At 39.9% G+C, this 144,179-nt stretch overlaps 5 protein-coding genes and 2 pseudogenes across 5 annotated transcripts; 1 reads left to right on the top strand and 6 right to left on the bottom strand.

Annotated features, from left to right (window-relative positions):
- Nucleotides 1-28,765: 28,765 nt before the first annotated feature.
- On the bottom strand, nucleotides 28,766-30,144 carry LOC120293923 (phospholipase A1-IIgamma-like). Its single transcript, XM_039313735.1, has 2 exons — nucleotides 29,590-30,144; nucleotides 28,766-29,410 (listed from the first exon to the last, which is right to left on the bottom strand). Exons 1-2 carry the CDS (start codon nucleotides 30,142-30,144, stop codon nucleotides 28,766-28,768), a joined length of 1,200 nt encoding a protein of 399 aa, XP_039169669.1.
- Nucleotides 30,145-61,104: 30,960 nt separating this feature from the next.
- On the bottom strand, nucleotides 61,105-65,973 carry LOC120293922 (annotated as a pseudogene).
- A 3,108-nt stretch (nucleotides 65,974-69,081) lies between these two features.
- Nucleotides 69,082-70,649, bottom strand: LOC120293158 (phospholipase A1-IIgamma-like). Its single transcript, XM_039311982.1, has 2 exons — nucleotides 70,060-70,649; nucleotides 69,082-69,871 (listed from the first exon to the last, which is right to left on the bottom strand). Exons 1-2 carry the CDS (start codon nucleotides 70,612-70,614, stop codon nucleotides 69,227-69,229), a joined length of 1,200 nt encoding a protein of 399 aa, XP_039167916.1. The 5' UTR covers nucleotides 70,615-70,649; the 3' UTR covers nucleotides 69,082-69,226.
- An 8,736-nt stretch (nucleotides 70,650-79,385) lies between these two features.
- LOC120293921 (ervatamin-B-like) lies at nucleotides 79,386-80,833 on the top strand. Its single transcript, XM_039313734.1, has 2 exons — nucleotides 79,386-79,815; nucleotides 80,250-80,833. Exons 1-2 carry the CDS (start codon nucleotides 79,386-79,388, stop codon nucleotides 80,831-80,833), a joined length of 1,014 nt encoding a protein of 337 aa, XP_039169668.1.
- A 15,956-nt stretch (nucleotides 80,834-96,789) lies between these two features.
- On the bottom strand, nucleotides 96,790-97,445 carry LOC120293920 (phospholipase A1-IIgamma-like). The gene is made up of 2 exons (XM_039313733.1): nucleotides 97,263-97,445; nucleotides 96,790-97,206 (listed from the first exon to the last, which is right to left on the bottom strand). Exons 1-2 carry the CDS (start codon nucleotides 97,443-97,445, stop codon nucleotides 96,790-96,792), a joined length of 600 nt encoding a protein of 199 aa, XP_039169667.1.
- A 14,155-nt stretch (nucleotides 97,446-111,600) lies between these two features.
- Nucleotides 111,601-116,601, bottom strand: LOC120293919 (annotated as a pseudogene).
- Nucleotides 116,602-123,768: 7,167 nt separating this feature from the next.
- LOC120293918 (phospholipase A1-IIgamma-like) lies at nucleotides 123,769-124,431 on the bottom strand. Its single transcript, XM_039313732.1, has one exon. The coding sequence runs from the start codon at nucleotides 124,429-124,431 to the stop codon at nucleotides 123,769-123,771; it is 663 nt and encodes a 220-aa protein (XP_039169666.1).
- Nucleotides 124,432-144,179: the final 19,748 nt, after the last annotated feature.

The raw sequence follows: 144,179 nt of genomic DNA, 5'->3' as shown, positions 1-144,179 counted from the left end.
GATTACACTAATTGATCAATTAGTGCCATTTCGGTACCTAATCTTGTTCATTTTAACAAAATGATTTTTGGGCAGACAATTTGGATTGATTTTATACCTATCCACTAACATGTGAGGTGATCATGCGGGTGAATCATTAAAATAATAACCATAGCTACCAAGCTCCTAATTGCAGTAAAATTGAACAAGTGCAATAAACATAATTAAATAAGCGGATTAAACACGCGATATAATCAATATGCAAGCGAATAAAGGCCTAATTATACTAAAAAGGCAAAACATGACAATTTCCAACCAAACTGTATATTTTTTAAAATTTTCGAAATTTAGTAATTTAATTTTTTAAAATTCTTTTTAAAAAATATATTTTATATTATATATATAAAGGTCGGGTTCGGTCCGACTGGGGCGGGCCGGTTGTCCCACTCTGAAAATAGACTAGGCCCGGCCGGAGGTGGCCGGGCCATCTCTCAAATGGGGTGGGGCCCGTCGACGGGCCCGATTCCCCTTCGCAGAAGAGACTCCCCCTCGTAGGCCCATGGCCCAGATTGACCCCGGGCTGTTGGCCTGCGGGGTGGAGGAGGCCGAGTGGGCCAGATTCGCCATCTGGCCCGGCTCGGCCTACGGTCCCTGGCAACGACCGCCGAGTCGTGACTAGGGAGGTCGCGACGGCGTGTTGCCAACGGAGGTCCTCCAAGGAAGGCGGCGGCACCGGTCGAGGATCCGCTAGAAGCGGTGAGGCGTTGGTCGAAGGCTCCGCCGGCCCGCGACCCCGTTCAACGGCTATTCGGCCGCAACGGAGGAGAAGGCAGCTGCGAAGGGCACAGGCGACCTCCGGATGGAGCCATGACGGCGTCGTCTCGGTCCGGTGGGACGCAGTCCGACTTCCGGGCAAATGACGGCGGCCTTCCGTGGCCGAAAAACCTAGCTAGGCTCTACACGGAGGAGTCAGGGAGGCGGAGCTCACTCGGGCAATTCGTCGAGCAGGTGGCATGCGCGAGCGAATCGGGAGTTTCGGCTCGGCCAACGCCCGAGCACCGGTCACAAACCTCGAGGAAATACGCCAGAACATCAAAAACAATCGTGGAGGAATAGTGGTGGCCGGAGCTCGCCCGAGATGGACGGAACGAGCTTCGGCCAGCTCGACTTCAAAAGCTGCACACCAAGTGTTCGATAAAAGGTTTACCTGGGTTCCAACGGGAATGGAGGCTCGAAGATGCATTGGCGGCGGCGGGGACAACCAAGAGGCGTGTCGGCGGCGGTGGCAGTGGCCAGTTCTCACCTCTACTCCCTGCTCCTCCTTTCTGCCCCTCTTCTTGCTTCTTCGATTCTTCTCCCCACCCCCCCCCCCGGTTCTCCCTTTTCTTTTCTTTATTCTACTTTTTCTTCTGTTTCCTCTTTTCCCATGCAGGTTCCCACGCATGCCCTGCTCTCCGCTAGTTCCCACGCCTGCCCTACTGCTACTTTTTCTTTCTGCTCCTCCTTTTCCTTTTCTCCTCTGCAGGTGCGCGTGCAAATTTGAGGAGGGAGAAGGCTGGCATGGGCCAAGCCAAAGGGGAAACGGGCCTAGGCCGCGTAAAGGAAAAAGAGGCGTTTTTTTTTTTTTTGTTGTTTTGTTATTATATATATTTTTCTTTTTTTCTCTTTTTTTTTTTTTTATATATTTGAAAATGCAAATTAGGTGTCAACACCTTGTGAGAAATAGGAGAAACTTCTAGGGCAACAAACAATCAAAAGAATTAGATGAAAGGAAGTTCTCTAAGAGGAAAAAAGATAACAAAGGTAGGGATGTGATATACTTGTAGGCCGTTGGAACGGCTTCTCAAGATCGACACAGCTAGAAACTCGAACATCCTAAAGGAGAAGACAGAGATTTGCGTACCTGATTTTGAATTCATGGTTCTTGGAGCAAAACGACAACAATCCGACCCTTTGACGCTGAAAATCTTCTCCTTTATGACCATTGATACCCTGGCTCGATGAGACCGCCTCTCACGAGTGTTTCTTATGTGAGAAAGTGGGTGTGTGCGTTTAGAATTGCAAAAGTGAAGGCTAGAGGAGGGACCTTAGCCTATTTATAGAGTTTTAAATGGGCCCTCTCATCACGGGTTGGGCCCAATTCGGCCCACACAACCCAAGCCCATATTTTACTAGTAAGAAACTTTATATCCCACTTTATTAGATTAACTCTGTAAAAACGGATAATTACAATCTCAATTAATGTAACCCACATCAAGAAAATTCTTACATTCTCCCACTTGGGCTATATTAATTGAGATCGCACTGTATGTGCACACCTTTATGTTGATCTAGAGATAATTCTCAGCGGTCAATCTTATCACATAAAGTCTCCAACAACGGATCATGGCGGTAACTGTGTATATATATACAGAGCCTTTCATGGTCACAAGTGCTATCGACTTTACTGATATGGATTTAATATGGTTGTGTGGCAAATTGATAACACCTCATAAAGAGTTTTACCTTATCTGTTATCCCCTTTGTCGGTCACTATTCTCTTACCTAAGTGTCACAGAAAATCGGATGTGGCACTAGAGAATATCTTTATGGTTTTAATGAACCCACATATGTCTTATCTTTATGGTTAACATTTCTTTATGTGTAATTGAGACATATGTACAAGGCTAACAACTGGATGCGCCAAGCCTTTACTCAAGATTTACATAGTATCTTGAGATTTTCCTTAGATATATGTACACAACTCAATAACAATTTATACAAAAGGAGTTGACATATATCGAAATGTTACAAAAAGTAACAAAATATAGACGTAAACTTTATTAGAGCAAATCTGAAATAGCTCACACTAAACAATGGTATCTAGCGATTCTCCCGAGCCCATGTTCATGACATGTTACTCAAATACAGAAGGGCGTAGGCCTTTAGTCAGTGGATCTGCCAACATATCGTCTGTGGGAATATTCTTTACTATAATGTCACCATTCTGTACCATTTCCTTTATAGTAAAAAACTTGACCTCCATGTGCTTAGACCCTTTGAGACTTCTGTTGTTATTGACAAATAACACAGCAGAATTGTTATCACAATATAACTGTATGGGTCTATCCACAAAATCAAATATGGGGAATTCCTTAATAAGGTTCCGAAGCCAAATTGCTTGAGTAGCAACTGAAAAACATGCTATAAACTCCGCTTGCATGGTAGAGGAAGATATAGATTTCTGTTTCTCACTTTTCCACGATACTGCACCTCCTGCTAACATGAATATATATCCTGTTGTCGACTTCCTATCATCCTCACAACTACTAAAGTCTACATTTGAATATGCCAACAGTCGCAAATCATGGACATATCTATAAATTAACATATAATCTCTTGTTCTTTTTAAGTATCTCAAGACCTTTTTGGCAGCAACCAAGTGATCGTGTCCTGGATTTGACCGATATTTGCCTAAAAACCCTGTTACAAAGGCGATGTCTAGTCTGGTGCAAACTTGAGCATACATGATACTTCCAAGTGCATTAACATAAGGTGTGTCCTTCATTTGGTCTTTTTCAAAATCTGATTGAGGACATTGTGAGAGACTCAACTTGTCACCCTTAACGACAGGAACAGTTCCTGGTTTGCAATCCTGCATGTTGAATCTCTCCAAAATACGATCAACATATGCATTTTGAGATAAACCTAACATACAACGAGAACGATCCTTATAGATTTCAATGCCAAGAACGAAAGATGCCTCACCCAGGTCTTTCATGTCAAAATTCTTTGACAACATTTGTTTTGTTTCACGTAGCAATCCAATATCGCTACTTGCAAGCAAAATGTCATCCACATAAAGTATAAGAAAAATAAATTTCCTCCCACTGACCTTGTAGTATATGCACTGATCTACTTTGTTCTCAACAAAACAAAAAGAAGTAACAACATTGTGAAACTTCAAGTACCATTGTCTAGAAGCTTGTTTGAGACCATAAATAGCCTTCTTTAGTTTACATACAAACTTACCTGAATCATTTGCTGCAAAACCTTCGGGTTGCACCATATAAACCTCCTTATCAAGGTCTCCATTTACAAAGGCAGTTTTAACGTCCATCTAGCGTAATTCCATGTCAAAACGAGCTACTAACGCCATGATCACTCTAAATGAGTCTTTAGAAGAAATTGGAGAAAAAAGGTTGCTTCATAGTCTATCCCTTCTCTTTGAGTGAAGCCCTTGGCCACAAGTCTGGCTTTAAATTTCTCAATCTTTCCTTTTGAATCTCTTTTAGTCTTATAAACCCACTTGCAACCTATGGGTTTACAACCTTCCGGTAATTCAACAAGCTCCCAAACGCTATTATATTTCATAGATTGCATCTCATCTCTCATTGCATCCAACCACAAATTTGATTGAGGATAGGAAACAGCGTCCATATAAGTCATTGGATCTATAATACAGCATATATTGTAATCATGTTCTCCCAAATAGACTATATAGTCCGGTGGTATAGATGAACGCCTTTCCCTAGTAGACCTCCTAAGTGGAGCCATTGTGAGCTCATTTTGAGTCTAAGGAACTTGAAGGACTTCATCTGTGGCCATTTCATCAATAGGATTCTCAGTGTTAATAGGTTCAGTTTGTGGCATAGCAGGTTCCATAATCGCCACATAGGTAAGGAGAAAGACATAGCGGGTCTCATCATGTTGTCATGTTCACTAATTTGTGAGCAATCATGCTCTTCGGCTACATCGAATTCTAGAAACTTGGCCGTTTGTGATTCCACAATCCTTGTTCTTCCACTTGGATTATAAAACCGATATCCCTTCGAATATTCTGAGAAAGATACAAAGTAGCATTGAGTGGTTTTAGCCTCCAACTTACCTAATGTTGGATTATACAATCTTACTTCCGCAGGACATCCCCAGACCTTGAAATGATTCAAACTTGGTTTGCATCTAGTCTATAACTCAAAAGGAGTCGATGTAACAGCTTTGGTAGGAACACGATTCAATATATAAAGGGTTGTTTTTAAAGCCTCGCCCCATAAAAAGTCAGGCAAATTAGTCCTACTCATCATACACCATACCATATCCATGAGAGTACGATTGCACCTTTCAGCCACACCATTTTATTCCGAACTTCCAGGCATAATGAACTGAGCCATTATCTCAGAATCCTCTAAGTATTTAGCAAATGGCCCTTTAATATGCCCAACATTGCCATGCCTACCATAATATTCTCCATCTCGAGCAGATCTAACCACCTTTATTACCTTTCCTAACTGTTTTTCAACTTCAGTCCAATAAATTTTGAATTTGTCAAGAGATTCAAACTTTTCCTTAATTAGGAATAGGTAACCATACCGAGAATAATCATCGATAAACATGATGAAATAAAAATTTCTACACAAAGTTGCAGTATAGGGTCCACTGATATCGATGTGAATGACTTCTAGTAAGTCAGAACTTCGGACTGCGGTTTTCTTCTTTATCTTAGTCATCTTTCCTCTACAACAGTCTATGCAAGTCTCTAGGTCACCTTTAAGAGTAGGCATGATGTGTGTCTTTATCAGCCTTTCTACTATTTCTTTGGATATATGACCTAGTCGTTTATGCCATAATGCATAAGACTGTTCCTTAGGTAGAGGTCTTTTGAGAATAACATTTTCAACTGTATTAGCGACGTATATATCATTGGGAGATAAACACAATCTGTACAATCCATTGAACATACTGCAGCACCCAACCTTATTTGAACTAAAGAACATAGATACAATATTGTTCTTTATTTCAAAAAAGTAACCACACATATCCAAACATGATACGGAGACTAAGTTCCGTCTAAATGAAGGTGCATAAAAAGTGTTTCTTAATATCATATTAAAACCAAAATCTAAAGACAAAATGACATCTCCCAGGAACTCAACGTGAATCTTGTCGTTGTTTCCCACAGTGAGCTTTGATTCATCCTGATTTGGCATCCTTCTGTTTTTGAATCCCTGTATGGTAAATGTAACATGATTAGCTGCACCACTATCTAGCCACCAAGAACTGGATGGGGCTTCAAATAGGTTGGTAACAGATAAGTGCCAAAGAACCATTACCTTTATGCTCATTTTTAGACAACCAAGCTTTATATTTATCGCAATGTTTCTTTATGTGTCCCCTCTTCCTAGAAAAGTAGCAAAGGACACCCTCCCTTTTAAAATGTGCCTTTCTAGGAGCCATAGTGGTGGAGGGGGCAGCAGCTTTAGGATTTTTTCTCTTAGGAGCTATATTGTTAGAATCGCCTATAGCTTTAGGATTTCCTCTATGATGTGCAATCCATTTACCCTTTAAGCTGGCAGAACTAGAGGCATACAAGGCAAGATGCCCTCTTTCTTTCTTCAGTTTCTCTTCCTCTACCACCACTCTAACTACAAAGACCTCCAAAGGCATTTTACAAAAATCATTTTCAAAAGGTGATTGTAAAATCCGTTGGTCGAAATGCCCTCAAGTGTTCAAATTGTGGAGATTCAGAACACTTTGTGTGGCGCCCCTCGACGGCCCCCGATCCGATTAGGGTCGCCACAGTTCGTTTATCTTTCACATTCCTTATTAACATGTCACTCTAATACCATTTCAATTGCAGCGGGTCCATACAACATAGGGGGTTTACACTTTTTTTTTTGATAGGTCCCTTGTGCAATTCATATATGGAAGCACATCCAACAAACTCCCTTCCCTATATTCAGAAAACGATGCACACCGACTAAACATCTTATATAAGTTAAAGCCGAACACATTTATTTACATAAAGCAGATGGACATCTTTAGTCGGTACATCGAAATGCCAATGTTTCTATACTCGGCTATACTTCAAAAGATGACCAACATCTCTTCTAACCGTCGAATAGTTAAAGTCCATCGATTTGTGTCAGCGTCCAAAAGTTCCTCCCTTTGATATCCTCCTCCTCGCAATCATATCCAACCACTTGATTCATCTACTGGTAGCAGTGGCAGCAGAGGGATCTTATCTAGTCTGAAATGTTATTCCCCAAAAGGGGTGAGTACAACCACTCAGCAGGTAAAGGACCAATAAACCACTCAATACATCATGCCATGCAATCATCACAATCATAGCATCACATGTCATACAAGCATCCATGCATAACATACCATGGCATCATGCACATGTCATCATATCTCATGTACCATCATCATCATATAGACATCATCATCATATCATACACTTACCATCAACATGTCACATATGGCATCATCCTTACCATGCATCCATGCGTATAACATCATCATCATATCACCATATCACATGTACCATCATCATTACCATGTATCCATGCACATCTCATCATATCATGCATATATCATCATGCATAATTCAATTTCAATTTCATTTTGGACCGCAACATTTCTCTTTCCCGGGACCAATGTTTGCATCCCACATTCATCACTCGCGCCCAATCCTGGCATTGCGAGAAACCTCCAGCATTCAGCCATTTAAGGCCACCGGGCATCCGGCCCCCCACATTCCGGGCATCTCGTATCCCAACTAGCATCACGAGGCATCCCCTTGGGCAAAAACCTCCGAGGCTTCCGGCATTTACACTCCCTGGCCGGGCATCTCGCATCCCAACTAGCATCGCGAGGCATCCCCCTAGGCACAAACCTCCAGGGCTTCCGGAATTATGTACCGACATACCACCAGGCCTCCCCTGGAATTACGCACCGTATACCACCGGGCATCCCGACACTCCTAGGGAATCTCCGGGGCTCGCCATGAAAATGGTTTCCCCTACCCTCCGGAATTACGCCACTAGGCCACCGGGCATCCCGACACTCCCGGGGCATTATCATCCGCCACAACAATTTCCTCATTGGTCATTATTCATGTTCACCAATTTCGGTCTCAATTTAGCATGGCACATGATGTAATGGCAAACAAAATCATATTCAGCATTAAATTCATACATGCATCTCAATTCATTGTCATGCATGCATCAAGACCTCATCATACATGCAACAAGGTACAATTATTCATAAAATGGAATTCGTACCAATTAAAATAATCCATTTATCATGCCCTTTTTACATATATTTAAATTCCAGCTTGTACTACTTTCGAAAATATTAAATTTAAATATCCATATGATTTTCAAAAATCATAAAATTAAGGCAAGTGATAGACAAGACAATAGGATAATGATTTCATGCAAAATACATGGCCAAATAGAATTCCACACAAATTCATAATTCACACAAATACAGCATGTAATTTCGGATGGAATCAGAATGCACAGTTTCCGGAATAATTTAATTAAAATACACGAACGACCTCCAAAAATTACGAAATTTTACCAAATTATAGCCAAGACACTAAAGTATATTTTTCATGAATACTTCCAAGCCAAATTATTTTTATATTATTTTCTACAGTCATACGAACCTTCTGGATCTAACACCGAAACATCCAGTGCATGCTTCTCCGAAATACTGAGTCTTCACCTACCTATTCTTCTTCGTTTCCTCTGAAATTTGGATATGTTTTACTTCAAGATGTTCTCTACAAGTTTCATGAAGAGATATAAGTCAAATATCCAGATTATAGTCATCATATGGGTCCATGAAGTCTCGGGTGTCCTGTACCATGTCTCCAGATTCACCGTCTTCAAGAGTAAGTCGATTCACTCGGTTATACTTGTTCATTTTACTTCAAATTTGAGTATGTTGTAGCTTAGGATGTTATATACAACTTTCATCAAGAGATCAAAGTCAAAATAGAACTCAAAACATGCATGCAAGCTCTCACAAGATTCTGACTCAAACAGTTCATGCGAAAACATTCCAGATCTAGCATCTCCGTAGGATGAGTGTTTAACCCCTTAAATCTCCATCATTTTACACCAAATTTTATTATGTTGTATTTTAAGATGTTGGATACAACTTTCATGAAGGAATCAAAGTCAAAATCGAACCCAAAACATGCATGCAAGCTCTCACAAGATTCTGACTCAGGCGGTTCAGCGAAGACAGCATGCAAACTCAAGAACAAGTCACATTCTAGCTCCGGTTTTGCATATCCTATGATCCAAAACCTACCACCAACAAATCATACATGCAAGGCACACATGCAAGGGTGAAAATCAATCCCAACTTGCCTCTAAGACCAAGCAAATACGAGCACACGGACGGCACACCGGCGACGGACGGACGGCGTGCGGGCGGCGACGGGCGAGCTCCTTCCTTTCTCTCTTCCTCTCTTCCTCGCTTTCTCTCTTTCTCTCCTCTCTCTTGGCACCTCTCTTGGACGACAACCCTCAACCATCAGCCACTCCCTCTCTCTCTTCATTTTTGGTTGTATTTATATTGCATGCACCCCCTCTTTGCATGGGGGACACTTGTCCCTAAGAAGGAGACAAGTGTCTCCTTTGCCGAGGACACTTGGGGGCCATGCGGTTCCTCACTCCTCCCCTCCATGCGTTGGCAATGGGCCAGGCTTATGGCCCACTTTAGGCCCATCTCACTTGGGCCTAAGGTCCAAAAAATGGCCCAAGTTTATTTTATTTTATTTTTATAATATATCTTAATCATCATTTAAATAAATATCTAATTGCATAAATAATAAGGCCATTAAACTTATAGTCACAAATCCATAAATTCCAATTTATGATGCACATGGCCAATGATAGAATTTTTTCCTATCACATAATTATTTAAAAGCTTGGCATATATCTTATTGCAAATTATGGATTAAACGGCCATAAAATAACTTGATGGTACTTCCATCACCTATTCATAGACTTTAATGTAACTAGAGGTCATCATGAATTTTGGGATGCCACACTTTGAGAAATAATGTCCTAAAGTCTGGAGACCTATCAAGAAAGATTGGATAAAAACAGCATACTCTACTAATTCATGGACCCAAGAAAAATGGGTACCAAAGAAAATGTGAGTTGCAGGATATAAAGAAGAAAGAAGAAAGAGAATTTGGTAAGGGAGGTAAATTTTTTAATTTGATTTGGGAACATAATTCTCATATTCAACATATCCTTGATTGATTTAGATTTTATAATGATCATATTCTTTGATTTGTTTTATTGAAGAGAGAATCGTGTGATTTATGTTTGTGATTCGTGCGTTGAGATTTGATATAATACGTGTGATTAGTTTGCTTAGAGAGAAATGAATTTATTTGGTTTGATTTTATACTCTCAGATTTTATCATATTTTTCCAAGTAAAAATCTGTTTTACGTAATATGAATTTATTATGCAAGATATTCTTAGATACTCAAGGATTTTATTCTCTCTGTTTTTTATCGTACTATGACTAAGTGAGAATTTATTTTTCAAAATATCATTGTGCATAATATTCTTTCTTTGAATACTTTGTTATGATGAATTAAGAAAGAATATTTGTTTATCTATGGAGATTTTCTATTTTACTCTAACGAAATGGAAGGATCCAAATTGATGTATGTCGCGACCTCTTTTTTCTGGCGCCCACAGTCGGGTACGAGAGCCTAAGGAGGCTAATGGCTCGGCTGAAATTAATTATGCCCGGACTCTCCCAAGTCCACCAATTCACGACTTTAATAGTCTGAGTTTTTTAACCTGTAAATCAATTTTTAAAATGGAGTCGCCATTAATCAATTTGGGGGTGGGTTGATTAGAAACCCAAGTGAAGTATCGGGAGAAATACTCACTCCTGCGCAACCAGAGAAATTAGGATCGGGGACTTGATTACGCTAGTTAATCACTAATGCCCTTTCGGTACCTAATCTTGTTTAAATCCTGAGGTGTTTTGGATGTTTGAGGGATTTTCCATGCACTTGTGGGGAGGAAAAACATTTTTTGGGTCTTTTTCTAAATTTTTTTTTGACATAAAATGAATTTTTTTGGATTTTTTGGTATTTTTGGAAAAATACAAGTCTTTTTGGCTTTTTCTGAATTTTTTTGGATTTTTCATGAATTTTTGGCTTTTTTGGATTTTTGGCATTTTTTGGAAAATATGGAATATTTTTGATATTTTTGATTTTTTGGAAAATAAAATATTTTTTAATATTTTTCAATATTTTTGGAAAATAAATTATTTTTGATTTTTCTCGATTTTTTGGAAAATAAAACCTTTTTTAAAATATTTTTGAAAATAAAATATTTATTTTTATTTATTAGAATATTATTTTATATTAAAATAATAAAACAAAATAAAATCGACCGGGTCGAATCCGCGGGTTGGGTCCGGATCGGGCCCGATTTTTTTTTATTTTTATTAAGCAAAACGACGCCGTGGCCGGGCGTTTGGGGATGCCCGGCCCGACCCGATGACCCGGCCCGACAACCCACTCCCCTTGGCGAAAACCCGACCCGCTCAGGCACTCCGACTCCCGCCGCCTGCAGACCGCGAACCCTACCCGATTTTCCGGGTCCAGATCCGCTTCGCGACCTAGAAAATCGCAAACCCTAGGATTTGCGAATCCGCGGCGCCGGGGATGGAAGCCTAGGCATTACGGAGGGGACGACGGCTACGGCGGCGGCAGCAAGGACGATGGCGACGGCGACAGAACGGGGTTGCGATGAACGGCAGGGACGACGGCGACGGGCTTTTGTTACCTTTATTTGAACGCGGGCGATGACGGCGACAGAAAGGGTCGATTTACGACGGCGGTGGGCCACGGCGAGCAACGACGAAGCTGGAGGGCTCGATCTGCGACGGCGAAGACCACGGCGAACAACGACGGCGACGGCGAGACCTGGGCCCGGTCAAATCTGGCCGGAACACTCTCTCTCTCCCTCGGGTTCGCCCATCGAGCTCCACGAAGTCTCTCGGGGACCCCTATGAGCTCACCACACCACGGCTCGCCCTGCACTCGAACTCCCCGAAGTCTCTCAGGGGACCTCGAGCTTTGGCCGGCCTCTCTCCCTCTGCGATCTCTCGGTTCTCTGCCTCTCTTTCTCTCTCTCTGCCTCTACTTCCTCCTTTTCTGTGGCCCGGATCGAAGCCGCGAGCCCTCGGCCCCCGAAGTCTCTCGGTGGGGTGTCCAAGGGTCGCAATTTCGATCCCCTCGCCTCTCTCTCCCCTCGTGCCTCTGTCTCGCTCGCTCTTCAACCTCCTCCGAAGTCTCTCAGGAGGAGATTTCCAAGCTTGCGATCCTCTGGCGTGCGCTGCAGCTGCGCGAGGAAGAAGAAGACCCGGCTGGGCTGGGCTGAGGCGGAAATGGGCCTCACGGGCCCATGCGAGGGCTTTTCTGCTTTTTTCTGTTTTTCTTGTTTTTTTTCATTTTTTCATTCATTATATATATTTTTTTATCCGAAAAAGATAAAATAAAATAAAGTAAAACCTAATTAATTAAAAGGAAATTTTAGGTGTCAACAGCTGCCCCTCTTTGAAGGTGAGCTCGCAGAGGTTGCATTCAAAGATAAACTGATGCCTAAATTTTATCCATGCATGCGTAGCAGATTATATTTTATTTGGGACTTATTATTCTATGCGGAAAAAGAGCAATATAACTTTACACATACTAAGACAGATAAGAAGATACCTATAGTTACTTACCGGGAGTGAGTGAGATAGGGTGTGAACCCCGAGTTTGGCAAGTATCAAGGCGTCATCTTACTTGGTGATATGAGGAGGTTGCTTTTCCAGGACCCGAACCATTCTTCGGTCATCTATTAGAGCAATAAGTGATTTGTCTAGGACCCGAACCTTTCTTCGGTCGCCTTGACGGGGAACCTTTCTTTGCCTTCCCAGGACCCGAACCTTTCTTCGGTCGCCTGTTAGAGCAATAAGTTGGTTTGTCTAGGACCCGAACCTTTCTTCGGTCGCCTTGACGGGAGATGCGCCGACCTTTCTCAGGGCATCTGTTTGTTGGGGGTGCTTGACCTCAATCAAGGACACCGGTTGGTACCCGACCTTTCTCGGGAGATGCGCCGATCTTTATCAGGGCATCATATTTGTTGGGGTGTCTGACTTCTGTCAAAGACACTGGTTGGAACCCGACCTTTCTCGGGAGGATGCACCGACCTTTCTCAGGGCATCGATTTGTGGGGCATCTGACTTTTGTTGAAGACACCAGTTGGAACTCGACCTTTCTCGGGAGGATGCGCTGACCTTTCTCAGGGCATCGATTTGTGGGGTGCCTGACTTCTGTCGAAGACACCAGCTGGAACCCGACCTTTCTCGGGAGGATGCGCTGACCTTTCTCAGGGCATCGATTCTGGAAGATACCTGGACATTCACAGGCATATCAATGAGTACCTGGATATTCATAAGTGCTAACCTGGAGGATATTTGGGCTTTGCAGGCGTCAAAAGGGGCATTTGGCTGATCATAGGCATTGGAGGGGTACTTGGATGATTACAAGTACGAATTCTTGAAGGATACCTGGATGTTCACAAGCATCGAAGAGGTACCTGATAATTGGAAATATCGAGGACATACCTTGGGTATTTGTGAAGGTCTCTCACCTCTTGGTAATGGGAATGTCGAGGACGTACCTCGCCTATTCGTGAAGGTCTCTCACCTCCTTGGATATTCATGAAGGTCTCTCACCTCCTGGTATGGGGAATATCGAGGACGTGCCCCGAATATTCATGAAGGTCTCTCACCTCCTGGTATGGGGAATATCGAGGACGTACCTCGTATGTTCGTGAAGGTTTCTCACCTCCTGGTATGGGGAATATCGAGGACGTACCTGAGATATTCATGAAAGTCTCCCACCTCTTGGTAATTGGGAATATCGAGGGCGTGCCTCGCATATTCGTGAAGGTCTCCCACCTCCTGGTAGTTGGAATATCGAGGACGTACCTTGGATATTCATGAAGGTCTCTCACCTCCTGGTAGTGGGAATATCGAGGATGGGTCTCGCATATTCATGAAGGTCTCTCACCTCCTGGTAAAGGGGAATATCGAGGACGTACCTGGGATATTCATGAAGGTCTCTCACCTCCTGGTAATTGGGAATATGGAGGGCGTGCCTTGCATATTCGTGAAGGTCTCCCACCTCCTGGTAGTTGGAATATCGAGGACGTACCTTGGATATTCATGAAGGTCTCTCACCTCCTGGTAATTGGGAATATCGAGGACGTGCCCCGCATATTCGTGAAGGTCTCCCACCTCCTGGTAGTTGGAATATCGAGGACGTACCTTGGATATTCATGAAGGTCTCTCACCTCCTGGTAGTTGGAATATCGAGGACGTACCTTGGATATTCATGAAGGTCTCTCACCTCCTGGTAGTGGGAATATCGAGGATGGGTCTCGCATATTCATGAAGGTCTCTCACCCCGGTAGTTGGAATATCGATTGGGATATTCATGAAGGTCTCTCACCTCTGGTAGTTGGAATATCGAGGACGTGCCTTGGATATTCATGAAGGTCTCTCACCTCCCGGTATTGGGAATATCGAGGACGTGCCTGGATATTCATGAAGGTCTCTCACCTCTGGTAGTTGGAATATCGAGGACGTACCTTGGATATTCATGAAGGTCTCTCACCTCTGGTAATTGGAATATCGAGGGGAATATTCATGAAGGTCTCTCACCTCGTGCCCCTTGCATATTCATGAAGGTCTCCTCACTCCCACCCGGTAGTTGGAATATCGAGGACGTACCTTGGATATTCATGAAGGTCTCTCACCTCCTGGTAAAGGGAATATCGAGGACGTGCCCCGCATATTCGTGAAGGTCTCCCACCTCCTGGTAGTTGGAATATCGAGGACGTACCTTGGATATTCATGAAGGTCTCTCACCTCCTAGTAATATAAACTTGAATGTAGCACAAGGCTTACCTAGATGGCCGCAGGCACTCAAAAGGACTGAAACACCTGGGTAACCGCAGGTGTACAAGGTACTGGAATACTTGGATGAACACAAGTATTTAATGACATGATCTGGGACCACTTAGCTAGTCCAAGTTTAAGAAAGCATACCTGGGTAGGCGCGGGCACAAAAAGTGGAATGCTTGAACAGCTGCTATTATTTGGGGACAACTCGGGCAAGTTGAGTGTCATGAAAAGGGAGTACTTGGACGGCGGTGGGTACTTGATGATATGAGGATACCTAGACAGCAGTAGGTATTCCAAGAGATACTTGGTCAGCCACAAGTATCAATACTCTGGGGACAACTCGAACAGGTCGAGTGTCAGGAAAAGGGGTTATCCGAACGGTGGTCAATACTCAAAGACAATGGGGATACCTAGACATCGGTAGGTATTCAATGATAAAGAGATACTTGGTCAATCACAAGTATCAATACTCTGGGGACAACTCGAATAGGTCGAGTGTCGATAAGAGGGAGTACCCGGCAAGTGGTGGGTACTCAAAGACAATGGGATACTGAGACAATTGCAAGCACCCAAACTCAAGGGACGACTCGAATAGGTCGAGTGTCAAGAAGAGAGTACCTGGACAGTGGTAGGTACTTTAAGACAAATGGGGACAGGGATATGCTTACCTGGCAATATCTCTTATCTCTGAGAGTACGTCTGCTATTTGCACAATATGCACACATGATTGTATATGCTGTAAATTCATGAGTTCAAATGAGATTCATGCATGATAATTTTGTCAGTTTTGTATCATCTGATTTCCACTATGGAAGATTTTGAAAGACAACCTTCATTTAGAATGTAGATGTCTTGAGCATGCCAAATGAGGGACTTTTAGTCTTAAAGGACTTTCCGCTCACTCTCATGGAAAAGGCTATCCTGACCATTGATGCGGGATTTATAAGGACCACACTATCTCACCTTTGTCATCATGTCGCGAGGGTCCGAGTATTCTCGCAAACAGTACGACTTTACCAATGTGAGAGGTCTTTGTCGAAACTGTGATGAAGTCTTGGTCAGCGGCTCATCAGAGGGGACCATCAAGGTCGAAGCCGATGGACGAAAATGTTGCACGATCATCTCCGGGTTTACAAGTCAAGAACCCTGCGAAAAGAGATAGAGTAATCTTGCTCGTACTTCTTCGAGCGATGCTTATGCACATATGAAATCCTACGTTAATTGAAGTGTCCCTAGTCTGAAGAGACTTTTACAATGGGAATGTGATGTAGACTTGGCTCACATGTAAGAGGGTGAGAGTTGGTGACTGTCTCGGCATTTGTCACTAGTCTTTCTTGTCATATGGGGGTTATGTGGACCACAACAACAACTTTTTCTTGGCTGTATTTTTTACTGGGGGGCATTGGCCTTGCTTTTACCAGGCACACTGCTTTTTCATGCCCTTATTTTTTATTCCAGTTCTTCAAATATGGGCATTGACCTTGCTTTTACCAGGTACTTTTGCTTTTTTATGCCCCCGTTTTTTCATTCTTGTTGCTTGAGAGCTGATCTTGACAAGTTCAAGCAAACGCCTTTGTTAGACTATTGAGTCTTCATCTTTTGCCGGCGCTTCTAATTATGCTGCTCAAACAGTAGTGGCTTCTGCTTTGCCTCCATGTGAGGGTGAATTTACAGACTCAATTGAGTTGTACAATGGATACAAGTGTATAAAGAAAGAGCTGCTCTCCATGACTCTAGGGCACTTAAATTAACGCGAGTGTTCATATGCAATAAAGACACTCAAAGATTGATGCAAGTGCAAGCAAGAAAATTTCTATCTCTCTTCTCACCTTGTGATGCTTTGCTTTGCCTCTCGATCCGCCCCAAGTGTGGGGTGGTTCTTGACGAGGATATGAGAGAAGCTTCACCAGTGTAAGGAGCTCAAAGGGGTGAGCAATGAAATGCCTCTCACTATTTTGGTTATCGTACCATTCGCGAGAGAACTCTTTACCCTGCAGTCATGGAATCTTCTGCACTCATCTCACAAGTGTATAGATGGGGGATTGTGTGTAGGATATGGCTTGCCTTGTCATCATTCTGACGCGCCTCATCCAGCATGCTCAATTAATCTTGTATTCTTCACTTAGCTGTCTATTCTAATAATCCTCAGTGGAATCAGTGACTTAGACAGACAAAATTATCATGCAGAATTCATCTGGAAATGACATGCAACATTTTGAATATGATGGAGTTTGAACTCTTCAAAACAAGTGAATGGTTTTGACTCGAAAAAGACCCTATTGACAACTTTAGGAGTTAACATAATGGTGTTTCCAAATATGTTAAATTTTGAACATCAAAAGGGTTATTCACAAATGGGTGTCGATAGTTGTCCCTATTGATTAGGGATATGACACATGAATGATCAGCCAAGGATTGGGAATCTGATCGGGCATCTCTGCTTTTGCCCCTGCAGAAGAGAAGATGTACAAGTAGATCAATTAGTCTGGTGAGTTGAGGCCTGAAGATTTTCTGTCATTTGCTTTGGTGATTACTCAGGATGCCATTTCGCTTAGGAGAGCTTATCAGAGTTTGACATGTCTTTCCTTGATTTGTTATCCGCATTTTTTACGATCAAGTGATCCTGCAACAGATAAAAGGGATCATGTTAGTCAAAAACTCTTTCAAGAGTCGAATAACTTGGAAGCGATACAACTTTACCCTTCACTGGTTTGCAGATGATTGGGTGAACCTGAAGTGAGAGGGGGACACGAAGTCCTATGTCCCTTGCTTTGTTAGGTCAATTATTCTCTAAATTAGCTCCTGGATGACATGTCTTTTTACACGAAGCCAGGTGAATTTGATGCGGGTCATTTCCACGTACTAGCTTGGCCATTATTGATTTGCCAAACCTAACCATTGAGTTTGGTTCTTGAGTTGTGATGCTCCCTGTTAAATAGGGAAAATACGTCAAAAGTGGGTTCAGATAGTGGGAGTATTGGAAACAATACCAAATTACCCTTCCCAGAGTTTGTATTTGCTGACTCCTAAGGATTTCTGTATACTGATGACAGCCTCTTTGTCTTGGCATAGTTCAATATTTCCTTCAATTGGCCTTCCTTCTTTGTGACCATGTATGCATGATTGTTAGTCGTTGATTCATCTTCAACGCCTTCCTTCTGTGGAATTTCTCCTTCTATCTTTAACTATAGCATCATTGGGCAAAAGTCATGTACCTCAAGCTTCTATGGAATCTGAGATAAAAAATCTCAAGCTTTCTGATGGCAATTACTCCTTGGAAGAATATGCGTCCGGAGTGAAGTTTCTAGATTCCAAAGTCATTGTCCAGGATGTGGGGCTATAGATCGCTTTGACTGTCTAGATTTTCTCCCCGTTGACAGTAATCACTTTAAAGGAAGAGAAGAAATTTCTTCTTTGTGCTTCTTGGCTCGTTGAAGCTGGAAGTCCCGTCAATGAACTCGCGACATCCTGCCTTGAGCTATCATGCTATGCATGCTTCAAGTTTGATAATATGCATGTGCCTATTACGTCCCATCTTTCGTCTCCTGTAGATGGAAGAGAGAGGATGTCATTTTCGACATTATGTTCAGGGAATAGGACTTACCATTTTGAAACGTGATGATCCTTTCTGTTTGCCCCCGCTTTCTTGGAAGGGTGCCTTTGGATTTGGCGAGTTCACCTGATGTGCTTGCTTCAAATGCCCCCTGTCACACTAAGTTAAAGGGGACGGGAATGATCTTCTGAGACATGAAGTGAGTGAGTCAGAAAGGCAAACGTGCTTAAATTTATCATCTTATTTTGACAAAAGCTTTTGGGTGATGAAATATTTTTTTATTTTCAAAATACGTCTTTGGGGGAGAAAAAGCATGAGGAAGCCCAGCCCTCAGTATTCTTCTTGGATGATATTTTTTCATGGTTGGATAGCATCACTGGGCTGGTTTGGAGTACGGCCTCATGCTCTTAAAACAAAATATTAGAACTGTACAATAGAGTACTTGGAATGGAAAATACAACAGTAGCACACTAGACAAGATAAGAAACATGAAATTATAAAAACAAGTAAAGCTCATGAAAACTCCCACGTAAAGGAGTGCTTTGATACTGTTGGTTTGGAAATTAAGCGCCTTTGAGTTCCTCGCTTCCAATAGACTCGAAGTATTCGCATGAGAGAACCACTTCATTGAAGCTATGGAAGTGCAACCCATGCAACCAACAACGATGCTTGCGAGGTAAAGCCCCTATGAACAGTTTTATCATTTCTTCTTTGGCCAGTTGAGGGTAAGTTTGCATCATAAAAGCCTCTCATCTCCTTGCATACGTTCGAAAATCCTGCATTGGTCTTCTTCTGAAGTGAACCAAGTTCTGACAAGGCACTTCAGTCCCAATCTGGCTTTGATACTGAAGCAGGAATGCAGAAGATAGCTCATTCCAATCTCTCATGAGGTAGATGTCTGCTGTGATGAACCATTGTAATGCAGACCCCATAAGACTTTCTTGAAAGGCCTGAGTCGTGAATGACATCGAGCCATAGTACCGACTCATTTCAGCATGGAGGTACTGCAAGTGGGCCACGGGGCAAGTCGTGCCGTTATACTTGCAGAGATTGGATATCCACAATTCTATGGGGGTCATGATTCTACGAGGGCAAGACGAGCCTGGTATGTCTTGGTTAGGCCACTGGTTTTCCCACTGCATATTCGTTGTAGTGGTGAATTTTTCTGTTTCAGGGAAGTTGGACTCTACCGAGATTACCTCATTGCTTTCTTCTTGGTCAAAATTTCCGAATGAGGATGAAGTATTGAAGCTATCCTCATGGTCAGAGGACGAGCTTAGTACTTCGTTAGGATCGTAGCGGATAAAGACGTATGCTTCCTCTTCTGACGGGCCTTCATCCCCGGGTGAGAGTAGGAAACAGTTATACGATGAATCGTCAGTTTCATTGTCGAAATAACGCTGGAAGTCCTTGGGATTGTATTCTAAGGCCGGGAAGTCTTCAGGGTTGTACTCTAGGGGATGGTAGCCTTCAAAGCTGTATTCTTGGGAATGCTCGAAGCTTTGGTGCGGTGGCTCGTCGGCGAGATCTTTGCATTGATCTGCTTAGGCTTTCTTTTCTTGGCTTCTGGTCTAGATCTTTTGAGTAGGGCCCTTCGTTTTGCCAGCTCGATTCTGTCAAGGGAAGTGAGAGACATTAGAGTTTCACTGTCTGATTCACTTTCCAGGTTGATAGGGGTTGGTATTCTTTGGACCCTAGCTCTTGGAGTAAGCTTGGGGAGTTGTCTAGTCGTGCCCCGGTCTTGAACAGGCTCTGCGTCTTTGATCTCGTACAAAGGCTCCTTGCCTTTCCTAGTGGGAAACTTTTCAGTAGTAGGATGCTGCTCAACTGCCCACTCATTATGCAAGGCTTCATTGACACATTTCTTTCCTATCTCAGTAACTAACGGTTCCTCGTGCTCCGCGATCATCAGTTCTTCGTAGGGCAAGGCTATGTCAGGGCTGATGTCAATATCATATTCTTGGTGAAAAACATGAATTAGTTCCCTCCAGGTTTTAAGGGGACTAATCTTCCTGACAATGTACCATCGCAAGGCAGGGCCGGTCAAGCTCGATTGGTACGATTGAATCATCCTTCGGACCAAGTAGGCCTGCAAGTAGGTCTCTGGGCGGGAGGTATCAGCATACCTTTCGCATTCAGGTGCTTTGAGCTCTTCAGGAATCTCAATGCCGGCGTAATTGGACAAGTCCATGGGATTCTGCTCTTGCAGCTGGCTTAACTTTTTCATGATCCTTTCAAACTGTCTATGGTACTGGCTATTTTCTGGCAAATTTGCAGGTGTCATGACGGTGTTTGAGGTAACTATAGAGTTGGGCTCAGCTTGAGTGGATTTCATTTGTCTTGAGAGTTGTTGAAGGACAATGGACATATGTCCTACGCCATCTTCAATGTTAATGAGGCGATTTTGTACATCATTCTGATCGGGCCCTAGTGCATGAGGCCATTCGCGAGCTATTGGTGGCCGGCGATTCATAATTACTTGCTCGTTGCGAAAACAATGAATGAGTATGAAAGTAAACAAAGATTGACCCATGGCAATGGTCTAACCGCTTTTTTTTTTTATTTATCAAAAGAGGATTTGTAGACCGCCAACTCCTAACATCTAAAACTTGAAATTGAAATGACAAAATGAAATACTAGATATTAAACAAAAGTCCCTAAACAATGGGACAAAACTTTCACACTATTAACACTAAGGGGCACATGATTGTCAATTTATATGCGACGGGGAGTCTTGCGCTTGCGCAGATGCTTGCTTTCTTGGACCGGCTCTGAGGTGTGTATCCAGTCCATTCCCAAATCCCTCTCCATGAGCTCTGCTTGCTCGTGCTGGTTGCTCTCGCTGATTGAGTGAGGGACTGATGGCTTCCATTTTGTCGGGATACGATGGTTGTGGATGTAGGACATGGAGGCGTGGTGGGCTTTTTCTTCTCCCTCAAGCCCTTCAGGTACCACGATCCTTTTGCGATGGCACTTGTCCCATGTTTCCTCAGCGGTAGAAATTTCAAATGCGTAGTCACGGCTTGTGTTGAAAAGAACTGGAGGGAGCATCCTCTTGAAAGGCGGTGGGATCTCCTAAAGGGCTCCATATTGTCGTGCCACCCGATATGGGTAATAGAGAACGGCGCCGGTGAGGTTGAGCAACGGAATTGGGAGACAGTGCTTGTAAGCGAAGCGAGCTCTCTTTTCATGGAACCAACCAGCATACCATTGGAATGCCTCAGGAGCTGGGTCTCTTAGGAAGTTTACCCAATTTAAACAGCTTTGATTGGGAATGTATGGTCCTAAAACCATAAATTTTTGTAATGGGTTTTCGAAAGCATTCGTTTCAGACGATCGCATGAAGTCTCGAAATTCGCTTAGGTGAGAAAAGAACCAGACTTGTAAAATTTCAGGAGATGCTCGCATGATTTTCTCCGTGTTGTCTTTAAAACGATTAAAGGACAAGAATGTTTCAGTTAAAATCATGTTGACATAATTCCCCCCTCTCAAGATTTGATCAACTATCCATGCCATCTTAGGACTTATGGCATTTCTTTGATGGGGGAAGATGATGAGCCCGAAAAATGCCAGGAGGAAAATCTCACTTTTTTGGGTCATAGATTGATTTTGGAAACATGCATTCATAAATTCTAGTGGGCAGGTATTATGGTTATCTTCAAGAATTTGTATCATAGTATGGACTTCAGTTCTTAAAAGCCGCGCTAACCCACGCAGCGGGATGATGCCTGTTGATGGTTTGACGAGCTTTTTCTCAAGAGGTATTCCAGTGATGATGTTGTATTCTTCTAGGCTTGGGGTTAGCTCAAACCTACCAAACATAAAAGTAACCGTCTTCGGGCACCAGAAATGTGCCATGGCTTGTATGACTTCGGGCGAACAAAAGTGATTTGGATCAACGATAGGAGATGACCGACTTTGGCCTTCACACGCTCTTGGGCAACTGATCTAATTGACCCCACCATCTGAAGAGCTCCGCCTTGGGAGTAGGAATGAACTGGATATCGTCTTTCCCCTTCGCATATAGACTGGGACTTGAAAAGTTTATCCTAAATTGCCATGGGCCAAATAAAAAGACTGATTAAAAGTAAAGAAATTACTTTTGCTTTTTAAAGAAAAATGGCAAGCACAAAGACATGCGCATGGGACGTGCGGCTCGATTTCTAACTGAGAAGGTTTGGTGAGATTAAAAGGATATCCGCCCGTCGCAGTCTCGCGTTAGCAGCATACCCTCCTAATCTCGGCTAAGAAATTCAGGGAAAAGAAAGGCAACCTCTACATCACAGTCTCGCATTCGAGGTCGTATCCTTCTTAACACCATCCTAGAAATCCTATGGCGGCCCAGGTCCGGCGGCGGGGTTGTGTGTGCCATGTGTAGTGTTTAAAATAGTAAAGCATGCACAACAGTTTATAATCACAAGATAATCTATTTTAAGCAAAATTAAAATAAATTTCTAAGCTTTTGACCTGCATAAAGAAAAAAACCTAAGTCAGTAAAGAATTTAAACAAGACAAAAATGGCCTAAGTCTTCAAAATCCCCAGCGGAGTCGCCAAGCTATCGCGACTTCTTTTTTCTGGAGCCCACAGTCGGGTACGAGCGCCTAAGGAGGCTAATGGCTCGGCTGAAATTAATTATGCCCGGACTCTCCTAAGTCCACCAATTCACGACTTTAATAGTCTGAGTTTTTTAACCTGTAAATCAATTTTTAAAATGGAGTCGCCACTAATCGATTTGGGGGTGGGTTGATTAGAAACCCAAGTGAAGTATCGGGAGAAATACTCACTCCTGCGCAACTAGAGAAATTAGGATCGGGGACTTGATTACGCTAGTTAATCACTAATGCCCTTTCGGTACCTAATCTTGTTTAAATCCCGAGGTGTTTTGGATGTTTGAGGGATTTTCCATGCACTTGTGGGGAGGAAAACATTTTTGGGTCTTTTTCTAAATTTTTTTGACATAAAATGAATTTTTTTGGATTTTTTGGTATTTTTGGAAAAATACAAGTCTTTTTGGCTTTTTCTGAATTTTTTTGGCTTTTTCATGAACTTTTGGCTTTTTTTGGATTTTTGGCATTTTTTGGAAAATATGGAATATTTTTGATATTTTTGATTTTTTGAAAATAAAATATTTTTTAATATATTTCAATATTTTTGGAAAATAAATTATTTTTGATTTTTCTCGATTTTTTGGAAAATAAAATTTTTTTAAAATATTTTTTGAAAATAAAATATTTATTTTTTATTTATTAGAATATTATTTTATATTAAAATAATAAAAAAAATAAAACCGACCGGGTCGGATCCGCGGGTTGGGTCCCACGCTGACCCGGGCGACTTTTTATTTTTCTTTTTATTAAGCAAAAACGTGACGGGCATTTGAGGATGCCCAGCCCGACCCGATGACCCGGCCCGACAACCCGCTCCCCCTGGCGAAACCCTACCCGACCCGGCTCCGGAACCCTACCCGATTTTCCGGGTCCGGATCCGCTTCACGATCGGAAAATCGCAAACCCTAGGGTTTGCGAATCCGCGGCGCCGGGGATGGAAGCCTAGGCATTACGAGGCGACGGCGGCGGCGGCGGGCAGGACAAAGGACGACGGCGACGGCGACGGAACGGGGTTGCGATGAATGGCAGGGACGACGGTGACGGGCTTTTGTTACCTTTATTTGAACGCGGGCGATGACGGCGACGACAAGGGTCGATTTACGACGGCGGCGGGCCACGGCAAGCAACGACGAAGCTGGAGGGCTCGATCTGCGATGGCGAAGACCACGGCGAACAACGACGGCGACGGCGAGACCTGGGCCCAGTCAAATCTGGCCGGAACACTCTCTCTCTCCCTCGGGTTCGCCCATCGAGCTCCCCGAAGTCTCTCGGGGACCCCTCCGAGCTCACCACACCACGGCTTGCCCTGCACTCGAACTCCTCGAAGTCTCTCAGGGGACCTCGAGCTTTGGCCGGCCTCTCTCTCCCTCTGCGATCTCTCGGTTCTCTGCCTCTCTTTCTCTCTCTCTGCCTCTGCTTCCTCCTTCTCTGTGGCCCGGATCCAAAGCCGCGAGCCCTCGGCCCCCCTGAAGTCTCTCAGTGGGGTGTCCAAGGGTCGCAATTTCGATCCCCTCTGCCTCTCTCTCCCCTCGTGCCTCTGTCTCGCTCGCTCTTCAACCTCCTCCGAAGTCTCTCAGGAGGAGATTTCCAAGCTTGCGATCCTCTGGCGTGCGCTGCAACTGCGCGAGGAAGAAGAAGACCCGGCTGGGCTGGGCTAAGGCGGAAATGGGCCTCACGGGCCCATGCAAGGGCTTTTCTGCTTTTTTATGTTTTTCTTGTTTTTTTTTTGTTTTTTCGTTCATTATATATATTTTTTATCCAAAAAAGATAAAATAAAATAAAGTAAAACCTAATTAATTAAAAGGAAATTTTAGGCGTCAACAATGTATACCAAAAAGGAATTTAGTTCATTGCAGGAAATTCTTTAAGGGAAGAAAGATTGCAAATCTACGCAAATCATGGTGCAATCAAAAAGGTATCTCATGTGAAGATGGCAAGCTTGATTCGCAAAATCAGAGGAAGGAAGCTCAAAGATTCTCTTCCTTGTGCAAAGTTTTGCAAATTATTGAGGAAATCCCTTATGTGACGGAGAGAAAGTAAATTCAAAAGAAATGGAAAGATTCGTGATCAAATTCAAAAAGGCAACAAATTGAGGGGGAGCTTTGATCAATTATGGAAAAATCTTTTTGAATCGATCGTGATCTTGATTATTATGGAAAGAATGAATGGTAATAGTGACAGAACTTGTTAAGTTCTACCAAATCCAGTTAGTGCATCTTTTATTACCTTTTGTCAATAAATGTTTTATTGATATTATCATTTTATTATGACAAAAAGGGCACGTGAATTTTGTGATGCATCCGTGATTTTTATTGAATATTTGCTGATATATATGATCGAAGTGAGCTATATTACATATCTTTCAATATTCGATTTACTTTATAAAAACTGATTTTTTTTTGGAAATTGTGTTTCATGCAAGATATTTGTTATCATTTTATATTCTCTACTTGATACCTTTTCCATTATTATCGCTTTTTGATTATGACAAAAAGGGGGAGAAGATATGAATATGCATATGTGTTGATTGGTTGATATTATTTATTGCATAATATTGAGCTGCAATTATTTTTCTATATATTGTTATGCTCAATCTATTTGCTATCTTATGATATCCTTTGATTTAAATTAAAAATTTTAAAAGTATGTTTACAAATCTGCATATTCAAAGATTGTTTTGTCATAATCAAAAATGGGGAGATTGTTAGGGAAATCCCTTATGATATTTTGAAGATGACAAAATAAATCAAAGGCTACTAACATGTTTGATGGTTGAGTAATAGACTATGCAGATGATAGAACATGTAAAGGATATTGTCAAAGTCTATGCTTGGAAGAACCAGAAGACGGACTCTATGCTGAAGCTAAACTTAAAGCTAAATCTGTTCAAAAGCAGAATATGTTCAGACTCAGATTGTAAAGTTTATCGCATTCAGACTCAGATTGTAAAGTCTATTGCTCTTAGACTTTACATCCAGAACGAGACAGATCATAACACAAGCCCTAAATGTATAATGGCTAGTGATCTGGTTTGGATTCTACATCAAGATTGATTTGATTGACTCAATCTAATTGATTGACAATTGGATCTTGAAGACAAGAACTTTCTATACGAAGAAGCTCTACTTATGGAAACCAAGATTCTATTTCTATGGGCGATCGGAATCAATTTGAGATTCTACTTCTATCAGTCAACGGCTACCAAATCTTCTAGATATAGATCTGTCCAATGGGTAGATTAGAAGACGATCCTCAAGATACTGTCCAACGGCTAGTTTGGAAGTAGAGGAGTATTTAAGGAGATAAAAGACCGATGAGCAAGTAAGAGATGGAGCGTAGAATTTATAATTCCAAAGTCTGAGTGACCTTTGTTCATACACTTGTCTCTTGTGAGCTTAAACGTTTGTGATCGTGAGAGAAATACCAAAAGAGTGACTTAGTGAGATAGTGTGATCTACTACTAAGTGTTTGCACTCAAAGTTGTAATCTCTTGTTGATTGCATAGTGGAATCCAGCTAGAAAGCTATTAGCGTGGGAGAGTGGACATAGGCTTGATCTAAGCCGAACCACTATAAACCTTGTGTTATTATTCTCTTCCCTGAACTCCTTTATTTTGTTCGTAGTTCTATTTAACTGTTAAATTCTGATCTCGCTCAAAGTCTGCTACTCTTCGATCCACACATCTATCAATTCATATCATCTATTAAACCATACCATCTATTCATCCACTCGTTTCAAAAGTCGTTGTTATTCAATATATTATACTATAGCTCACTCGAAATTCTAATGGCCAAGCCATCCCGGCATAATTTTCGAAATTATTAAATAATTAAATTTAATTCCGAAAATTAAATAATTAAATATTATTTATAATAATATAATTTAATAAAATAATATTTATAAATTCGAAATAATTATTTAATTAAAAATAATTAATTAGGGCTTAAACTATATTACACTAATTTAAACATACAATTAGCCCTAATTAAACATCCATTAAACTAATCACACAACTAATCTAATTTACATTAAAATAATCTAATTTAATCACATAAACCTAATTAGACTAATCTAAACTTCCTAAGCGTCATTAACTCACTAAGCAAGAATTAGAGGATAAACTCACTCGATTAACGAGCCGAACGGGTCAAAACGACGAGGACGACGCGAGGGTCGATAGTCTCCAAGGCAGGCCTAGCTTCCGGGGTCGGGAAGCCGACCAAAACGGGCCAAATAGCCGCTGCCATACCCATTTTCCAACTCTCTGTCCGCTGCTGGTTGAGGCCAAAAATGAGCAGATCCGGGGCTGGTTGGGGTCGAGAATGGGCGGTGGAGCTGCAGCGGACCTAGGCGGGGCTTCATGGTGGCCAGAGGTGGGCTGGACGGCTCTGGCGGAGCTCCACCAGATCCGAAATGGCCGCTGGAACAGAAGAAGAACTAGTGACTCGGCTTCCGGAACGGGCAAAGCGGGGCATCGGCGGTCCGGGCGGTGGTTTCGCCGCTATTGTCACGAGGCGGCGAGACGGCCTTCGGCGAGCTCCACGACGGCCTAAGGAGGCTAGACGACGACCCTGGACGAGTGGACAAGAGGCGGACTAGCGCGCGAGCAGGACAGCAGCAGCTCGCCTCGGTTGGCTTCCACGGGCGAGCGACGGCGAGGACGGCGTGCAAGCGGTGCGCGACAGCGGTCCGACTAGACGGCTTGCTACTCCGATGTCCTCAGATCTGCTGGGTCTTCGAGCAGAAACCGAAGATGGAGGAGAAAGGCAGCGACGAGAGAGGGAGAAGGGGTTAAAAGTAAAGGTTTTCACTGTATTTTGCAGAATCTGTTTTTACACCTATTCCCACCCCCCCCTCTAGGTGTTTATACTAGCACTTTCAATAGGTTGGATGTTTCATGTCATTTTAGTTAGGCATTTTTATACACCATTGCATTGCACGTAAAATTGAGTGTTAATTAAATATCATATATAGGTTATAGATGTGATTTTCTATTATAGATGTGATTTTCTAACTAACACTTGCCTTTGAGGCACAATTTATTTATTGCTTTGTAGTGCACCTATATGATCACCTTACATGTTAGGAGTAATTTAAAATCAATGCAAATTGCATGCAAAACATTTTTTTGAAGTAAAAGGGAAAAGGTACCGAAAGGACATTAGAAAAATGTAGTGTAATCAAGTCCTTAAAGTTCGTAGAAGAATTAATTCTTCCATAAATCGATCCACCTAAATAGATAGGTAGCGACTCCTAATTGAAAAATCATTTTATGTTAATAACTTAAATTCTAAGTTGCGTATTGGCATGGGCTTAGGAGAGCCCGAATTGAGTCTAGGTTTAGTATTCCATTCGTCCTTAGGTGGTGCAAACTGAGGTTAGGTCACGACACATTGTTATATAATTTTGGGCATTCAATTAGACTCTTGAACAATAGCACCCGGGTTAAATTGAAATGATTTAAAGATTGTCAACTTAATTGATCTCGATTTGGTTTGGTTGTGAACTCAAATGAGATTTTTCAACATAGAAGGCTAGCAATAAAGAAAGGAGGCAAATTACGAAATCAAGATTTACACAATGAAACTACTGCAAGAAAACAAATGATAATGAAGAGATCTTTATTATTCATTTAGGACCATATTTATTTCATGACATGAAGGTAAACTAAAGATAACTTAGGACCACTAGTACAACACACATAACTTAGTACCCCCAATACAACTCAATCAAACCACTCCACTTTTGCATTACGAACCTTTATTATGGTACTGCTAAGTCATAAAGCAGCAACAATTGGTAATAGCTGATCACACAGTAATAATATATATATTGAGACTTGGGATTATTCGTTCTAATTATCTTCTGGTGGAGGTGGGATGTACGGAGGGGCCAAACTCCAGTCTCCAGTGACCTCATCCTGGACCATGTTCTTGTTCTTCGCCACCAACCAATAAGCCGGAATTTTTCTTTCATCCTTCAGAGCATCCATTCCCTTGTTCACCAGCGCAATCCCGCGACGCTCGCCAACATTGAATTCGTCGCTATCGATGCCTTGTGTGCCCGCGATTAGATGCAGGCACGTCTCCAACATATGCCCGATTGCCATGGCGCCAGTCAGACCGCTGTAGAGAGGCTTCAGGTCCGGGGACTTGCGCGAGTCGACCAGCAGCTGTTCTCCGACGTGGTAATATCTGATTGGAGGGGTGAAGGGAACGATATCAAGGGCGTTGGTCACTCGAAGGGCGCGGAGCTTCTCGGACGACAAGAACTTCGCCTGGAAGTTCTCGTCCCCGACCTTGGGGCTGGCGAAGGGGAACGCGGTCACGAGACAGGCATTCTCGGGGTGGTCGGTGGGCGCGTTGTAGCCATTGGTCACGATGTCCAGCGCATTGATCGTTGCCAAAGCCGCGCCCAGGCTGTGGCCGGCCACTGTTATGCTGATTGTCTCACCTTTGCCGGCATAGAGATCGACTTGCTTCCGGACCTCCCTTAGAACCTGACCAAAGTTGTCCATCAATGCCAGTTTTAATTTGACAAAGTAATCCAAACATCACTTGCTATATCTTATCATATTTTTAGATTTATATATAATTAAAAAAAGGTGAAGGCAATTTGGAGCTTATTCGGGAGGTAAATTAGCAAGAACAATCTATAAATGGAGTGAAAGTTTCATACTTGGTCTCTGGCACTACGCCTTGTGTACTCATTTAGAAGATCCGACTTCGTATACAAATCTAAAAAACCAGCGTGAATCTTAGTATCGGTGTCGTCCTTGAAAATGTTGGTCGCCGGGGCCAAATCATCTCGAATATCTTCTATGGACTCCAGGAGATTCGCCGTTCCTCTCCAAGTGACCAAAATGTCCCTTCTCCCTAATGCCTGGGTCCCCTCGTCGGTGCTCACTGCTACATACCCGGCCCAAGACCTGTCCGGCTGCACCAGAAAGGTAGCGTGCGACGGCACGTAGAAGTACCGGGTCACCTCATACCTGAACTTGTTGTTGTCCGTCTCGAGACCCACTTCAGAGAAGAGCTTGTCCATCGGGTACAGGGGCATGCCGTAGCCGTCTCCAGACTCCTCCTGGCCGTTGTACGCGTCGTAGATGGCTTGGACTCGTTCTCCGTAGTGTATGAGGTACATCCGGAGATCCTCGTCGAGAGGATCCAACATGTCCTTCCAGTTGGTCTCGCCGCTGAGCTCGGTCCATGGCCTTGAGCTGCCGCCTCCCATGGTATGTATCTCTCTCTCTCTCTCTCTCCCTCTCCCTCTCCCTGAACTCTCACTGATAATTCTTTTTTCTCTAGATGGAAAGGCTTGTGGAGATGCAATCCTGCTTCCATGCAATTTATAGACTCTACCTCTTCACTGTGCCATGCACGGTCACATTACGTTTCGAGGGTTTGTTTTTTCTTTAAATTGCTACGATAAGTTACGTGATGGAGTTGCTTTGTGCATAATCTGGCACGTGAAAAACTCCCCTGATTATCTATCAGAGAGTACTCGATTTCTAGGTGAGTACTCGATTTCTACGAACGGAATGGATCAGAGGGACCGTGCATATCTTCAGTTTAGTAGATAAGAATGTGAATTTCCAGTCTCAGTAGCTCGAAACTAAACATTAAAGATTACATGCCTGTCTTTCGTAAGGAGTGATACTTGTGCTATAAAAATGTGCCAATATTTTGTTTCCACATGATGGGTAATGCAGCTACTGGTGAAGGGAATGAACCATCCACTTTGTATTGGGTCTCACTCTTTATATAACTAATTAAATTCAATCTTGCCATATTAGGCTGGAAATCATTGACATGGACTCCGACTATTGTATATGGTATGACCGACACCGACGTGAATTAATTTTAGAAATTTTTAACTTTTTTTTTCTGAATTTTTTATTCTATTTCTTTATTAATTGTGACCAACAAGAGTCATGGCCCCGCCTACACCATAGCCAACCACGGGCGAGGGTGCCCCTTGCATAAGAAATATTTCAAACCTAAGTCAATAAACTGCTTCTGTATCAATAGGAAAAATTAGTAACTAAGAAGTCTTCAATACCTCTACATTGTTCAAATTAAATATGTAGATGCGTAAATTTGTACTTTCCTATTTTTAGCAGTTAAATGTATTATTCCTATATACATTTTGATGAATTTAACAAAAAATGCCATTATTAGGGATTTGTCGCGGTTTTCTTTTTTTCTTCATGCAAGCGTTGCTCAATGAATGAATGACTTAGGATAGGTGGCAGGACCCTAGGTTTTTCTTGACTATTTGAGATGTTTTAGAGAGTTTTTTTTGCTCGATTGGCTGGGGACAAGGCTTATTAAAAATGGCCCTACCTAATTGCTTATTCAGAATGGCCCTACCTATTTTCTAACCCTTTTAATTAGATTTCTTGTCATTAATTTTGAGAGATTAAGGCTTATCTAACTGATGGTCGGTGGCCTTGCATCCTGAAAATATGATTGTTTACTCCCAAAGCCTGAGTTTTTGCCATCATGAGCCAAAACTCAACTTGAATTTGGGGAGGTAGTGAATCGAACTTCTGTCATATGTCTCGCCCGGTTATATATTCAGTTTTTCGATCGCTGAAACTTGTCAAACGTGCAAAGCGTGCGAGCTCCGGGGACCATCCACCCGTTAGATGGACAGCTCGCTCTTGGACCACATCCATTCCTCTTGCATTAGAAAAATGAAGGGAACTGTCATGCAATGCAGTGAACAGTGGAATTATGAGGACAGCTGACCTCGACCAAGAGCATCTCGCTGGTACAAATCCTTTCAGCTTCCTGTTCTGCTCATGCCTGATTTCTTACTCCTGTTTTAACTCCGAATATAATATATCTCGTTATATAACTAAATACATCATTTCTATCTCGTGACACTCTTATTCTAAGACTAACATTTCCGATGGTAAGTTCGTAGATGTTCTTTAATTCAATCATTGCTAGTGATTATTGTTAAGAGCATACAGTAGAAATCCGATATTTCTACTTGGGGAGATTGTCAAGAGGGGGTCTAAGTCTGAATCCATCAACATAATTAGTTGGATCCATCTTTACTCTAAATCTTAAACTGATGAATTATAGGCCAACTAAAATTGTATTAACTGCTCCACATATGGGATTTTTCTAATGTGACTCACATGTGTATCTAAAAAATCTCCCTCTCACGTGTAAACTCATGCCAATATTCCGATGTGAGATTTTTCTAATATAAGTCACATGTGTGTTTTGACAATCTCCCTCTCACGTGTGAGCTTCGTGTTATGTATATTCTCACTTAAGTTATGTATTATTCTACATCAACTTATCTTAAGTTGAGTCTCCGCGTCATTGTAATATACCCGCAACTATGCACAACAATAATCACCAACTGCTAACTTGGGATTACATCCCCATAGTCTCTATCTTGCATCACCAGACCAACTATCCACGGTCTCTTCTCGCCAAATTAACTGTGATGGCAATTTCCACCAAAAACAAGCTTTGATCACGAGATTTCTTTTTCAAGTTAGAAAAAAATGGGGGTGGAGCATCAATTGACTATCATCTTTGATATCATTTATTAAGAGCTCGCAATAGAAACTAGATACCTTCACCTAGAGAGATCGCTAAGAGGGAGTCCAAGTCCGAGCCCTTCAACATATCAATTTGGACCCACTTTCCCTCATAAACTTAAGCCTATGAGTTATGGGTCAATTATGATATATTAACTGCTCAATATCACACTAATTCTCTAATGTGAGACTTGGCTACCATAACTCACACAAATATCTCAACAATTATCGCCACACCTCTCAAGTCAAAATTTTAAGTAATTTTTATTTTATTTTATATTATTTTTATTCATTGTTACCAACAAGAGTCATGGACCCCACGTAGGCCATAGCCAGCTGCAGGTGAGTGGCCCTTGCATAAGAAGTATTGCAAACTTAATAAATTGCTCTGTCAATAGGAGAAATTTAGTAATTAAGAAGTCTTCAATACCTCTACTTTATTTAAATAGAATATATTGATGTGTAAATTTGTACTTTCCTATTTTTAGCAGTTAAATGTATTATTCCTATATACATATTGATGAATTTACCAAAAAATGCCATTATTAGGGATTTGTCGCGGATTTTTTTCCCGTTAGCATTGCTCAGTGAATGAATAACTTAGGATAGGTGGCAGGACCCTAGGTTATTCTTGACTGTTTAGGATGTTTAAGAGAGTTTTTTGCTTGATGGGCTGGGGAAGAGGCTTATTAGGAATGGCTCTACCTATTTCCTAAACCTTTCTAGTGGGTGAATAAGGCTTATCTAATTAATGGTCGATGGCCTTGCATCCTGAAAATATGATAGTTTAGTCCCAAAGCGTGAGTTTTGGCCAACAAGAGCCAAAACTCAAATTGAATTTGGCAAGGTAGCGAATCGGACTTTTGCCATATGTCTCGTCCGGTTATATTCAATTTTTCGATCGCTGAAACTTGTCAAACGTGCAAAGCGTGCGAGGTCCAGGGACCATCCACCCGTTATATGGACTACTCGCTATTGGACCACATCAGTTCCGGACTATTTTACTCCTTTTGTTTTAACTCCGAATCTCATCTATCTCGTTGTATGACTAAATACATCGTTTCTATCTCGTGACACTCTTATTCTAAGATTAACATTTTCTATGATAAGTTAGCAGATGTTCTTTAATTTGATCATTGCTAGTGATTAGTGTTAAAAACATACAGTAGAAGTCCGATACTTCCACTTTGGGAGATCATAAAGAGGGAGCACAAATCTGAACCTATCAACATAACTAGTTGGATTCATCTTCATTCAAAATCTTAAGTAAATGAGTTTTAAGCCAATTAAAATTATATTAATTGCTCCACATATGGGACTTCTTTAATATAACTCAACATGTATCTGAATAATCTCCCTCTCACACATAAGCTTATTACAATTTTCCGATATGAGATTTTTCTAACATAAGTCACATGTGTATTTCAATAATCTCCCTTTCATGTGTGAGCTCAGTGTTAAGTATACTCCCTATAATTTAGGTATCTTTCTAAATCAACTTATCTCAAGTTGAATCTCCCCGCCATTGTAATGCCCTTGTAACTATGCACAACAATCATCATCAATTGCTAACTCGGGATTACATCACCCATGGCCTCTATCTTGCATTACCATACCAACTATCCATGTTCTCTTCTCGCCAAACTAACCGTGATGGCTATTTCCACTTGAAACAAGCTTTGATAATGAAATTTCTTTTTTAAGTCAGAACAAATTGGGGGTGGAGCATCAATTGACCATTGCCTCTGATATCATTTATTAAGAATGCGCAATAGAAACCAAAAGTCTTCACCTAGGGAGATCGTGAAGATGGAGCCCAAGTCCGAGCCCTTCAACATATTCAATTGGACTTACCTTCACTCATAAACTTAAGCCTATGAATTATGAGTCAATTAGGATATATTAATAACGCCACACCATACTAATTCTCTAATGTGAGACTTGTCTAATATAACTTACGCGCATATCTTAACAATTATCGCCACACCTCTCAAGTAAAAAAATTTCTTCATATTTTAACGTGACGTAATTACTATCACTAAACCATAACTTTGTAGTTTTTTTTTTTTTTTTCGGTATAACATTGTAGTTTGATTAGGCAAGTTTGCTCTCCTTGCTAATCCCTCGAACTTTCTTGCTTTCTATAACACAATGCTTCTACATCATTTCTCTCTTTCTTTCCCCTTTCCTATTCTCGAAATAAATACTTTTAGAGAATAGGAAACGTGCACATAAATGCAATGTAAGATCCTAGAATTAGACATTATTTGCATGTCATTCCTTTTCACTAGCAAAAACGGGAGGGCCTCATTTATCTTTCATTTAGTGCCTTACGCAATCCAATGTCCCTCGGAGGTGTCTATGGGAACTAAATTAAAATATCTTATGATGAAAGCCACGGTCCTAGTGCACGAGAAAAATGAAGGGAATTTCTTTTGCCGTAAGTAAAATTAAGGGAATTGCTGTGCAGTGAATGTTGGATTGATGAGGACCACAGTCCTCGACCAATTGTTTATTACATTTAGAATAACTACTATAAAATACAGCAAATTCAATCATTCATCGATGAATTAAATTTAGGTAGTTTCTGGTGATTGTGTGATAAACAATTATTTCTGATACAATAAATCCCGTTCAAGCCTTTTCTCAATCAGAGTAATCTGTCATTCTGTGGTTCGAGTTTCATGAAGCGTATCTAGACATAATAGTTTGCATGCATTCGTGACATCTGTGCAACATAAGGTTTATGATCATATTACAAGAGAAAAGGATCATAATTGTTACTTACACATCAAGAATGCAAAGAGATCCACACAAAGAATGAGATTAATACAGTTATGATTAGGCTTAATAAGTACCTAAAACATTTTATTGTAGGACATAGAAAATTTATTAAGTTCTATTGTTCTCGACAATATAAAGGTGACCAAGATTTAAAATGTGCATACTCTCAAAAAATACCCTAAAGGAACGAAATTGACTTTTATCGTGTTAGCTGATCCTACGGTGCCAAAACTGAATTTTGTCACCTTAGGTTGTCGGCTGAGGTGACCCAAGGCAACAAATCATGGTTTTATCGTTTTAAGTCTACCTCCTATTGAGAACAATCTCATTCTTTGTGTGGATCTCTTTGCATTCTTGATGTGTAAGTAGTAATTATGATCCTTTTCTCTTGTAATATGATCATAACCCTTATGTTGCACAGATGTCACCAATGCATGCAAACTATTACGTCTAGATACGCTTCATGAAACTCCAACCACAAAATGATAGATTAATCTGATTGAAAAAAGGCTTAATAAGTAGCTAAAACATTTTATTGTAGGAGGACATAGAATATTGATTTAAGTTCTACTGCTCTCGATGATATAAAGATGACCAAGTTTTAAAACTTCCATACTCTCAAAAAATACCATAAAGGAACGAAATTGACTTTTGTTGTATTAGCTGACCCGAAGGTGCCAAAACTGAATTTTGTCACCTTAGGTTGTCGGCTAAGGTAACCCAAGGCAACAAATCATCGTTTTATCGTTTTAAGCCAACCTCCTATCGAAAAAAACAAGAGCACTAGCCGTTCTCAAAGGTGTGGCTAAGTTCGTTTTATTTAATTATTGAACAGAATAAGATCTACATTTTGCCATCGCCATGGGCCGGCACCACTTATTTGTGTTCTCCTCTATCGCGGTATCGGGTCTAGGCTCGCAACACTAGATCACCAACATCACGACCTTTTCTGAAGTGAACCATTAAAAACAAGTTAACGGATTATTAGCTGGGCATAAACGGTTACTCATTAAGGTGATATAGCTAGTATAAACACCTAGAGGGGGGGTGAATAGGCGCACAACCAATTTTTCGATATACGGAAGCAACAGATTGAAATACAATCGATGTAGAGAGAGTAAGGAAGAGAAAATCAAACACAGGATTTATAGTGGTTCGGCTTATTCCAAGCCTACGTCCACTCTTCCGCATGACAGCCCACCGGCTGGATTTTACTATGATCAAAAGAGAAGTTACAGCACAACTTTGCCTTGATTCCACAGTGTAGATGTTCTATCACACCTCCTCAAGGTCTCTCACAAATATAGACTCTCTTTTGTATACAAGTATTCGCTCAAGAGATTTATCTAAACAAATAGGAGCTTCGAGACTTTGGAATTCTTCTATCGCGCACTTTTTCTAAACAACTAAGAACGTCTTCCTTATATACTCCTTTATGCCATCATACCCGTTGGCACTTTCCAAAGGAATTCCTCCAATCTACCGTTGAACGGAATCAATTAGGAAGATCGTTCGAGCTATTAAAGGAACGTGTTGATAGCCCATCAATCTGTTCGCCCATACAATCAGGATCTCGGTTTCCATAAGTAGAACCTTCCAATAATATTTAGACAATCATCGAATCTTCAGTCATTGAATCAATCTTGATCAATCAAAGGATTCTGATACGTCTTCTCCAGCCACGAGATCTTCTCCAGATGATAAGGTTAAATCCTGAACAAAACATCCAGTTCGGGATAACCTTTCTTCAACGGATCAGTGACTGTCAATGAGGATAGACTTTGAGTCTTGAGTCGGCTGTCCGGAAGTCTTCGGACTTTAACCAACGAGTCGGCGACCTTCGACTAGGCGCGGAAACATTTTGTCAACTTCAAAACTCTTCACGAGGATTTCTCCAACAATCTCCCCCTTTTTGATGGTGACAAAACCTTCCTACGCAGATTTGGATAACTTTGACCTGCAAAACATTTCTCAAACACATATGCATATCTTATGGAAATAAATGGCTAATAGAATAACACTAGAATCTGCAACCACAGAAAATAGGTTAGTCCAATATATGATTTAAGCCATTCATAAGATATCAATATTGATAAATAAAAGCAGTCAAATCCAGTCAAATCCAAGTCTAGGCAGTTCTTATCCAGACACAAAACAAAGTCAAAGTCTGTCAAAAACAAACAGACAGTTAAACACAATCCAACAAACAGTTAAAAAAGATTGAAAGTTTTCAAATCATGCATCTCTCCCCCTTTTTGTCATCATTTAAAAGGATGAGATGAAATCAAGATTGCTTGGGAACGCGGACAAGCTGGAAATCTTCCATAGGCGAACAATGCCTTCCAGCCTCTTAAAGTCTTCCTTCAATTGTACAACCTCCTCACTCTTGGCATTGGCCTGATTCGAATAGAGAGGGCTTGCATCTTTCATTTAATGAACAGGAAGAAGCTTGACCTTCATTCTTCAAGCTTTGAACTTCGCATCCCAAGGCATAAATCTGACCTTTCATCTCCAAGAGAATATCCATGATTCGCGAAAATCTGCTCCATTATCGGTCCGAGTACTTGCTTCGCTTGTTCGATGGAGTAAAAGCGGACGATGGTGGATCAACATAATCTCGCAGGTTGGGCGATGAAGCTTCATGACCTTCCTCGGAAATTGAGTTGCATAAACATCTTCTGGGTCTGCAGGCGAGCAACTAACTCCTTCACTTTCATCTGGAAATGAAGATGTCACTCCTTTCTCCTGAACTCCCCCTGTTTTCATGCCTACAGGTGGAGAAGAGATTTCCTCAGGTTCTCCTTCTCTTCTTTCTTCTTGAGTCTTTCTTGCTCGCTTCTTGCTCTGTTTCCCTTTCTTCTTCTTCCTTCTCTTTTGCTTCTCTTTCTTCTTCTTCCTTCTCCTCTGCTTCTTTCGTCCTTTGTTCCGATTCTTTCTGTGGAACAGGATGACTTAAGTTCCTCAAAGCCATTGCAGAGATGGTGATGTCATCGTCATCATCTTCATCCTCAACGAGGAGAGCTCTTCTTTTCTTTGATGGACCAGCCATGGGCTCCTTCCCTTTTCTCTTAGCGAAGAAGAGAATTGATGAGATTTGGTAGGAGTCTTCTCCTTGAATTTCTCCAATTCCTTGCTCGGTTCCTTCGGACGCATTTTGGTTACCATTTTCAGTCCTACCACCATATGATCGCATGATCGAACACAAAAGATTTGCGGAGGCTGAATATTCAGATGTCTGAATAACTTCGTAACAAGGCTTGGGTAAGGGAGTTGACCTCTGTCCTTCATCACTGCTCTATACATATGAAACATAACAGTATGAGGGAGAGAAAACTTCTTACCACAGAGGATGGCATACATCAACTTTGCCTCAGAACTTGACACATCAGTTTTGGAAGTTGATTTCGGCCGAATGCAATTGATCACGATTTTGTGAAGCAAGATGTTGAATGCATTCATCCGTGAGTAAGTGATCTTCTCATCTGTTCTCCTGTCCTTCACCAGTTCAAGTGTAGCCCCAGCAATGGAAACTTTAATCGGATGATATCGCACTCTCTCAACTTCTAGCACATCTCGCCAAAGCATATTCATATCCACAACATAGTCTTGTTCTTTAACATCAAGGAGAATCTATTCGCATCCAAAAGCTAAGATTTGAATAGAAATATGCAGTCAATTCAGTATAAGCCTCGGTAAGAGTCGAACAAAACTTTTCAAGTTGAAGATAACCGAACTTTTCCCTCAAGTTCACTTTCACAAGCATCCAGAAAATCAAAGTCCACACTTCTAGGGTTTATTACCCCACGCTTCAGCAATTTCGAGTACTGAGATCCTTTTGTTCCTTTGATCTCGAACAAATCTCCCTTTTTCCTTGAATTTCAGCCGCAATACCCATTTTCGGTTGAAATAGACTGAACAGATTGTCATCATCATTCCCATCTACAGATTTGGCCCCAAATCCACGAGGATCACTTGGGATATTCGCAAGGGTTTCCTCAGCCACCCCTTTACGAGCGATTCCCAAACTTTCCATTCTTTTCGAAAGATATATTCGTTCCTATATCCTTTTTCTTTAACAAAATCATCAACATAGTTCAAAGGAGTACGAATTCCTTTTAAAGCACGATATAGCTTGTAGATAAAAGCGGGCTTTTGAACTCTTACGTGGTCTGCCTCCTCGATGATTTCTTCCTGATGCTGATCAACAACGCCTTGAGGACTAGATGGTGGAGAATGACGCTGCCGAGAATGTTGTGGGCTCGGTTCTTGATCCGGAGAAACTTCATCTTCGTAAGATCGAAGTGCGTAGGCCCCTCACTCATTCTTTGTGGTCCCCTGCTTGCGATTCTTGACGACTTTCGTGAAGAAGACATCTTTAACAGTGTTTGGAAGTTTCCTAGCTTGACTTTCCCAGAAAAGATGATAACTTTTTGAAGATTTAGCGAAGAAGACAAACGGGAATGGAGGATCGATGCTTTCTAGGGTTTTGAGAGAGAGTAGAAAAGTGAAGAGAAATCGACGAGTGCTTGTTCGGTTAAAAGAAGAGTAAACAAACCATCACAAAGGAAATAAAAATATGCCTTTTCAAAATAACTATCTTTATCCGCAAAAATAGTTATTTCAAAAATAACTTCCCTTTTGAAAATGAATCGATGCAATATTTATGTTAATTAAATATAGCAAAAATTTAAACACAGTCTGATGATCGTACCTTTTCAAGATAAGATTGGAGAGAGAAAGACTTACAGTCTGAAGGTCGAGACAAGACTGTTGATAAAGTCTTGTAAGCCTGAGTCTGAAAGTCTTTAGACTTTGATATCCTCATACCTCAAAATATTGAGTCTGGTCCGTATAGACTCAAATTGATTTTTCTCCAAAGGCTTTGTGAATATATCCGCCAGTTGATTCTTTGAGTCAACAAATTGAATTGAAACATCTCCATTTTGAACATGGTCTCTTATAAAGTGATGTCGAATCTCTATATGCTTTGCTCTTGAGTGGAGAATTGGATTTTGGTGAGGTTGATAGCGCTGGTGTTGTCGCAATTAATCTCCATGCATGAGTCTTCAATTTCAAAGTCTCTTAGCTGTTGTTTTATCCATAGAATTTGCGAACAGCAGCTTCCAAGAGCTACATACTCTGCTTCTGTTGTTGAAAGAGACACAGTGCTTTGTTTCCTTGAAAACCAAGACACTTTATCCTGCTTCCAAGCAAGCGGCAAGTTCTGAAGTGCTCTTTCTATCAACTCGCAACCGGCCAGATCGCGTCTCGAATATCCCAGAAGATTAAAGTCTCCCTTCTTAGGATATCAAAGACCGATGCTTGATGATGAAGCGACGTATTTAATGATGCGTTTCGCAGCACCGAGATGAGATTCTCTAGGATCCGATTGAAACCTAGCACGAGATGCAAACACTCAACAAAATATCAGGTCTAGAGGCGTAAGATAAAGAAGTGATCCAATAATGCTCTGTGCATGCTTTTGATCAACTTTCTTCCCTTCTTCATCTTTGTCTATCTTTAAAGAACTTGACATTGGAATGTCTACCTTTTTGCAATTCTCCAGTCAAACCTTTTGACAAGATCATTCACATATTTTTCTTGATAAATAAAAGTTCCTTCCTTCAATTGTTTTATTTGAAGACCAAGAAAGAATGTTAATTCTCCCATCATACTCATTTCAAACTCATCTGGATAGACTTAGAAAATTTCTTGCCTGATTCTCATTAGAGGATCCAAAAATAATGTCATCCACATATATTTGAACAAGTAAGAAACTTTTGTTTTCCTTCTTGATAAATAAGGTCGTATCTACTTTACCTTTGACAAAACCATTTTATAATAGGAAATTACTTAACTGTCGTACCAAGCCCGAGGTGCTTGCTTTAAACCATACAAAGCCTTTTCAGTCCGAAGACCGAGTCCGGCTTCTTTGGGTCTTCAAACCTGGCGGTTGTTCCACATAAACTTCCTCATGGATAAATCCATTTAGGAAGGCGCTTTTGACGTCCATTTGGAATAACCTGAAATTCTTAAAACAAGCAAACGCAAGTAATAGACGAATAGCTTCTAACCTTGCCACCGGAGCGTAAGTCTCATCATAGTCTATTCCTTCTTCTTGCGTATATCCCTTGGCCACGAGTCTTGCTTTATTTCGTACGACTTTCCCTTTCTCGTTCATCTTGTTTCGAACACCCATTTGGCTCCAATAACGGTTTTCCTTTTGGTTTGGATGTCAATTCCCAAACATCATTTATGCTGAACTGTCTCGAGCTCTTCTTGCATAGCTTCAATCCAGCTTTCATCGATAAAGCTTCTTCTATGCTCTTTGGTTCAATTTCATAAACGAGTGCCACAGCACTAGACTCTTCTCGCCTTTTGGATCTGGTGCGAATTCCTTCATTAATTTCGCCGATTATAAGATCTTTGGGATGACTAGACTTATGCTTCCAGTTACTCGTTGATTTGTCTGGTTGATGATCTTTTTCTTTATTTGGATCTTCACGAACATCTTGAAGCTGGTTTTCCAGAGTCTGAGATGCTTCTTGAGTTGTAGACTTTGAGAGGGTAGCGGGTTCGAGACTCTTCTTGATGAGTCGACTTGATTCATCTTGCGTTGAGTCTTGAAATTTGACATTCATTGACTCCTCCACAGTCCGGCTCTTCTTGTTATAGACTCGTAGGCTTTGCTTGAAGTAGAATATCCAAGGAAGATACCTTCATCCGATCTTTCTTCAAACTTACCAACTCGATCTTTTGCATTTTCAATATGAAACATTTGCACCCAAATACATGAAAGTATGAAACAATAGGCTTCTTTTCTTTGAATAACTCATAAGGGGTTTTCTGAAGAATAAATCTTAAGAAAACTCTATTGATGATATAGCAAGCCGTTGAAATAGCTTCGCCCAAAATCGAGAAGAAATTCTACTTTCAATTAAAAGAGTTCTAGCCATTTCTTGAAGAGATCTGTTCTTTCTTTCCACAACTCCATTTTGCCGAGGAGTATACGGAGAGGAAAACATATGCTTACAGCCAGATTCATCACGAATTTTGTAAAATCTTGATTTTCAAATTCACCTCCATGATCTGTTCTTATACTAGAGATAACACAACCTTTTTCATTTTGAACCTTTTTAGCAAAATTTTCAAAATACGAAAAGGTTTCGGACTTACTTGAAAGGAAATATACCCAAGTAAAACGGGAGTAATCATCAACAATTACTAGACAATACTTCTTACCCCCAATACTCAGAGTTCGGTTGGTCCGAAGAGATCCATATGCAGCAACTGTAGAACATGATTAGTAGAGACATGATTTATTGGCTTAAAAGAATTTTTTACCTGCTTTCCCAGAATACATGGAGTGCATGAATCAGTCTTTTGGTATGGCAATCTAGGTAATCCTCGAACAAGCTGTTTTGAAGAAATTTTGGCTAATTGCTTCATGTTGACATGACCAAGCTTTTTGTGCCATAAGCTTGCTTCGTCTTGAATTGAGATAAGACATTGCGATTCATTTGGTTTCACATCCGGAAGATAGATGTTTCCATGTCTTCGACCCATAAAAGATTGAGTAGAGTCTTTACTTATTCCGGAACATGTTCCTTCTTGAAAGGAGATCTTGAAACCAAAGTATCACACAATTGACTAATGCCGAGAAGATTGTAATTGAGTCCTTCCACTAAGGAAACATTACTTATTGTGAGAGTTCCAATTTTCACGGTTCCAAATCCCACAATACTTCCTTTGCTGTTTCCTCCAAATGAAACTTTTCCACCATTTACTTGAGCAAGCTTTATAAAGCAATTTGAGTCTCTGTCATGTGTCTTGAGCATCCGCTATCAAGATACCACTTTACTGTTTCTTGATGGAGACCCGCATTTAACAAAATGTCTCAAGCTTTCTTTGGTACCCAAATTTTCTTGGGTCCTTTGGTGTCGATAAGATAAACAAGTATTAGCCCATACTTTCTTAATAGGTTTCCATACCATAGGACACTCTTTTTCAAAGTGATCCTGGAGTTGTTGCACTTAGAACATCCGAGAGCATTTCTACCTACGAGGTTTTACAAAGACTTTCTTGAAGTGATTTTTGTAATCCTCACTTGAAAGCCTTTTCTTAATTCTTTCTTTTACTTTAGGAAAATCAATCAAAGGAATTGTTTCTTCTTGTCATACCCCACGTAGACTTATTGAAGTAAGGTCTTTGTGCTGAAAGAATTTTCTCAAGTTTTTCAGATCCCATAGAAAATTTCTTTGATATATTAGATAAGTCTGTTTTTAAGAAAGCATTTTCTTTTAAAAGATTTTCTTCACTTTCTTTAAGATTGGAAACAGACGAGTCTAGACTTTTAACTTTTTCTGCTAAAACCTTTTCCTTTTGTTTTAGGGCTGAGTTTTCCTTTTTTAGTTTGGAAATACTTTTGAGAGAAGTCTTAAGACTAATGCATAGTTCCTCAATATATTTAGAAACTTTGACAGGAATTTTAAAATTACTTGCCTCAAATTCACTGGGTCCGAGTCCGATCCCGAGTCCGATCCAGTCCGAGTCCGATTGTGCCATCGACATAGATTGGCATATTCATTATCACTTTCCTCACACTCGGTATCACTCCTGTGTTTCAGCTTTGAGAGCTTTTCGAAATTTTTCAGCTTTTCCTTTCTTTTTCTTCAAAAGAGGAGGTTGGGTCCGATGTGTCCCTTTTTCTTGCATTCAAAGCAGACTACATCTTTGTTTGGTTCCTCATCATCAACAGACTTGGTCTGCTGTCTTTGAAAGCCTTGTTTCTTTGAGTTGAACCTTCTTCCTTTTCGTTTAGTTTTCTGAATCTTCTTATCATGAAAGCAAGCTCCTCATCGTCCATATCTTCTTTGAGAATCTGTAACATCAGAATCATCATTTGATTTAATGCAATGGATTTCTTACCTCTTGGATCTTCATCTTCATTGATCCTTTCCACTTCATAGGACTGAAGAGTTCCAATCAGCTCATCGATGAGATAGTGGCATAATTCTCTGCGTCTCTCTTATCGAAGTCTTTATGTGATTCCAATCCTTGGAGAGTCCACGCAGTAGCTTGTTTACCTTCATGGGATCAGAAGTTGGTTGACCTTGATTTTCAAGACCATTTACAATATCTCGTAAAACGACTAAACATGTCGATATTGATTCTCCCGGCTTCATTCCTCAAGGCTTCGTATTGACCGAGAAGAATGTTGATTCTTGTTTCCTTCACTCGTCTGTTCCTTCATAGGTGATATGCAATCTGTCCCAAACTTCTTTTGCTGTACCACAAGAAGATATTCTATTATATTCAGTTGGTGATAAAGCACAATATAAGGAATAAATTGCTTTTGCATCGAGTGTCTGTCTCTTGGTTATTTCTTCCTGAGACATTCCGCTGGATTCTTCAGTTTCTTTTCCTCTTTCGTAGACCGATGCAAAGTGGTAGGAGTAATTCCTTTTTCTACAACGTCCCATTCCGGAGGATCCTTTGATCGTAGGAAAGCTTTCATCTTGTTCTTCTAGATGTTGTAATCCTTTCCATCAAAGTAAGGAGGTGGTATTGCTTTGCCCTTCCATCAGCCCCGGTGCTAGCATACTAGCCATGGATCTTTACTATGAAGTAAAACACTTCAAATAAAGTAAGTACACAGGCTCTGATACCAATTGATATAGCTAGTATAAACACCTAGAGGGGGGGTGAATAGGCGCACAACCAATTTTTCGATATACGGAAGCAACAGATTGAAATACAATCGATGTAGAGAGAGTAAGGAAGAGAAAATCAAACACAGGATTTATAGTGGTTCGGCTTATTCCAAGCCTACGTCCACTCTTCCGCACTGACAGCCCACCGGCTGGATTTTACTATGATCAAAAGAGAAGTTACAGCACAACTTTGCCTTGATTCCACAGTGTAGATGTTCTATCACACCTCCTCAAGGTCTCTCACAAATATAGACTCTCTTTTGTATACAAGTATTCGCTCAAGAGATTTATCTAAACAAATAGGAGCTTCAGACTTTGGAATTCTTCTATCGCGCACTTTTTCTAAACAACTAAGAACGTCTTCCTTATATACTCCTTTATGCCATCATACCCGTTGGCACTTTCCAAAGGAATTCCTCCAATCTACCGTTGAACGGAATCAATTAGGAAGATCGTTCGAGCTATTAAAGGAACGTGTTGATAGCCCATCAATCTGTTCGCCCATACAATCAAGATCTCGGTTTCCATAAGTAGAACCTTCCAATAATATTTAGACAATCATCGAATCTTCAGTCATTGAATCAATCTTGATCAATCAAAGGATTCTCGATACGTCTTCTCCAGCCACGAGATCTTCTCCGATGATAAGGTTAAATCCTGAACAAAACATCCAGTTCGGGATAACCTTTCTTCAACGGATCGTTGATCGTCAATGAGGATAGACTTTGAGTCTTGAGTCGGCTGTCCGGAAGTCTTCGAGACTTTAACCAACGAGTCGCCGACCTTCGACTAGACCGACGGAAACATTTTGTCAACTTCAAAACTCTTCACGATGATTTCTCCAACATAAGGTTCTCTTTTTTTTCGTAAAAATGTGACATTTCTAAAAATATTTTTTAAGAAAATGATAATATTTTTGACATATTTGGCTAAAATCTAACAATTAACTGAAAAATATTTTCTGTCATTTGGTATGGAAAATTTGATTTGATTTTTGTGAGGAAAATTATCAAAAAATTTTTTTTTTTATTATTTTTATTTTTATATTATTTTTTCTTTTCTTTCTTCTTCTTACGGTGAAGATCATCATAGGCGGGGCTCGAGCCTCACCGGGACGTTGCCGAGGTCGGCCGAGGTATGAAGATCAAAATCAAATAGCGACCAATTCTGCAATTTTCCTGAATGAAAGAAGGTTTCGAGCACGCCAAGCTTCGACCTAGTGGGAAGACAAGCAACCGCAGTAAAGAAAGTGGCAGCAATGACTCGTCTGCACTCCTGTATCCTCCGACTATCTCCGGGCCTTCTCCTTTGTTCTTGAAACCTTCATTATCTCCGCGTCTCGACTCCTACGCATAACAAACACCTCAGGTCTCTCTCTATTCTCTCTCGAATCGATGCGCTTGGTGTTTCCTACTCATGTAATTTTATGTTTATTTGCCTCTCGACGCCCTTGCTTGCAATCGAGTGCTTCTTTGTTGACTGTGTCGAGCGGTTCAATTGTTGGAGATCTAGTGGTTGGTCGTCAACAGACCTCTAGCAACCTTGGGTGAGACTTGAGCCTTGCCTAGCTCGTCGGATCTAGGGAGGTGAGCCTTGCCTAGCTCACCGGAACTAGGGAGGTGAGCCTCGCCAAATCTAGATGAGGCTTGAGCTCATCTACGGCCAATCGCTGGCTATTGTTGTGGCTGGCGGCGGGCCGAGGATGAAGCAATAAGAAAAGAAAAAAAGAAAACAAATATTAAATACAAATTTGATTTTTAAATATTTTTTATAAGAAGAAATGTTTCATTAATCAATGACCCAAGCTCAAGCGCCGAGGACTGGGCCGAGTGTCAAGGACTTGAGCATAGCCTTTATAGTCTCAGGCTTGAGTGCCAGGGCATTGAACATGGGCACTAGGGGTTTAAGGCCAAGCTCAAGCTCAAGCACCAAGGTCTAAGGCCCAGCCACTGGAGACCTAAAAACCAACATTGGGTTTCCATGCCCAAGCATAGTTTCAAGTTCAAGCTGCAGTACCTAGTCATATTTTATAATATGTTTTCTGATTTTTCAAAGGGAATCATCTTTCATAATTTAAACTTGGGTAGGATAATATTTTCTCTTTAATTGGAAAGCATTTTCTATTAACTCATTTTCCTAAGTGAACTAACTACTAGAAAAATGAGTAAAATCTTTTCAAGAATTATATTTTTAGGAAACAAACGGAGCTTAAAGAGATGGTATCGTCGCTTAGCGCGAACTCTCCCCAGCCTATACCAATCACAACTTTGGTATTTTAAATAAATCATTTACACATACAATTTAATTTACTTTGAAGGTGTCACTGATCAGCCTAAGCAAGCTTGAATTTCTGAATTCGGTGGTCAAAGAAAGGCTAAAAGGAGACATGAGGAAATGAAGCGTAACTTATGAGACGCAAGAGCATATTTACGCGCAGGTATCATGATAAGCGTAGGCTGAGTAGGTATCAAATGAAGAAGCGTTTTCTTGAGGATGTGAGCGAATGAACGGACAAGGAAGCACGCGATAGAGGGAGATAGAAAAGGGCGTGTGCGCATGTGGAGACAAAAAAAAGAACAGCAAAGAAACATGTAACAGACAAGAAGAAAGCAAGGTTCAGAGGGAATATTTGTTCAGCTACGAATCAGAAATTTTGGGAAGAGCGGGTCAACATTCACGGCCGAAGGGAGAGGAAGAAACAGCAGCAAGCTAGAAGAAGGCAAGAAGATGTTTAGCTAAGCATGGACAGAACGTGATGGAAGAAAGACGAACGCGCACTTCGGGATGGACTTCAGGAGCTCTTCCTCCCTTTTGTTTTTCTGTTAAAAGGAGACTGAAGGCGAGATTTAGAGGGGGGAATTTCGGGAGAAAAAGAGAGGAGAGAAAAAAAGGAGGATTCATTTGAATATACAGGTACACGACGTGATTTACTCTCTCCCAGGTCAGATGGCTACACCAATTGCTAGAGGCAGTGACGCATTCGAACAAAGAGGAGGCACCATGAGTAACTAAAGATGACCTCTCGTTTCCATCCGTCAACCGTGTTTATCTCAGTGATCACTAGTCCATCATTACTGTTGCGATTGTTGTCGTAAATCCTGTGCTAGCTGCTGTTTGAGTCACCGCTGCCCGTGACGGCATTGCTTGATGGGATAATTTGAAGGTGAACTACTCACAACTTACACAAGTCAAGGAAGCGAAGGAGACATGTAGGTTTTTTTTATTTATTTCACCTTATCAGAAACGATTACAATACTTGCTTTTATATAGGCTTGTTATATGACTATTACAATTAAATGGCTAATAAATATATTTATAATCCCAATGAGATAAATCCTAGGAATTTACAAAACATTAACTAGACAATAGTCAAGACATAGAAATACAAACAGACTCTTTAAAATAACATTACAATGAAGACCCTTCTTAACTCGTGCACCAGTTGTGGAATCTGAATAGACATTGACATTAAACTTGTCCATAAACAACCGCAGCCGATCGACAACATTATTAATTTGGTTGTGAGCCGCATCATCACCGTTGTAAGCCGCATCAGATTAAGTGAGACGTCTTTGGCGAACAACGAAGGAAACTTAGAGGGAGCTCATCCTGGGAAGAAGAAGAAGCGGAAAGAGAGAAAAGAGAGAAAACTTTAGTGCCTGGCCGATCAGGACTCCACGATTAGCCGAATCAACTACATGTCGCGACACCTGATGAGTATTCAAGTTGATCATTCATCTAATTGGAGTCAATTTCTGATTTAGGGCACGAGTTCGGACTTATGTGGATTCTGATGGACGATTGAGGAGCTCTTAAGCTTAAATTTATGTGCAAATGATTGATCAAGGCATTGGAAGCTTTGGGGTTTGAAGAAATTCGATTATGAAGCACGGTTTGATTGAAACAAAATTTTGAAGTTCGCGTGCGAGTTTTGCATAACGGATGATACACGTAAGGAAAATGATGAATGTGTGCTTTGAACGAGGTTACTCATGAACACATAGAAGTCATTTATCTACAATTAAACGTAGTTTAGTCGAGTTGTTTGTTAATATTGTGTTACTCAGTTTTGAATATCGTTTTTCAATTAATTGATAGGAATGCAAGTGCAACGTCTTAAGTAACCGCCATAGGTTGGTTTTCGGTTTTTTTTAGGTGAGTGATATTATTTCTTCTATGAGTTTATAAATTCATGCTTCAAAAATAAAATAAATTGGCTATGTTATAAGTTAAGAACGAATATATTCCTTGCATAAATTGGATCAAGCATTTACTACCATTCGTATATTAGATGTGAAAATGTTATCTTTTGATTACAATCTAAGCCAATTGCTTGCAAATGGGTTTGCAAAGTCTTTTGGGAAAGACTTATGAGAACTCATTGATTTTAAATATGGTTTATAAAAGGTTACTTACTAATTTGTCAACTAGTTTACGAAATCAAGTTTGAAGTAGTTTGCGAAATGTATTGTGATATATAAAATGTGATTTAATAGAGATTAATCAATGGACTTGACCATCAATATTCGAATTGTGATGGTGAAAAGTTGTGATTTGGTTATTAAACCTAAATTGTAAGATGATTTTTTTATATTTTAATTGTGGATTTCTAGATATTGAGGTTGATGGATTATACTTAGTGTCTCTGTAAACTCCTTGAGAGGTGTGTGAGTATGCACATACTAGTTTAAAATATCTTGTGGGTAGAGCCACTAGCTGATAATAGGAGGAGACCTAACCAATGAGGGAATCTTGGTGACCTTTTACAGGCATTGTACGTGATTATGGCTAGATACTTGAGCATGAGATTGATCAATAAAATGGAACATTTGTTGGCGGATAAAGCCAAATCTTTTTATGGGCTTTTTTGTCTTTTCCAATTAATTTCGATTGTAAGTTAAAAGTTACACCTTTATATCAATAATAGTTAAACGTTAGCAGTCAAGTGGTTGAAAAGGAAAATAGAGAGAATAAAATGAGAGAAGAAAAAGTGAGTTTTTTTTTTTTTATGAGTCAACCTTTTTGTGCCCTTATCTCGAGAAAATATCATAGCTGTATTTCAACTTTCTTCAATGTCCAATGGATTCGTAGAGTACCTCTATGCAAAGACATAGTCTAGGTTTGAATGAACTTCAATAACAAATTTTCTAATGTGTTCTTTCGATTTTTTTCTTTATTATTATATTCTACTTGGGCAAATTGTTTACAAGCATTGTTTTTCTAGAATTGGCGTGCTATTTCCTAGCAACTAGTATCAAAGCCTAGGTTGGCTAATTGAGAGCGTAGAGAGTTTTTCGATAATGTTCGATTGAAAGCAAACAACATGACAAAAGATAAAATTAGAATCGGCAAGATCAATGGGCAGGATTTTAGATGGTGGAAACTCCAAATTGAGAATTATTTTTATCAAAAAGATCTCTATGCACCACTTCAAGGTTGGAAACCCAAGATCACGGAGGTAGATCTAGTAGCAAAATTGGGGTGGAAAATTCTTGACAAAAGCATTAGGTGCAATTTGTCTAGGGCTGATGAAATGGGCAAGATACAAAATTGCGAAAGCAAAAACTACACAAGAAGCCATGGATATTCTAATGAATATTTATGAGAAACCGTCCACATCAAATCAGGTATTTTTGTTGAAGAAATTGGTTAAATTGAAGTTATTTGTGGCAAAACATATTGATAGTTTCACATAGGTCACGAGTCAGCTTGGAATCCACAAGCATAAATCTGGATATGAAGTTTCAAACTTTATTATTTTTATGTTCCCTTCCAAAAAGTTACAATACGACACCGCAAGGAATTTCAACCACCATGAAGGATGATTTGATTTTGATGGATGAAGAGATGTGAAAAAAAAAAAGTCCTTGGTGGAGATAATTTTTCGACATCTACATCTTCAAAGGCACTAGCAATAGAGAACCATAGAATAAAAGTGGAGGAAAATTCAGCGGACATAGTAAGTCACAATCAATGGGAAGAGACAAGTTGCAAAAGATGAGTATTGATTTTGTCACTAGACTCGATACCGGAGGTTTCAGTGTGAAGCCTAGAAAAAGAAGTATTATGATGAGAATCAATGAGCTAATGTGGTTGGTGATGAACCTTTGCTAAAGAAATTATGCATGTCTGCAAAGTTTAACTTGACAATAGATAAGTGGTTTATTAATTCCAGTGCTTCTTTTCGTTGCACCTCACAAAGAGATATATTTGCTAATTATGCCAATGGAGATTTCAGGTAAGTGGTTATGGGAAATGGCTATGTGTGTCCAATTGTTGGAAAATGATATGCAATTGTGAACATCTCAGGTAGGGAATGTCTAGTTTTGCATGAAACCAGGCATATTCCAAAATTAAAGAAAAATAGCATCTTAAATAGGAAACTTGACCAATGAGGTATGGTAGCAACCTTTGGATGTGAAGAGTGGGAGATAACCTTAAAGACAAGAGTCGTAGCAAAGGGAAATCATACGAGTATACTTTACCTTCTCCAAGGAGACAATATTAGTGATATGGTTGCAAGTATATTGACTATAGGTAATTTGTCTACTTTTTGGCATTATCGTTTGGGACATCTTGATGAAGTGTGTAAAGCAATTACATTCAAGGAAATTACTTCTAGGTTTGCCAAAAGTTGAGTTGGATTTCTATGAGAATTGCAATTATTAAAAAAAAAATAGTAGTCAGTTTTCAATTGAATGGGTAACAAAATAAAGGTCGAAAGTTAGAGTTCATATTGATGAGTGGGGCAAACACAACAACTCTCTTATGGTGGTAAGAAATATTTCGTCATCTTCCTTGATGATACAACAAGGAAGACCTGGGTCTATACTCTCAAAGAAAATTCATAAGTATTCAGGATGTTCGAAATGTGGAAGACCATGGTAGAAAAAGAGATAATTCATCCAATCAAAGCTATGAAGTTTGATAATAGTGGTAAATACATGAGCAAGGAATTTGCAGAATACTTGAGCCAAGAAGGCATACAACGATTTAAGACTATTCCTAGAACCCCTCAAGAAAACGATGTACCTAAGAGAATAAACAGAACCATTCTACAATGTGTGAGATGCATAAGGCTACACATGGGTCTCTCGCTACACTTATAGGCCATTACAGTTAGTGCAGCTGTTCACATTATCAACTGGAGTCCATCTAGTGCGTTGGATGGAGAAATACTGCAATTGCAATGGTCAGGTAAAAAAGGTAATTACTCATATCTACAAGTATGTTGTTGCATTCCATATGATCTGATTGATGCTTAAGGAAAAAGCTTGATGTTAAGTCCTAGAAGTGTCTTTATTAGATATGGTGATGATGAGTATGGCTATAAGCTTAGGGATTATGAGAATAACAAAGTCATCCGCTAACAGAATATGGTATTCCACGAAAAAAAAAAGGTACAAGGATCGTTAGATAGAGAATGAGAAGGCAGTAGAACTAGAATATTTTGAGCTGGACACAATGTACCTGAAGATGATTCCAGCAAATTAGAGTGCACTAGAGGATAAGGTTAAAGATGAGCCTATTATCAATAAATAAATAAATAAAGTAGTTTAAGAGAAACACAGTGACTTGAAGTAGACTAACAACCTTGAAGAACTTGTCTTGAGGAAGTCTACACGTGTGAGAAAGTCAAAGATAATTTTGATCCACCAACAAATATTATTATGAGCCATGTCTTATATATAGATTTAGGAGAATGGGAGACTTTTGATGAGGCAAAGAAAAAGACATCACACATGCAATGGGAGCATGATATGAAAGACGAGATGGACTCGTTACTTTAGAACAAAACTTGGGAGTTGACCAAGTTACCCAAAAGTAAAAAGGCCTTATTAAACAATTGATATTAAACAAGTGAGTGTATATGATTAAAAATGAAGCAAGTGGTGGTATCAGATATAAGGTGAGACATATGGTCAAAAGCTTTTCTAAAAAAGAATGGATTGACTACACCAAGATATTTTCACCAATAGTTAAAATGACTTCAATTAGAGTTCTACTAAGTATAGTTGTAATGGAGGATTTTCATCTTGAGCGGTTAGATGTACAAAATGACGTTTTACATGGTGACCTAGATGAAGAGTTATATATGGCGCAAAGTAAAGGTTTTGAAGTCAGAGATAATGAGCACATAGTATTGTTGACACGTGATTTTTAATTAACGCATTATTAAGATGTAATAAACTGAGATTTGGATTTCGATCGCGACGGAGCCCCATCTCTCGATCAAAAAGTGTTATTTTTATTTCTTTTTTTCACATTGTTGTTTTTAAATAATTTCTAGCTCATTTTCAAAAAAAAAAAAAAAAAAATCCGAAAAGTCAAACAATTGACTTTCGACTTGACTTTGGTCAATCCTTTGACCAAAAGTCAACTGCGGTTAAAAATTGACTTCTGACCCCAAAAATTCTATTTAGCTTTAATTTCACTTTTGTCAACTAAATGGTTGACTTATTGGTCAAACCTTTGATAAAAATATAAATAATAATAGTAAATTCACAAATATATTTCCTTTAATGCCAATTTGATGTTTATGTCAAAAATTTCACAAAGTTCTATTAAAAACCTTGATTTCTGAATTTTTCAGTTTTAGGTTCTAAATCAACCAAAAATAAAATTACTTTTATTCTAGTCATGATTAGGTATAGTTCATTCATTGACATTTGGTTAATGGACTATTTGAAATCTACTTGAGCATTCAATTTCACGATTTATAGAGTCAAAATACGAATTGTCGTTGGAGCCCTAATTAGGAGACCAAAAATCGATCCTTCATAATTTGCGAATGGACGATTATTTCTCACTCATTTCTAGACCCGTTAAACGGGTGGGTCGGGTCGAGTTTGGGTCGGGTCATAAATGGTACAACCCAAATCGACCCATTTAACCCATCTATGACCCGTTTATTGCAATGCAAAAATTTTAACCTATACCCGACCCGACCCATACCCAACCCATTTAACTAAACTTATATATTTATATATTTAAAAATGGTATTGCTAAAATAATTTTATACAACACAAAATGGAAAATTTTTATAATTTTTAAAATAATTGTTTTAAAAATCGAATTTTAATTATCTCATTTAAAAAAAAATTAATTATTTTTATTTTTAAATATATTTTTTCTTTTTTTTTTTCTATTTTCTTCTTCTTCTTCTTTGGCCGGCCGCTGGCCATGACGACGGCCGGCAATCGGCCACGGGCGAGCCTCAAACTCGCCTAACACTAGCGAGGCTCAAGCCTCGCTTGACGCCGGCAAGCTCGAGTCTCGCTAGATCAACGAGGCTCGAGCCTCGCTAGACATCGTGAGGCCTCCGCCTCACTAGATCCGGCGAGCTCGAGGCCTCCGCCTCGCCGCAGATCTAGTGAGCTCGAGGCTCGCCGACGTCGGCAAGGCCTCCGCCTCACCAGATTCGGTGAGCTCGAGGCTCGCCGGTGTTGGGCGAGCTCGAGCTCGCCCGGATCTGGCGAGCCTCGAGCTCACCGGGCATCGGCAAAGATCACCAAATCCAGCGAGCACGAGGCTCACCTGGCCGGTCGCAAGCCATCGTCGTGCCGGCAACCGGAGGAAGAAGAAAGAAAAAAAAAAAAAAAAATAAAAGAAGAAAGAAAAATAAAAAAATAATTATAATTTCGGTTTAAAAAAAATTGTAAAGTTAAAGAGAGAAGAGAGAGATTGTGAGGTTTTGGCTTTGGGTGAAAATAAATGGGTTGATAAATGTGTCTTAAATGGGTCAGCAGTCTTAAATGGCTGCAAAGCTAACCCATTTAAGACCCATATATCTCACTCTCTTTAATTTTAAAACCCATTATGGGTGCTTTAGAAAATAAGACTTGACCCATTAACAACTCATTTAAATATAAATGGCTCAATAAATGGGTCATCTACTCATTTCCCTAAGATAAGTCCAAATTCAAAATCGATTTTGTAAAATTTATACAGAACTCATCAAGTTGAAGAATTTTATCCTCCTAGGCATTTGAAAATCAAGCAATTAAGCTTCAATCGACAAAATTCAAATGGACCCATTCTTGGCTATGGATTAATTTTATGAATATAGGTCCAATTTTAATATTAGGCTTAGATCGATTTTTGACCTAAGCTCGAGCGCTTCAATTCAATGGTAATTTGAATATGATAAGCGATCTTACATATGGGTGACTCATTAGATAGGACAATTGTGATACTAATTGAGTTCAATTTTAGTTAATTTGCAATTTTACCTATTGATTTGCAAATTTTACCATTTTAGCCCTTTAAGCCCAATTTAAAAGCACACATGGTTTTGACTCATTGTTTTTCACGATAATCATTCAATTAGGTCAATAAAAGACCCCTAGATCACGTTCATAAGATTTGATTAACTTAATTGTATCTTGAATGACCAATTTTACAATTTTTTTCTTAAAAAGGATAAAATTCCTTTTTAATTTGGTCCTTTAAGGACCAAATTGCATAAATTTTTTACTCACGGGAGTCTCAAGTGGACAAAATAGCCAGAATCGGACCAAACCAATCAAAATCCAACCACATCGGACTGAGCCAGTTTGAACGGGCGTCAGTGAGATTGGCTGGTTCTTGGCCTTCAGTGACCCGTTCTAAAATCCTCTCAATGCCAATTTCACTTCTACACTTTCAATTTCCCAAAATTTTATGAATTGATCCTCGAATTTCATCAAATTGCAGATTAACCCCTAATTAGACATTTTGACGCAATTCTCGATTTTGGCTTGGTATTTTGGAAATCAAACCCATTAGATCAATTACCCAACACATCGAGATCATGATGGAGCCTTCAAAATTTATTTTTGACTGTTGGATTGAAATTTCAACCGTCGGATCAAATCGATGACTGAAATTGCTTAATATAAATGAAAAGTTCCTTCATTTTCAAGGAGGTTTTCATTTTCACGAAAATTCTCTCTCCTCAATCTCTTTCTCTCTTTTCTCCCTTAAAACTCCCGCCCAAAACAGATCTCTCTCTCTCTTTAGTTTCGGTCCATCTCTTGGACCAGTTTTGTTCTAGGTGTGAACTGGCGGTCGCTAAAGCCCCCAAGCATCCAAACCGGTGATCTACAGTTCCAGAGTTCTCGACCTTACTGTGGTTAGAGGTAACCAAATAGGTTGACGGATCTTCACTGACAGCCCAATCTTCACCGGTGAGTCAAGGCCGGTCCATTTTGGACCGGTTCTTTCTTTTTTCCTTGAGTCGGTGGTTTAATTGATCCCGATCCGAGCCATGGTGGTCCAATCTGCATTCTTGGAGTCCTGATCGTGATCTAGCAACTTGATCCAATTGATCGCAATAGAAACCGATGAAAATCGCAACAAACATAACGAATCAAAACTCGAATCCAATGAAACTAGATCAATCATGGCTCAGATTCAAGATTATGAACTTTTATATGCTTAAGATCAATGATTATGAATGCTCCAATAATTTATTGTTGATTTGAGTGATGATTGTGTTTTTGAGTCTATTTTGGATTTTCATATGTCTGTACCTAGGTTACTGTTTTGACCAAAACGAGGTTAGAAACGACCTCATTTCAACTTGAGTCCTCTTAGGATTAGATAATAGACATCTCGAGCTTTAAAACGGTAGGTCGCATACCCCAATCGAGCATCGTTTGACCTTTGAAAACACCTCCAAAAATTAGTGATTCTGTAGTAGTTTAGGTTTTTTTTTTCAATTTTGTTTATGTTCTGTCTTCTCTCCTTGCTATTTGTGCCGACTTTCATGATCGTTTTTTGACAAATTTTTCTTCATGAGTTTTGTTCCAAATCAGCTCGTGCATCTTTTGTAATATTTTCATGATTTTTAGATGTGCATAGTAAGGTCAGATCTAAGCCTAGTAATAACTTTCCTTCACAAAAGTTTCTCATATAAGTGTTTTGCATATCCTCTATTTTTTTTTTTTCAAAATTTTTAGACATATTTAGCTAGGTTAAAATCACTACGATCTGAACATAGGATAGTCTGTCCTACATTGGTCCAAGATTTGTTTTGATGAAATTGAGTCTATAAATGCACCTATTTGATCTCAAATCCTTCATGAGAGTTTAAATACATAATACATATGTTCAATTGATATATACTTTGCAAGGTCTTTATGTTGGCAAAGGCATTAAATTAAAAGGCACTGCAACAACATGAGCTAGACATATAATTTGTTAGTTTTGCCATTTTTGCCATGACTCATATGATCTTAATTGAGTTTCAAACCCTTAACGAGAAATCTTCATCATCATATAATCTATATGTGAGATTTTTAGTAGGATTTATGCATGTCTTGAGGATGGCTGAAATCATGCATGTTCTGTAAATTTAATGCTGAAATGAAATCTTGTCATATATGCACCTTTCTATACTTGTTTGAGTCATCTAGAGACCAAATCTTACGATCATGCTTTCTTGACGATTGAACCGCATGTTGCAAGGTTTGCATACATATTTAGTTCATACCCTTTGAGTATCATCTTGCACATTAAATTTGTCTCACAAAAGTGCTCATCACACTTGGGATTCCCAAGCATACCATTAGAAATTATGAATCATTTTAGTATGACATTTTGCATGCCGATTTAGGATTAGATGATTACCTAAACTTACCTTCGCATCCAATCCTAAGTCCCATGTGATTTCTTCATGTCATTTGTGCATTCTTTGAATGATTTTAAGGTTTTATAATGAATATTTGTGTTTTGTTTCCTTAGTTACTGATGTGCATACTTTTAGAGATCTTAATCTTAGGATACCAAATTGACCTAGTTTGGACTCAAGCTCTTCTAGGAGGATGTAAGGCACACTTAGAGGTTTCTAATGTCGTTGATTTCACGTAAATCGCTTATTTTTTGTACCACTTTCCATTTTTTAAAACTAGGTCAGAATTTGGACATAGGATCAAATTCGGGCCCATATCCTAACCCATGTTTGGACAGATCTTTGATATTTTTGTTTCATTTTTCTATTTAGAATCTGCACTCAACCTTTCAATAAAACTTGCTTTTCATCATGTTGGCTATGTTGTGTGTAAATTTGATGATTTTTAGACATATTTTGATAGTACAAATTCTCGTGACATTAGCTGAATGTCCTATTGTTTTGACAAATTTTTGATGTATTGTTGCTTGTTGTTTGATTTTTGTAAAATCATATATAGATTTTTTAAGAAAATTTTCTTCACAAAAGTTGTTCATCATCATGTTACGCATGTTATTGAATTTTATCATTGCCAAATTGTCATCAGGTATTTCCTAATTTTGCTGTTCTTACACATTTGTTCTGAAATTTCCTAATATAAACATGATTGTGATTGTTTAGTTATACATTTTAGGTTAGTTTGTGCATGAAATTAGGCCATGCCATCTTCATGGAAATTGTTCAAAGTGCTTTGATCTTTTTTGTTAAACAATTGGCTTTTTCAAAATTACATCTTTCAAAAAATACTTTGGTACATGTGATATTTTTCAAAACAATTTCTAAAAAAGTTCTTCCCCAAAACTCGATTTGGCTTAAGGAAAAATCGGATTTGGATCATATTCAAAATGTTTGCGTTGCTTGTGAGTGTATTTATGCGAGTCTTAGGCTAGCCTTGGCATTTAAATGTATTCCATAACCTAGATATTCCTTAATCCTAAATATTGTCAAACATTTTTAAAATCCTAATTTGACATCGTGAAAGGCACAGTTTGAATTATATTTGAAATATCTACGATGTTTGTGAGTGTATTTATGCGAGTCTTGGGCTAGCCTTGGCAATTGAATGTGTTCCACAACCTAGATATTCATTAACCCTAAATATTTTCAAACATTTTTAAAATCTCGATTTGACATCGTGAAAGGCACAGCTTGAATTGCATAACTGAGTGCAGTTATGCAAGCCCCAAGCTAGCCTTGGTAATTGAATGTCTTTCATAGCTAAAACATCACTTTGTCTCAAAACTTTTCATGAATGATTTTGAAATATATTTTTGAATTATCGCATGTACCCCTCATACATATAATCCTGTCATGCATTAGAAATTGCCTATGTTTGTGATTGGCGCATGCCCTTAGTAATAAGTAACCCACCGACGGTTCATTTTCTTGCTTGATTGGTTGAGAAATAAGATTCAAAAGACTTGTATGCATATTTAAATTTTTGCAATGCATATGACTTTTAGATGAATGGTAGGGTCGATATATGATATTGAGGGAAAACCCTGGAATCATATAGATTGCTTGATTAGGAGACTTATAAACGTTATTGGTCATGCAAGAACACAATTGGTCAATAATGGCTATAAGTCATAAAATGGATTGGGTAAGTATCTTTATAGGACCCTTGCATGAAAGACAAAGGCCAACCCCGAGGCCACAAAATTTGATTTTTGTATTAAACTTTCTTTAAATGATTGATATTGACGGTGGAGGTCTTGTCTTTTATTGTTTTGATGTGTATGCTTGTTTCTTTCCATTGTATGCACCTAGTTATAGATTTCTAGATTAGATTTAGATTAGAACCCCGAAGATGGAGAAAGCACGAAGACGGTGGAGGTCGATATCCATTTCGCCATTATCATGTATTATTCATTTTCCTGACATATGTTTCGGGTTTCATTTGTTGTATAAAGCCCGGCGAGTTGCGGATGTTTTCTCTTTCTCTCATTTTTTTTCAATTGTGTTGTTCTTTTATATTTTATAGGATTGCATGATAGATTTACCATTTTCCTTAATTGTTTACTTTCTATCTCGTAATTTCAATTCCATTGATTGCTTTATTTTCTTGTTTTTCTAGAAATAGATAGTATGAAAACGACCAACCATGCATGATCGCCTAATTTATGATTAATGATCCTGAAAATGTAAGAAGAAACGCATGGACACGTTAAGAAAATGCAACATACTATTTAGGTATCGAAAGGATAGTAATAGAAATATTAGCGTAACCCAAGTCCCCGAATTTAGATATTTGGTTGTGTAGGAATCGAGGGAACACTTTTGACCCTCGATTGGGTTTTCTAACTGACCTCCAAAACTAGGTTATTGGCGACTCCCATTTTATTTTTAGGTTATTATAAACAACTACTCTGTATAATGAACCGTCGCATGGGGTATGAATTTGGATAAAACTCACCATGGTTTAACATACTTGATGTGGCAGTACCCCAAAGGATGAAGTGATGCCATCCTTATGGGCGAAGGGTACTATCGAGAGGGCTACCATGGTAAAGGTACCCTTAAATCCGATATTTACATCCAACGTCATCTCTCGAGGTGTGTCATCCATGTGGGTACGGGTCGTGACACTCCACTATCATGTGGGGAATGAGTTTAGGTGAACTTGCGATCTCGTGGAGTGAGCTCACGAGAGGCTTGATTCGAAAGGCAATGTGGTGACGTCTTTTGGAACGCAAGCCGTAAGGGAACTCTCGTGATCAAGTACCCCTAAACTCAACCTTTCCCCTTCCTTTCCTTGTGATGATGAGGGATCAAGGGTGGTGAGATTGGGTTGCGACTAGTGTGTCGCTTGAAGAAAATCAAATATAGCTTAAAACAAGCTCTGCAAAAATGGTATTTAAAGTTTGATAGTTTTATGGAAGAAAACAGATTTGCTCATAGTAAGGTTTACCATTGTGTTTATTTTCACAAATATGATGATGGTGATATTGTGTATCTTTCTTTATATGAAAATGACATGTTAATTTTCAATTGATGGTCCATGAACTTTTAGTACTTATTTGATATAGTTTCTAAACTATATGAAAATGTTCAATGTAACTATCAATCAAAATTCTATAAGATACACAAATTATGTAATTTGTATATTTGGTTGTAATTATCTTGTGGTGCAAGGAAAAGTTACTCACCCGTACACAAGGTTTATGTGACATTCACATGCAATGAACAATTCGAAATGTCTACATTCGTCAATTGCTTATGACAATGAAAGACTAAGCAAGCGAGACACCTTGCAATTACAAAGATGTATGCCTCGGATTGATTAAATCATAAGGACCGAATGGGCGGGAAGAAAACACACAAGGAACATAAGGTTTTAATTCAATAGGACAAACAACAACAATCAACAGTGCTGAGGAGGCACATAAACGATACTCTTAGAAGAAGAATAAGAAGAATCAAAGGAGGTTAAGATGGTGAGGGGTCAAGTGCCTGAAGACGGTGGGAGCGTGGGACTCAACGAAGGCCACCTGAGACCTGGGGAGGTGAAGGTAGACCACCCAATCCCCGTTGGAGAGCAGGCTGGGCATGGGCATAACGTACTTGGCTTTGCCTCCCCATGGGAAGTGGTAGGACCCCAGCACTGGCTTCTCCCACCCGAAGTCCATCTCGGCCATGGGGAACCTCTGTCCGGATGACACTACGAGCGCCGTCGACCCTTCCTCCTCCTCCTTACTGCTGGGCTTGCAGAATATCCTTGCCAATGCTAGCACTGGCCGGTGTTCTTCCACCCAATCTATCAGGTCCAGAAAGTGCTCCTTTGTTGCCGCCCTCTCTACAAACTCGTGCACCACATCCGCCACCCAGCTCAGCGGCTTCTCCACCACCTCCCTTGCCCTTTTCTCTTTGAATGGCACCGACAGCACGTTCCCGAAGTAGGATGACATGGGTGTGGGCTTGTCATCCTCACCCTGACTCATTAACCTACACCTACCGTCCACCACGATCCCCATCATTGACATTGTCTTGTTGTCATCATTATCAGCAATCGAGAAGGATTCAGCCACCATCCTCCAAAGGAAAGCGCTAAACGATTCCAACTTAGTCCTCTTGCTTCCATTGGAGTAGGCACTCTACTGCAACTCACTTAGCTTGGCAGCGGTCACATAGTACATGCGGCTTAACAAGTGGTCATCGTCCCTCAATGTCACCGTCTCGCATTGCTCATCCACCTGCAGCTTATGTTTGGGAGGTGGGGGCAATGCGGAGACCGGGATGTACATGCGGTCTATAGAAGGGTCAAAGTAGAGCGGATGCCTTGGGTTGAGAAGAGAGCGACGGAAGGAAGGAGGGAGGGAGATGGGTGTAGCGGAGCGAGCCATTTCTGCCCAAAACACCATGAACATATTGACCGAGTAGGCGTCAGCTATCCGATGGTCAAACGTACATGCCACCACTATTCCTCCACACTTTAGCTCCGTTGCCTAAATGTTTTCCATCAAATGAAAAACTTATGTCTCAATGAATAGAACCAATCCTAACACGGAAACTGTATAAAAAAAACTTATGCCTTGGTGAGATTTAAGATTAATTCTACACGCTCTAGACATACCTTTGGTAGCTTACGCCGAGAAGTTATCAAATGACATATTGACCATATAGAACAATATTATTTCAATAAATTATTATATATGTCCGAACATGGAAATACATGATTAACATTGGAAACGAACTTGGTCTTTATCATAGAGACTGCGAAAAAGGTGATATCCATTATCCAATTACTTCATACAAGACTTACTAAAGAGAGGAGAGATTATTTAAGAGTCTTAGTATGTATTTGGTAACCATGCTATTTCCAAAAACAATTTGTACTTGAAAATAGCTTTTTCTGATTCTGCTCCCTTAATAAGTTTCTAAGTATTAGCCCCCTCTTTTCATTTGGGTTACCATGACCCCCTTACACTCCTATTGACATTTCCTAATGTCACCAGAAGTGCAAGTCCTTATGTTGGTGTCGGGTCCCCCCCCTCTTTTTTGTATAGTTCCGTTTTGGGTTAAAGTTAATACATGCCTTATTTTAAAAAAAAAACAAGTTTCTAAGTATTCGAATGTGTTTGATAATTGCACAAAATTTTTATTCCTAAAATAGAAAAGGAACATGAATGCATTTTGTACGATCCTCAATTTTTTTATGAAGTAAAATTCCTTTCAATTTTTTAATAATTTTATGAGATTTTTCTTTTTATCATTTTTTCGTCTTCCTCCACTAGCTAATCGCTAGGCCTCGACAATGGTTAGTAACCAACCAAAGACAAGAGCTAGCGAATTCGTTAGCCCCGGGGAGGTCAATCTCACCTTGCTATCAGCAAGGCTCGACCTCACCCAATCAAGGCAAGGCCAACTTGCTAAAGGCTAGCGAGGTCACTAGGCCTCATCTCTAATCGGTCATTAGCCGAGTCACCGCTATTGCCGAGCCCTACAACTAGTTAGAGGAGGAAGAAGAAGAAAAGAAAAAAAATGATTTGGTTTTATAAATTATTCCCAAAAACAAAGAAGTAATTTTTTTTCAATTTCATATTTTTATTCCAAATCTATTCCATGGTCACCGATTTATTCCCGTGAATAGAAAAATTATCTAATGTTATCAAATGAATTTATTTATTTATTTATTTATTTTTGAGAAATAAAAGAATAAAAATAATCAAGGATTGACCAGTCATCTAATAAGACCTTAACATGTTTCCCATGAAGTCAAGGGTAAAAGAGAGATCCCACCTCTGCCACATATATTTGAATTCTTTTGTGCTTGAGGGCACTGGGAACCCACGCCATGCCATTACGATCTCAATAAATTAATGATTGCTTATGAGGTCCACCTTCGCAAGATTTTTCCACTCATTCAATTCCATCCATTAAAAACAAAGAATGATAGTCTCCTCCTACGATATATTATTATCACTCATCTATCATGCTCTTATTATCTCACTGTTCTCTATGGACTCAATGAGCCAATGTATAATCCCAATGATCACACAAGTAAACAAGAGAAACCCGTGCAAAATGTGAGATTCTTTTTCCTTTCAATATTCAGGCTCAATTTGTTTCGGGAAAAATATAATATTTCTGAAAAATATATTCCAAGAAATCACTTTCGAGGAAATTACAATATTTTCTAGTGCTTAGCTAAAAAATAAAAAATGAATTAGAAAATATTTTCTACCGTTTGATATGGAATTTGATTTTCCTAGAGAAAATTGATATATTTTCAATTATTTTTCTATTCTTTTTTTCCTTCTTCCTCGACCAATCGCTGGCCATAACGGCAACCAGCTAGGCTCATGCTCTCCAAATTCCAACAACCTTGAGCCTTGGCTCGCCTGTGATGGGCTGTTGTCGTTGTGGTTGAGTAAGAAGCGAAAATAAAAAGAAAAGAAAAGAATAAAAAATAATAATTAATTAATTAAATGTTTGATTTTTTTTTATAAGAGCAAAAGTTTCATTAACCAAGGACTCGAGTCCAAGTGCCAAAGACCTATGCCGATACGGTCATATTTTGGAAAATGTTTTCAACCTTTTAAGGAGGAAATCATTTTCCTAAATTTTAGTATAGGTTTTTTGTTGACTAAGAAAACATTTACTATTGGCTCATTTTCCTAAGCAAATCAAATGATGGAAAATGAGGAAAATGTTTCCTAGAAAATATTTTCCATGAAACAAACAAAACCTTAACATTAAATCTTTCTACATTGTTATGTTTTGTATGAGAAATCATTAATATATTTATGCTCTATTTTTTTTTCACATAAAATATAACATTTCTAGAAAATCTTTTCCAAAAGTCATTTTCCAAGAAAATGATAACATTTTATGATGAGAGTTAAAACCTGAAAATGAACTAGAAAATATTATTAATCATTTGGTATATAAAATCTAATTTGATTTTTCTAAGGAAAATTACTAATAAATTCAATATTTTAAATTATATTTTGAATTTATTTATTTTCTTTCTTTATTATGTTTTCCTTCTTCCGAGCTAGTCATTAGCCATGGCGACGATCGACGAGGCTCAAGCTTACTAGATTTCGACGAGCTAGAGACTTGCTAGAGGTCATTGAGGCATGAATTCACCAAAGTCTAGCAAGCTCAAGACTTGAGCTTGCCAGAGTGGCGAGCTCGAGCTCGAGTCTCGTCGACCTCTAGTGAGGCTCAAGCTAGCTTATGGCCAATCGATGATTGTTGCCGTGGCCACAATTGGCCAAAATGAAGCCAATAAAAAGAAAAAGAAAAATAATTAAATATTCAAATTTTTAAATATTTTTATAAGAATGAACATTTCATAAACAAGAACTCAAGCCTGTGTGCCAAAGACCCACACCAATACAAAATCATTTTCCCGAATTTCTTGTTTGATTTTTTTTTTTTTTTTGGGGTTAGATTTAAGCATAGTTTTCCGTTGACTCATTTTCTTAAAATAACTAAATGCTGGAAAATATTTTCCGTGAAACAAACAAAGTCTTAATCATAGATTATGCTGTTAGGCGTGATCGAAGTCCAAGCATTATTCTTCTTTATGAACAATGGTAAAGGGTATCTAAATCGATCAGTCAAATTCGCACGCCAAGTGATGTAAACAATTAGTTTATATTCAACACCTATTCAAAAAACTTCAATATCAATGATTAAATCAATTTTGTGAACCGTTCTAAGTAAAGTTGGAAAATTCGACTGATAGACTAGAGGCAGAAGATACAATATTTCGTTCGACGCTGGTTATGCATAAATAAAAGATATAAGAAAAAGACTATAGATATAGGTGAAATGAAGATGAAAATGGGTGCGGGTGCATACACGGTGATATGATCTCTTGAGATGGATAAACGATACATAGCGAGGCTGTATCTAATATCAATACCTGAACAGCAAGCACGCCTCGCTTCTTTGTGGGCATTAGTTTCCCTTCAACGGTGTCATCCGGATTATACAGGTTGAGATGGCGGAGTTCCATGTCGGCGAAAGCTTTGATGAAGTCGACCTCCCGATTGTTGCACAGGAGCTCAGGCTCACCGGCTGAGTTCTGCATTACCTCTCCGGCGAGAGCATAGTAGGAGACCAGAGCTTGGGCCAAGGTGGCTTTCAGAACACCAACCACCGACCGTAAGACCGGATACAACTTTTTTATGGCATTAAAAACTCAGCGGAGGCAAGAGCAAGTCGAGGTTGGAGAGGGGCGGCCAATGCTGTTGCATGGGCAGTGGTGCCGCCACCACTTCTCTCTTGCCCGACTTCACCATGAACTCTCTGCCTGCACCTCCATCTGCATCCATTTTATGTACTCTGTAGCGAGTTTGAGAGGAAGGGAGGGGAGGGGGTGGGGGAGAGAGAGAGAGAGAGAGGAGGAGGAGGAGGAGGAGGAGGAGGAGGAGGAGGAGGAGAAGGAAGAGGGATGGACCTGTTTGGTTGAAGATGAGCCGGCTTATAGTCCCAAACGGCCGTAGAGTAACAAGTTTGGGTATCGAGGAGTTCGCAGGTTAGGCTTCCGTGTCTAAGCGCGCAGAACTAGGGTTTGACCCATAATTCTTCAATCCAAGTCCTCCGATCCGATCGAGTCCGGGGATTCGAGCCCTTGGAAACAGATACCAAGGAAAATATGCTAAAAGATACCAATTTCTGAGCGCATTTTCCACGATTCTTTCCGGAGTAGGAGTAGCGGTACATATTTTGTCGTTCATGGAGCTTCGAAAATAACTGGTGCAGTGGTGCAGGCAGGAGGGTGCAGTAGTTTCTCGTGTACAAATAAATTTTCCGTTCAATAAATCGTGTTGAGCAAGTGTAAATGAGGAAGTTGTTTACGTTTGAAGTTTGTAATGTCTAATGATGGGCTCCTTCAGAGCAGCACTAGCATGGCTAGTCAAAGTTACCATGCTTTCTCCTTTTTTATTGTGGTTGTTGACTTCAAGCATGACCTCCTTTTCCACAAAAGTCTTGATTGAAGTATCCTCCAATGATCACTTGTCACGTCCAAGTTCGTTAGGGTAAATTTATTATCTGGTTGGTGGAATTAAGGCTTATTCCCTATCTAACACTGTGCATTCGACACTGTCTTGATACCGTCTTGATGTCTTGAGTAGAATCATTAATATGGGAATGAATTTTCGGCATTTAGTCCAATGTGACTTTTTAAAAGTTTTGAAGTCCAAATTGGAAATTTGTTCATATGACGTGGCAAAAGTAACCAAAAAGTTAGAAAAGAAAACCCAAGAAGAAATCATATGAAGAATTTGAGTCATTTCGATTGAATATCCAAATAACAGGTTTATGACTAAATTGACAAATTCTAATAAGGTTTAGGATTAAATTTGCAATTTAGGATTAAATTGGCACAATAGAAAGATTTATGATTAAATTAGCCACCGTACAATAAGTTTATGATTTTTTGGGCAATTATCTCTAGAGAGTTTGGTAGTTGTTAATGCAAAGCCCTTGAAATCCAGTGACAAAGCAATATCAATAGACATCCTCCCTTTCTTTTTTTTTAAAAATCAATTCCACTATGTGATTTTGTCATTTTAAAATTCGAATTAGTGCATGCCCATCTTCTTCCTTCAAAGGAATTTATTTGAAGTTCGAAAGTTGGAAACTTCTTTATCCGGTTTCCACTGAATTTTCCTTTTTGTTTGAGTGACTGGGTATATACACCACAGCTACTTAATTGATCTCAATTAAGAAGGATGCATTAGCTTTCATTTTGTTGACACCTAAATTATGGCAATCCATTTAATTGTTAATTACATTGAAAATTAAGGACTAAGTTTTAATCCCTAAATAAAAATATTATTTAAAACTGCATATAGTTATTAGGAACATTCGCATTAGTAGTTAATAGATTCATATAGTTTGCAATTGAATTAAATTGGAGGTAGATGGACTCAAATGATTGGTTTTGAGCTTAATTAATTAATTGGACTGAGCCCATGATAGTATTATATTAGACTTTGGCCAAGCCTGTTACTTTGTTCACGGCCAGAATTAAGACATATTTGGGATCACATGGAAAGCAATCGGCATGATATTTCAATATATTCACGCGTGAGAGATGAGCAGATTATTTTGTTATTCTTAAGATCTCTCGTGTATTGTCAACTGGCATATAGGCAGCGAACATTTGGCTCGGCAGAGAGAGATCCCCGGTACTTAATCAAATAAAATTTTCGCATGGAATCAGTCAATCAGGAAAAGAAATAATTGATTGGGGGAAAGAATATATGAAGAGGTCAGTTCCTGTACAGTATAAATAGACCATCGCATAGTTAAAAAGAGGGGGCCATACAAACGGCCACATTCTGCAAATTCCCAACGACGCTGTTGCTCTCCCGACATTGCAGTTTCCCCATGACGCTGGCTGTGACGCTGATCATGTCATTTTAGTTAGACCTTTTGTACGCGTTTGCATTGCACGTAGATTAGTTTTTATTAAATAAGAGAAAACCCTAAAATATTGAATAAATTAAGTGTTAATTAAATATCATATATAGGTTATAGACGTGATTTTCTATTATAGATGTGATTTGCTAACTAATACTATAGATTAGGTTTCATTAAATAAGAGAAAACCCTAAAATATTGAATGAATTGAGTGTTAATTAAAAATCATATATAGGTTATAGATATTAATTAAAAATCATATATAGGTTATAGATGTGATTTTCTACTTCCGTTGCTTTGATTTCATGTACTCACAATTTATTTATTCCTTTGCTTTATTGAGTGTTAAATAATAGTTTCACACCCATAAAATCAATGCAAGTTGCATGCAAAGCATTTTTTGAAGTAAAAGGGAAAAGATACTGAAAGGACATTAGAAAAATGTAGCATAATCAAGTCCTTGAACTCATTTAATTTAGTTCGTAGAAGTGAATTAATTCTTCCATAAATCGATCCACCAAAATAGATTAGTGGTGACTTCTAATTAAAAAATCATTTGCATGTTAAGAATTTAAATTCTAAGTCGCATGTTGATATGGGTTTAGGAGAGTCTAAATTAACTCTATGTTTAGTATTCCATTTGTCCTTAGGTGGTACAAACTGAGGATAGGTCACGACTCATTTTATATAATTTTGGGCATTCAATCAGACTCTTGAACAATTGCACCCGGGTTAAATCAAAATGATTTAAAGATTGTCAACTTAATTGATCTCGATTTGGTTTAATTGTGAACTCAAATGAGATTTTTCAACATAGAAGGCTAGCAAAAAAAAAAAGAAAGGAGGCAAATTACGAAATCAAGATTTACACAATGAAACTACTGCAAGAAAACAAATGATAATGAAGCGATCTTTATTATTCATTGAAGACCATATTTATTTCATGACATGAAGGTAAACAAAAGATAACTTAGGACCACTAGTAGAACACACATAACTTAGTACCACCAATACAACTCAATCAAACCACTCCACATTTGCATTACGAACCTTTATTATGGTACTGCTAAGTCATAAAGCAACAACTATTGGTAATAGCTGATCACACAGTAATATATATATATATATATATATTGAGACTTGGGATTATTTGTTCTAATTATCTTCTGGTGGAGGTGGGATGTACGGAGGGGCCAAGCTCCAGTCTCCAGTGACCTCATCTTGGACCATGTTCTTGTTCTTCGCCACCCACCAATAGGCCGGAATTTTTCTTTCATCCTTCAGAGCATCCATTCCCTTGTTCACCAGCTCAATCCCGCGACGCTTGTCAACATTGAATTCGTTGCTATCGATGCCTTGTGTGCCCGCGATTAGATGCAGGCACGTCTCCAACATATGCCCGATTGCCACGGCGCCAGTCATACCGCTGTAGAGAGACTTCAGGTCCGGGGACTTGCGCGAGTCGACCAGCAGCTGTTCTCCGACGTGGTAATATCTGATTGGAGGGATGAAGGGAACGATATCAAGGGCGTTGGTCACTCGAAGGGCTCGGAGCTTCTCGGACGACGAGAACTTCGCCTGGAAGTTCTCGTCCCCGACCTTGGGGCTGGCGAAGGGGAATGCGGTCACCAGACAGGCATTCTCGGGGTGGTCGGTGGGCGCGTTGTAGCCATTGGTAACGATGTCCAGCGCATTGATCGTTGCCAAAGCCGCGCCCAGGCTGTGGCCGGCCACTGTTATGCTGATTGTCTCGCCTCTACCGGCATAGAGATCGACTTGCTTCCGGACCTCCCTTAGAACCTGACCAAAGTTGTCCATCAATACCAGTTTTAATTTGGCAAAGTAGTCCATACATCACGTGCTATATCTTATCACATTTTTAGATTTCTATATAATAAATAAATTTTAAAAAAAAAAAGGTGAAGGGGGAGCTTGTTCGGGAGGTAAACTAGCAAGAGCAATCTATAAATGGAGTGAAAGTTTCATACCTGGTCTCTGGCACTATGCCTCGTGTAATCATTTAGAAAATTCGAGTTCGTATACAAATCTAAAAAGCCAGCGTGAATCTTAGTATCGGTATCGTCATTGAAAATGTCGGTCGCTGGCTTCAAATCATCTTGAATATCTTCAAAGGACTCCAGGAGATTCGCCGTTCCTCTCCAAGTGACCAAAATGTCCCTTCTCCCTAACGCCTCGGTCCCCTCGTCGGTGCTCACCGCAACATACCCGGCCCAAGACCTGTCCGGCTGCACCAGAAGGAACGCATGCGATCGCACATAAAAGTACCGGGTCACCTCGTACCTGAACTTGTTGTTGTCCGTCTCGAGACCCACTTCAGAGAAGAGCTTGTCCGTGGGGTACAGGGGCATGCCGTAGCCGTCTCCAGACTCCTCCTGGCCGTTGTACGCATCGTAGATGGCTTGGACTCGTTCTCCGTAGTGTATGAGGTACATCCGGAGATCCTCGTCGATAGGATCCAACATGTCCTTCCAGTTGGTCTCGCCGCTGAGCTCGGTCCATGGCCTTGAGCTACCGTCTCCCATGGTAGGTATCTCTCTCTCCCTCTCCCTCTCCCTCTCCCTCTCCCTCTCCCTGAACTCTCGGTGATAATTTATTTTTCTCTAGATGGAAATGCTTGTGGAGATGCAATCTTGCTTCCATGCAATTTATAGACCCTACCTCTTCACTGTGCCATGCGCGATCACATTACGTGTCGAGGGTTTTTGTTTTTTCTTTAAATTGCTACGATAAGTTACGTGATGGAGTTGCTTTGTGCATAATCTGGCACGTGAAAAACTCCCCTGATTATCTATCAGAGAGTACTCAATTTCTAGGTGAGTCCCCACCTTTTTTGCGTGCCCACCTATATTAAATAGCACTACGAACCGAATGGATCAGAGGGACCGTGCATATCTTCAGTTTAGTTGATAAGAATGTGAATTTCCAGTCTCAGTAGCTCGAAACTAAATATTAAAGATTATATTCCTGTCTTTGGTAAGGAGTGATACTTGTGCTATAAAAATATGCCAATATTTTGTTTCCACATGATGGGTAACGCAGCTACTGGTGAAGGGAATGAACCATCCACTTTATATTGGGTCTCACTCTTTATGTAACTAATTAAATTCAATCTTGCCATATTAGTCTGGAAATTGTTGACATGGACTCCGACTATTGTATATGGTATGACCGACGCTGACGTGAATTAATTTTAGAAATTTTTTAATTTTTTTCTGAATATTTTATTCTATTTCTTTATTAATTATGACCAACAAGAGTCATGGCCCTGCCTAGGCCATAGCCAACCACGGGTGAGGGTGCCCCTTGCATAAGAAATATTGCAAACCTAAGTCAATAAACTGCTTCTCTGTCAATAGGAGAAATTTAGTAATTAAGACGTCTTCAATACCTCTACATTGTTCAAATTAAATATGGAGATGCGTAAATTTGTACTTTCCTATTTTTAGCAGTTAAATCTATTATTCCTATATACATATTGATGAATTTAACAAAAAATGCCATTATTAGGGATTTGTCGCGGTTTTCTTTTTTTCTTCATGCAAGCGTTGCTCAGTGAATGAATGACTTAGGATAGGTGGCAGGACCCTAGGTTGTTCTTGACTATTTGAGATGTTTTAGAGAGTTTTTTTTTTTTTTTTTTTGCTCGATTGGCTGGGGACAAGGCTTATTAAAAATGGCCCTACCTAATTGCTTATTCAGAATGGCCCTACCTATTTTCTAACCCTTTTAATTAGATTTCTTGTCATTAATTTTGAGAGATTAAGGCTTATCTAACTGATGGTCGGTGCCCTTGCATCCTGAAAATATGATTCTTTACTCCCAAAGCCTAAGTTTTGGCCATCATGAGCCAAAACTCAACTTGAATTTGGGAAGGTAGTGAATCGAACTTCTGTCATATGTCTCGCCCGGTTATATATTCAGTTTTTCGATCGCTGAAACTTGTCAAACGTGCAAAGCGTGCGAGCTCCGGGGACCATCCACCCGTTATATGGACGGCTCGCTCTTGGACCACATCAGTTCGGGAATATCTGCTTGTTTTTTCTTGTTGGACCATTCCAGTCCTCTTGCATTAGAAAAATGAAGGGAACCGTCATGCAATGCAGTGAACAGTGGAATTATGAGGACAGCTGACCTCGACCAAGAGCATCTCGCTGGTACAAATCCTTTCAGCTTCCTGTTCTGCTCATGCCTGATTTCTTACTCCTTCTGTTTTAACTCCGAATATAATATATCTCGTTATATAACTAAATACATCATTTCTATCTCGTGACACTCTTATTCTAAGACTAACATTTTCGATGATAAGTTCATAGATGTTCTTAAATTCAATCATTGCTAGTGATTATTATTTTTTTTTGGTGAAAGGTAAGAATATATTGAGCTTTAACCAAAAAATACAAAAGATCCGACACCACAAACTTGCACTCAACAAGATAAAAGTCGGGGTGAGTGGAAGGAGCCGACGCAAAAAGGACCGCAAGAGCGGGCCTAAGCAAGCAAGACAGCCACATGAGGCAAAAGGCAACATAAGGCCACGAAAGGCCAAAAGAACCACAATCTACGCATACATCCGGTAGCGACAAAAGTGAAGAACCGTCAAGGAAGCAGCCGTGTAGATGAAGAGTATCCAGACAGCAAACACCAGGCTAGGGACCTGCAGAAGTAGAATAGTCCCTAGCTGAAAAAATGATTGGATCAATACCCCAGCTACGCTGCAGCCTCCGGTTTCTATATGTATCATCCACATTCCTGTAGGTGGTGGCCTTGTCTCTGTCGACCTTGATGAGTTGATTCTTCACCTCTGGGACGGATAAGCTTTGCTCTCTAAATAGGATGTTATTTCAATGCTTCCATATGTAGTAACAAAGAGCACCAAAAGAGAAGCGAGCAATGCACTTATAGAATTCTTTACCCATAAGGAAAGTGGCAGCCCAATTGAGATTCTCAACCCAAGAATTGTTTCGCCACGGAAGATTGCACCTGGAGGCCTAAAAGAAGGCAATGCTAGCGGAGATGCGGCAGCCAAAAAATAGGTGGTCTATAGAATCCGGTACCTCATTGCAGAATGGACACAAGGCACTATCTATCCTACCATAAGATAATAATAGAGCTTGGGTAGGAAGCCTGCGTTTGGCAATAAGCCAAAGGTTAAATTGGTACCTTGAAGTGATGGAGTTGTTCCAAATGAATGTGTGCCAGGAGACCCGAGTCTTCCTCCTCCTAATCAAATCCCACGCCGAAGCCACCGTAAAGAGATGGGAGGTATTTCCCTTCCAGCCGAAACGATCGGAAGAGTGGGAGAGGGTGGGAAGGGGATCCGCCCAAGAGTCCAAGACCCTCTTAATCATAGCTCCACAATTAGTGAATAGGTTCGCCATTGTCGCCTGCTTAGGAAGGCCATATGCATATATGGCCGAGTCCGAAAAGTACAAGTTCAAAGGGCCCCTGGGGTGCCAGTTATCAAACCAGAGGGATACCGAGCAACCATTCCCAATTCTCCAATAGAAAGAGCTTCGACACTCAGCCCTGAGTTGGAGGATCTTCTTCTAGGCCCACGAACAGCAGGTTGGCTTTTTGGCCACCCAGAAATTCACCTTCTTAAGAAGGTCGAGTGAATCTATTTGCACCATAAAGATTCCTTATCGGCAAACAGAATCCAGATATGTTTTAACATGGCGGCCTTGTTATACTATCATTGCTAGTGATTATTGTTAAGAGCATATAGTAGAAATCCAATATTTTCACTTGGGGAGATTGTCAAGAGGGGGTCTAAGTCTAAATCCATTAACATAATTAATTGAATCCATCTTCACTCAAAATCTTAAACTAATGAATTATAAGCCAACTAAAATTGTATTAACTGCTCCACATACGAGATTTCTCTAATATAACTCACATGTGTATCTGAAAAATCTCCCTCTCACGCGTAAACTCATGCCAATATTCCGATGTGAGATTTTTCTAATATAAGTCACATGTGTGTTTTGACAATCCCCCTCTCACGTGTGAGCTTAGTGTTAAGTATATTCTCCCTTAATTTATGTATTATTCAACATCAACTTATCTGAAGTTGAGTCTCCACATCATTGTAATGTACCCGCAACTATGTACAACAATAGTCATCAATTGCTAACTTGGGATTACATCCCCATAGTCTCTATCTTGCATCACCAAACCAACTATCCATGGTCTCTTCTCACCAAATTAACTGTGATGGCAATTTCCACCAAAAACAAGCTTTGATCATGAGATTTCTTTTTTAAGTTAGAACAAAATGGGGGTGGAGCATCAATTGACTATCATCTTTGATATCATTTATTAAGAGCACGCAATAGCAATTGGATACCTTCACCTAGAGAGTTTGTCAAGAGGGAGTCCAAGGCCGAGCCTTTCAACATATCAAATTGGACCCACTTTCACTCATAAACTTAAGCCTAAGAGTTATGGGTCAATTATGATATATTAACTACTCCATATCACACCAATTCTCCACTGTGAGACTTTGCTACCATAACTCATGCATATATCTCAACAATTATCGCCACACCTCTCAAGTAAAAAATTTTCTTCATATTGTAATGTGACGTCATTACTATCACTAAACCATAACATTGTAGTTTTTTTTTCTTTTGTTGGTATAACATTGTAGTTTGATTAGGCAAGTTTGTTCTCCTTGCTAATCTCTCGAACTTTCTTGCTTTCTATAACACAATGCTTCTACATCATTTCTTACTTTCTTTGCCTTTTCCTACTCTCGAAATAAATACTTTTAGAGAATAGGAAACGTGCACATGTATGCGATGTAAGATCCTAGAATTAGACATTTTATGTATGTCATTCCTTGTCACTAGCAAAAACGGGAGGGCCTCATTTATCTTTCATCTAGTGCCTTACGCAGTCCAATGTCCCTCGGAGGTGTCTATGAGAACTAATTTAAAATATCTTATGATGAGGACCACCGTCCTCGTGCACGACAAAAATGAAGGGAATTTCTTTTGGCGTGAGAAAAATTAATGGAATTTCTGTGCAATGAACGTTGGATTAATGAGGACCACAGTCCTCGACCAATTGTTTATTACATAACTACTATTAAATACAGCAAATTTAATCATTCATCGATGAATTAAATTAAGGTAGTTTGTGTGATTGTGTGCTAAAACAATTAATTATGGGCAAAAGAACTGAGTAAATGCCAAAACTTAGCACGGGATACCTAAGTACAAAAGTTATGAAAGGTACACTTAAGTGTCATTTAAAAAAAAAAATTGAAACACCTGAATGCCAAGTCTGGTGACCCAAATGGCCAAATCCTGCATGGCAATGTTTTAGTAATATAACCGACCTAAATGGCTTGCCGGAGAGTTGAGTAAGCAAAAAGAGCAAAAAAAGACGTTGTTTTGCATTTTTAAATTTTTTAATATAAATATTAATAAATTAAATTATTAAAATAAAGGAGGAGATAAAGATTGCAGAAGGCGAGGGTTCAACCTTCGCTGTCGTCTCCCCACCGTCATCAAGAAGGGTTGGCTAGGGTCATCAGGCCTTGGCCAGGGTCTAGCGACCATGGTTGACTGGCAATGAGGGCTTGCAAGCCCTTGCCCAAATCTAGGGTGAGGGTCACGGCCCTCCCCTAGATTTGGCGAGGGTTGTTGGCCTTTCCTGGTACAGTCGCTTGGCACCTATTGGCACTACTCAAGCAAAGCCCTTAACGTCACGGTTATTGCCTCCCCGAAGAACTTGATTCCATAATTTTGACCTCTAGTGACCTTTGGGTGAGGCTTGAGCCTTGCCTAGCTAGCTAGTTTGGGGAGGTGAGCCTCATTGTCGCGACCTCTTTTTCGGCACCCGCGATCGGGTACGAGCGCCTAAGGAGGCTAATGGCTCGGCTGAATTTATTAAGCCCGGACTCTCCCAAGTCCACCAATTCACGACTTAATGGTTCAAGTATTTAACCTGTAATTCAATTTTTAAAATGGAGTCGCCACTAATTGATTTGGGGTGGGTTGATTAGAAACCCAAGTGAAGTATCGGGAGAAATACTCACTCGCGCAACCGAGAGAAATTAGGATCGGGGACTTGATTACACTAGTTAATCACTAATGCCCTTTCGGTACTTAATCTTGTTTAAACCCTGAGGTTTTTTGGATGTTCGAGGGATATTCCATGCATTTTTGGGAGGAAAAACATTTTTTGAGTATTTTTCTCATTTTTTTGGACATAAAAGGGATTTTTTGGTATTTTGGTATTTTTTGGAAAAATACAAGTCTTTTGGCTTTTTCTGAATTTTTAACCTTTTTTGGAAAATATGAAATATTTTTTATTTTTTTGATTTTTCGAAAAATAAAATATTTTTTAATATTTTTTGATATTTTTGGAAAATAAATTATTTTTTGATTTTTCTCGATTTTTTTAGAAAATAAAACATTTTTCAACAATTTGTAATATTTTTCGATTTTCTGGAAATTAAAACATTTTTTTAAATATTTTTTGAAAATAAAACACTTTTTGATTTTTTTTTGAAAATAAAATATTTATTATTTTATATTAAAATAATAAAATAAAACCGACCCGGGTCGGATCCGCGGTTGGGTCCGACCGGGTCGGCGACCCAAATGCGGACGGGCCCGCGTTGCGGGCCCGACTCGGATTTTTCATCTTTTTATTTTATTTTTCTATTTTGTTAAAACGACGCCATGGCCCGTCGTTTGGGAGGGATCCAGCCCGGCCCGACGACCCGGCTCCGCAACCCACTCCCCGGTGAAACCCTACCCGGTTCCGACCCGAACCCCGACCCGGTTTCCGCCGCCCCCCAAAATACGGAGAAACCCTACCCGACTCGTAGCCCCGAGTCCGACCCACTGACCCGAGGCCGCAACCCGGAAAATCGAGAACCCTAGGGTTCTAGATTCGCGGCACCGGAGAGGGGAAGGCTGAGGTGCGCGGTGGCGACGGGGCGGCGACGATGGTCGAGCTTCGAGCAGAAATCGGTATGGCGTGGGCAAGGTCTATCGTCACCTGCTCTCGGCGTTGGCACGGCACGGCGGCACGGCGGCACGGCTTGATGACGGCGGCCCTTAAACTTGGACGGCGTCGGGAAAACTGCAGCGGCGAGGCGCGGGGCGGTATGGTTTGACGGCGTCGGGGCGGTGCTCGACCACGGCGACGGCGGCGGCCGGCTCGGGCGACTCGGCACGGCGGATTTCCGGATCTGCGCGCCGGATCTCGACCCTCTCCTCCGGATCTTCTCTCGCTCGGCTCCTTCCGCTCGGATCTCACCTTCTTCGCTTCTCGGCCCGACTCGCTTCTCTCTCACTCGGGCCGATCCGAGCCTCCACCGGCCGGATCGACCTTCTCGAACTCGCTCGCCGGCGGCCTCCCCGAATTCTCTCGGTGGGAGGTCGCCCGAGCTCGCGACCCGAGTTCTCTCTCGCGCTCGCCCTTCAATCCTTCCCGATGTCTCTCGGTGAAGGATCTCCGAGCTCGCCCATCCCGTTCTTCGACGAAGGTGGTGCCCTTTTATAGGCGAGGGAATCCGGTCGACGGAGCTTCGACCGCCGGTCCCCTTCGTGCGCCGAGCGGTTCTCCTCGGCTGAACCGGCGTCCCATCCGAGCTCATCCAGCGAAGCATGCTCGGCATTGATGGCGCTCGCGATCTTATCTTCTCCGGCCGACGTCGGCCTACTCCCCTTGGCCGTAGGCCGTCCCCTTGCGCGCGTTGCCGGCCACCGCGCGTGAGATGCAAAAAAGCGACCGAGGAAGAAGAAGGCAGGAGGAAGAAGAAGAGAAGGGGGCCGGGCTCGCGAGAGAGAGAAAAAGAGGGGAGGGGTTGGGCCTTCGAGCCCGGCCCCAATGGGCTGCTTTTTTGCTTTTCTTTTGTTTCTTATTTGTTTTTTTGTTGTTTTTGTTGTTTTTGTTATTATCCGAAAAAGGCAAATAAATGTAAAAAAAACCTAATTAAAAAAACGAAATTTAGGTGTCAACACTCGCCAAATCTTGAACTCGTCTACGGCCAGTCGTAGGCTATTATTGTGGCCGACGCACGGTTGAGGATGAAGCAATAAGAAAAGAAGAAAATAAATAAAATAAAATATTGATTTTTAAATATTTCTTTTAAGAAGAAATGTTCCATTAATCAATGACCCAAGCTCAAACGCCGAGGACTCGGGCTTAAGTGTCGGGACTTGAGCACAGCCTTTATGGACCCAAGCTTGAGTGCTAGGGCATTGAGCATGGGCACTAGGGGTTTAGGTTGAACTCAATGGACCCAAGCATGGGCATTTCAGCCTAAGCTCAAGCACCGAGGTCCGAGGCCTAGCCACCGGAGACCTAAGAACCAACATCGGGTTTCCACGCCCAAGCGTAGTTTCAAGTTCAAGCTCCAGTACCTAGTCATATTTTATAATATGTTTTCCGATATTTCAAAGAGAAAATCATTTTTCATAATTTAAAATTGGGTAGGAAAATATAAGCATTTTTTGTTAACTCATTTTCCTAGGCAAACCAACTACTAGAAAAATGAGTAAAATGTTTTTCAAGAATGATATTTTCTAGGAAACAAACGGAGCTTAAAGAGATGATATCATTGCATAGCGCAAACTCTCCCCAGCCTATACTAATTGCAACTTTGGGATTTTAAATAAAAAAATTTACACATACAATTTTATTTACTTTGGAGGTGTCACTGATATATTATGCTTAAGACGATAATCTCCGGTCAGCATAAGCAAGCTTGAATTTCTGAATTCGGTGGTCAAAGAAAGGCTAAAAGGAGATATGAGAAAATGAAGCGTAATTTATGAGACGCAAGAGCATAAATATGCGCGGGCATCATGATAAGCGTAGGCTAAGTAGGTATCAAACGAAGAGGCGTTTTTCTTGAGGAGGTGAGCGAATGAACGGACAAGAGCACGCGATAGAGGGAGATAGGAAAGGGTGTGTGCGCATGTGGAGAAAAAGAAAAGAAGAGCAAAGAAGCACGTGAAACACAAGAAGAAAGCAAGGTTCAGAGGGAATATTTGTTCAGCTACGAATCGGAAATTTTGGGAAGAGCAGGTCAACATTCACGGCCGAAGGGATAGGAAGAAACAGCAGCACGCCAGAAGAAGACAAGAAGACGAACGCGCACTTCGAGATGGACTTCAGGGAGCTCTTCCTCCATTTTGTTTTTCTGTTAAAAGGAGACTGAAGGCGAGTTTTAGAGGGGGCGAATTTCAGGAGAAAAAAGAGAGGAGAGGAAAAGGAGGATTCATTTGAATAAGAAGAAAACACATTCCCGCGAGAGAGTGTCCACGCAATGGCTTTTATGCTCAAGAGTGAACTCATCATCTGCCTTGCTCTAATTCTTGGCGCTTGGGCGTGGCATAAGATGTTGCACAATCCCACCATTGCCGAGCAGCATGAGCAATGGATGGCCAATTACGGCCGGACCTACAACGACCCACAGGAGAAGGCGATGCGCCAGGCGATTTTCACAAAGAACTTGCAGTTCATCGAAGATTTCAACAAGTCCGGGAATCGGACTTTCAAATTAGGTCTCAACCAATTCTCAGACTTGACCAACGAGGAGTTTGTCCGGAGCCATACTGGATGCTTGGCACCCAGGCGACCTGAGCCTGCCATAACAACGTCCGTTAGCCACCAAAAGCTGACCGGAGATGTTCCTGATCACATTGACTGGGTAGAGAAAGGTGTCGTAAACGCGATTAAGTACCAAGGCCATTGTGGTAAGTACAAATGTTAAGTATGCATCCACCATTTTTTTACCCAGTAAACAAGTAGGTATTTTTTGGCCTATTTGGTAAAATTTTCTCGAGAATTTGCGCATATGTGCGTCTTAGAACGTATTTGGTAAAATTTTCTCTAGGCATCTACAATTGTGAACAGAAGTGCTTCATCTTTTATAATGGGTTTGATAAACTCTTGACAACTGTAAAAGTTTATAGCTTCTTGGTTGTCGTTTCACCCAAATTTAAGGTGCTATAGTTAATGTGTAACAACACATTCTAGCACAACCACCGAGTAACAAAACTAAAACACAGCCACAATTGTACCCAACAAATGCTTACCATATTGTAACGAAAGGTCAGACACCAATGGCAACAAAATTATGGAAATAATGTAATTTCATATGTTTATAACGTCAACAAATATTATGTAGGATCCTGCTGGGCATTCTCAGTCGTTGCAGCAGTAGAAGGAATCGTGGGTATCACCAACGGTACACTGCCGGTGCTCTCCGAGCAACAGCTAGTAGATTGTGTGACTACAAACTTCGGCTGTGGAGGCGGTTACCTAGAATATGCTTTCGAGTACATTATCCAAAACCAAGGAATTGCGTCCGAGGATAGCTATCCATATGAAGCAGAACAGGGGACCTGCGATGCAACAAAAGCAGAAGAGCACGCGGCACAGATCAAGGGTTTCACGCATGTCCCGTCTGGGGAGGACGAGCTCACGAAGGCAGTTGCGCAGCAGCCGGTCTCAGTCATAATCCCATCAAGCGGCCAAGAGTTCCAGTACTATAGTGGAGGCGTGTTCAATGGGGAATGTGGCCCGACGCTAGACCACGCAGTCGTCGTGGTTGGGTACGGGACAAGCGAAGAAGGAACCGACTTCTGGAAGATCAGGAACTCGTGGGGCGAGACATGGGGTGAACGCGGTTACATGAGGATTCAAAGAGGCAGTGGTAGTTCCGAAGGAATATGCAAAGTCGCATCGGCAGCTTCTTATCCAACTGTTTGAGAGTACTAATTGCAACATACATACACGCATCACTTGGGTCATGCGATTATACGTTCTATTTGTGTTGTTTCTTATATTTCATGTGTTTTTAGCAATCGTTGTGTCTTGTATGAGGCTACTTTCTACCCACTGAATTACATGGCGGACTATGAATTAATGCCCATAAAATATTAATGAATTTCTCGTTGAATGTTCAATTATCTTTGTCTCTAAAACTCATACTCCATATATAAAATATTTGCGAATTGTTGGGCTTTGGATATGGGCCACCCATAATGGGCTTGGCCTAAGCCTTAACTAATTTCTATATGAAAGTTCAAATTTTACAAGTGAGAGACATAAATCGAAAATTTCGGAACTTTCGTGGCGTATATCTTTTCATACAATAACGTTCATGCAATGAATTCTATGACATTAGAGCCATTCCAACGACATATTCTTTGTATTTTACGGCGATTTGATGATAGCAATTGCTTTTTGGAAAACTAGCATTTCAACTAACGATGAACAAAGCAAAAAGTTGAAGCTAAATCACGACAGAATGAAAGACATAAATTTGATGTGTTACCAAAGGATCGCTCATTTTGGGGAAACTTTTTCAATGGACAGCTGATGTATCAACATTTCATATTAGAACACAGAAGAAATATAATTTTGAAGCAAATTACTATCTCAAGGTTGGTGTCGAGTCGATCCTAAATTTCCTTTTGCTGGCATACTCTTGCAGGTCGAGCTCACAGAGCTCGTTCGGATTGCTCAAGACCTGCACCCTCCACTTCCTCGTGGCGGCCACGATGACCCGCGCCATCCTCGTGATTGGGCTGCCTGCAGGCACCCGGTGCCGGTACCTAGGGGTGCCCGCAAGGAAGATCGCAATCGCGACCGCGAGCGCAAGGGCAGGGAGACCGTAACCAAGGGCCCAGCCCACATTGTCCTGGATATACACGAGGACGGTGTTGCCAAAGAATGCCCCGAAGAAGACGCTGAACATCCACCAGTCGAAGAAGGAGAGCTTGTGGGCCTTCTCCTTAGTGTCAAAATCGTCGAACTGGTTCGCACCGATCGTCGAGATGTTGGGCTTGGTCCCGCTGGTCTCACTTGTGTAGAATATAATTCAAAGCAGAAGGGATCAGCTATTTGTGTTTATAAACCTGGAATAGTGTCTTTCTTTTTTGTTTCTTTCTGGCACTTCTGCCTACTTCTTCTGCAGTATTGGAAGCATGTTCAGGAGGGCTTGCGTGTCTTTAGTTTGCTTTCATTCGATCTTTAGACGCACTTCGTCCCGAGCAATGCTCGCATATTCCCCGTCATACTTGTTGGGTTGGGGGTAGAGAGAGAGAGAGAGTACCAACGATAAAGGAGCAGGCGGTCCATCTGCCACGCTTGGATCGCCGGACAGGGTTTCCCGGGAGATCGACTGTTCCGTCTTAAGTGTAATCATTGCCTCCTGCTTCGGCTGGCAACATTCTGTTCGCGTTTGAATAGAGCTATTGACCAACTTCGATTCTTTCCTGTAACTGTCGAACAGCATAAGATCCCTCGTCCTAAAGGTCAGCCTCTTTTATAATAGTCCTCCTCGGATCCTGAGTCTTCTCCCTTCGATTCAGCCTAGCCGACGTCCCCATCTCTCACCTCATCCAGCTAGCAACTCCTCGTAACAGATACTCTTTGTTTTTTTTGTTTTTTTAGTCGGTAACGGATACACTTTGGCTCCGCATGATAGCAATTCTATTTTTCTATTTTTTTATTCTTTTGCTCTCCATAATTAAAAAAAATAAAATAGAGATTCGTTTGCTAACATTAATTAATTATTTTATTCTCCATAATAAAACAAGTGGTAGGGGAATAAATTAGAATAGAAATAAGCAGTAGAAAAAAATGATTTCTTGTTTCTAGGAATAATTTCCAAAAATAAGTCATTTTTTTCTTTTCTTTTCTTCTTCTTTGTTGCCCACCGCCCTCGCTGTCCATTGGCCGCCGATCGCCGCCCTCTACTATCCGGCCAGCAAGCAATGGCGATGGCCTGCAGCAGAAGAGGAAGAGAGGAAAAAAAGATAAGAATAAAAATCTCAAAAAATTATTAAAAAATCAAAAGAAATTCTATGTTACGAAAAAAAAAACTTGTGCATCATATCAAATGCTTCTTCTTTTTAATTTATTTATTCTTAAAATAGAAATTTTATACAGTTATCAAATGTATCATTTTACTCAGAAATTATTTCAAGAAGTAAAAATAGAAAAGAATTATTTATGAAAAGAAATTATTGAGGAGTAAAAATGTTGCCAAACCTACCTTTTGTTGATGTTTTACTTCTTCCCTCTATTCTTTAAGAGATGTGATTACCTGAGTTTTGACTTTTGATGTACATGACTCATGGCCATCATTCGTTAAGAGATCTGACGTCATATATGAATTATGATGTATATGATTCATGGCCCATTATTCTACCCTTGTTGCCATAGATCTGACTTTCACATGGTTGGTCCGAAAAACGACCTATAAACTGATCGAGGGCGAATAAATGCATGTGGCTGAATAATACAAGGAATTGCCTATTTTTTTTTTTTTTCAATCTTTTCCTTTACCCATACATATATGTATAATTATTATTTTGAGAAGAAGGTACAAGGAGAGAGGAATTATATTCAAGACCTCTGAATATTGATAAAAATATATCATCCTTAGGTCAATGTAGACTCGTTAAATGGGTGGGTCGGGTAGGGATTAGGTCGGGTTATAAATGGTCCGACTCAAATCGACCTATTTAACCCATTTATGACCCGTTTATTACAATGCAAAAATTTTGACCCATACCCGACCGATCCATACCCAACCCATATCCAACTCATTTAATTAAACTTAATTTCTTATATATATATATATATATATATATATATATATATATATAGATATATATTTAAAAAATGGTATTGCTAAAATAATTTTATACAATACAAATTTAATGGACAATTTTTATAATTTTTTAAATAATTATTTTAAAAATCGAATTTTAATTATTTTTTATTTTTTAAAAATTATTTTTTAATTATTTTTTAAATATAATTTTTAATTTTTAATTTTTAATTTTTATTTTTCTTCTTCTTCTTTGGCTGGCTACCGACCACAATGACAGCCGGCCGCCGGCCCACGCGAGCCTCAAGCTTGCCCGACTCATCGACGCCAACGAGCTTGAGTCTCGCCGGACGTCGGCGAGCTCGAGGCTCGCCGGCGTCGGGCAAGCTCGAGCTCGCCCCTCGCGGGGACGAGGCTCGAGCCTCGCTAGATCCAATGAGCTCAAGCCTCGCCAGCGTCGGGTGAGCTTGAGCTCACCCTCGCCGATCCGGCGAGGCTCGAGCCTCGCTCGACGCCGGTGAGTTCGAGCCTCGCCCGATGCCGGAGAGCTTGAGGCTCGCCGGCCGGTCGCCAGCCATCACCGTGCCAGCGACCAGAAGAAGAAGAAAGGAAAAGAAAAGGGAAAGAAAAAGAAAAAGAAAAGAAAAGAAAAGAAAAGAATAATAATAATTATAATTATAATTTCATTTTTTATTAAAAAATAGTTTTGTAAAGTTAAAGAGAGAAGAGAGATTGTGAGGTCTTGGGTGATAATGGGTTTTAAATCCAACCCATTTAAGACCCACCTACTTTAAGTCTTTACTTGTTAAACCCATTTAACTAACTTCAAAAAAACAAGTGACCCATATATGACCTATTTTAACACCTATAGGTCAATGCTTATTATCTAAAATTTCCAACTTAGTCGTTAGCCTGCAGTGAATAGAAAAATTTGTCATGTAGTCATGGGGACGATTCCCAAAGGTAATCTAGAATCTAGCACAACCTATTAGTCCCCAACCGGATGGGCATTACGCCAAGTAGAGCTTTGATAATCTTGATGGATTTGACCGTACCATATTGGCTCACTTAGGAATGCAAGACAGTCCAACAAATTAGGAGAGAACCAATTGATTCTTTTCGGGAGCTATTCATCCTTACAAGGATGTTAATTGTAATTAAGACATATGCCATAGGTTATATTAAGACAAATTGTCCTAAAAATTCGAAATCTATTGTACATTAGCCAATTTAGTCATAAACTTTTCAAATTTATGAATTTAATTTTAAACCTTTGGATGATTTGCCAATGTAGCGCAACTATGAATGTAAGAAAACCACAAGCGTCATAACTTTTTTCTGACCACTTAAGTGTTATGACTTCTAAAAAAGGTTCACTTGAGTGTCATAACTTTTAATTAATCACTTAAGTGCCATAACTTTTAAAAAGTTTCACCCAAAGTCGTTGAAAATCTTACATGGCGTGACATTGGTGATGAACATTTTTAATAAGTTAAGTCACTCAAATGATCGGAAAAAAAATATTAATACACTCAAGGTAGCGCCATACAAAAATTAAGATACTTAAGGGATCGAAAGAAATGCTATAACACTCAAGTGAACACTATACAAAAGTTATAACCCTTGTTGTGTTTTTTTCTCTTATATAATCATACGATACACTTGTTCTTCTCAAGTGATGTAAGGAACCACTTCCATCAGCAACACATCAATCAAGGCTTCCCACCAATAGTTTACTAACACAGTGCCTTCCACTTTATCGTCCTAAGTATGGCCAAGACTAGATGAGTTGTACACCTTGTCACAGTACCTCCAAGTTCTTGTGAACTTCCCGTTCTCGACTTGTTCACCTCTATTAAGGTCCATCGACCATCATCAGTCTTTCACTTGATATTCCTAGTTCTAATGGTGATAAAGCTCTCCTTGTATTAGTTCAACTTGACACAAGACAACATATGCATCTATCGGATATTGATATAGACAAATGGTTTTGTCAACTTCAAAATATCATAGTAGTTTTCCCGAACATATAGAACTTGAAAAATAAAAGCAATAGACTGACGATAGCTGGTTGGACCTTAATGAAGATGAACAAGTTAGAAAACAAGAACTTCATGGGGACTTGGAGAAACCGTAACAAGGTGAAAAATTTCTACAGTCTTGGTTATACTCAAGAAGATGAAGTGGAAGACAATACAAAAATCAACTACTATGATTTAAGCCTTAATATACTCACGCGTTGCTAGTAGAAGCAACTCCTTATATCACCTGAGAAGACAGTGTGGGTCACATGATTTTATACTATGATTTGAAGAGCTAGATATATCACTAAAAATCAATTTAAATCTCAAGAATATTGACAGCCAGATATATTTCGAATTTTTTTTATTATAAGAGCATAAAGATATGTCATTGACCATTGGTGCAGGAGTCTGTTAAGCACAATTGATGGCAACACCTCCATATTTTGATGGAACATATTATTGCTACACGAAATGCAAGATGAAAGCATACATCGGACCAACAAATCCAGCCATGCGGGGCACTTTTAAGATGGCCTTAATGGTCCTCAACCAGTTGAACAATCGCATTGACAACATCCTACGGTACTGAGCAGTTTGCAATAGCTTAAAAACTCCAGAAGCCACAATCACTCTTGAAAAATTGTCGAGGCAACAGGCCTTAGATGCTATTGCTTTATATTCATTATATTGTGCTTTATCTCGTTTTAAGTTTAATATTATTTCAACTTGCACTTTGAGACATATTTTAAGTGACTTTCGAAGGCATTGATAGAGTTAAGAAAACCAAGATGAACATACTTTTGGGAGTGTGTGAAACCTTCAAAAGTAAGTCCGACAAAACTATCACTGAGATGAGCACTAAGTATACAAAGTAAATGGTCTTGCCTATCAAGGAAATACATTTACTAATGAAGAATATGTGGACAAGATTGTAAGAGCAATGCCAGTTGAATCGAATCACATGAATTCCTCCATTTGAGAAACACTGAGGATCATACCTCTAAATGAGTTAATAGGATCTCTAGTGGCCTATGAAGTTGAACGACAATACGAATGTGATAAAAAGTAAGAAGTTCATTGCATTTAAGGCTGACGCTTATGACGTAGATGAGAGGAAAGCAGATGAAGATAATGATGATGAAGAGATGACGTTATTACCCAAAAGGTTCAAAAACCTTGTGAGAAAATATGAGAAACTTCTAGGGCAACAAACAATCAAAAGAATTCGATGAAAGGAAGTTTTCTAAGAGGAAAGAGGATAACAAAGGTAAGGATGTGATATACTTTCAATGCCGAAAATATGGACACACCAAGCTACTCAAGATATCGAAGAAGAAATTCGAGGGGGAAAAAAAGACACCTTAGTGGTAGTGTTAAGGTGTGGTTCTTATTCCCCATTGACAAAGAGACAAGGGCCCTGCTAGGCCACCCTAGCGGGGGTTTAGGGAGCAATGCCCCCGATTACCATCGGGTTTTTATAGTTTCAGTTAATATTTTATTGGTAGTTTGTGCTTAGGCCTATTAATTGCTACTACTACTTATATAATTTCTTTATCCTATAATTGAGAGTTGTAACAAAGATGTGGTAGTACTAATTATGATGGAATCATTTGCTAGATTTAAGCCTAGTTTAAAAATGAACTAGGATAAACCTTGTGTCTTGATTTCTCTCTCGCTTTTACTCTATTTTGTCATTTTTTGCACCTAATGGTAAAAATATGGAGTGATACTTAATGTGAATCCAACGATGATGAGATTATGGAGCAAGCACATCTCTACCTGATGGCTGGCATGCAATTTAAGGAAGATGAGATAAATTGTTTAAATTATGATGATATAGAAGAATTTATTAATGAATTGTGTAATGCATAATAAAGGTTTCAAGAAAATTTGGGATTTGAAAAAGTAAGTTTCCAAATTGAAATAGCAAGGTGTTTTGAAAGGAGAAATGGTCGTTGAGCACAAAAGGGAAATTTCTTTTGTAAAAGAAAAAGAAAAGGATTTTTGCAAAAGGAAAATAATTCTATAAGGAAGAGATTTCTAAGATTTGCATAAAGTCATCTCTTGATGCCAAAACTCTAGCATGTGTTCTTTCCATATTTATCAGAACAAATCCAGTCTTAGTTTTGAAAAAAAGTGAAATAAAAAATGATACTCCTTTCGACTGAACTCGGTTATAAAGTAATGCTAATTCGATTGGTTCGACTTTTTGTGGCAATTAGTACATGAAGATCTGGTTTCTGCCAAGAAAAAAGGAAGGAACTCATCGGTGGTGACGCCTTGCTTCAGACTATTGTAGAGAGAAGGCGTTCCATGAGTCTTAATACATGGGACAAACCCTAACTAAGAACGTGGAAAAGAGACAAATGTAATCATTACATTTGTATCGACAACCAACCTAGGCAATTCAATTGAGCGTGAAATAATTTGCGATCGAAACATTTCATGGTTTTAATTGCTGACAAACCTTATATGTAGTCAGCGGATATACTTAAGAGATTGCACAGCAAGAGCTAATAAAATCTGTTATAATATTTAAATAATAAATCACATCTTTATATAACAATTTAAGTTTTTAGAATAGTTGGCGATAATCTTATAAAATTTTACATGATATTAGAGTTGTAGATTTTGAATTCAAATTTTTATAGGTCTCATTTGCCTCCTTAATTAAATATGTGAACATTTAATATTAGGCAAAAAGATTAGACTTAACACGAGAGAGAATGTCACAACTGATTTAATAGAGAGGTCGATCAGGGTGAACTACGCTGTGGAAGCTTTGGTAGCTGTCACCGCATTCATCACATTTGGCCAAAACAATATGGAGGGGAGGAGCTACCCTGTTGTGAAGGTGGTAGTTGAAAGCTTCATCGTCATTGGTAGTTGTCACCACGTACGTTGCATTTGGCCAAAACGATACGGTGGGGAGGGGCTGCCGTTTTGTGAAGGTGGTAGTTGAAAGCTTCATCGCCGACGGCAGACCCTTTGCCAGAGCAACCGCTGATTTAAGACAGATCAACGTGAATGCTGACTCCCTCCAACCATTCCCCGGCAACTTAAGGAATGAGTTCACCAGGATCCTATACTTCAGGAGCGGCCTACTCTAGTAATGGACAAGGAATTACAGCGCCCTAGTGGGCCTATTAAACGGGACTGCCAACTTCATTAGGGTAATGGGCGGATGGGCATAGAAGGTGTTAAAATATGTCTCGAGTTTGAGCTTAATGTGAAATTACAAATATTCCAAATTGGATATGTTGTGGACGTTCGAAATCGAGCAAAGAAGATATGAAGATCAACTTCTCAAAATTCGAATCTACATTGGAGAGTTTGACCATTGAAATAAGAAAGTCAAACTTTCACTTGGATTTGTATTTTGTTTAAAATATACAGAGATATGTTTTGGATCAAATCGAGTAAGATAGGAAACAGAATCCTATGAGAAGTTGGCAAAAGAATAAATGTCTCACTTATATATATATATATATATATAGACTTGTGGCCATGGATGGAAGAGGGTTGATCGTGAAGATTTGGTCTCGAAGCACCAACTTGTTGTCGAGTGCTTGGGAGGGATTCTCTTTGTCGTTTTTATCCGTGAATTACATCCAAGAAGATTTAGTGTTTCAAGCCAATTAAATCTTGTAGTAAGATTTGTGTGTAATTCCTTCATAAGATTGAAAGACTATTTCTTGAGGAATTTCGAGGTTAAACACTGCGTGCGTTATTGGGTGTAATTGGGGCTTGGGAAACATTGAGAGAGTGTTTGAGTGACCCGAGTGTGTAATCTCCTTGTATTGATTGATCTATAGTGAAATTCGCTACTGTTCTCCCCGTGGATGTAGGTCTTTACGATCAACCCACGTAAATTCGGTGTCCAATTTCTTTTCTTATTCTATCTATATTATTGTTCAATCGCTCACCTTTTCACAACAATTGGTATAAGAGCTAGGTTTGGTTAAGTTGAAGCGAATCAATGGCGACATAAGAAGTAAATGTGAGAATCGACAGATTTGATGGGAAGGATTTTAGTTTCTGGAAGATGCAGATTGGAGATTATCTTTACCAAATGAAACTGCATTTGCCCTTATGTGAGGAGAAACTAGAGTAAATGAAGCAAGCTTATTGGGATTTGCTGGATAGACGAGCTATGGGTGTTATTCGACTGACGTTGGCTCGTAACATCACGTTTAACATTTTGAATGAGAAAACCATTGCTGATTTGATGCAAACCCTGTCAGATATGTACGAGAAGCCCTCTGCAATCAACAAAGTCTATTTGATGCGATGTCTGTTTAATTTGAAGATGAGCGAAGGTGCATCAGTTGCAAATCATATCAATGAATTCATTGTTAGTCAATTGAGTTTAGTTGAGATTGACTTTGAAGATGAGGTACGTGCTTTGATTCTGTTATCATCATTGCCTAATAGTTGAAATACTACTGTTACTGCTGTTAGTAATTTCTCTGGGTCAACAAGTTTGACGTTTGATGGGGTTCGAGATTTGATTCTGAGTGAGGACATGCGTATAAGAGAATCTGGTGAACCTGTATCTACTGCTTTAGTAGGTGAAAATAGAAGAAGATTTAGAACACGTGTGGGTAATAGTAGTACTAATATAAACAGGCGTAATCAGTCTAGGACTAGTAATGTTGTTTGTTGGAGTTGTGGTAAGATGGGGCATTTTAGAAGGAATTACCTTAAGTTGAAGAATGAGAAGGGTAAGGGAATTATAGTTGATTCTATAGATAATGTTGCAGCTGTAGTAGATAATGTCGATTATGTCTTATCTATCACTAATGATTCATCGTTTGATGGATGGATTATGGATTTTGGTTGTTCTTTTCATGTCACACCAAATAGAAACTGTTTTATCACTTATCAGTGCACGGATAGTGGTAAAGTCCAGTTAGGGAATAACATTGAGTGCAATGTTGTGGGTGTTGGTGATGTTAAAATTAGAATGCATGATGATATTGTGAGGACATTGACTAGAGTAAGACATGTTCCAGAATTGAAAAAGAACTTAATTTCCCTGGGTGCCATAAATTTAGCTGGTTGCAGGTATTCTTCAAAAAGTGGAGTTTTGAAGGTTGTTCGAGGTGCCTTGGTAATAATGAAAAGAATCAAGCATGGAGGCCTGTATAAACTTCAAGGTGAGACAGTGACAAATTTCGCTGCGAAGATGTTGGATGCATCTGTTCGAGAGTCTATTGACTGCCCGAGGAAGACTTGGGTGTTTGTGCCAATGCACAAGTTTGATGCTGGTGTCGGGATCATACGGTTGAGAGCTTTGATCAAGACGAGAGACTAGTAAGTCGATTAAGCATGTGCGGACTGACAATAGCATGGAGTTCGCTCGAAACTGGCAAATAAATTCTACATGAAAGAGGGCATAATGAAACATCACACTAGTGTCAATAAATCACAACAATTTGCAAAATTGATAAGCAAAACATTACTAGAAATGGCCCGCAAATGATCTCTGGTGCTGGTATTGCTAGGAGAATCCTAGCTGATGTGCTTAGTACGATAAGCTGCCTGGTGAATAGATCCCCATCAACTACTATTGAATGGTAGACTCCTGAAAAAGTTTGGTCAGGTAACGTTGCTGGTTATTCTATTATTAGAATGTTTGATTGCACGTATTATTTTCGAGTGAGTGATGGTACGCTCAATTGGAGGGCAATGTGCATATTCCATGGCTATGCACAAGGTGAGTGGGGTGATTGATTGTGGTGCCCAGATATAAATTCACCTGTTAACAGTAGAGAAGTTACCCTTGATGAGTCTCCAGTACTTCTAGCTAGGAGTGTTTGTGGCAGTGTTAATATGGATCTGGACGGTGTTCAACTTGAGGTGGAATTGCGACCAAAAACTTCTAAGATAGTGAGTACTAGCAAAGTAATCGACACGGATGGTGCTCGTAGCGAGATGGAGCCTATAGAGCCAATGGTTGCCATAACTGCTAAAATTAACAAGGTACGTATTCGATCTCATGATAGATATGAATGCAACAATGGTTTTGCTTTATCTACAGTTAAGGAGGTTATGTCAGAAAATGCTTGCAGAACAGTGAAAAGTGCATGTAGAGTTGGTACTCTAATGAGGTCCTCAGTTATGGTGAAGTTCAAGCGAGGCTTGGATTTGGATAATATCTGTGACGGTTGAGCCCATCGGGGGCTATGGAAGAGTAGCAACAGAGTTTGAATTTTTGCGAATCGATTGCAACTTGGCTCAAATGTCAAGCCAAGGTGGAGATTGTTAAAATATGTCTCGAGTTTGAGCCTAATGCGAAATTACGAATATTCCAAATTGGATATGTTGCGGACGTTCGAAATTGAGCAAAGAAGATCCGAAGATCAACTTCTCAAAATTCGAATCTACATTAGAGAGTTTCACCACTGAAATAGGAAAGTCCAACTTTCACTTGGATTTGGATTTTGTTTAAAATATACAAAGATATGTTTTGGATAAAATCGAGCAAGATTGGAAACATAATCCTATGAGAAGTTGGCAAAATAATAAAGGACTCACTTAGATATATATATATATATATATATATGTAGACTTGTGGCTGTGGATGAAGAGGGTTGATCGTGAAGAATTGGTCTTGAAGCATTACCTCGTCGTCGAGTGCTTGGGAGGGATTCTCTTTGTCGTTCTTGTCCGTGAATTACATCCAAGAAGATTTAGTGTTCAAGCCAATTAAATCTTGTAGTAAGATTTGTGTGTAATTCCTTCGTGAGATTGAGAGATTATTTCTTGAGGAATTTCAGGGCTAAACATTGCGTGCATTATTGGGTGTAATTGGGGCTTGGGAAATACCAAGTGAGTGTTTGAGTGACTCGAGTGTGTAATCTTATTGTATTGCTTGATCTATAGTGAAATTCGCTGCTGCTCTCCCTGTGGACGTAAGTCTTTACAACCGAACCAAGTATATTCGGTGTTGTCCAATTTATTTTATTATTCTGTCTATATTATTGTTCGATTGCTCGCCTTTTCACAACATAAGGGTTGGCCTCGAAGAGGTTTGGGGTTGAGATGGGATGAGGAGTACATGGTCACGGTGAACTTCTTAGAGTATTGCGAAGAGCCCTGACCACAGTTTGTGCCGCACCTCAATGTCATGATAATCGACTCATATAGGGATGTGTACTTACGTTGACACCTAAATTTCATTTTTTAAAATTAATTAGGTTTTTTTGCCTTTTCGGATAATAAATAAAAATAAAAATAAATAAATAATAAATAAATAAACAAAAACAACAAAAATAAATAAATAAAAACATCAAAAAAAGCAAAAGCAACCAGCCCCATTTTCTTTCCTTTTTCCTCCGTGTGAGCCTAGGGCCCTCCCTCTTTTTCCCAAATCCGGTCCGGCCCCCTTCTCTTCTTCTTCTTCTTCCTTCTTCCATCTTCCCCTACGCCTCTACAGCTCACGTGCACAGAGGACACCGACGTGCGAAGGACGACCTACGGCCGAGGTGAGTAGGCCGACGTTGGCCGGAGAGGATAAGATCTCAGGCGCCATTAATGCTGAGCAGGCTTTGCTGGATAAGCTCGGATGGAACGCTAGTTCAGCCAAGGAGGATCGTTTGGTGCGCGAAGACTGGCGGTCGAAGCTTCGTCGGCCAGCCGCCCCCTCGCCTATAAATAGCAGGCCACAACCTCCGTCGAAGGACATGGCGAACTCGGAGATTTCCCTTGAGAGACTTCAGGGGAGATCAAAGAGCGAGTGCGCGAGAGAAATCGGGTCGCGAGCTCAACCAACCTCCCTCTGAAAGACTTCGGGGGAGGCTAGCGGCAAGCGAGCCCGAGGGGGAGAGATCTGGTCAAGCAGGGAGGGTCTAGTTCTGAGGGAGTCCCAGATCCACGAGAGGAGCCGGAGAGAGGAGGACTAGATATGAGAAGCCGAGGACCCGTTGTCGCGACCGTCGCTGCCCCGTCGCGTTTGTCTCTCTGGGCAGCCGCCTCCACCACCAACGACGTCGTCTCACTGACCAGCAACGCCACCGCGACATATCCTCTCCATAGACAGGTATCAACCCCGCTTGGCTGCCTCCGTTTCCGCTCGAAACCCTCCTCGCCGCCCCAAGCCACCGTGGGATCCAGTCCTTGGTCGCGCTCTGTCCGCCGCTCCCCTCTGCATCTCCACCTGTCACTGCCGCCATGCCGCCACATTGCATCCTCCCACCGCTACTGTCCTCTGTATCGTCGCCACCATCGACGCCGATCCGCTGTCCCAGCCCCTCCATCAGCGGTGCGTCCAAGCAGAAAAGGGAGGAGGCATCGCGTCAAGTCGCGACCTAGGTCGGACCCAGGTCGGTGACCGAGTAGGGTTTCCACTTAGGGTTGATTTCATTCACGTGGGCCAGATGGTTGTTGGGCTGAAGTTCTTTTAACGAAAATGGGCCAAATCGTTTGGGCTTTGGTGTTTTTTTTTTTTAAAAAAAAACCAAAAAATGGCTCGTCCGGGCTATGAGAGACGACCTCGGGTCGGTCCCAACCCAAGAACCCGACCCGGGTCGTTTTTTAAAATAAATATTTTAATATTTTAATATAAAATAATATTTTAATAAAATAATCAAAAAAATTATTTTCCAAAAAATCAAAAAAATGAAAAGTGTCCATATTTTCCCAAAAAGCCAAAAAGCCAAAAAAGTCAGAAAAAGCCAAAAAAATGATTTATATTTTCAGAAAAAGATAAAAAAATGCTTTTTATGTATAAAAAAAGACCAAAAAAATGTTTTTCCTCCACAAATGAATGGAAAATCCCTCAAAATCCAAAAACCTTAGGGTTAAAACAAGATTAGGTATCGAAAGGGCATTAGTGATTAACTAGTGTAATCAAGTCATCGATCCTAATTTCTATGGTTACGCGGGAGCGAGTATTTCTCCCGATATTTCGCTTGGGTTTTTAATTGACCCACCCCAAATTGATTAGTGGCGACTCCGTTTTAAAATTAATTTATAGGTTAAAAACTTAGACTATTAAAGTCGTGAATTGGTGGACTTGGGAGAGTCCGGGCCTAATAAATTCAGCCGAGCCATTAGCCTCCGCAAGGCACCCGCCCTTGACGTGGGTGCTGAAAAAAAAGAAAGGTCACGACAACTTCGTAGAGCCACTTGGGAAGTCTGTGAATGAATTTTGGGAGGACTATAAGTTACAATATGCAAACTCTGGACCGACACCAGCACAAACCTTCGGGTACTAAATCATGTTAATACATAAGAATATATAGTTATGGTTGGTTTCTTGTGTACAAATAAATTTTTTGTTCAATAAATCGTGTTGAGCAAGTGCAAATGAGGAAGTTGTTTACATTTGAAGTTTGTAATGTCTAATGATGGGCTCTTTCAGAGCAGCACTAGCATGGCTAGTCAAAGTTACTATGCTTTCTCCTTTTTTAGTGTGGTTGTTGACTTCAAGCATGACCTCCTTTTCCACAAAAGTTTTTATTGAAGTATCCTCCAATGATCAGTTGTCACATCCAAGTTCGTTTGGGTAAATTTATTATCTGGTTGGTGGAATTAAGGCTTATTCCCTATCTAACACTGAGCATTCAACACCATCTTGATGTCTTGAGTAGAATCATTAATATGGGAATGCATTTTCGACATTTAGAATGGCGTGAAAAATCTCAGTATGTACCGATAACAAAATATCCTCCTTCAGTATTGTGATGATTTCAATCAAAGGGATAAATACATCATAAGTATTATCATTTTCATACAATGCTTGCTTGTGTGTCATAACTTTTTCTTTCGATCACTTAAATGCCACATTGGTTGAAAATTGTTCATTTGAGTGCATATTCTGGCAATTCATCCTATTTGCCTTTTCAAATCAAATATTAAGTCCAATGTGACTTTTTAAAAAGTTTTGAAGTCCAAATTGGAAATTTGTTAATATGACATGGCAAAAGTAACCAAAAAGTTAGAAAAGAAAACCCAAGAAGAAATCATATGAAGAATTTTAGTCATTTTGATGAATATCCAAACAATAGGTTTAGGACTAAATTGACAAATTTTAATAAGGTTTAGGATTAAATTTGCAATTTAGGACTAAGTTAGCACAATAGAAAGATTTATGATTAAATTAGCCACCATACAACAAGTTTAGGATTTTTTGGACAATTACCTCTAGAGAGTTGTTCATAAAATTATAAACGCAAGTGCACGTGTCGAACAAGTAATATAATGATGAGAAAAAATATCATCTCACGGAGGTCGATGATTAATAAACTAATTAAATACTAAAATAGACTAATTCTAAAATTTATCTAACATATCAAAATATAATTAAGAATAAATTAAAAACAAAATTTGTAAACTAAATGCAATAAATCGATCAAATAAATATGTTAGAGCATCCGATTTCACCATAATCACTAGATATGAATTTCATATTGTTGTGAATACAAGAACGATATCAAACATGTGATAGCGTAATTTCCTAATCTATTTACTATCCTATCTCTAGGTATAGCAAACCTACTCAGCTTATTAATCCACTATATCTCTATGTGAATTAAGATAAGCATAAGTGTATTAAAAACTATGAATATTCTCGACTTACAATGAGTCTTTTGGATCACTTTATCACTGAAAGCTACACAAATAATGCGGTATATCTCTATCCACGTTTAATTCACGGTCATACATTATAATGAGCAATTGCATATTATCACTTCTCAGTCTCAAACGTGCACATCAGATCATTCAAGTGGTGGCCAGTCACTCAGAAGCATTAAGCACAATAATATATAACTCACATGAATGAAATCAATTGTAAAACATAAAAATAATGAAATTCACATCATCATGGTTAGGCTACATCATAGCTCTAACAAAAGAAAATTAGAACATAGTAGAATAAAAAATAAAAATAAAATTAAACTTAGCATCTTGAATCAAAGAACAAGAATTCTGTCTCTACTTTTGTATTACGAACCTTTATTATGGTATTGCTAAGTCATAAAGCAGCAACTATTGGTAATAACTGATCACACAGTAATATATATATATATATATATATATATTATATAAATTGAGACTTGGGACTGTTCGTTCTAATTATCTTCTGCAGGTGGGATGTACAGATCGGCCAATTTCCAGTCTCCAGTGACCTCAACCTGGACCATGTTCTTGTTCTTCGCCACCAACCAATTAGCCGGAATTTTGCTTCCATCCTTCGGAGCATCCATTCCCTTGTTCAGCAGCGCAATCCCGCGACGCTCCCTATTGAATTTGTTACTATTGATGCCTTGTGTGCCCGCGATTAGATGCAGGCACGTCTCCAACATATGCCCGATTGCCACGGCGCCAGTTGGACCCTTGTAGAGAGGCTTCAGGTCCGGGGACTTGCGCGAGTCGACCAGCAGCTGTTCTCCGACGTGGTAACATCTGATTGGAGCGATGAAGGGAACGATATCAAGGGCGTTGGTCACTCGAAGGGCGCGGAGCTTCTCGGACAAGGAGAACTTCGCCTGGAAGTTCTCGTCCCCGACCTTGGGGCTGGCGAAGGGGAACGCGGTCACCAGACAGGCATTCTCGGGTGGTCGATGGGCGCGTTGTAGCCATTGGTCACGATGTCCAGCGCATTGATCGTTGCCAAAGCCGCGCCCAAGCTGTGGCCGGCCACTGTTATGCTGATGGTTTCGCCTTTACCGGCATAGAGATCGACTTGCTTCCGGACCTCCCTTAGAACCTGACCAAAGTTGTCCATCAATTCCAGTTTTAATTTGACAAAGTATTCCAAACATCACTTGCGGTATCTTATCATATTTTTAGATTTATATATATATAAGGTGAAAGCCAATTTGGAGCTTATTCGGGAGGTAAATTACCAAGAGCGATCTATAAATGGAGTGAAAGTTTCTTACCTGCTCTCTGGCACTAAGCGATGTGTACTTATTTCCTCCTATATCCCTCTTCGTATACAAATCTAAAAAGCCAGGTGAATCTTAGTATTGGGGTCGTCCTCGAAAATGTTGGTCGCCGGGGCCAAATCAACTCGAATATCTTCTACGGACTCCAGGAGATTCGCTGTTCCTCTCCAAGTGACCAAAATGTCCCTTCTCCCTAATGCCTGGGTCCCCTCGTCAGTGCTCACCGCGACATACCCTGTTAGAATGTAATTCATATAAAACTTGATGCGGAAATTCATAACAAATCAATGATCTTTGATCTTCATGATTTTCACAAATAGATTCAGACAAACCTTTATCCATAGCGCTACGCTTGATGATGATCGTTGTAGAAAACCCAATGATCTTGAACCAAAAGGAGAAATTCGATTTCTCTCCCTTAACCCACTAAACCTTAATGTATTCAATTGATGGAGGAGAGAATACGTTCTTTCAGTTATTGTTGTTCGTATGTGGGTGGAGAGAGGACCGGACTCTTTTATACGTTCGTTGAAAAGGTGCCTTCCATCAAAGCGATATACCCTTTCGTTTTATTAGAGTCGTACCTTCTCATAACCAATATTATTTATAGCATTTCAATCATTATTAAACCATATAATAAATCACATAATATGGGCCACAATAATTCTTACATTCTCCCACTTGGCCCATATGATTTTCCTTTCATGGTTTAATAAAGACTATAATGTGCACAATAAGATTATGCTATAAAATTTCATTAAATTGGCAATCACATAATAATCACAATTAAGTAAAGAAAACTAATGCGAGTCATAGCGGTTATATATCATTAATTGACATAGTCCCTTCTATGTACTACAACTATAGCACTTTATTTAACATGATCCATAAATGAGAAGTACAGTAATAGTCCAACCATAATATTTCTTTAGAAACTATCCTGTTTAACATTCATCTATTTCCATAATGTATACTAAATAGAAAACAGGAAATATCAGAAACATGTAAGTGAGCTCAAAGTGTCAAATACATAAACTTAATACAATCATAATACAAACATTAATGACGTCCAATAATGCCCATCCTTTCAACATGCTCATTAAATGTTTTGGGCGGCAATCCTTTTGTTAAGGGATCTGCTATCATAAGATTGGTGCTAATGTGCTCAATTGACACTCTTTGTTTCTGAACTTCTTCTTTGACAGACAAGTATTTGATCTCCATATGCTTAGCACCCTTAGAATACTTGTCGTTCTTAGAGAAGAAAACTGCTGCAGAGTTATCACAATAGATTTTCAGCGGCTTGGCAATACTGTCGACGATCACAAGCCTTGAAATAAAATTTCGCAGCCATAATCCATGAATTGTGGCCTCAAAGCATGCCACAAATTCAGCTTCCATAGTGGATGCAGCAATAAGCGGCGCTTCGCACTCTTCCATGAAATTGCCCCTCCAGCCAGAAGAAACAAGTAACCAAATGTTGATTTTCTTGTATCGACACATCCGGCTAAGTCTGAATCTAAATATCCAATCACCTCGAGATGATCAGATCTTTTATAAGTGAGCATATGATTCTTCGTTCCTTGCAAGTATCTAAGAACTTTCTTTGCAGCTTTCCAATGATCCATTCCAGATTACTTTGATACCTACCCAAAGCATTCCGACAAAGCAAAACTGATGCAACTGTCGGTGCAAGTTTGTGCATACATTAAGCTTCCCACAATAAATGCATAAGGAATATTATTCATTTGTCCTCGTTCCAATTCACTTTTCGGACATTGCATAAGGCTAAATTTATCACCTTTCTGAATTGGAACTATTCCTGCCGAACATTTACTCATATTAAATCTCTCTAAAATTTTCTCAATGTAGGCTTTCTGAGACAATCCTAATAATCCTTGTGATCTATCACGGAATATTTATATTCCTATCACATATGTTGCATCTCCCATATCCTTTATTTCAAAATTCTTAGAGAGAAACTTCTTGGTTTCATGTAACAAACCAAGATCATTAGCAGCAAACAAAATATCATCAGCATACAGAACTAGAAAAATAAACTTGCTCCCACTAATCTTCATATATATACACCGATCAACGGTGTTTTCCTTAAATCCAAATGAAGTTATGGTATCGTTAAACTTAAGATACCATTGTCGGGAAGCTTGTTTAAATCTATATATTGACTTCTTTAATTTACATACCATGTGTTCCTTTCCTATAACTGAAAAGCCTTCGGGTTGGTCCATATAAACCTCTTCATCTAAATTCCCATTAAGAAATGCGGTTTTTACATCCATTTGGTGTAACTCCAAGTCATAATGAGCCACCAAAGCCATAATGATTCTAAGTGAGTCCTTCTTAGAGACTGGTGAAAATGTCTCTTTATAGTCAATGCCTTCTTTCTGAGTAAAACCCTTTGCAACAAGTCTGGCTTTATGTCATTCAATATTGCCTTTTGAGTCACGCTTGGTCTTAAAGACCCATTTACACCCGACCTTCTTACATCCTTTAGGCAATTCAACTATATCCCAAACTTGATTTTGATGCATGGATTTTAACTCTTCTTCCATGGCATTAAACCATTCATTAGAATCTTCACATTCCATGGCTTGGGAAAATGAATATGGATCATTTCCAATTCCTAAGTCAAATTCTGACTCTTGTAGATAAACCATATAGTCATCAGAAATAGCCGACCTCTTTTCTCTTTGAGATCTCCTTAATGCTATTTCTTGTGACTCAGTTATTGGAGGTTCATTATTGACATCTCAATTATTGAGTGTTTGTTGTTCTCGATTATTGTTAGATTGTACTACAATATCAGAAACAACAACTTTAGAAGCTTTAGGCATAGGAACTTCTACCCTTACTTCTTGAATGCAAGCATCATGCATTCTTTCACTCCCACTGATGTCACCATTCTCAATGAACCTAGCATTTCCAGATTCAACAATTCTTGTACTATGATTAGGACAATAAAATTTATACCCTTTGGATTTCTCTGCATAACCAATGAAATAACCACCGGTCGTTCTTGAATCCAATTTCCTTTCATGTGGATTGTAAATTCTTACTTCTACTTGACAACCCCAAACATGCAGGTGTCGTAAACTAGGTTTCCTTCCCGTCCACAGTTCAAATGGAGTCTTTGGAACTGCCTTACTAGGAACCCTATTTAATAAGTACATAGAAGTCTTTAAAGCATACATCCACAAAGACAAGGGTAAGGATGAATGACTCATCATACTCCTAACCATTTCTATTAAAGTACGTTTACGTCTTTCTGCTACACCATTTTGTTGTGGTGTACCTGGCATTGTGTATTGAGCACAAATGCCATGTCTTTCAAGGAATTTAGCAAATGGACCTGGACATTGTCCCGATTCATCATACTTTCCATAATATTCACCACCTCTATCCGATCTTACTATTTTCACCTTTCTATCTAATTGCCTCTCAACCTCTTTAATATACACTTCAAGTGCATTCACTGATTGAGACTTATCATGCAATAGATAAATATAACCATAACGTGAAAAATCATCAATAAAGGTTATGGAATAGCTTTCCTTACCAAAAGATGGAACATCAAAAGGACCACATATGTCAGTATGTATAATTTCAAGAAGCTCTTTGCTTCTTGTGGCACCTCTCTTAGTGTGTTTTGTTTGTTTACCTTTAATACAATCAATACACACTCCAAGGTCAGTAAAATCCAAATTTGGAAGAATTTCATTCTTCACTAATCTTTGCATTCTTTCTTTGGATATATGACCCAAACGTTTGTGCCACAAGTAAGCAAAATTTTCATTCACCAAACTTCGTTTAGTGCCAACATTATGATGCAAGGTCATTAATGTCTCAACAAAAGTATTATCAAGTCTAAATTTGTAGAGACCATCACATAAAGTTCCAGTTCCAATAAGAGTATCACTCTTAAATAGACTGAAAGATTCAGATCCAAACTTACAATAAAATCCTGTCACATCAAGTCTTGGCAAAGAAACTAAATTGCGAGAAAATGTAGGTACATAAAGGGTTTGAAACAAATCCAAATAATGCCCAGTATCTAAGATCAAACGATAAGTGCCAATGCCTTCAACTCGGAGCTTTGTCTCGTTCCCGTAATCACATAACTTTCATTTGGCTTTATAGTTTGGATCGTAAGAAATCCCTGCATCGTATTTGACACATGAGTGGTGGCACCAGAATCAATCCACCAAGTATTATAAGGAACTTTAGTAAAGTTTGATTCAAAACATACTAAAGCACAAGGCTTATCTTTCTTTTCGAACCAAGCCTTACATTTCAGACAATCTTTCTTCAAGTGTCCAATTTTGTTGCAAAAATGACACTTAATAAGATTGTGTTCATTCTTGTGGATTTGAGAAGCCTTTGAAGAGTCATTCAGGACGTGTAGTCCTTTCTTCTTGCTCCTTCCACCTTTCCTCTTAAAATTCTTTCGAACTTCTTGATGACTTGAGAGATGAACAGAATGAGCCTTTTGATTCTTTATCCTTGTTTCCTCTTGAACTAACATACTGGCCAATTCGTTTATATTCCACTTATCCTTTATAGTGTTGTAATTCATTTGAAATGGCCCATATTGCTCATGAGGTAAGGAATTAAGTATAAATTGTACTAAAACGTACTCATCCACATTCAAGTATAAGCTCATGCATGGTACGCGAACCATCATATTTCATGGTGGTCAGTGTGCTCATCAGTGTACCAGCAAGTGACTTATCAGCAGTTTGAGAACGCTCTTCCACAAATTTCATAAATTCCTTAGCATTGTTAGTCTTGGGAAGAGAAGTCTTTAAGTTGTTTGCAACTGTCATTCGCATGAACATTAAGCTCGATCATTCGATCTTTCCCAAGCTTTATGGAAAGACTTTTCATCATTGCTACTTTCATCGTAATAGCAGCTAGTTTCTCAGCTTGAAGTGCTAAATCAAGATCCAGGACACCTAAGTGAAACTGGACTTGTTCACTCCAATCAGGAAAATTTATCCCATTGAATAAGGGAACAGATGAGGCGTGCGAATGGAGTGAAACAGGTACAGATACTGCAAATGTGCAAGAAAATATTCATACATTAATACTTTGAGAATATCACTTAATCAGATTCAAACTAAATGACACATGTATATCATAGTTCTCCTTTGGGCGATCCTATGATATATATATATATATATATATATATATATATATATATAAACCATAACGATGCTAATAACTTTTATTTGATAATTGTAAATATATCTTATTAAAATTTATTTGTTATCTTTGGATATACAAACAAATTTAATAAGTCATATTAATTATCAACCATCATGTTCATGAATTATAAGAAAATAATTAACCTTTGGGTTAATCCCTAAGTTCTTATAATAAATGAACTTCAATATACCCATAACTCCAAAACATATCAATTTCATACATAGCATCAATTAATCATGGGTAATTGAATAAAATAATTTACAATATCAAAAAAAAAAAAAACTTCAAGGTTCGGACACTTTGGTGACTAACAAACCATTCATAATATGAATTTTTAATATTGTAAAATACAAATGTTTACCAAATTTGCACACAAGGACAAAAACTTAATCAAAGCATAAGGGTAAAATTGTAAAATCATGATTTCCATAAGGGCAGAACCATAAAATTATAATCCAGGGACAAAATGGTAAATAATCAGCAATGGCAGAATCGTAATTATAAATTAAATAGGGCAGAACAGTAAATAACCATCAAAAGAGGGCAAAACGGTAATTAGGAGCCTTGGGAGGGGCAAAAACGTAAAAGTCCGCGCGGGGACGTCAGGCACGTGCCGAGCATGTGCCTTCGTCCTCAGCGGGCGCGTGCCCCACACGTGTGCGTTCGGCGCGTGCAACGCACGCGCCTGCAACCGCGCGGGAAGCCCCCCGCACGCGTGGTTCCCACGCGCGCAGCGCTTGCGCGCGCGTGACGGCGCGTGGCGCGTGGGTTCCACACGCCTGCAACTGCAGCTCGCGCGTGGAGCCCACGCGCCTTCTTCCTCACGCACAGACGCAATTTTTCGCCGGTTTTTCGCCGTTTCGCTGCCTGTTTCTTCTCCGGCAGCCCATCCCTGACACAAATAATTAATGGGTTTTGAAGAGCATGCCGGCACGACCACATGGGTCCAAGTTTCGGAGAAAATGACCAAAATTGGCCCCAAATCAAACCAAAGTTTCCCCAAAACACAAACCCTCCACCACCGCCGCTTCCGCCGCTCGATTAGCCTCCGGTGAACACCGATATACCGGAAAAACTCATGGCTAATGTTTTTCATGGCAGTGCGACGGTTTGGGTCCGAAATCAAGCGGTGGGTTGCCAGATTTTACCCGGAACCGGCGAGTTTCTTCCTTGCCCTCAAAATTCCGAATTCCTCCATTTTTGTCCTTAAAATTCCAAATTACTCCATTTTTGTCCTTTTCCACTCGTGCACAGTAACTTTTCTTCACAATTTTCGTCCATGAAGAACGTCCATCATTCGGATTTTCTTTAACAGAAACTTCCAAAACATTTCAACAACGACAAATGCTACGAACATGATCATTCAACAAATCATCATGCATAAATCATAATATTTCTTTAAATGGAAAAATCATGAGATCATAAACCAAATGCTCTGATACCAACTGTTAGAATGTAATTCATATAAAACTTGATGCGGAAATTCATAACAAATCAATGATCTTTGATCTTCATGATTTTCACAAATAGATTCAGACAAACCTTTATCCATAGCGCTACGCTTGATGATGATCGTTGTAGAAAACCCAATGATCTTGAACCAAAAGGAGAAATCCGATTTCTCTCCCTTAACCCACTAAACCTTAATGTATTCAATTAATGGAGGAGAGAATACGTTCTTTTCGGATCCCTGGCGCCAGGGATTGAACGGTGGTCAACTTCGGTGATCTTCCATGCTAGCTTGTTGACCGGAGGAGGGCACGATCTGGTGGAAGCTTGGACGCGGCAGTGGCTGGGTTGTTTTCGGTGAAGGAAGAAGCAAAATTGAGGGAGCCGAGGGAGAGAACGTGGGGTTGAGGGTCGAAGGAAAGAAGTGAAAAGCATAAGCCAGCGTGATCCAGAGAGAGAAGGAACGCACGGTGAAGACCAAGGCAGCTGCCTTGGCGTGCTGAAGAAGTTGCGGCTGAGGGGAAGCTAAAGTCCACACTTATCCCAACCATTTAAGTGTATGTCCCCTCTAAAGCCCACATAATTATCTTAATGTCTTCCATTTACTTTTCATCAAGAAATTTCCCACAAATTGTCCAAATAGAAGCCAAAATTCCAGCTCCTATTTTGGCATCCGAATTTCATTACTTTGGGCTTCAATTCCTCACTAAAATTCCCAATTTAATTTCCAACTTTGTCGAAGAAATTGCCCATACCATTTTCAGCAAGTCCACAACACCCAACAGTTCGATAAACAGGCTAAAATTCCAATCAACTTGGCCGATCCAATTTTCCGCTAATTTCCGCGACGTCCGAATCCATTTCCCGTAAAAACCTCGGAATCTCTGAAAATTTCTCGGAAAGACAAGATAACGTCCTATAAATGAACCGTGACATGCTCGAACGTCCGATTCCCGAAACCGAATTTAATTTCGTGGTTAAAATTGGCCGAACGCGATTTTAGTCCGATCTGACCTATTGAGTAGCTTTTAGGTATTTTACCGCGGTTATATCCCTTAACGGCTTCATCCAATAGATTGGTTAACTCGTGAGTGATCAGCACGGAGAAAAAGGACCATCGGTGCGTCAACGAGATGTCCATTTCATATATTCGGAACGGGGTCGAAATTCAGGATGTAACACCCCGCCTAGGCCATAGCCAACCACGGTTGAGAGTGGCCCTCGCATAAGAAATATTGCACACCTAAGTCAATAAACTGCTTCTTTGTCAATAGGAGAAATTTAGTAATTAAGAAGTCTTCAATAACTCTACATTGTTCAGATTAAATATCTAGATGCGTAAATTTGTACTTTCCTATTTTTAGCAGTTAAATGTATTATTCCTATATACATATTGATGAGTTTAACAAAAAATGCCATTATTAGGGGATTTGTCGCGGTTTTTTTCATGCAAGCGTTGCTCAATGAATGAATTACTTAGGATAGGTGGCAGGACCCTAGGTTGTTCTTGACTATTTGGAATTCAGAGAGTTTTTTTGCTCGATTGGCTGGGGACAAGGCTTATTAAAAATGGTCCTACCTAATTGCTTATTCAGAATGGCCCTACCTATTTTCTAACCCTTTTAATTAGATTTCTTGTCATTAATTCTGAGAGATTAAGGCTTATCTAACTGATGGCCGGTGGCCTTGCATCCTGAAAATATGATTGTTTACTCCCAAAGCCTGAGTTTTGGCCATCATGAACTAAAACTCAACTTGAATTTGGGAAGGTAGTAAATCGAACTTCTGTCATATGTCTCGCCCGGTTATATATTCAGTTTTTCGATCGCTGAAACTTGTCAAACGTGCAAAGCGTGCGAGCTCCGGGGACCATCCACTCGTTATATTTCCTTGGACCACATCAGTTCGGGAATATTTGCCTGTTTTTTCTTGTTGGATCATTCCAGTCCTCTTGCATTAGAAAATGAAGGGAACTGTCATGCAATGCAGTGAACAGTGGAATTATGGGGACAGCTGACCTCGACCAAGAGCATCTCGCTGGTACAAATCCTTTCAGTTTCCTGTTCCGCACATGCCTGATTTCTTACTCCTCCTGTTTTAACTCCGAATATAACATATAATGTTATATAACTAAATACATCATTTTTATCTCGTGACACTCTTATTCTAAGACTAACATTTTCTATGATAAGTTCATAGATGTTCTTTAATTCAATCATTGCTCGTGATTATTGTAATGAGCATACGGTAGAAATAGGAGGGGGAGATTGTCAAGATGGGGTCTAAATCTGAATCCATTAACATAATTAGTTGGATCCATCTTCACTCAAAATCTTCAACTAATGAGCATAGGCCAACTAAAATTGTATTAACTACTTCACATTTGAGATTTCTCTTAATATAACTCACACATGTATCTGAAAAATCTCCCTCTCACGCGTAAACTCATGCCAATGTTCCGATGTGAGATTTTTCTAATATAAGTCACATGTGTGTTTTGACAATCTCCCTCTCACATGTGAGCTTAGTGTTAGGTATATGCTCCCTTAATTTAGGTATTATTCTACATCAACTTATCTTAAGTTGAGTCTCCATGTCATTGTAATGTACCCACAACTATGCACAACAATAATCATGAACTGCTAACTTGGGATTACGTCCCCATAGTCTCTATCTTGCAACACATACCAACGATCCAGGGTCTCCTCTCGCCAGATTAACTGTGATGGCAAATTCCACCAAAAACAAGCTTTGATCATGAGATTTCTTTTTAAAGTCAGAACAAATTGGGGGTGGAGCATCAATTGACTATCATCTTTGATATCATTTATTAAGAGCGCGCAATAGAAACCGGATATCTTCACTAGAGCGATCGTCAAGAGGGAGCCTAAGTCCGAGCCCTTCAACATATCAAATTGGACCCACCTTCACTCATAAACTTAAGCCTATGAGTTATGGGTCAATTATGATGTATTAACTACTCCATACCATATCAATTCTCCAATGTTAGACTTCGCTACCATAACTCACATATATATCTCAACAATTATCATCACACCTCTCAAGTCAATTTTTTTTTTCATATTGTAATGCGAGAGTCATTACTATCACTAAACCATAACATTTTAGTGTTTTTTTTTTTTTTTGTCGGTATAACATTGTAGTTTGATTAGGCAAGTTTGTTCTCCTTGCTAATCTCTCGAACTTTCTTGCTTTCTATAACACAATGCTTCTACATCATTTCTTTCTTTCTTTGCCTTTTCCTACTCTCGAAATAAATACTTTTAGAGAATAGGAAACGTGCACATGTATGCGATGTAAGATCCTAGAATTAGACATTTTATGTATGCCATTCCTTGTCACTAGCAAAAACGGGAGGGCCTCATTTATGTTTCATCTAGTGCCTTACGCAGTCCAATGTCCCTCGGAGATGTCTATGAGAACTAATTTAAAATATCTTATGATAAGGACCACCGTCCTCGTGCACGAGAAAAATGAAGGGAATTTCTTTTGGCGTGAGAAAAATTAATGGAATTGCTGTGCAGTGAACGTTGGATTAATGAGGACCACAGTCCTCGACCAATTGTTTATTACATAACTACTATTAAATACAGCAAATTTAATCATTCATCAATGAATTAAATTAAGGTAGTTTCTGGTGATTGTGTGATAAACAATTAATTCCGATACAATAAATCCCGTTCAAGCCTTATCTCAATTAGAATAATCTGTCATTCTGTGGTTGGAGTTTCATGAAGCATATCTACACGTAATAGTTTGCATGCAATCGAGACATCTGTGCAACATAAGTTTACGATCATATTACAAGAGAAAAGGATCTTAATTGCTACTTACACATCAAGAATGCAAAGAGATCCACACAAAGAATGAGATTGTTCAGGGTTGGAAACCCAAGATTTTAGATGGTGGAAACTCCAAATTGAGAACTATTTTTTATTAGAAAGATCTCTATGCACCACTTTAGGGTTGGAAACCCAAGATCACGGAGGTGGATCTAGTAGCAAAATTGGGGTGGAAAGTTCTTGATTGAAAAGCATTAGGTGCAATTCGTCTAGGGCTGACGAAAAAGATAAGATAACAAATTGCAAAAGCAAAAACCGCAAAAGAAGCCATGGATATTCTAACTAATATTTACAAGAAATCGTCCACATCAAATTAGGAATTTTTGTTGAAGAAATTGGTTAATATGAAGTTATTTGTTGCATAATATATTAATAGTTTCACATAGGTCTCAAGTTAGTTGGGATCCACAAGCATAAATATGGATATGAAGCTTCAAACTTTATTATTTTTATGTTCCTTTCCAAAAAAACTACAATACGGCATTGCAAGGAATTTCAACCACCATGAAGGATGATTTGACTTTGGATGTATGAAGAGATGCGAAGAAAAGTCCTAGGTGGAGATAATTTTTCGACATCTACATATTCAAAGGCACTAGCAATAGAGAAGCGTAGAATAAAAGTAGAGGAAAATTTAGTGGGCGTAGCAAGTCACAATCAAAGGGAGAGAGACAAGTTGCAAAAGATGAGTATTGATTTTGTCACTAGACCTGATACCAGAGGTTTTAGTGTAAAGCCTAGAAAAAGAAGCAATATGATGAGAATCAAGGAACTAATGTAGTTAACAATGAACCTTTGCTAAAGAAATTATGTCTGTCTGCGAAGTTTAACTTGACAATAAATAAGTGGTTTATTAATTCCAATGCTTCTTTTTGTTGCACCTCACAAAGAGATATATTTGCCAATTATGCCAGTGGAGATTTCGAGTAAGTGGTTATGGGAAATGACTATATGTGTCCAATTGTTGGAAAATGAATTGTAATTGTGAACATCTCGGGTAGAGAATGTCTAGTTTTGCATGAAACCAGGCATATTCCAAAATTAAAGAAAAATATCATCTTAAACAAGAAACTTGACCAAAGAGGTATGGTAGCAACCTTTGGATGTGAAGAGTGGGAGATAACCTCAGAAACAAGAGTCATAGCAAAGGGAAATCATATGAGTATACTTTACCTTCTCCAATGAGACAATATTAGTGATATGGTTGTAAGTACAGTGGCTACAGGTAATTTGGCTACTCTTTGGCATTATTGTTTGGGACATCTTGATGAAGTGTGTAAAACAATTACATTCAAGGCAATTACTTCTAGGTTTGCCAAAAGTCAAGTTGGATTTCTATGAGGATTGCATTTATTAAAAAAAAAAAAAAAAAGACGGTAGTTGGTTTTCAATTGAATGGGTGACAAAATAAAAGTTGAAAGTTAGAGTTAGTTCATACTGATGTGTGGGGCAAACACATCAACTCTCTTATGGTGGTAAGAAATATTTTGTCATCTTCATTGATAATGCAATAAGGAAGACTGGGTCTATGCTCTCGAAGAGGAAATTCAGAAGTATTTGGGATGTTCAAAATGTGGAAAACCACAATAGAAAAAGAGATAGTTCATCCAATCAAAGCTCTGAAGTTTGATAATAGTGGTAAATACATGAGCAATGAATTTGCAGAATACTTGAGCCAGGAAGGCATACATCAGTTGAAGACTGTTCCTCGAACCCCTCAAGAAAACGATGTAGCAAAGAGGATAAACAGAACCATTCTATAAAGTGTGAGATGCATGAGGCTACATGTACATCTCTTGCTACACTTAGAAGCTATTACAATTAATGGTTGAATATCAACTGGAGTCCATCTAGTGTGTTGAATGGAGACATACTGCAAGTGCAGTGGTCAGGTAAAAAAGTTAATTATTCATATCTACAAGTATCTTGTTGCATTGCATATGATTTGATTGATATAGAAGTTAGGAAGAAGCTTGATGCTAAGTCCTAGAAGTACGTTTTTATTAGATATGGTGACAATAAGTATGGCTATAGGCTTAGGGATTATGAGAATAACAAAGTCATCCGCTGACGGAATGTGGTATTCCACAAAAAAAAAAAATGTGTACAAGGATTGTTAGATATAGCATGAGAAGGCAGTAGAACTAGAATATTTTGAGCTGGACAGAATATACGTGAAGATAATTCCAGCAAATTAGAGTGCACTTGAGGGAGAGGTTAAAGATGAGCCTATTATCAATAAGGAGGAAGTTTAAGAGGAGCACAATGACTTGGCGTAGACTAACAACGTTGAAGAACTTGTCTTGAGGAAGCCTACATGTGTGAGAAAGTCAAATGTAATTTTGATACACTAGCAAATATTATTATGAGCCATGTCTTATATATATAGATTCAGGAGAGTGGGAGACTTTTGATGAGGCAAAGAAAAAGACATCCAACATGTAGTGGGAGCATGCTATGAAAGAGAAGATAGGCTCATTACTTCAGAACAAAACTTGGGAGTTGACCAAGTTTCCCAAAAGTAAAAAGGCCTTATTAAACAATTGATATTAAACTAGTGAGTGATAGGATTGAAAATGAAGCAAGTTGTGGTATCAAATACAAGGCGAGACATGTGGTCAAGAGCTTTTCTTAAAAAAAAAATGGATTGACTACACCAAGATATTTTCACCAATACTTAAAATGACATCAATCATAGGTCTATTGAGTATGGTTGTAGTGGAGGATCTTCATCTTGAGCGGTTAGACGTGAAAGCAGCGTTTTTACATGGTGACCTAGATGTAGACTTATATGGCGCAATCTAATGGTTTTGAAGTCAGAGATAATGAGCACATGGTATGTTGCTTGAAGAAAAGCTTGTATAGCTTGAAACAAGCTCCGTAGCAATTGTATTTAATTGACGGTTTCATGGAAGAAAACGGATTTGCTCATTGTGAGGTTGACCATTGTGTTTATTTTCGCAAATATGATGATGATGATATTGTGTATCTCTCTTTATATGTAAATGACATGTTAATTTTCAATTGATGGTTCATGAACTTTTGGTACTTATCCGATATAGTCCCTAAACTATATAAAAATGTTCAATGTAACTATCAATCAAAATTCTATATGATACACAAATTATGTAATTTGTATATTTGGTTGTAATTATCTTGTTGTGCAAGGAAAAGTTACTCCCCCGTACACAACGTTTATGTCACATTCACATGTAATGAGCGATTCGAAATGTCCGCATTCGTCAATTGCTTATGACATTGAAAGACTAAGCAAGCAAGACACCTTGCAATTAGAAAGAAGACGTATGCCTCGGATTGATTAAATCATAGGGATCGGATGGACAAGAAGAAAACACACAAGGAACATAAGGTTTTAATTCAATAGGACAAACAACAACAATTGACAATGTTGATGAAGTGCGTTAATGATACTCACGAAGAAGAACAAGAAGAATCAAAGGAGGTTAAGATGGTGAGGGGTCAAGGGCCCGAAGACGGTGGGAGCATGGGACTCAATGAAGGCCACCGAGACCCGGGGAGGTGAAGGTAGACCACCCAATCCCGTTGGAGAGCGGGCTGGGCATGGGCATAATGTACCCGGCTTTGCCTCCCCATGGGAAGTGGTAGGACCCCAAAGACGGCTTCCCCACCCGAAGTCCATCTCGGTCACCGGGAACCTCTGTTCGGATGACACCACGAGCGCCATTGATCCTTCCTCCTCCTCCTTACTGTTGGGCTTGTAGAATATCCTTGCCAATGTTTGCACTGGTCGGTGTTCTTCCACCTAATCTATCAAGTCCGAAAGTGCTCCTTCGTTGCCGCCCTCTCCACAAACTCGTGCACCACATCCGCCACCCAGCTCAGTGGCTTCTCCACCACCTCCCTCGCCCTCTTCTCTCCGAATGGCACCGACAGCACGTTCCCAAAGTAGGATGACATGGGTGTGGGCTTTTCGTCCTCGCCATGACTCATCAACCTACACCTGCCATCCACCACGATCCCCATCATTGACATTGTCTTGTTGTCATCATTATCAGCAACTGAGGAGGATTCAGCCACCATCCTCCAAAGGAAAGCGTTGAACAATTCTCACTTAGTCCTCTTGCTTCCATTGGAGCAGGCACTCTGCTGCAACTCACTTAGCTTGGAAGCGGTCACATAGTATAGGCGGTCATCGTCCCTCAATGTCAACGTCTCGCATTGCTCATCCACCTGCAGCTTGTGTTTGGGAGGTGGGTACAATGTAGAGACTTGGATGTACATGCGGTCTAGAGAGGGGTCAAAGCAGAGCGGATGCCTTGGATTGAGAAGAGAACGACGGAAGGAAGGAGGGAGGGAAATGGGTGCGGCGGAGCAAGCTGTTTTTGCCCAAAACACCATGAACATATTGACCGAGTAGGCATCAGCTATCCGATGGTCAAATGTACATGCCACCACTATTCCTCCACACTTTAGCTCCGTCGCCTAAATGTTTTCCATCAAAGAAAAAACTTATGTCTTAATGGATAGAACCAATCCTAATGCAGAAATTGTATAAAAAACTTATGCCTTGGTGAGATTTAAGATTAGTTCTACAAGCTCTAGACATACCTTTGAAAGCTTACGGCGAGAAGTTATCAAATGACATATTGACCATATAGAACAATGTTATTTCAATAAATAATTATATATGTCCGAACATGGATACGCATGATTAACAGTGGAAACGAACTTGGTTTTTATCATAGAGACTGCAAAAAAATGTGATATCCATTATCCAATTACTTCATACGAGACTTACTATAGAGAGGAGAGATTATTTAAGAGTCTTACTATGTATTTGGTAGCCATTCTATTTCCAGAAACAATTTGTACTTGAAAATAGTTTTTTCTGATTCTACTCTTTGAACAAGTTTCTAAGTATTAGCCCCCTCTTTTCATTTCGGTTACCATGACGCCCTTACACTCCTATTGACATTTTCTAATGTCACCAGAAGTGCAAGTCCTTATGTTGGTCTCGGGTCCCCCTCCCCCCCTTTTGTATAGTTTCGTTTTGGGTTAAAGTTAATACATGCCTTACTTTACCCAAAAAAAAAAAAAAAAAAAAAAACAAGTTTCTTAGTATTCGAATGTGTTTGATAATTGCACAAAATTTTTATTTCCAAAATAGAAAAAGAACATGAATGCTTTTTTGTACGATCCTCAAATTTTTTTATGAAGTAAAATTTCTTTCAATTTTTTAATAATTTTATGAGATTTTTCTTTTTTTTTTTTTCCTTTTTCTTCTTCCTCCGCTAGCTAATTGCTGGGCCTCAACGATGGTTAGTAACCAACCAAAGACAAGAGCTAGCGACCTCGTTAGCCCCCGGGAGGACAACCTCACCTAGCTACTACCATCAAGGCTCGACCTCACCCAATCAAGGCAAGGCCAACCTTGCTAAGGACTAGCGAGGTCACTGGGCCTCATCTTTGATTGGTCATTAGCCAGTCGTCACCATTGTCGAGCCCTACAACTAGTTAGAAGAGGAAAAGAAGAAAAGAAAAAATAATAATTTGGTTTTATAAATTGTTCCCGAAAACAAAAAAAGTAATTTTTTCAATTTCATATTTCTGTTCCAAATCTATTCCATGGTCACCGATTTATTCCGTGAATAGAAAAATTAGGTAATGTTATTAAATGAATTTATTATTATTATTTTTTTTTTTTTTAATTTTGAGAAATAAAAGAATAAAAATAATCAAGGATTGACCGGTCATCTAATATAAGACGTTAACATGTTTCCCATGAAGTCAAGGGTAAAAGAGTGATCCCACCTCTGCCATATATATTTGAATTCTTTTGTGCTTGAGGGCACTGGGAACCCATGCCATGCCATTACGGTCTCAATAAATTTATGATTGCTTCTGAGGTCCACCTTCGCAAGATTTTTCCACTCATTCAATTCCGTCCATAAAAAATAAATAAAAAAATTCATAGTCTCCTCTTATGATATATTATTATCACTCATCTATCATGCTATTATTATCTCGCTGTTCTCTATGGATTCAATGAGCTAATGTATAATCTCAATGATCACACAAGTAAACAAGAGGAACTCGTTCAAAGTGTGAGATTCTTTTTCCTTTCAATATTTAGGCTCAATATGTTTCGGGAAAAATATAATATTTCTAAAAAACATATTCCAAGAAATCACTTTCGAGGAAATGACAATATTTTCTAGTGCTTAGCTAAAAAATGAAAAAGAATTAGAAAATATTTTCCTCCAGTTGATATGGAATTTGATTTTCTTGGAGAAAATTGATATATTTTCAATTATTTTTCTATTTTTTTTCTTTTTCCTTCTTCCTCGACCAATCGTTGCCCATAGTGGCAACGAGTTAGGCTCATGCTCTCCAAATTCCAACAAACTTGAGCCTTGGCTCGCCTTTGATGGGCTGTTGTCGTGGTGGTTAAGTAAGAAGCGAAAAGAAAAAAAGAAGGAAAGAAAATAATAGATAATAATAAAAAATAATTAAAAGTTCGATTTATATATATATAAGAGCAAACGTTTCATTAACCAAGGACTCGAGTCCAAGTGCCAAAGACCTATGCTGATACATAGTCATATTTTGGAAAATGTTTTTTTTAACATTTTAAGGAGGAAATCATTTTCCTGAATTTTAGTATAGGTTTTTTGTTGACTAAGAAAACATTTACCATTGGCTCATTTTCCTAAGCAAACCAAATGACGGAAAATGAAGAAAATGTTTCTAGAAAATATTTTCCATGAAACAAACAGAACCTTAACATTAAATCTTTCTACATTGTTATGTTTTGTATGAGAAATCATTGATGTATTTATGCTCTATTTGTTTCACAGAAAATATAATATTTATAGAAAATCTTTTCCAAAAAGTCATTTTTCAAGAAAATGATAACATTTTATGATGTAGAGTTAAAACCTGAAAATGAACTGGAAAATATTATTCACCATTTGCTATATAAAATCTAATTTTATTTTTCTAAGGAAAATTACTAATAAATTCAATATTTTAAATAATATTTGAATTTATTTCTTTTCTTTCTTTATTATGTTTTCCTTCTTCCCGAGCTAGTCATTAGCCATGGCAACAATCGACGAGGCTCAAGCTTACTGGATTTCGATGAGCTAGAGACTTGTTAGAGGTCATTGAGACATGAACTCGCCAAAGTCTAGCAAGCTCAAGACTTGAGCTTGCCAGAATTTGGCTAGCTCGAGCTCGAGTCTCGTCAACCTCTAGTGAGGCTCAAGCTAGCTTATGGCCAATCAATGATTGTTGCTGTGGCCCACAATTGGCCAAAATGAAGCCAAAAGAATAATAATAATAATAATAATAATAATAATAATAATAATAATAATAATAATAATAATTAAAATTTCAAATTTTAAAATATTTTTATAAGAATGAACGCTTCATAAAAAAGAACTCAAGCCTGTGTGCCGAAGACCCACACCAATACCAAATCATACTTTGAAAAATGTTTTATGATCTTTCAAAGAGGAAATCATTCTCCTGAATTTCTTTTTTGATTTTTTTAGTCAGATTTATGCATAGTTTTTCATTAACTCATTTTCTTAAAAGAACTAAATGCTGGAAAATATTTTCTGTGAAACAAACAAAGCCTTAATCATAGTTTATGCTATTAGGCATGATCAAAGTCCAAGCATTATTCTTCTTTTTGAACAATGGTAAAGGGCATCCAAATTGATCAGCCAAATTCGCACGCTGAGTGATGTAAACGATTAGTTTATATTCAACACCTATTTAAAACACTTCAATATCGATGAATAAATCAATTTAGTGAACCGTTCTAAGTAAAGTTGGAAAATTCGACTGATAGACTAGACGTAGAAGATACACTATTTCGTTCGACACTGGTTATGCATAAATAAAAGATTTAAGAAAAAGACTATAGATTTAGGTGAAACGAAGATGAAAATGGGTGCGGGTGCTTATACGGTGATATGATCTTAGATGGATAAATGATATATAGTGAGGCTGTATCTAATAGCAATACCTGAATAGCAAGCACGCCTCGCTTCTCTTTGGGCACCAGTTTCCCTTCAACAGTGTCATCCGGATTATACAGGTTGATATGGCGGAGTTCCACGTCTACGAAAGCTTCGATGAAGTCGACCCCCTGATTGTTGCACAGGAGCTCAGGCTCACCGGCTGAGTTTTGCACCACCTCTCCGGCGATAGCATAGTAGGAGACCAGAGTTTGGGCCAAGGCGGCTTTCAGAACACCAACCACGGACCCATATCCCAGCCTCTGTGACGCGATGGTGGTTGAATTGGCGTAGCAGAAGAAGACGCCTATGTCGAGCGGAGGCAAGAGCAAGTCGAGGTTGGAGAGGGGCAGCCGATGCTCTTGCTTGGGCAGTGGTGCCGCCACGACTTCTCTCTTGCCAGACTTCACCACGAACTCTCTGCCTGCACCTCCATCTGCATCCATTTTATGTACTCTGTAGCGAGTTTGAGAGGAAGAGAGGGGGAGAGAGAGAGAGAGAGGAGGAGAAGGAAGAGGGATGGACCTGTTTGGTTGAAGATGAGCCGGCATTTATAGTCCCAAACGGCCGTAGAGTAACAAGTTTGGGTATCGAGGAGTTCACAGGTTAGGCTTCCGTGTCTAAGCGCGCAGAACTTGGGTTTGACCCATAAATCTTCAATCCAAGTCATCCGATCCGATCGAGTCCGGGGATTCGAGTCCTTTTTAAACAGATACCAAGGAAAATATGCTAAAAGATACCAATTTCTGAGCGCATTTTCCACGATTCTTTGGGGAGTAGGAGTAGCGGTACATATTTTGTCGTTCATGGAGCTTAAAAAATAACTGGTGCAGTGGTGCAGGCAGGAGGGTGCAGTGGTTTCTTGTGTACAAATAAATTTTCTGTTCAATAAATCGTGTTGAGCAAGTGCAAATGATGAAGTTGTTTACGTTTGAAGTTTGTAATGTCTAATGATGGGCTCCTTCAGAGCAGCACTAGGATAGCGAGTCAAAGTTACCATGCTTTCTCCTTTTTTATTGTGGTTGTTGACTTCAAGCATGACCTCTTTTTCCACAAAAGTCTTGATTGAAGTATCCTCCAATGATCACTTGTCACATCCAAGTTCGTTAGGGTAAATTTATTATCTGGTTGGTGGAATTAAGGCTTATTCCCTATCTAACACTGAGCATTCGACACCGTCTTGATGTCTTGAGTAGAATCATTAATATGGGAATGAATTTTCGGCATTTAGTCCAATGTGACTTTTTAAAAAGTTTTGAAGTCCAAATTGGAAATTTGTTCATATGACGTGGCAAAAGTAACCAAAAAGTTAGAAAAGAAAACCCAAGAAGAAATCATATGAAGAATTTTAGTCATTTCGATTGAATATCCAAATAACAGGTTTATGACTAAATTAACAAATTTTAATAAGGTTTAGGATTAAATTTGCAATTTAGGATTAAGTTGGCACAATAGAAAGATTTATGATTAAATTAACCACCGTACAATAAGTTTATGATTTTTTGGACAATTATCTCTAGAGAGTTTGGTAGTTGTTAATACAAAGCCCCCGAAATCTAGTGACAAAGCAATATCAATAGACATCCCCCTTTCTTTCTTTCTTTAAATCAATTCCACTATGTGATTTTATCATTTTAAAATTCGAATTAGTGCATGCCCATCTTCTTCCTTCAAAGGAATTTCTTTAAAGTTAGAAAGTTGGGAACTTCTTTATCCGGTTTCCACTGAATTTTCCTTTTTGTTTGAGTGACTGGGTATATACACCACGGCTACTTAATTGATCTCAATTAAGAAGGATGCATTAGCTTTCATTTTGTTGACACTTAAATTTTGGCAATCCATTTAATTATTAATTACATAGAAAATTAGGGACTAAGTTTTAGTCCCTAAATAAAAATATTATTTAAAACTGCATATAGTTATTAGGAACATTTGCATTAGTAGTTAATAGATTCATATAATTTGCATTTTAATCAAAGTGGCGGTAGATGGACTCAACTGATTGGTTTTGAGCTTAATTAATTAATTGGTCTGAGCCCATTATAGTATTCCAAGCCCGTTACTTTGTTCACGGCCAGAATTAAGACCTATATTTGGGATCACATGGAAAGCAATCGGCATGATATTTCAAAATATTCACGCGTGAGAGATGAGCAGATTATTATGTTATTCTTAAGATCTCTCGTGTATTGTCAACTGGCATATGAGCAGCGAACATTTGGCTCGGCAGAGAGAGATCCACGGCCTTAATCAAATAAAATTTCCGCATGGAATCAGTCAACCAGGGAAATAAATAATTGATTGGGGGAAAGAATATATGAAGAGATCAGTTCCTATACAGTATAAATAGACCATCCCATAGTTAAAAAGAGGGGGCCACACAGTCCATACAAACGGCCACATTGAGGGGAGCGCAATAGAGAGAAAAGGGAGGAGAAAGTTGGGACGTGCGACGTTGGTTCATTGAAAATCGTGAGAGGGAGAGAGGGCACCTCCAATATTCCTTGAGGCACTCACGTTGATCAACGGGGAGACAACCGCTGCTCGCACCAGGAAAAACCATTATGGAATTTGAGCATCAACGGGGAGACAACCGCTGCATCGCTGCCGTTCTGACCTCCTTGCTCGATGACCACGCTGCTTCCCTGCCCAGAGTAGCCCTGCACGGCTACGACGTCTTCATCCGAACAATGCTTGGGCCCAACTAATGCGACGATTGACGCTGCTCCCTGTACGATACCTTGACGTTGGAGCCTCGCTGCTCTGCTATCCACCCCTTGCTAATCCCAACATCGCCTGCTTGAAGCTTCTGCCGTTGCTGCCCATGTCACGTACCAAGATTCAGCAAATTCCCAACGACGCTGTTGCTTTCCCGACATTGCAGTTTCCCCGTGACGCTGGCTGTGGCGCTGATCATATGACGATGTCGTCCAAAACCACATCATGAACAGCAAAGCCGCTATTGTTATCCTCTCGATGGACCATCAACAACCCTGGCCAGCCTCCTAGCTCAGTCCCCGAAGGTTGCTGGTTTCCTGCTAAGTTGTCGCTGCTTCGCGGCGTGGTATCCAATCCTGTCTCCATCAACCCTAACAAGATATCCGAGAGCCGTGTGTGTCTCCATCAACCCAAACAAGATATCCGAGAGCCGTGAGTTCCAGCACTTTGCTCAGGGAGAAAAGTCAAAAGAACTAACACAGAGAGCGGTGCTGAGTGATGGAGAACAACTGAAGAGGATGAAGCACAAGACACATCCAAGAGACACGAGTCAAGAAATTGCACGTTTAGGGATCATTAGAATAGTTGTGTTATTATTATTATTTTTTGCCTGTCATTAGAGGAGGTCATTTAATTAATTAATGTTGCATGACATATAGTTTTCATGATAGGTTGGATGTCACGCCCCGAACCCCGAGCGCGAGCACATCCCACTGCGGTCGATCAAATGCGACATTCACAGGTAGTGTCGCCGACCCCACTCATTTCTTATTGCACAAGTGGAACGTATTATAAAACCCCTGACAATGAAATAAGGGATAGACAAGCAGGAAACAAAACCACAACATGACACTTTCACAATTCAACAGAATTACAAATAGAGGTCTATGGCCAAGAGTCTACAAAAGACTGGCTCTTAAAAGGAACTGTCCTATGACCTACAAGTCGGACACGTTCTCCAATCCTTATGACTTCACCTCTGCAACTTCTCAAGGCCAACTAAAGCTATCTGGCCACTCCATCTACCAGGGACCTAAAATTTTAATCCCACTTCAACCCCTTAAACCCCTATTAGAAAGAAAATACGCCTCGGGTGGCCTAGCCACATCACACAGAAGACTTACCTCGCCTCAGCCTTTATCTGCAGGTTAGCACAATTTATATAAACCAACCACGTGCAATCATGATAACCAAACAACTGCGGCACAATCACATCATCAGAACAATTCAACTACTTGGATCGTCTCAGCGATCAATCGACTCAGTCGATTACATGTCATTCTAGCAAATCAATCATTGCTCTCAATCACGGCCCCACTCGGCACGACCTTTAAAAAGGTGGTAGATTACGGCCGGGTTGGGCGCGACCTCTAATAGGTGGCATATCACGGCCCCACCGGGCGCGACCTTTATCACCGGGTGCGTGGCATATCATTGGCCCCACCGGGCGCGACCTCTAATAGGTGGCATATCACGGCCCCACCGGGCGCGACCTCTAATAGGTGGCATATCACGGCCAATCGGCCATTCATTTCCACACTTAGGATTTTATAAAGAGTCCCGATATATCGCAATCCCACTCAATTTGCCACAACCAATCATCAATCAAATTCTAAATGCACAAGCAGCGATCGGCACGAAATTCGAGAGTTTAGGGTCATGACAAAATTTTCGGAATTTATTAAATAATTAAATTTATTCCGAAAATAATTAAATAATAATATTCATATTTTTCACAATCCACACTCAATTTATAATATCCAATCATCAATTTCAAAATCCAACTACACAGCAGCGATCGGCATGAAATTCTGAGCAACCGAGATCAAAAATAATTTTTCCGTTTTTTTTTAATAATAATATTTTAATAATTTCGGAATTAATATAATATTATAAATTTCCAGAATTTCGAAGCAATTAAATAATTCAAAATAAAAAACCCTATTATGTCACATCAAGGCTTTATATTAAAAATAAACATACTTAACTTTAAACTAAAACACTTTAACTTAATTAAACACCATAATCTAATCATCAACTAAATAAACTAATTTAACCACCTAAGCTTACTTAACTTAGGCTAAGCACACTTAGGGCGTCATTAACCGTCTAATCAAGATTTAGTGAGTTAAACTCATCGGATTAGCGAACCGAGCGGACCAAAATGACGAGGACGACGCGAGGATCGACTTTCCTCAAGGCGGGCCGAGCATCCGGGCTCGGGAAGGCGGCCAAAACGGGTCAAACGTCCGCTGCCATACCCATTTTTCCCAGCTTTTGGTTGCGGCTGAATGGTGGCTGATCGACGGCAGTTCGGGCGCGGGGAACGGCGGAGAAGAGGGGCGGCAGCGCGCCGATGGCTTGGACGGGCGAGGCGACGGCCAGGTGAGGCCCCACGGCGGCGGGGACGAGCTCCGGCAGCTCCTGGAATGCACGAACAGGGCAGACGAAGGCGGCCGGGTGTCGGCCAAGCGGGCGAGGGCGGGCGGATGGGCGGCGATGGCGACGCATGGCGGCGTCGAGCGAGCGACGAACGGCGGTCCGGGCGGGTTGCAGCCAGCCGACGCTTCTCGGATCTGCTGGGTGTCGAACAGCCACCGGAGAAGGAGGAGAGAGGGCGACGGGTAGGTGAGCTGACCGGTGGAACGACGTGCAGGTGGCGCGGGGCGGCGGCGACAAGCGGCGGAGGGCGGGCGTCGAGCTAGCTGGCCGGCCGGATTCTCTCTCCCTCTCTCTTCCCATTTCGAAACCCAAGGAGCTAGAGGTTGAAGATGATGTTGATGGGTGCCTTTTTGGGGAACAAATCTCCACCTTACACTTGTCAAGATCTTAGCCATTCTTGCCCCCACACCATGACATCACCCGCATGATGTCATCTTCCACTATCTCCTCTCCCACAACATTCTTCAATGGGTCCATTTATTTTTCCGCCGGGACATGAAACTTTGTACACTTAATTCAATCATTTCTCAATCAATTCCATCCAATTGAAGCTCAATTAAATTAACCCAATGTTACCACGCTTCAATTCAATTATTTACTTGACCATAGAACTATCTTGATCTCAAAAATACCACCAAAAGAGGGCCTACCAATTTTCCGAACCAAATTAACCATACTCGATTATTATGCTCAAAAGCTTGGCTTGCATGAAAATCTTCCAAAGATGAATCAATATTCCTAAAATGATTTGTGACACACCCAGACTTCCAATTTCTGAATTCGATCTCAATTCCACGGTTAATTTCACTTTGGCACGATACTAGCGCGGCCCAACCTACCGGGTAGACTTTAGAAATTTTCATGCATTTGACCAGTGGTTGATCATCTCAAGCCACAATGTACATCTTTGAAACATTGGCGACTTTCGGTTGTCGGGGAAATCTCAAGGTTTCAAATACGAACACAGGGTACCCAATCGACAGAAAAGTCGGTCCAGTGCTGATCGACAAGAATTGTGCGATCTGGTGGAATCACCCACACCTGATCACATGCCTCTATCAAGTCGACCTATCTCCAATCTCTAATCGATTTTAATTGTACCGTAATGACCCTTGCAGATTAACTCAGTCGAAAGGTCGCTTCCTGGTCAAATTCTCGAGTCTGATGCAAGAAACTCTTAACAGCTTCACCCGATAGACTAGTTTCCACATGAGTGGCCAACTCAAGGAAAAGAACTATATGCGTGCCAACGAAATGCCCGTCTCAAATTATTGAAAATAGAATTGGAAAATCGGGATGTCACATTGGATGTTTCATGTCATTTTAGTTGGACCTTTTGTATGCGATTGCATTGTACATAGATTAGGTTTTATTAAATAAGATAAAACCCTAAAATATTGAATAAATTGAGTGTTAATTAAATTTCATTATAGGTTATATATGTGGTTTTCTATTATAGATGTGATTTGCTAACTAACACTATAGATTAGGTTTCATTAAATAAGAGAAAACCCTAAAATATTGAATGAATCGAGTGTTAATTAAAAATCATATATAGGTTATAGATGTGATTTTCTACTTTCGTTGTTTTGAGGTAAGTATTTTGTGCTCACAATTTATTTATTGCTTTGCTTTATTGAGTGTTAAATAATAGTTTCATACCCATAAAATCAATGCAAGTTGCATGCAAAGCATTTTTTGAAGTAAAAGGGAAGAGGTACTGAAATGACATTAGAAAAATATAGCATAATCAAGTCCTTGAACTCATTTAATCTAGTTTGTAGAGGTGAATTAATTCTTCCATAAATCGATCCATCGAAATAGATTAGTGGCGACTTCTAATTGAAAAATCATTTGCATATTAATAATTTAAATTCTAAGTTGCTTATTGGTATGAGTTTAAGAGAGCCCGAATTAAGTCTATGTTTAGTATTCCATTCGTCCTTAGGTGGTGCAAACTGAGGTAAGGTCACGACGCATTTTATATAATTTTGGGCATTCAATCAGACTTTTGAACAATAGCACCCGGGTTAAATTGAAATGATTTAAAGATTGTCAACTTAATTGATCTCGATTTGGTTTGGTATTGAACTCAGATGAGATTTTTCAACATATAAGGCTAGCAATAAAGAAGGGAGGCAAATTACGAAATCAAGATTTACACAATGAAATTACTGCAAGAAAACAAATGATAATGAAGCGATCTTTATTATTCATTTAAGACCATATTTATTTCATGACATAGAGGTAAACAAAAGATAACTTAGGACAACTAGTACAACACACATAACTTAGTACTACCAATACAACTCAATCAAACCACTCCACTTTTGCATTACGAACCTTTATTATAGTACTGCTAAGTCATAAAGCAGCAACTATTGATAATAGCTGATCACGCAGTATATATATATATATATATATATATATATATAGACTTGGGACTGTTCGTTCTAATTATCTTCTGGTGAGGTGGGATGTACAGATCGGCCAATTTCCAAGTCTCCAGTGACCTCATCCTGGACCATGTTCTTGTTCTTCGCCACCAACCAATTAGCCGGAATTTTGCTTCCATCCTTAAGAGCATCCATTCCCTTGTTCAGCAGCTCAATCCCGCGACGCTTGTCAACATTGAATTCGTTGCTATCGATGCCTTGTGTGCCCGCGATTAGATGCAGGCACGTCTCCAACATATGCCCGATTGCCACGGCGCCAGTCGGACCCTTGTAGAGAGGCTTCAGGTCCGGGGACTTGTGCGAGTCGACCAGCAGCTGTTCTCCGACGTGGTAATATCTGATTGGAGGGGTGAAAGGAACGATATCAAGGGCGTTGGTCACTCGAAGGGCGCGGAGCTTCTCGGACAAGGAGAACGTCGCCTGGAAGTTCTCGTCCCCGACCTTGGGGCTGGCTAAGGGGAACGCGGTCACCAGACAGGCATTCTCGGGGTGGTCGATGGGCGCGTTGTAGCCATTGGTCACGATGTCCAGCGCATTGATCGTTGCCAAAGCCGCACCCAGGCTGTGGCCGGCCACTGTTATGCCGATGGTTTCACCTTTACCGGCATAGAGATCGACTTGCTTCCGGACCTCCCTTAGAACCTGACCAAAGTTGTCCATCAATGCCAGTTTTAATTTGACAAAGTATTCCAAACATCACTTGCGGTATCTTATCATATTTTTAGATTTATATATATAAAAAAAAAGGTGAAAGGCAATTTGGAGCTTATTCGGGAGGTAAATTACCAAGAGCGATCTATAAATGGAGTGAAAGTTTCTTACCTGCTCTCTGGCACTAAGCGATGTGTACTTATTTCCTCCTATATCCCTCTTCGTATACAAATCTAAAAAGCCAGGTGAATCTTAGTATTGGGGTCGTCCTCGAAAATGTTGGTCGCCGGGGCCAAATCATCTCGAATATCTTCTATGGACTCCAGGAGATTCGCCGTTCCTCTCCAAGTGACCAAAATGTCCCTTCTTCCCTAATGCCTGGGTCCCCTCGTCAGTGCTCACCGCGACATACCCGGCCCAAGACCTGTCCGGCTGCACCAGAAAGGTTAAGTGCGACGGCACGTAGAAGTACCGGGTCACCTCGTACCTGAACTTCTTGTTGTCCGTCTCGAGACCCACTTTAGAGAAGAGCTTGTCCATCGGGTACAGGGCCATGCCGTAGCCGTCTTCAGACTCCTCCTGGCCGTTGTACGCGTCGTAGATGGCTTGGACTCGTTCTCCGTAGTGTATGAGGTACATCAGGAGATCCTCGTCGAGAGGATCCAACATGTCCTTCCAGTTGGTCTTGCCGCTGAGCTCGGTCCATGGCCTTGAGCTGCCACCTTCCATGGTATGTCTCTCTCTCTCTCTCTCTCTCTCTCTCTCTCTCTCTCTCTCTCTCCCTCTCCCTCTCCCTGAACTCTCGCTGATAACTTTTTTTTTTTTTCTCTAGATGGAAAGGCTTGTGGAGATGCAATCTTGCTTCCATGCAATTTATAGACGCTGCCTCTTCACTGTGCCATGCGCGATCACATTACGTGTCGAGGGTTTTTGTTTTTTCTTTAAATTGCTACGTTGAGTTACGTGATGGAGTTGCTTTGTGCATTATCTGGCACGTTAAAAACTTCTCTGATTATCTATTAGAGAGTACTCAATTTTGAGGTGAGTCCTCCACCTTTTTTTTTTTTGTGTGCCCACCTATATTAAATAGCACTACGAACCGAATGGATCAGAGGGACCGTGCATATCTTCAGTTTAGTAGATAAGAATGTGAATTTCCAATCTCAGTAGCTCGAAACTAAATATTAAAGATTACATGGCTGTCTTTCGTAAGGAATGATACTTGTGCTATAAAAATGTGCCAATATTTTGTTTCCACATGATGGGTAATGCAGCTTTTGGTGAAGGGAATGAACCATCCACTTTGTATTGGGTCTCACTCTTTATATAACTAATTAAATTCAATCTTGCCGTATTAGGCTGGAAATCATTGACATGGACTCCGACTATTGTATATGGAATGACCGACACTGAGATAAATTAATTTTAGAAATTTTTTAATTTTTTTCTGAATTTTTATTCTATTTTTTTATTGATTGTGACCAACAAGAGTCATGGCCCCTGCCTAGGCCATAGCCAACCACGGTTGAGGGTGGCCCTTGCATAAGAAATATTGCACACCTAAGTCAATAAATTGCTTCTCTGTCAATAGGAGAAATTTAGTAATTAAGAAGTCTTCAATACCTCTACACTGTTCAGATTAAATATCTAGATGGGTAAATTCGTACTTTCCTATTTTTGGCAGTTAAATGTATTATTCCTATATACATATTGATGAATTTAACAAAAAATGCCATTATTAGGGATTTTTTCGCAGTTTTTTTTTCTTCATGCAACCGTTGCTCAATGAATGAATGACTTAGGATAGGTGGCAGGACCCTAGGTTGTTCTTGACTATTTGGGATGTTTTAGAGAGTTTTTTTGCTCGATTGGCTGGGGACAAGGCTTATTAAAAATGGCCCTACCTAATTGCTTATCCAGAATGGCCCTACCTAATTGCTTATCCAGAATGGCCCTACCTATTTTCTAACCCTTTTAATTAGATTTCTTCCCAGTGGCCATCCTTCTAACATGGAATGGGGAGGTGAGGGGTTCGAATCCCCACCATCTCAGGGAGGAATGGGGTGGGGACGCGTAAGTTTCATGAGTGGGTTTGACTCCCACGCCCGCAAGAGGCAGGACAAAAGTCTGAGAGTAAGTGTAGAGTAGGAATAGAGAAAGACTGACAAAAAAAAGAAAGATTTATTGTCATTAATTCTGAGAGATTAAGGCTTATCTATCTGATGGTCGGTTATATATTCAATTTTTCGATCGCTGAAACTTGTCAAACGTGCAAAGCGTGCGAGCTCCGGGGACCATCCACCCGTTATATGGACAGCTCGCTCTTGAACCACATCAGTTTGGGAATATTTGCTTGTTTTTTTGGTTGGACCATTCCAGTTCTCTTGCATTAGAAAAATGAAGGGAAGTGTCATGCAACGCAGTGAACAGTGGAATTATGGGGACAGCTGACCTCGACCAAGATCATCTCGCTGGTACAAATCCTTTCAGTTTCCTGTTCCGCTCATGCCTGATTTCTTCCTCCTTCTGTTTTAACTCCGAATATAATATATCTTGTTATATAACTAAATACATAATTTCTATCTCGTGACACTCTTATTCTAACACTAACATTTTCTATGATAAGTTTGTAGATGTTCTTTAGTTCAATCATTGCTAGTGATTATTGTTAAGAGCATACAGTAGAAATCTGATATTTCTACTTGGGAAGATTGTCAAGAGGGGGTCTTAATTTGAATCTATCAACATAATTAGTTGGATCCATCTTCACTCAAAATCTTAAATTAATGGGTCATAGTCCAACTAAAATTGTATTAACTGCTCCACATATGGGATTTCTCTAATATAACTCACATATATTTGAAAAATCTCTCTCTCACGCGTAAGCTCATGCCAATGTTCCAATGTGAGATTTTTCTAATATAAGTCACACGTGTGTTTTGACAATCTCCCTCTCACATGTGAGGTTAGTGTTAGGTATATTCTTCCTTAATTTAGGTACTATTCTACATCAACTTATCTTAAGTTGAGCGTCCACGTCATTGTAATGCACCCCCAACTATGCACAACAATAATCATCAACTGCTAACTTGGGGTTACATCCCATAGTCTCTATCATGCAGCATAGACCAACTATCCATGGTCTCTTCTTGCCAGATAACTGTGATGGCAATTTCCACGAAAAACAAGCTTTGATCATGAGATTTCTTTTTTAAGTTGGAACAAATTGGGGGTGGAACATCAATTGACTATCGTCTTTGATATGATTTATTAAGTGCACGCAATAGAAACCATATATCTTCACCTAGAGAGATTGTCAAGAGGGAGCCCAAGTCCGAGCCCTTCAACATATCAAATTGGGCCCACCTTCACTCATAAACTTAAGCCTATGAGTTATGGGTCAATTATGATATATTAACTACTCCATACCACATCGATTTTACAATGTGAGACTTCGCTACCATAACTCACGCATATATCTCAACAATTATCGCCACACCTCTCAAGTCAAAAAATTTCTTCATATTGTAACGTGACGTTATTACTATCACTAAACCATAACATTGTAGTTTTTTTTTTTTGTTGGTATAACATTGTAGTTTGATTAAGCAAGTTTGTTCTCCTTGCTAATCTCTCGAACTTTCTTGCTTTCTATAACACAATGCTTCTACATCATTTCTTTCTTTCTTTGCCTTTTCCTACTCTCGAAATAAATACTTTTAGAGAATAGGAAACGTGCACATGTATGCGATGTAAGATCTTAGAATTAGACATTTTATGTATGTCATTCCTTGTCACTAGCAAAAACGGGAGGGCCTCATTTATCTTTCATCTAGTACCTTACGCAGTCCAATGTCCCTCGGAGGTGTCTATGAGAACTAATTTAAAATATCTTATAATGAGGACCACGGTCCTCGTGCACGAGAAAAATGAAGGGAATTTCTTTTGGCGTGAAAAAAATTAATGGAATTGCTGTGCAGTGAACGTTGGATTAATGAGGACCACAGTCCTCGACCAATTGTTTATTACATAACTACTATTAAATACAGCAATTTATTCATTCATCGATGAATTAAATTAAGGTAGTTTGTGGTGATTGTGTGATAAAACAATTAATTCTTGGTAAAAGAACAACGCAAATGCCAAAACTTGGCACGAGGATACCCAAGTGCCAAAAGTTACGAAAGGTAAGTGTCATTTCTATAAAAAAAATTAGGACACCTGAATGCCAAGTTCGGTGATCCTAGTCGGAAATCCTACGTGACAATTTTTTAGTAATATAATTCGCCTACATGGCTTGCCGGAGATCTAAGTCAGCAAAGAAGAGCAAGAACAATGTCGTTTTGCCTTTTTTTTTTAAATTTTAATATTGATATTAATTTATTATTAAAATAACGGAGGAGATGAAGATTGCAGAAGGCGAGGGCTCAGCCTTCGCCGTTGTCTCCACACCGCCGCTGGGAAGGGTTGGTCGGGGTTGTAACATCCTAAAATTTGACATCATCTCGAATATATGAAATGGACATTTCATCGACACGCCTATGGTCATTTTTCTTTGAGCTGGCCACTCACGAGTTAACTAATCTATTAGGTGAAGCCATTAAGGGATATAAATGCGGCAAACTAGAGAATTGCGGGTGATTCCGCATGATTGCGAAATTTGCGTCGAACGGCACTAACCCGATTTTTATCGAATTATACTTGGGACACATAATTGAAACCTTGCGATTTTTACAACAACCGAATGTCATCTATGATTCGGAGATGCACAAACGTGGATAAAAATTATCGACCAGGTCAAACGCATTAAAATCTTTAAAGGCTACCTGGTAGGTTAGGTTGTACTAAAATCGCATTTAGTCGATTTTAACCATGAAATTAAATTCGATTTTGGGAATTGGACATTCGAATGTGTCATGATTCATTTATAGGATGTTGTTTCATCTTTTGGAGAAATTTCATCGAGCTTGGGGTTTTGCGGAAAAATCAATTTCGAACAAATTGGAAAAGAAAGGGAAATTCTGGTGGCTGGAGAAAGGCCCATTTTTCTAGACCAAAATGGTTTAATTTTGGGGAATTGAAGCTAATTCTTCATTGGTGGAGTGCTTGACTTCTTGGCTGAAGACTTTGGGAGCTTCTTCAGGATCACTTGGATATTTTGCAAGCCTTTTGATTGGTCCTTGCCTTGACTTCTTGACCTTCTTGTTCCCCCATTCTCTTTCTCTCTCTCCCCCTCCCTCATGCGTGAAGACCCAGCTGCAGCAGCCCCTTCTTCTTCATTTCATTTCCCCTCACCCTCACGTATTCCCCTCCCCTCCATTTTCCTTGTTGCACGTCCATCACTAGCTTCCCCCACGATCACCCTCCTTCCATCACGCCAACTCCACACCAACTTCAACAACCGCCAGCCTCCCATCTCCAACGACCAGTAGCGCCAACACCACCCCAACACCAGTTTCACCGTTAACCCACCAGCAACTCTGCCCATCTCCACCCACAACTTCGTCTGCCCACCCCACCACATGCTACCAGCAGCCGCACCACCCACCAGCAGCCCCGACTTCAGCTCAGCTCACCCCCGACCATCTAGCAACTGTAGCTCCACAGGTCATCCATCCATAGAACCAAACCAGCTATGGCCGTGAGCCCCCTTGCAGTTTTCAGCCACCGTTTGAGCTCTGTTAGAAACACGGTTGTTCGGAATCTTCACTGCCATCACGTTGCCATCGCCGTGAGCCCGCTGCCATTGAATTTGGGTGAGTTAACTCCCTAATCCTTGATTAGATTGTTAATTACACTTTGCGGGTTATATTAGTGCTAATTAGTTTAGTTAAATTAGTATTAAGTGAGATTAACCTTAATATGGATTAGTGTTAATATAGTTTGGTTAGATTAGCCTTAAGATGTATTAGTATTGATCTAGTTGGTTGGATTAGTAGTAATGAGGGTGATTTAGCTTGGTTTAGTGAATTTCTCCCGGATCAGTTTGCTGGATGCTTGCCGCTTGCCATTTTTGTGGGGAAAATGTGCTATGATTTTGAGGTTACATCCTTCTTGAAAAATGTTGTAGACATATTCAGCTATGACATATATTTCAGTCAAGATTTTAGGGATATAAAAGAATGAGATTTCAATTTCGTTATTTGCAAAACAAAATCTCGGATTATGCTGGAAACAGCGACATTTTGGTGCTCAAAAGATTTTTATCAATTCTTAGGGTTCGATTTTCGAAAGATTTTTTTCATAAAAGTTGTTCATTACATCTTGTAGTTTAATATAGTCAAATTTCATATCAAACAGACGAGTTTTGGACCTCAAACTAAACTGATTTTGGAAAACGTAATTTGTAGACACGGACATAGTTTTTGTAACGGTTTGAGAGATTTACTGCTCTCATTCTAGAAGGATTTGGGTTATGGTGTCTCATAAAAAGTGTTTGATTAAGTGTCCTTTAGAACATATTAAAATTTGAGAGTTTTCTAAGCTTGTTTGATTATGTTTCTGGAATTAAACTTGGAAGTGTATGAGTGGCTTGGTTTCTGCCGATTAGGACCGGTAGTGGTTTTGTGATTGTTCTTGATGTAGTGCTTGCTGGACAATGCATATTTGGTGGTGTGGTTGACTTTTGGCATGCTTTAGAACTTATGTGTGATGATATGTGAATGGTTGTTTTACGGTGGTTATTTATTGTTATTGTAAAAAAATGACCTTATGAGCCTTTAATTAGAAAAACAATGAGGTGTCAAGTTGGACACCAAAACTTATTTGCTCAATAAAACAATGAGGTTTTAAACTAGGCATGTGCAGAGTTTGACGGATTAATTTTGAGTACATGAGCGTCTATGACTTTATTTCTAAAAGTTTTGAACAAAAAAAAGGGGTTACTAAAGATTGTTTTCAAAAGGGATGGTTGGGCAAGAAAATTGAAAAAAAAATGAGGTGTCAGGTTGGACACGAGGTTTTATTTGGTCAATAAAACGATGAGGTTTTATACTAGATGCGTGCAAAGTTTGGTGGGTAAATTTCAAATACGTGACCCTGTATAAATTTATTTCGGAAAGTTTGAACAAAAAAAAAGGGTTGCTAAGTTGATTTTTTTAAAAAGGGGTTTTGGTGTTCATGGCTACATAATGGAGGATAAAGTTGACTTGTTTGATGATGTGCCTACATGGTTAAGTTAATTAAGTAGTTCAGTTTACTTAAATGCGATTTATTTAATTGATCGCAATTAGTGACATTAGTGACGGATTAGCCATTTCATGAAATTTTATGCTAATTTTTGTCGTTGAATTTATATGTGAAATTGATTGCTTATAAGTGCAATTGAGTTCTTGGTGGTGATTTTTGGATATTATTGCAAAACCTGATTTTATGGTATTTAAATAGAAAAATATCGGGTGTTGGTTTTTGACGCCAAAATTTAAGTACTATATAAAATTGTAGAGTTTTGAACTGGGAGCGTACCAAATTTGATGGTTTGATATAAATGCATGACCACGCACGATTATTTTACTGGGAATTTTTAATACAAAGAAAAGTGGCTAAGTTCATTATTTGAAATTGAGGAATTTGAGTGCAAAGCACGATGTTCTTAGCCGAGTATGGATGTGTATGTGGTCACTATCGGAACCCATCTTGATGCGTACAAATATGCGGGGCGATGCCTGATTATGTTCGGATGCCCCAAGTCAACGGATATCGATCGCAGTGAAGGTTGGGCCGATGCTCCTATGTGGAATGCCGTCCTGATGTGTATGAATATGCGGATCATGTTGTGACATCCTGAATTTTCAGTACTGTTTTGAACTGAATAAATCGGGACTTTCATCAACGTGTCTATAGTGCTATTCTCAGAGCCAATCACTCGTGAGATAACTAGACTATCTGGGGAAGTCATTGAGAGATTTTAATGCAATGGACTTGAGAATTCGACCATAAGTCGACTGCTCAACCATGCTAGTCTGCAAGGGTCATTACGACATTGTCAAAATCGATCAAAGATCAGGGATAGGTCAATTCGACTGAGATGTATAATCAAAGTATGAGTGATTCTACCTGATTGCAAAATTCTCATCGATCGGCACTAGATCGATTTTCTGTCATTTTGGGTACCCTATGCCCGTAATTGAAACCTTCAAATTTTTACGACCACCGAGAGTTGCCAATGTGTCGAGTGAGTTCATAGTGGCTCGAAGAAAATCGACCATGGGTTATTTGCACTAAAAATCTTTGAAAACTACTTAGTAGCCTAGGTCACGCTAAAAACACGCCAAATAGAAATTAACCGCGAATTCGAGTCCGATTTCAGAAATTGAAGATTCTATTATGTCACAATAAATTTTAGGATCGTCGACTCATCCTCCAAAGATTTTTCGGAGATCCCGAGATTTTTACAAAAAATGGATTCGGACGTCGCGGAAAATTAACGGAAATTCAGATTGACCGAATTGAAGAGATTTTTGACTTGCAAATCGAGCTACTTGGCGATGGGGAATTGCAGAAATTATGTGGGCATTTTCTACATCAAATTTGGACATCAAATTGAAGAATTTGGATGGAAGTTGAAGCTTAAATTGAAGAATTTGGATCTATGGTGAGGGCAGCTTATATTGGCATAAAAAATTTAATAATTTGGTGGAAATTACACTAGAAAGTATTGGGGAGACATAGTGATGTGCATGAAGAAAAAGGGAGACCAAGCCATTAATGGAAGAGATGAGAATTCTTAACTTTTGGCCCCAGCCGTGGCTTCCCCAGTCCCTCCTTTAGACTTCTCTCTCTCGATCTCTCTATCTGCTCTGCTTGTATTTCGTTTCCCTTGCTATCTCATTTCTTTCGTTATTCTTTGCAACCAAAGCGGCCACTCGTCACGCCAATTTCCCCATCGAATTCCCTCTGCCTCACGCCTCCATCGAGGCCTCCATCTCCCTCTCCGCTCACGTCAACACACCACCACCTTTGTCCACTGCAGTTTTGTTGACCAGATTTTTCAAACGCCTGTTCAAGCCGCTCTCCTCCACTTGCGTTTGTCCCCGGTTCAGCTTCTTCGGTTTCCTCTGTAACTTGTTTTCCCTCACCCCACTCACCGACAGCTGCTTCCCCTTTGCATCTTTTTCGAGCAGCTCCCATCTTCGAAGACTGAGCTGCCGGGCATCCCAGTCAACCGCCAGCTCCACTCAGCCACCAAAGACCGAAGCTGCTTCATGCGTGTCGTCCACACAGCAGCTCCTTCCGTGCATCTTCGGCCCATCTCCACCAAGCCCATCGAGCAGCCCACTCTCTTCAGTCTTCTGCTCTGTTGGGCCGTGCAACTCATCGATCAGCCCAGCATCCAAGCCCTTTTGAGTCCTGCAGCCCATCCTTGGCTTTGGAGTTCAGCCCATGGATTTAGCAATTTAGGCCCAGCATCTCCATCAAGTCCAGCTCACTTGAAGCCCAGGAGTTAAGTAGTCAGCCCATCTTGGGCCCGCGAAGTCAGCCCGCTTCAGGCCCAGCCTATTTCAGCAACAAGTCTCAGCTTGGGCTGAGATTTGCCGGGTCAATTTTAGGCCAGGTCCAAGCCGTGGGTGTCGTCGCAAGCCCAAGTTCGGCTACCGTCACGTTGCCATCGCAGTGTTCTAGTCTTCGCTTTGCATAAGTGAGTTTTGCTCACTAATGCTTTCTTAATTTGCTAATGATGCTTAAGCGTTGATTAATGTTAATTAGGTAGGATTAGGTGGTTAGATTAGAATGAATTAGTGATTATTAGATAATTGTGATGTATGTTAGGTGATTGAATTGTGCAATTAGCAAGTAGAGATGTACTATTATTTACTGAATGCATCTCGGGATTTTTCTCGACCCGTCTCAGGCTTCAATTAGGCAATACTGGCCCAAATTGGATTTTAGTATTTATTTATTAATTTTCGAAATTAATTTAATTAATTAATTATTTTCCATAAATTAGGCAAGGATAGCCAACGACCGGAATTTTATGCTGATTTTCGTGGCGCAGTCTGTTTATTTAATTGAGTTTTATTTTGTGTTGAATTGAATTATTTGTGAAAGTGGGAATTATTCTTTAATTGGAAAATCGTTGGTTATTAATTGAAAAATAACCGGGCATCGGTTGATAATGCCAAAAATATTTGAGTGTACTACAGAAAATGTGGGAGTTACAGAAATGAAAATATTATATTGTGGCTATGGTCAACCGTGTGTCCACGCACGATATTTTATCGGGTATGATAAAAGATGAGAAGAAATGCTGTGTGGCGTGGCTAGGCGATTATTATATCGCTTTGACATATAGGATGCCTTAGAGAATGCATGTAAGTTGTTGAATATATATCATGCCTGTGTGGTGATAATTAATCGTGCATGTGTGGCGCAGAACGTGCCTGTGTGGGTAGATTGTGCCCGTGTGGTTGTATTTTTGTGTGTCAAGTATCGTGCCCATGTGGCCGAAAGTAATTGGAATGCCTGAAAGAGAATGTACGTAAATTGTTTATATTGGCTCTATGATTAAATATATCACCCCGGTGAAAATGATGTCCTAGAGCATGCACATAAAGTGTTTATTATACATCACCTTGGCAAAATTGGCAACTTAGAAAGTATGTGGGATGGGTGATTGGTACATTGTCTTGGCCGAAATCGACGCTTGAGGGAAAATACGTGGTTCGGTGACTAGGTATTATACTGGAAATTGTATAGTATGGTTGGGAGTGACCAAGAGATGATCCGACTGACATGTAATCGACTAGGTCAATTGATCATTGCTTTGATATGATGTTGTGAATTGATTGACTGAATGGAAATGACCGATCAATGGTCCGACTGACATGTAATCGAGTAAGTCGATTTGATCGATGTTTCGATCCGTGATGTTATGATGGGTGCTTATTTGAACTGTACTAATTTGTAGGTGGAATCTGAGGCCAATGTAAGTCCTCTGACCCGTGTGTGCATAGGCAGCCCAAATAGCGTATTGGTTTACTAATTGAGTCTTAGGGGATAGAACTCGTTGAGACGTGGTCTCAATGGTTATTGTATAACCATTTCAGGACCCTAATGAGGAGCTTGAGGAGGAGGAATCTGAGGAGGAGAACCCTAATGTGAAACCTGAGGAGGAAGATTTTGAAGAAGAAAATGATCTAGAGAAGGATCTTGAGTGCGACCCGGATGAGGACTGAGAATGGTTTACTTTTGTGTGAATCTTGTGTTCTTGTAGATAGGTTTGAGATCAGACCTTTGCGAATAGTATGGTAAAATACTATGGGTTGTGCTATGTATAAAAGTAAGGTTGTGAATTTCATTATGAAAAATTATGGTCCTGCTTTTCTATCCCATTGCTTTATTGTCTGGGAATTTATAATTGCTTTCGCATGTGCTTGTGAAAAGGAAAGAGTTGGCGATATGTAGTCCTGGGATATCGCACTTAAAATCAACCAAGGTAAGGGATGTGCGCGAGCTTGAGGATTGGGGCGTGACGAAGCCCGGTTATGTCGGATAACCACTGACTATCAAGTTGGCAGTGGCTGTTGGTTCATAATAACTGGAACACGCCTGAATGGTTGTGATAGTTGCACCTAATTATAGGACAAAATTGTATGGCATGGTATATGACATGTCATAATGGTTTGGTCTTATAATCGGGACCCATGTAATTGAAATGATGTGTTCCGGTTATTAAACTACGCATGCTACATTGATGATGGTATATATGTTGAGCTAACGTGCAAGTATGCGCCGAGGCAAGCTAAGATCTATATGGTGTGTGCTTAGGACCACATTCGAGGCAAATTTGCGTCCTAATGGGGTTTAGGGTTTTGACTCACTCAGATTTTTATCTCAACCTGTCGTGGGCTAACCTTTTTTAGGGTCGTAGCGTGATGATCTGTTGAGTGCGGATGTAGTGGGTGCAAGATGCGACACCTTGTGGCTGGCCCTACTTTTAGTGAAGTTTAGGGTGACCATGATCCTTGAGGTCATTTGAGAGGGTCGAGAGGAAGTAGCCATTTGAAGGGCTTGTAATTATTAGACTTCCTAGGGTCAATAGTTGGTAAGGAAATTGTTATGTTTTTGAAATTTGTTCCTTGTGTTTACTATCCCTATTGTTTGTTTATTTGACTAGGGTTTTTTAATTCGTTTCCGCATGTGCTTAATTGAAAGAAAAAAAAGAATGGGTCAGCGAGCGTCCTAGGACGTTGTATTTTTAAGTTGATAACCGAGGGATGTGCACATGCTCGGGGTTTGGGGTGTGACAGGGGTCACTAGGCCCTAGCTAGGGGTCGGCAACCCTGTCTAACTGGCAATGAGGGCCTACAAGCCTTTGCCTAGATCTGGGGCGAAAGTTACAACCCTCCCCTAGATTTGGCGAGGGTCGCTGGCCCTTCCAGGTATAGTCGCTTGGCACCTGTTGACGCTACTTGAGTAAAGCCCTTGATGTCGCCATTATTGCCTCCCAAAAGAAATAGACTCCATAATTTTAATGCGAGATCACCAAACTTTCTTTTAGATCTCTCCTTCATTCGTCGTTGATCCCCCATATCTACATTGCATTTTTGGCCCCTAGCTAGCGACGACCCTTTGCTTGGTAAGGCAACTGTGACATCCCGATTTTTCAATTCTATTTTTCAATAAATTGAGACGGGCATTTTGTTGGCACACATGTAGTTCTTTTCCTTGAGTCGGCCACTCATGTAAAAAATAGTCTATTAGGTCAAGCTGTTAAGAGATTCTAATGTATCCGACTCAAGAATTTGATCAGGAAGCGACTTTTCGACCGAGCTAATCTGCAAGGGTCATTACAGCACAAATAAAAATCGATTAGAGACTAGAAATAGGTCGACTCGACAGAGGCATGTGATCGAGTGTGGGTGATTCCACCAAATCGCACAATTCTTGTCGATCGGCACTGGACCGACCTTTCTGTCGATTGGGTATCCTGTGTCCGTATTCCAAACCTTGAGGTTATCCCGACAACCGAAAGTCGTCAATGTGTCAAAGATGTACATTGTGGCTTGATTTGATCAACCACAAGTCAAATGCGTTAAAATTTCTAAAAGTAGCCTAGTAGATCAGGACGCGCTAGTATCGTGTCAAAGTGAAATTAACCGTGAAATTGAGATTAAATTTAGAAATTGGAAGTCATGGTGTGTCACAAATCATTTTAGGATCATTGACTCATCTTTGGAAGATTTTTCATGCAATCAGAGTTTTTCAGCAATTAAATCAGAAAAATGGCTAATTTGGTGCGAGAAATTAGTAGGCCCGCCTTTGGTCGCGCTTTTGGGACTTGAATTGGTTCTATGGACAAGTGAAGATGTGAATTGAAGTGTGGTGACCGCGGATTAATTTTATAGTCTTCAATTTGATTCAATTGGAAGATAATCAAGTGGAATTGAAGAATTTGTTGTACAAGATTTTATGCTCCGGCGGAAAATGGAATTGCAACCATTGGAATAAGGTTGTGGGAGATAGTGGAGTGTGATGTCATCTTAGGTCATGGTGGGCCATTTTTGTTGAATTAAAGAAAAAGAAAAAGAAAAGAAATGGTCCCATCTCTCCCTCTCTCCTCCCTCTCTCTCCCCCGTCGCCTCTCTCCTCCATCTCCATTGTGCGAAGACCATAAAAATTTGTAGAGGAGAAGCTAGAGCAGCCATGGTCGTCGCATGCCACCGGTCGAAGCCTCGCTGTTCGTCCGTCACCGCCGCCACTCCGCCCGACCGTGCACGCGCCGCCCGCGTGCCTAGCCACCGCTCGACATCGCCCTCGTCCGCGCTAGCCCGCATTCTAGCAGCTCGTCCGAGCAGCTCAAGCCTTCGCTGGAGCTCCCTCCGCCGCCGTCGACCACCCCACCAGCCCGTCCAAGCCACCGCTGGTCTTCCTCTGCTGGATTCGGTTCAAAACTAGCCCGTTTCCCCCTCCGTCGGCCTAACCAACAGCCAAGAAAAATGGGTATGGAAGCCCGATTTTGGCCCGTTTTGGCCGGCTTCTCGGCCCTGAATGCTTGGCCCGCTTTGAAGAAAGTTGTTCCCCTCAGCGTCCCGGTTGTTTTGGTCCGTTCAGTTCATTAATCGGGTAAGTTTAGCTCACTAAACCTTGCTTAGAGTGTTAATGATGCCCTAAGTGTGCTTAGTCTAAGTTAAGCAAGTTTAGGTGGATAGTTTAATTTATTTAATTGTGATTTGGATTAAGAAGTTTGTTTAATTTAAAGTGTGTTTAATTAAGGCTAATAGAGTTATTTAATAATAAGCCTTGATGGGACATAATAGGGTTTTATTTTTGAATTATTTAATTGTTTCGAAATTTTGGAATTTATAATATTATATTATATTCCGAAATTAATATTATTATTTATTATAAAAAAGGGAAAAATTATTTCTAACCCCGGTTGTTCAGAATTTCGTGCCGATCGCTGCTGTGCATTTAGAATTTGAAATTGATGATTGGTTGTGACAAATTGAGTGTGATTGCGATAAATAAGGATTCTTTTCATAAAATCTCAAGTGTCAAAATTTGATGGAAGAACAATCGTGATTGACCACCTATTAGAGGTCGTGGCCAGTGGGGCCATGATTGACCACCTATTAGAGGTCGTGCGTAGTGGGGCCATGATTGACCACTTATTAGAGGTCGTGCCCAGTGGGGCCGTGATTGACCACCTATTAGAGGTCATGCCCATCGGACCGAGATCTACCACCTAATTAAAGGCCGTGCCAAGTGGGGCCGTGATTGCCATTAGTTGTTAAACCTTCCTATAGGGTCGTGATTGGAAGTAGTGATTGATTTGCTAGAATGACATGTAATCGGCCGAGTCGATTGATCGCTGAGATGATCCAAGTGGTTGAATTGTTCTGATAATGTGATTGTGCCTCAGTCGTTTGGTTTTCATAATTGCACGTGGTTGAATTATATAAACTGTGCAAACCTGCAGATGAAGACTAATGTGAGGTAAGTCTTCTGTGTGATGTGGCTAGGCCACCCGGGGCGTATTTTCTTTCTAATAGGGGTTTAGAGGGTTGAACTTGCTGAGACAACGTCTCATCCCGATTGTGGGATTAAAATTTCAGGTCCTTGGTGGACAAAGTGGGCAAATAACTTTGGTTGGCCTTGAGGAGTTGCAAAGGTGAAGTCATAAGGATTGGAGAACGTGTCCGACTTGTAGGTCGTTGGACAGTTCATTTTTAAGAGTCGGTCTTTTGTAGACTTTTGGCCGTAAACCTCTATTCATAATTATGTTGAATTAAGAAAGTGTTATGTTGTGGTTTTGCTTCCTGGTTTTCTATCGCGTATTTCATTGTCAGGGGTTTTATAATACGTTCCGCTTGCACAATAATAAATCAATGGGGTCGGCGACACTACCTAGGAATGTCGCATTTGCATGACCATGGTGGGATGTTGGCGCGCCCGGGGTTCGGGGTGTGACATCTCCATTTAAGTGGTATCAGAGCATGGTCTATGTATGGAGTGATAAAGTGCGATGAGTCATAGGATAGTTAGTAGGAAAGGCTTTTAATATGCTTATGCATGTGAGTGATAGCTGATTGGTAGCTTGTTGTGGGGTCACTCAAATTTCAACCTGATGTTGGAATTAGAAAAAGAGTGTCTATAAAGAGCCTGTAGGATGAGTGACCAAGAGTGGAGAACTCCTTGTAGGAGGTCAATAGAACCTATATCTCGGGGTAGGACGCTGACAAGAGTTGGTACTCGAGGTAGAGCGCAGGCTTAGACCAGCACGAGTGTGAGAGTATCGATGTAAGTTGGTACTGTGAGTGTAGCAGCACCGAATGATCCTAGGTTCGATGGGATCGTTCAGGTGCTAGAGTCTTTGGGAAGCATTTTGGGTCAATAAGCTTAGGACCAAGCTGCCGTTGTTGCCGTTGTTTCTACTGCTACTAGTGTTGTGACCATTGTTGTTGCCATGCCTGTTGAGGCCCAATATGGAGTTGTGATCGAGGATCAAGTCACCGTATCTGAGTCAAAGTTTAGTTTAGATAGAGATGGAAATCGATTGGGGAGAAAGGCCGATGTCAAAAGAAAGGTGTCCTGTTTCACCTAATCGGAAGAGTAGAATTGGAAAGTCAGTGCTCAACTCGATCGATGTGTGTCATATGTAAGAAAAGACATGGGTCTGTCCCGTGCTGTAAGAGAGAAATGACTTGTTACAAGTGTCGCCAGTAAGGCCATTTGATCAAAGATTGTCTGTATAGACGGATGGAACCACAACTGTTTTTGCACCGCCGTCGAGAGAAAAGAACAGAGGAAACATGCTTCAATATGTTTAATGAGGTACTTGGAACGGACCCCAGTGCAAGGAATGGTGCATGATGTCACTTGATGGGAGTTAAAGGACTCACCGATTTTGTGGAAAAGAGGCTTGAGTTAGCCCAGTGTCAGAGTAAAAAGGGGAGCATGCTTTGAATGTGGCTAGCACGGCCATCGAGTTAGGAACTGCCCGCGTAAGTCCATGAGAGCGTAAGTACCGTTACTGCAGATAGGACGCCGCTAGGATGGCTGGAAGAACATGAATGGGTCGACCAAGCATTGATCAAGGGAAGAATGTTTTTGAGATGTTTATCAGAATAGAGCAGCAGAATTTTCAGTATAGGTTGTAGGATTTTTGTTGTGGTAATAAGGTAATCGAAATGTGAATTTCTGACTATAGTGGTACTTGAAGGGGGTTTACTTAAGTATGAGTTGGAAGTCATTTTTTAAAAAGGTTTGGCCCAATGAGCTTTCTGTTGTTTTGAATCGTAGTAGTGATATAATTTAGTTTGTTCAGTTAGCGTGCGAAAGTTTTGAATCACTAAAAGTCGAAGAGGAACTTCAATCGTTGTTATTCGTCACTGGAGATGACCTGGTTCTGGTTGTTGGTTACCGAATTTATATGGCAACTATAGTGGATGCAACAGTTGAGGGACCAAGTAAGGAGAACTTAGCCATGGTACAAAAGTTTTCTGAGGTGTTTCCTGAAGAATTGCCAGGTCTACTGTCAGAAAGAGAAATAGAGTTTGTGATTAAGTTAGCACCCAGAACAGAGTCAGTTTCTAAGGCTCCTTACCGGATGGCTTTATCTAGGTTGAAAGAACTGAAGGTGGAGATGCAGGAATTGTTAGATAAGGGATTCTTACGTCCCAGGGCATCACCTTGGGGAGCATCAATCTTGTTTGTTAAGAAGAAAGATGATTTGTTGTGTTTGTGTATTGATATTCTTCAAGATTGACTTGAGATTAGGGTATCATCAGTTGAGGATCAAGAAGAAAGACATACCGAAGTTAGCATCTCGCACTTGATACAGCAGTTATGAGTTCACTGTAATACCGTATGGTTTGATGGACATCATAGCTATTTGTTTGGGTCTAATGAGCAGAATGTTTAAGGGAACTTGAATCAGTTGTGATCGTGTTCATTGAAGTTATCCTAGTGTGTTCAAAGAGTGCTGAAGAGCACGAGAGACATTTAGGGATGGTACTTCAGACCTTGAGTACTTTTGGATTTTACAACAAGCTTAGTAGATGAGATTTTTGGATGACTCGTGTGGCGTTCTTAGGTCATGTGATTTCAAGAGAAAGAATCTCTGTAGACCCCGTCCAAGATTGAAGCAGTGATCGGTTGGTCGAGATTGACTGTAATGATAGAGATCATAAGTTTTTCTGGGTTGTAGCAGAGTGTTACAGACGGTTTATAGAAAGGTTTTCAATGTAGCATCGTCGTTGACAAGACTTCTGAAGAAGAAAGAAAAGTTTGTGTGGTCAGGTAAGTGCGTGTGTAGTTTCCAAGAGTCTAAGCAGAAGCTGACCATTCCATCTGGTCCTGGAAGTTATGAGATCTACAGTGATGTGTCATTTAGAGGACTGGGTTGTGTGTTGATGCAGTATGATAGGGTTGTTGCATACGCGTCCCATCAGTTGAGATCTTATGAGTTGAATTACCCGACGCACGTTGTAGAACTTGTAGTAGTTATGTTCGTTCTGGAAATTTAGAGGCACTATCGGTATAGAGAAAGATTCCATATCTTCATTGACCATCAAAGTCTTAGGTATTATTCTCTCATAAGGAGTTGAAAATGAGACAGCATCGTTGGATGGAACTCCTTAGGGATTATGACTATGATATTTTGTACCACTTTGGAAAGGTGAGCAAAGTCGCAGATGCACTGAGACAAGAGTCCTTAGTTGCACAGTTGATATTCAATGATTGGATCTTACTTGAGGAAGTCCGAAATTTAGTTTTCAAATTTAAGGTATGCCGCCTTTTGAATCTTGTGACCACCCTCAGAATTGAGCCGATAGTGCAGATCGGAATCAAAATGCTTCTATGGACAGATTCAGAAATTCAGAAGACTCTATAAGAGAATGCAGATAAGAGAGAGGTTGATTCTCGGATTTCTGAAACCAGAACGCTAAGGTTCTGAGGACGATTGTGTGTAATTGACAATGCAGAGATTAAAGAAGAGATCTTATGGGAAGCTCATCATAGCAACTTCAGCGTTGTCCAGACAGGAAAGCTTTTTCAAGCACTTGAGAGAGTCCTATGTGGGAATGGAAGTATAGCATGATGGAATGTTATGATAGGTTATCAAGGAGTTGGGAAGAATATTGATTCCTTATGGGGTTGTAGTCGACAGATGAACAGAGTCAACTCATCTTAGTGCAGCACGAAAAGATCTCTATTAGAATAGGTATTACCAAAGTGTGTATATATCATATGTATGGAGTGCAAGTTGGCAGAGCTTTCAGATGGTTCTTTCTTAAGCAGTGCATAGCAGAGAGTGCAAAATTTCAATTGCTGAGATAAAGTCAAGGAAAGACAAATCACAGGCGAAGGTCAGTATAGTGGTTAGTGATTGTAGTTGCCAAGATCAGTGTCAGAGTTATATTAGATCTCGACCAGAGGTTCCCAGTTTCAGCAGATCAGTTAGATAGTTTCTTTTTAGTTAGTGTAGAGCAGAGTGTTCAGGACTTCAGTCGGTTGAGATGAGATCAAAGATAAGCAAAATCGCAGGTCCAGAGTTGGTTCAGAAATCAGTGATTCAGTTGCAGTTATCAAAGACAGTTTAGAGACTGCACAAAATCGCCAGTTTAGCTTTGTAGATTTTGTGTTGAAGACCTTTGGAATTTTAAGTGGATCAGTGTTTAGTATTTTGGATCCGAAGTGGTTTGGGCAAGATAGCAGTGATCTGGTAGCACTGGTACAGAAGGAGCAACATGAGAAAGAGAAGATTATAAGATACGACTGTACCCCCAACTTTTTGTCTAAGAATTGGTAAAGGTTTAAATTTCGAGGACGGAATTTTTATAAGAGGGGAAGAGTTGTGACATCCCGATTTTCCAATTCTATTTTTCAATAAATTGAGACGGGCATTTCGTTGGCACGCATATAGTTCTTTTCCTTGAGTTGGCCACTCATGTGAAAACTAGTCTATCAAGTGAACTGTTAAGAGATTCTAATGCATCAGACTCAAGAATTTGATCAGGAAGTGACCTTTTGACCGAGCTAATCTGCAAGGGTCATTACGGCACAAATAAAAATCGATTAGAGACTAGAGATAAGTCGACTCGACAGAGGCATGAGATCGAGTGTGGGTGATTCCACCAGATCGCACAATTCTTGTCGATCGCCACTCGACCGACCTTTCTGTCAATTGGGTACCTTGTGTCTGTATTCGAAATCTTGAGATTACCCCGACAACCGAAAGTCGCCAATGTGTCAAAGATGTACATTGTGGCTTGATTTGATCAATCACAAGTCAAATGCGTGAAAATTTCTAA

Source organism: Eucalyptus grandis, chromosome 5 (assembly GCF_016545825.1).
Source record: "Eucalyptus grandis isolate ANBG69807.140 chromosome 5, ASM1654582v1, whole genome shotgun sequence".
NCBI classification, from domain to species: domain Eukaryota; kingdom Viridiplantae; phylum Streptophyta; class Magnoliopsida; order Myrtales; family Myrtaceae; genus Eucalyptus; species Eucalyptus grandis.
Note: the sequence above shows the minus strand (reverse complement) of the source record. Positions and strands in the feature narration are given on the sequence as shown.

Excerpts from the sequence above, each read along its gene's own strand:
- LOC120293923 (XM_039313735.1), bottom strand. The coding sequence starts at position 30,144 with ATGGGAGGCGGCAGCTCAAGGCCATGGACCGAGCTCAGCGGCGAGACC. Across the intron at positions 29,411-29,589 it reads GGCGTAGTGCCAGAGACCAA|GTTCTAAGGGAGGTCCGGAA; the intron begins GTATGAAACTTT and ends AACTTTGGTCAG.
- LOC120293158 (XM_039311982.1), bottom strand. The coding sequence starts at position 70,614 with ATGGGAGACGGTAGCTCAAGGCCATGGACCGAGCTCAGCGGCGAGACC. Across the intron at positions 69,872-70,059 it reads GGCATAGTGCCAGAGACCAG|GTTCTAAGGGAGGTCCGGAA; the intron begins GTATGAAACTTT and ends AACTTTGGTCAG.
- LOC120293921 (XM_039313734.1), top strand. The coding sequence starts at position 79,386 with ATGGCTTTTATGCTCAAGAGTGAACTCATCATCTGCCTTGCTCTAATT. Across the intron at positions 79,816-80,249 it reads TAAGTACCAAGGCCATTGTG|GATCCTGCTGGGCATTCTCA; the intron begins GTAAGTACAAAT and ends AATATTATGTAG.
- LOC120293920 (XM_039313733.1), bottom strand. The coding sequence starts at position 97,445 with ATGGACAACTTTGGTCAGGTTCTAAGGGAGGTCCGGAAGCAAGTCGAT. Across the intron at positions 97,207-97,262 it reads TCGACCACCCGAGAATGCCT|GCGAAGTTCTCCTTGTCCGA; the intron begins GTCTGGTGACCG and ends GAGAACTTCCAG.
- LOC120293918 (XM_039313732.1), bottom strand. The coding sequence starts at position 124,431 with ATGGACAACTTTGGTCAGGTTCTAAGGGAGGTCCGGAAGCAAGTCGAT.